Consider the following 144179-nt stretch of genomic DNA (forward strand, 5'->3'; position numbering starts at 1 on the left):
CAGCAACGTAGAGGAGCTTTAACCACTTATTCGAGCTGAATTTTATCAAAATCGGACTAAGCGGTTTTAGAAATATTGGTAATAATAGTTTTAGAAAGGGCCTTATTTGGGTGGGGCAAACTCCCCTCCTTATGAGGCACGGCGTCGAGACTTTTAAAGTGCAAATCTGTACAAAATTTCCTTATACTTAACATTTTAAACTGTAAGTTTTTGTTAAGGAGATAGTGATATATTGATGGGAGAAAGACGATAAAATAAAAATTCAATTTTAGAAATGCTTGGCGGGCCGCGTCTTGCTCATCCTTGATTTACACCATCATTCAGTAAATTTTAGTAAAAAAAAAATAACTAAATTTAATAATTAAAATGAAAAAATTTAGTACATTATTCGTTTTATTAAAGCAGAGATCAGTCGGAAAACTGCCCCCAGGAATTTTGAATATGCTTTTCACTATTTTCTTCGTGTTCAAGTTGTAGTCAGGTTCCTTGATTACCTAGTTTTGTTGTGCATGCAGCAACATGCATGTCAGGCGCTCTTGGTTTTAATTGATATCGGTAAAATTTTAAAAATAGAAAGCACTTTTTTTAAAGAACTTTATTTTTATTCTTATTTTATAAAAAAAAACACACTTTTCTTCTCTTTTTTTTTGTTTTTGTTAAAATAGTACAAAATAATAAAACTATCAAAAAAAAAAAAGGACTGAAAGTCAAAAAAAATATACAATGAACAAAATTCCATTTAAAGAACATTTTTTTCCCCCCCAAAATTTTAAATTTTAAGAAATTATTTTAAAAACAATAAGTAGTTACAACTTTAATTAAAGGAGAATTTTGATGTTTTTAAAAAAAAAAATTTCTTAAAATGATCTTATTTTAAAAAAATATATTTTTTTTTTTTAATTACAAAATTACTTCATTTTTATAATTTTTTGTTTTGGAAGACCTTTTTTCTTAAAATATTTTGCGGAAAATGTAAAACAAACTCAGAAAAAAAAAAAAAATTACAAAAATCTGTTATTTATAAAAATAATTTGGGTAACCTTTTATCATACAATATATAATATATTTTTTTTAAAAAATAAATGACAGGTACTTTTTTTTTTATTTATTTATTTATTTTTTTAATGAGCAATAAATCATTCATTCGATTACTTTTTTACTTAGAGAAAACATTATTTATTTTTTTGCCTTCATTTTGAAATAATTCAAATGGGTTTAATGTTTTATTTTTAATATCGTTTAAATTGAAGTACCATAAAAACATATATTTAGACAAGTCTACTGAACACTAAGGATAGACAACATAACATAGTTTACTTCAAAAATATATCACAATGTACATAGTTAACAATATTTATTTTTATTATTATTATTCTTTCTTTTTATCAATATATTTAAAAAGGAATGTGATTCATTTACTCTCAAATAATAATAATATTAATAATAAAAATAAAACGTGGCTGACAAAAACCTAAAAAAAACTAAAAATAAAATAAATACAATTTTTAAGGCAGAGTTAAATGAAGGGCCCCCCCATTACACTAGGAATTCATCAAAAAAATTATGGGTTCATTTTTTTTTTTTTTATTCCAAATTATTCCAGCCCCAGTTTTAGATTTTTTAATTTTTTCCCAACTTTTTATCGGGAAATAAGCATAAGCAAGTCGTTTCTTCTAAAAGGGGAAATCACATTCACTACTAATGGTTGCCTTTAAAGAATACGAGATAGGGTGATAATAATGCATAAAGTATTGGTGGGAAAAAACCGGCAGAGAACACCAGAAATGTGACCCACCAAAGTTGATGAAAGAAAGAAGCAAAAAATTAAATATTAGAAAGATGCAGAAAAATACATGGAAAGTAGGGCGCTAATAACCAAAAAAAAATATATAATACAATATAATCGATACTGCATTTAATACGATACATGTAATTTCAGTATTTCGATTAAAATTTCTACTCTCATGTGCAGAAATCTGTAATTTTCTTCCCCGCCCCACCTCCAGCGAAAGGTCAAGGAACTTTAAATGGGCAAATCTTCCTAGTAATTTTTTTTTTGAGAAAATAGACGCAGCAGTTCATATTATTTCTTTAAAAAAAAGATCAATTTTGGGTAATTAATCGAAACAGCTGAAACTGAATCTGAATGGTCCATTGCTGGACAATGATGTCGCGATTAATCACACCCACACATCATTTGAGTTTCCCCCCCCCCTCCAAAAAGAAAAATCCTTACCCCATAAAATTTGAGAGCAATGTCAATTTTTTTAAACAAAAAAGAAATAACTTATCAAAACAGTGATACAGTACAAACTGTTTTTCCTTTTATTTAATTTTACCTAAATTTTTCTCGTTCCTTAAAAATTAAATATTGTCAATTACAGTTTTCTTTTTGTGAAATAATAATTATTAACAAATAATAATAATAATAAATGAGCAATTAACATTTTCTTTTTCAAATTCATTTACAATTAAATAAAGATTATATTAATCTCTAAAATAAACAAATCTTATTAAACAAATGAACATTTTTTTTTTAATAATATTTATAAGTAAATATAAAAATTAACGAAAAAAAAAATGGAGATTGTAATTACTTTTTCCCATTTAACTATCTTGATAAATATCTTGAAACTTGGTTATCTTTTCAGCGATTGGTTCCAAAGTTAATTCATTTTCACATGGTTGATTTAGATAATAGATTTTGGTACCATCATGGTTATGACATAATAATACATTCATTTTTTCCAATAGTTTTATAGAATTACGTATAGCTTCAGTCGATAAACTTTCACCTGTTTTAAAACAAAAAATCCATCAAGTTAGGCATGAAATATTAGTAGATTAGCTCTATTTATTTGCTCCTAGCTTATCTCCTAGATTAAGGAAAGTATTGGCGAACGTGTCAAAAATTTCCGGATTTTGGGTTTTTAAAGCCCAGGGATGGCAAACCTTTTTGAGACGTGGGTCAAATTTGGTTCATTTTTTTTTTTTTTATGGTACATAGCTCTTGGGGTCACTAATGCCCATTTGCACAAGAGTTACGAGGGTCGTTTGAAAAGTCCGTGCAAAGTCAGAGAGATAGCACCACTGGCACGTATCGAGGTTATGTTTAGTTAGTAGCATCTCTTGGAAGAACACACACCAAGTTTCAGCCAGATCGGTCTATTTCTTTGTGTTTGGCATTCGTTTGAATCGAGGAAGTCGAGTGATTTTCAAAAAATGGACGAAAAAGAATTTCGCGTGTTGATTAAACACTACTTTATGAAAGGCAAAACGCCTGAGGAGACTAAAGAGAAGCTTGATAAACATTATGGTGACTCTGCACCTTCGATTAGAACAGTTTATAAGTGGTTTCAAAATTTTCGGAGTGGCCATATGGGCACAAGTGACGCTGAACGTTCTGGACGCCCTGTTGAGGTTACTACTCCAGAAATCATTGATAAAATCCATGATATGGTTATGGATGACAGAAAAGTGAAGGTGCGTGAGATTGCTAGTGCTGTGGGCATCTCGAATGAACGGGTACATAATATTTTGCATCAACATTTGGACCATGACAAAGCTATCCGCAAGATGGGTGCCGCGATTGCTCACGCTTGACCAAAAACGAAATCGTGTGAAGTGCTGCAAGGACGGTTTGCAGCTGTTCCAGAAGAATCCGCAGGACTTTAAGCGTCGTTTCGTCACTGTGCATGAAACATGGATACATCACTACACTCCTGAGACCAAAGAACAATCTAAACAATGGGTTACCAAGGGGGAATCTGCGCCAAAAAAGGCGAAGACCGTTCCTTCGGCCGGAAAGATTATGGCGACTGTCTTTTGGGATTCGCAAGGAATAATCCTCATCGACTATCTGGAAAAGGGTAAAACTATTACAGGTGCATATTATTCATCGTTATTGGACCGTTTGAAAACCGAGCTGCAAGAAAAACGCCCACGATTGGCCCACAAAAAAGTCCTTTTCCATCACGACAACGCACCAGCTCACCGGCTCAGCAGCTGTGGTCGCAAAATTAATGGAAATAGGGTTCTAACTCGTTTCACATCCCCCCTATTCACCAGACTTGGCTCCCTCGGACTACTATTTGTTCCCCAATATGAAGAAATGGCTGGCGGGAAAAAGATTTTATTCAAACGAGGAGGTAATTGCAGAAACGAATGGCTATTTTACAGACTTGGACAAATCCTATTATTCGGAAGGGATCAACAAACTAGAGCAGCGTTGGACGAAGTGTATAAGCCTAAAAGGAGACTATGTTGAAAAATAAAAAAGGTTTACCCCAAAAAATTAAGTAGTTTTTATTTTTGCACGCACTTTTCAAACGACCCTCGTAAGTTTGAAAAATTTTAAACTGTATAGTTTCAAAATTAAACATCTTTAAAATTCAGTTGGCTTAACGGGACGAAACAAGTGGCTATGGAAGTCTCTTTTTACAAACATAACTGAACAAAACCTTACAAAAGTGTGTTTTATCTGAATAAAAATCTAAATATGGTTATTTGCTTTGGGTTGTCGACTTTTTTAATAAACAAAATATGAGTAAAATTATACATTTTATTTGATATTTTGTAAACACTTTTGCTTTATTTCAAATACTACAAAAAGCATTTGTCGTCATTTGCGTTTTAGAATTGTAATGATCAAACTAGAGGTTATTAGATAGCATTCTAAATTGCTTTTGTGTCCAATGCGTGATTGAAAAAAAAAAATACAGATAGAATATAAATTATCCACACAATTAGAAAATCTAAATCAACCCGCGTAAACAAACAAATGGTTGCCTAGCAATTGTGTGGGTCAGTGAAAAAGCTTGCGCGGGTCATAGGTTCGCCATCACTGTTTTAAAGGAAGTATTAGTTTTTCAGGTCTTCTGAGTCCCATAAAAATGATTTTTACGTAAATCTGTGTTTGTGATCAAAAATGCTGGAAAATCGCTGGAAGTTCAGAAAATTAATTTTCTGGTTTTTAGGTGCCCATTACCAGTCAAGGGAGCTGGCTTCGGGACAAAGGTTTAGGTTATAGTCTAGGAAGGTTTAGCGTCATTTTAGAGTGTTTACAGTTTTTCATAGTGTTTAACGACGGTGAAATATAACTAGTCATTTAATTATTATTTACAGGTATTTTATTGTTTTAATTATTTATGTATTAATGTTTTGTATTAATTTATTTATAAAATTATATTCTTTACAGAATAATAAAATCTGTTTTTGAAAACCGTCTTACAATTATCAATTTTATTAGGTATAATATTAAAAGTCAACTATCTCTAATCAATTAAATACTAATTGCATAAAGTAAAAAACACTTACCACAACGAATAACACCTAAATTTATAAGACTAGTAACCTTTTGCAATATTTCCTTTACAAGTTCACCCTCAGTTATCTGATGTCCAATCAGAGTAAACAGGTGATTGAATGTAACACTATACGTATCGATTAATGAATCGAATAACACTGCATAGTATTTCAATTTTTCTTTATCGTTAATCTGCAAATGAAAGGAGAAAACAAAAAAATTAATAAACTGCGTGGAGAAAGATTTATTAAGATTCTATACCAACAGGGGGAATCGGTCAATGCTGGGGATGTGACGCTAAGGTTAGAAATTATAACCTTTTAAAGGGAGAGGAACCTCTCTTAGTGTACAAAAAAAATCGAATTAATAATAACAGTACGGACGGGGAGCTGTGCCCTTAAAGTTCACTCGTATCCTAGACGGTGCCCTTATCCAGGTATTGCTCAATCAATTATTGTCTCTCTGAGATTTTCGACTGGAATCCATGTTAAGAGTAAAAGGGTGGGATCCAGTTGATCCAGACGCTAATTTGAGGTAAAATATCCCGGTAAGCCTAGGGCAAACTGGCCACGATCAGTTTCCTATTAGCAACTAGCCTAACTGTAAGAGCTACTATTCCAACAATAGTCTTGAGATCTCCTGGTTCGAAGTGGAAGAAAAATGGGCTCTCTCACAGCGTGTGTACAGTAAAACTCAAAACAAACAAATACACACAGTTCAAGTCTGATATTTCGCTTGAATAAGGGTCACCACTGGAAAATAATAAAGATATTGGACGATATCAGCCAATCAGAATAACGAATTTACAGGTTCTTTTTTTTTATAGTTTTCTCAGGGCAGTATTTCCGTTTATTATTGTATAGACATGAGATTAAAAAAATGGCTGACCGGAAGTCCCATTTCTCTTTATAGATTTATAAAGTGAACATCATGTATAATATCGTTGATTTTATTGTCGAAGTACTGAAGAGTATCGGATTCACATTCATCATCAGAGGTTGATTACTCAATTTGGTGTATCAAGAATTTCACTTTAACTACATTTCCATCTCATATTAGATACAGGAAGTGTAGAGTTAGACGGAAATTTAGTTAAAGTTGAATTTTCTGAGCCAAACTGATCTACCACTGAACTTCATTCTGAACAAGTACTATACGTTAGTCAACCATTTGATTTTCTTATTTGTACTTTGTGGAACAAAATATAAGTTGCATGAAATTTTAATCACGAACTGCAGTTAGAGAACATCTGGTGAAAGTTTAAACCAGGTTTATGGGGGAGAGTGTTTAATCATTAAAACGCTCCTGGTTGCGCCACTAGTCGACCTTTTGGTTAGTTTTAGAGGATCTGCGTTTTCTTAAAAGGAGAGTTTTACTCCTTGTCTGGGTCACTTCAGAACACAACAACCAAACGGAACTTACCGAATAAAGTGGACTAGAAATAATTTCTTCATCATCTTCATCTTCATCGTGTACAAAATCTAGATTCCTTCCTGCGGACCGAGTATCTCTAGGAGGCTGTAAAATAAAAACAAATTCAGCTATAAGTGACCTGGAAAACCTCCACAGGGAAACTTTATAAGACATTCTGTGACTTTATTACTTACATCGTGTTTAACTAAAATCTCATTAATCACAAAAGAATCTAAAACGTCATAAAACGCGTCAATAAGTGATTGGCATGCTTTTGTAAACAAAAATTCATATTGTAGAATGCCACAGAGTTCGAAACATGTATCTATGATTTCATCGCTTCTAATTCTCAGATTATATTTATGGCGCTTTGATAATGCCATAATAACCCTGCCTGAAATAATAATAAATAATAAATAATAAATAAATGGAAGTTAATTAATGAAAATTCAATGAGAAATTCCAGTTTCAACTACGTACCAAGTACACCGTCTAAGGCGAAGTGAGGTAACAATGTATTACTGTAGTAGGCTAGTTCTATGACGTTGGGTACTATGGTGACAGGTTTTAAGAACAGGGAACCGTCGGGTTGCTTCTCTCTTTGGACAAGTCCAGGACCTAGGATGTCAACCTGTTGCAGAAATAAGGAACATAAAAAACAGAAAATCTTAAAAGTAACAGATAGACAGCTCCGGTTGGATTACCTCTGTTGATTCAACATTTTAAAGCAATCATATTCTATATTCTAGGATTACCACGCATTTTCTGGAAGGATCTCTGCCAGTTCAAAATTGTAATTGAAATTATACTACTTACAGCATGCTCTATGACATCCACACTGTCCCCGCTGAACCCAGTATCCTTGTTCGTCGCAGACAATTGATTCCGGAGTTTATCGAAAGACAAAGTGAGATCGGACAGACTGACACCATCTCTGTGTATGTTTAATAATAGAAACGCTAGTGCATTGGTCGACATTACGGCCGTAGATCGGCTGCAATCTGTAATTAAAAGAGAGAGATTCGTTATTAATTTAAACTACTCTGCTTTAGAAACAATTTAGAATCTGGAGTTTTAGACTCACACGACTTTCTCTTACACTTCTCACAGCTGTAAGAGAAAAATAATAGTTCAAGCTTTTCAGGATTCTCAAATTTTTTAGCAACATATTTTTAATTTATAGTAAATACATGTGGATGTAGACATGTAGATAACTGTGAAATTCCCAGACTTGGCCTATTAGAGTGATTCGAGTTTCCACTTCTGAGTTTTTAAGCAACTCTTAACTCGATTAAGCTTTAGAGTAAATCGGAGCGGAGGTAATTTCTCCAACTCAAGGAATTTTAGCAACTTATTTAACTCTTGATAGTAACTGTATAAGTGAATGCACCAAACATTACATTAAAATGGTGGCTTACGGGAAGGGTATTACCCCATTTTCTCTTCTGGAAGTGCTCTCAATTGAAGTTTCCTTGATGTCGTTTCAAATCAAAACTGAGGAGGGAATACATCATACACAATGATACTTTCGAATTTGGGTTTATGATCGCTAACATCCTGTTAGATCCCAATGGAGCACCAAAACGAAATATAAAATTTGATTTATCGGTTTTGAACAAGTGTTCGCTCACAACATTTCATAATGCGACCCTTCTGGCTCTCTTACTGGTGATAAGCGATAAGGCCAAGTTATCTAAGGAATCCCAGGATCTGTGATGGTTCTAGGGGAGAGTACATTCTTCTTCACCACCTGGTAACTGACTAGTTATCAATGGTCTTCCTTGGTCTGTCATTGGAAGTGTGTAGGAGATTCCCTCATAATTCCAGACCCAACTTCTTCAATGTTCTCTATGTGGTCATTGCCCCGTGAGAGAACTGCTTGTAATACCTTTTAACTGTTCATATATTCCAGGTAGCATCGGAGCTTTCCCAAAGCAAAGACAGTTATAGTCCTGGACAGTACTAAGAAGATGGGAGACGAGCGTTAGTCGGTTATAATCTTCCTGAGGGGCCCCATAGCATGTTTACCCGCAAAGCTCTCTCCAGATTCATTCAAAATTGGCTATAAACGAGTTTGAATATGAGGGCATATACGCCTCTAACGCTGATGATTGTCCAGGATCTCTGCGAGAACGGGAGTTGGTAGATTAGTGAGTCCACTTCCTTGCGCCAGATACCTCTGCCGAGTCCCTCAAGAAGGACGTATCCCGTCCCTCACTCATACAGATTTACATAAAATCACAACCATATTCTACAAATCACACACTCATTTCTAGGGAAGTTTAAGCTACTAAAAATTCACAATCAGCAGCAGTTTTTACTAATTAAAAGCCAAAAAGAGGCTTACCATAAATTATATGCCTTGCAATGCTATCTACAAGTTGTCTTTGCTCTTCCACGACTATGTCTGTCCCGTAAAGGGACGCTGAAGATGGAACTATATGCAACGTTTCATTCATATGTCTAGTTTTACTTTGAAATGATTTTACTAGTTCCTAGAAAAGAAAAACCAATGATTACAGAAATTATATAATTTTGAAAAATTCAGCTAGAGAACTACAATACGATAAAATAAGTAACTTACAAGCAATGAGAATGGTTGATTGAAATCCACCCTGACAATGCCATAATGACTAGTTAGTGCTTTCCATATCCCTGCAATGGCTGATCGGAAGGTTTCCGGTTGTTTTGGCGCACCAGTCAGCTCTCTGACAAAACTTCCTTCCACAATTTTCTCATAATTAACACTAACCGGCACCAACAGTGCATCGTCCAAGATTCCCGACAGATATGCATCCACAAAGACTGACAATAGACCACCTGGTGGAATAAAGAGGAAGCAGTTCATTAGGGGTTCATTTCTACTGTTTACACAGGAATATCCTCAACTGAACTCAAGGAACCCTGAAGAGTGAACAGTAGCCCACTTCCTTCCTCATAAATGATGATATTCATACCCACCTTTAGGCATACAAGGTTTTCCAGTTCTAGTTCGTCCTCCTTCGATGAAAAATTCAAAATAATGTCCCGCTTCCAGGCAGAGTGTCATATAATTATGGAGTATAGCTCTGTACAGTTTATCCTTTTTACCAGAAATTGGATCAATTCGTCGTTTAATGAAGAAGGCGCCTAAACCGCGCAAAATCCTCCTGAAGAAAACAAAACAAGAACGTGAAGCTGGCAATTTTATTAGAAATAAGAGTTTATTTTCAAAGATGGTTCCGCTTAGAAAAACCTAAATAAACATAAAAATGGACTGGGAGCTGAAATATTTTGTGCTCTCCTGCAGCAAGAGGTAGTATAGTAATGGCGCTGATTTTTCAAATTTGGATTTTCTTTGGAAATGCCCAATTTGAGGTCCCATGAGATCGAGAATTTTTTTTTTTTGTAAATCGGACTTCGTGCGACAGTCTGATAAGCGGGTGTTGGAGTGACACGAGTCTACCTCCAACGTCCCTCCAGATCTGCCACAAAATTCATTTTTATAGAAAGGCATTCTAAATAAAGCTGTAGATCTATGAGTGAGTGTATCGAGTTAGGATAATAATTTTTTCTATTTTCAAGAAAATCTAAAATAAAAATGGAAAAACCGTTCTGTAACGGCTCCAGATGGGTTTTCGCTATGCTGCGTTTCTCGAGTTTGAGTGCGAGTTTACAGTACTCACTCAGATGGACCTCTTTTTCAGTCTCAGATCTCGAAAAAGTGTATTTTAGGTGGAAACTAACAGTAGAAAATACGACACAAACACAATAATTTGTTTTTTCTTTGGCTTTGGGATAAGTGAAAATAACTGTAAAATTACCCAAAAACTGGAATTCTGAGATTTTCCCCAGCTGCAACGATCGGTGCCCTAATATTGTTATTGCAGAGAGTAAAAGTGACGGCAATGTAGTCAATATGGGATCTGTGAAGCGGCAGAAATATCATCGGAAGTCCTCGCTTTGACGCTTCTTTCAACATGTCCACCTGGGCTTCCGGTATGGAAATACTTTTGAACAATATCGGCAATGTCTTGTAGAAAACCCATGATGAAATTCTGCAAAATGAAAAAAATTAGTGAGTACAAACTTAAAAGCAAGATTTGCCAAAGTAATAAAAATTCCAGAGATAAATTTTGACTGACCTTAATACGAAATTTGACAATTTAGCGTGCATCAATGTGAGAATTTGTGCGGCTCTTTTGCGCTGCTTCTCCAAAATGGCGTTAAAGCCTTGCTCATCAGAGATACCATACTCTTCGGCCACATCTTGCGCTGTCTGATATATTGCCTCTTTTACGTTTTCATCTTGTAAGACCTGTTCAGTACATTGAAAGATTTTTTATTATTTTTATTTTTCCAAAAGTCTGCAAAAAATGATGATGTGGCGGGGCTTTATACTCCCGAGTCTGCACAGCAGGTATACCCCCCTCAGGAACACTTACTGTTAAACGTCTCCAAATCCTCTAAGTTAAAACCGCCCCAGTACATCAACTACCCCCGTATGAATCGGCCACAACTTAAGGCAAGAAGTGCACCACCTGTTCACACCAAGAGGCGTTAAAAGATAACAACTGAGCTACTTTTTCTAAAATGTTGCCCCATTCTATGATCAAAATGTATGTCCAGCATACATGCTGCACTATACAGGGTGAACCAGTAAGTATTGTCCATAGGCCTACTGTGTGTAGTACATTTACGATGTAAAGCGGAGTTCAATGACGTATTGGCCAACTTCATATTTTTCTATGTTCTTGAGCGACGTCACTTTAAAGTTTTTTTCTAAAATCATTACTTTTTTCCAATAAAAATGTTATTACTCAGAAAGTTTTAGTCCGAATTCAATTCTGGATGACACGGTTAGAAAGACAGATAAATTTTCTAAAAATTGATACCATTTCGAAGCATAAGTTATTCTCCAAACAGCCTCAATCTTCCTCCGGATGCTGGAAAAATAATAGTAATCGAAATTTTCAAGAAAACTCATTCGGCCCTTACGTGATCATTTTCAGACTTAGGTGCTGGCACTTTTTATAAAAGTTTTCTTGATTAATGTGGGCTTTCAAACGGTATATCATTTTCCAGGATTCCTTTTATCTTCGTATGAGAAATTACGTTTGTTTTTACAAGAAAACGTGTTCACGAGCCGTCCGTTTAATCAAGACTCTTAATTCTGGAGAGCGACTTCTGGTTTTTCTCTCCCCGGAGGAGTAACATCCTTAACCCAGACAAGCCCCTCACAAAAACACAACACATGCAGAGTGCCGTTTCCTCCTCCTCTTCCTGACAGAACCTACAAAAGGCTATCATCTGCCAGGCCCCCATGCGTTGCATGTGTTTTCTGAGCCTGCGGTGGCCAGTTAATAGGCCTACAATTATCCTTATAGCCCCACGCGGGCCTTGACGGATTAATTCTGCGGTCAGCCTCGGGCGAATAGCCTCTAATGAACTCCTTCGCCTGTCTCTGCCTAGTGGTGGGCTAGCCACCACTCCTGAGACCTACTCTGCACCCACAAGTTAATGGCCGCAGTCATGGTCCAAACTATACTAAGCATACAGGACCAAACAGGCAGCTCTAAAACCCATCAAAGAGATTGCTATTGCAGTCACCTGATTTGTAACCACAACAGAATATAACCTCCACAGAATGAGCCTACACCTCCATATCACAGCCACTGTGATGAAGACATACCAGTTAATTAACCAAAAAATTAAATTAAAAGAAAAACTTACCGATTCATAAATATAAGGATAATGAAACCCTTTGAAGGTTAGACAATGGCGCACCGTTGAAAACCATGATTCGAAATATCCTCTTGCTTTTTTGCTAATACCAGTCTTCAGCACATCTATCACCGGAAACGTATCCTTATCAGGTACATTCTTCTGTAAAAATAATTTGCGTATGCTACTAATTACCAGTAAACTAATCAAGGCATTCCACAATGTAATGATACACATGTTTCCTATTATTTAAGGGCCCTTAAGGCTTAAGGCACGAACCCTTAAAATATAATTTGATAATTTGCCCCTTAAATAAAAATAAATAAATTATTAGCACAGCTGATCGTTTCAACTACATTATTCCTCCACTTAATGCTCCCAACTAAACGTGGAGAAGAATAGAACTAATTTTCCCAATAGAATACAGAAAAGAGAGATGTAAAAAAGAAAATCGAGATAAGATTTCAAATTAATAGATAAAGAAAATTTATAAAAATCAACTAATCAAACTACATCAGTCTCCTAGTAAAAAAGAAAACTATAGTTTAACCTTTTGACACTAAAGATATAGTGCAAGAGCTTATCATTAAAAAATTTGATAAGCAAAATAACTGACAGTACTTTTCGCCACAAGGATATCGCAATGACCTCTTCACAATATTTCAAAAAAATAAAAAATAACATAAAAAACTACGAGTAAAAATAAAAAGTATTTTGCAATTATTTTTTAAGGTTGAATTTTTGTAAATTAGTAATTTTCAAATCGCAAAGTAGGAGAAACAAATCGCAGACGTTTCTAGTACTGTGAGATTCTCAAATAAGACCCCCACAAATATCTTTAAAGTTCTTTAAAAAAACTTAATTTTAAACCTTTTTCTCGGTGGGGAAAAATCAATGAAGTAGGTTCAGTAGACTTCCGTCGAAACTGGCCATTTCGATAGTTCTAAAAGTGGTAAATCTTAGAATGAAATCTCGATTCTTAAGGTCGAAACTAGAAAGCCCCTTTCCCCCCCAAATCAAATGCCTAAAGTTGGTCCAACTATGAGTATAGTGGGAGTACGAGAATGACGCGTCGAGTTTTCGCAATAGTTTTTCCTTAAATTTTTCGTGAGATCGTGCAAAAAACGTTTGCTACAAATTGAGTTTTCACCGCTCTTAGATCGCCGCTTTTAGATCTTCTAGGAAAAGCTGAAAGTGGTTTTCAAAGAATGGCCAGGAGGGTGACGGAGGAAAATCATTCTAACGAAAGATCCAGTTTTTCGTGAAGATTTTTCTTCCTTTTTTTTTTAAGTTCTCCAAAGATTTGCGAGGAATATCTGAAGGTAAAGGGATTTGCTAGACTACATTCTAGGCGTTTTCCTTAGAAAAACCTTTTTGATTGAACTCTTCGAATTAAGTATATACTTACTACTCATACTGTGGGCTCGCGGTTCAGTTTCACTTGGAAACTTTTTACATCCAGAAAATTGAAAATTTATTGGGTTTTCAGGGAAAGCGAGCATTTTGAGGTTCCCATTTGAAGTGTTTTGAGAATGAAACTGTTTTATAGTCTCTTACTGTGAAAAATTGGTTTACACAGGTTTTCCTGTAAAAAAAGGATTTCGACGTTTTTCTGAGAGGTATCCCTCCATGCTATTATCTAATAAAGTAATATTTTTCTCACCACTCATTCACAGTTATAAATTCTGACATTTAATACAAAATGTTAAACGTTAAATACAGCAAAAATGGTCTCACTTAAAAAATCACTAGTATAAACTTACATTTATTCACAAAAAACTTAATTATGTTTTTTTTAACTATTTATTTAGTTGATATAAACAATAAAAATGTGACAAAAATGAATAAACACAACTTCTCAATAAACATTACTATGGAAGCATGAGTTCACTGCATGATGAACTTTTATAACCTTTCCACCACCTAACCTCAAATAAATAACATCTGATCCGTACTAAAACAGATGATTCATTTCTACTTCTTAATCAATGTCGTAAAGAGAGTGAACATAACGATTAGAAATAATTCAATTATCGCGTATCTAATCACAAAGGAAAAGAAAAAAGAAGAAATAATTGCAGATACTGTTTGTTTCGATTTGCCCTTGATCGATTCGCACTAAACTAATTTGCACTACAAAATGTAAATAAAACTATCAGTGGAAAGGTTATCATCACAGAAAAAACTATCCTTTAAAGAATTGACGATAATCTAGGAACTACGATTTCAGTATTGAGTGTTGCTTATAACTCAAAAGTAATCGAAACTCAATTAAGTATTCTGAATTCTATTATAATTTAGTGCAACAAGAACCCTGATAAGTTTGAACTATATCAGTTTATTGGAAGTGATAGTTTAAAATAGTGAGTCTGTTAAATAATTTATTTAAGCAATCAATCAATATAATGCATCCATCTGTTTTGGTCAATAACTTCAGACTTACAGTTTACAATTAGACAAAGTGCCTACCGCCTATCAGCTGTTCTCTAAAATAGTAATATCATACGATTCTAGTGAATCATGCAACAATGCCCCCAATTCATTTGCAAATTGAAACACAACACTTCTTAAAAACATAATATTATTAAAATCATAAAAAGATCCTTTTATTACCTCACATAAACACCATGAATTCATCACATAAACACCCGTCATTGTTAGCGAGAACACAAACAAAATATAATAATTTTGTTTAAAAAAAAAAGAGAAAAACAATACAAAAAGAAAACCTTCTTAAACCAGATGATGATGCTGTATGTCCCCCCCACTTTAGCACTTGATGCTCCTTAGAAAAAATCTAAATTTAGATGGATACACACTTTCTAGTCAAAACCTACGCATTATTATAAGAAATCTCTATTCAGTGCAGTTTCACAGCCACACAGTCCGGGCAATGTGAATTCAAAAACTTGTCGGTAGTTATTGCAGCCATATTCAGATAACCAGTGTGGCGTAGCGTGGTAATTTCTTTTAAGAAACTAGAAAATGGTTTTTCAAAATGATTTGGAAAATTATCAAATGCTTCCACAGAGAGGCCGAATAGGATGTAGATTTTCTTTCTTTACGATCTCTTGCACGGTAAGGAAAGTATAGCGATTATGCCAAATATTTGATAAATTAAGTTTTGTACCAGAAATATATCTGTTTTGAGATTTCCAGAGTTAAAAAAAATTATGTATTATAATATAGTATAATATACTATGTGTATGCATAATATTCCCAAAATTGAAAATCGCAGGAATCTAAAACTTTATATTTTGATTTTTTCGAGACATTTTACAACCGGGAATACCACTGAGTAGATTTAATTTAATTTATTTTTTTGGTATCGATTTTCTGAGAACATTGAATTACTTATTGTTGAGACAAGCTTTCATCTAAAAACAATTTCTGAGGAAAATGAACATTCCTATAGAATGGCCGTGGTTATGTTTCCCCTGCTGTAAGACGAAACGCGGCCTTTCATGTGGTTTTGATGTGTGGCTATTAAATAACGAGACTGATGCTGCTACAGAAGAACTTAAGCATGCGCCAAATCCTAACGACTTAACAGCTGTGCAGCATAAAGCCTTCTCTTTCGATTGTGCAGCGTCTCACCGTGTTTGTAGAAAAATCTGTGTCTGACTGGAACCTGACTGGTTTGTGTAAAAGGTGTTAGTTTTAGTTTTGCCGAAAACATCGATACTACACATGTAGTAGAGCAACGAATTGTCGTGAAATTTCACATCAAAACTTGGTAAAACCGCTACTGAAACTTGATCTTTTATTAAAAGAAGTTTATGGTGATGAATGTTAATCACGTGCGTGAGTTTTTGAGAGGGTTCAAGCGTTTGCAAAGATGGCCGAGAAGACGTCGGAGATGATGACCGCGCGGGTCGCCCTTTCAAGCCCAAAACGGATGAAAAAAATCGATTATAATTAATCAACATTACTACCGCGTGAGGTGCTTGCTCAACTCTGGTGAAAGAGTAAGGAAAAAAACTGCCCGATTTGTGGAAGAACAAGTCACGGGGTTCTCCATCAAGACAACGCGCCGACGGCTCACACTGCATTGTCTGCCGCAAGTCGACGTTTCTAGCCAAAAGTTCAAACATCCCAGTTTTAGGCCTCATCCGACTTATTCGCCTGACCTGGCGGTCCCATGTGACTTTTTAGATCTGTTCCCCCAAAGTCAAATCTGCATTAAAAGGAACACGATTTCAGTCCTCCGTTGAAGCTGTGAAAGAAAAAGCGGCACTCGTCATGGAGGAGCTCAGACAGAAAAAGACTTCCAGCACTGTTTCTGAACAATGGTAAATTCGCATGGAGCGTTGTAGGGATAGGGGAGGTGTGTATATTGAAGGTGATAATAACTAAATATGTATAAATTTAAAATAAAATGTTTTACAGCAATAGTCTCGTTATTTATTAGCCACACCTCGTAGGCCTGTTTAAAGAGCGCGATATTCAAAATTATTTGCCAAAAAAATCACAATGTCAGCCTGAAAAATGGTTATAAAAATCAGAATACGAGGGTCGTTTGAAAAGTCCGTGCAAAGTCAGAGAGATAGCACTACTGGCGCGTATCGAGGTTATGTTTAGTTAGTAGCATCTCTTGGAAGAACACACACCAAGTTTCAGCCAGATCGGTCTATTTCTTTGTGTTTGGCATTCGTTTGCATCAACATTTGGACATGACAAAGCTATCCGCAAGATGGGTGCCGCGATTGCTCACGCTTGACCAAAAACGAAATCGTGTGAAGTGTTGCAAGGACGGTTTGCAGCTGTTCCAGAAGAATCCGCAGGACTTTAAGCGTCGTTTCGTCACTGTGGATGAAACATCGATACATCACTACACTCCTGAGACCAAAGAACAATCTAAACAATGGGTTACCTAGGGGGAATCTGCGCCAAAAAAAAAGGTGAAGACCTTTCCTTCGGCCGGAAAGATTATGGCGACTGTCTTTTGGGATTCGCAAGGAATAATCCTCATCGACTATCTGGAAAAGGGTAAAACTATTACAGGTGCATATTATTCATCGTTATTGGACCGTTTGAAAACCGAGCTGCAAGAAAAACGCCCACGATTGGCCCACAAAAAAGTCCTTTTCCATCACGACAACGCACCAGCTCACCGGCTCAGCAGTTGTGGTCGCAAAATTAATGGAAATAGGGTTCCAACTCGTTTCACATCCCCCCTATTCTCCAGACTTGGCTCCCTCGGACTACTATTTGTTCCCCAATATGAAGAAATGGCTGGCGGGAAAAAGATTTTATTCAAACGAGGAGGTGATTGCAGAAACGAATGGCTATTTTTCAGACTTGGACAAATCCTATTATTCGGAAGGGATCAACAAACTAGAGCAGCGTTGGACGAAGTGTATAAGCCTAAAAGGAGACTATGTTGAAAAATAAAAAAGGTTTACCCCAAAAAATTAAGTAGTTTTTATTTTTGCACGGACTTTTCAAACGACCCTCGTATAGCAACATCTTGCTTTTTAGAAAAATATTTTGAATGGGCCCAGTGTTGGCGCAAAGCTATACCACTGCTGGTTGACCAGTTAGTAAGCGGAACAATGGTTTCAATGGCCGCCCCAGTAATACCAACATCACACAATATAACACCACAAACAAAAAAATTGATAATTAATAATAAAAAAAACCCCTAAATTAATTATTTTTAATAATAATTATAAATAACAACCATATAATTACCCTACTCTCGGACGAACATTTTTCGCATGCTAGCCAACTTATTGGCCTACGTTCACAATTATAAAGACTTAAATATGGTTTCTGTTTTGTCTGATACAATACTTCATCGATTTGTTTTTTAGCCTCGGTACGCGATTTGGTCAACTGTTCGCGTCTCTTCAATTGATACTGCGTTAGATGATGATGCAATGATCTTGATGATTGGATGATGGGCGCCGTTGGGTCGGTCATCGTTGAAAATGCATCGTATACCTTCACCGACATTGTCTCTATTATAGCTCGTACTCTGTAACATAAAAACAAAAAATTAATTATTTAAAAAATTTAATATCAAAAAATCTCGTGTGTGACCACTCACACGACTCCTTCTTACTCCTGTAAGTTTTTACTAGATCAATTTTTTCTACCCAACAACATTAAAATGTAATTCCTACCCATATTGTAAAGTTGGTAAAAAACACACTGAAACGTTACTCGGGTTCAACCACACAGTGCAAACTTGCACTATACATGCAATGTTGGTAACGTCAGTAACCTGGTACAATGCTCGGGTACCATTTTGGTCCAAAAACATTGTGGCTTCCTCTTCTAACGGCACCTGAACGAAAAATCAAAATTTTTAACATTTCTACGATTCTTCGTTTTCTATTTTGGGTACAACTCAAAACTCGAAAACGATTACTTCCGGTAAATACACAAAAAAAAAAAAATTCGAGAATCTGCGCACGATTACATGAAATACCTGCTCCTCTTACTTATTGCTCAGTAAATGATATTACAAAAAAATAAAAAATTATTTTGTTCAGTAGAAATCCCCAGCCTGCCGTACAGTTACCTTTTCTTCCTTTTATGACGACGTTCCAGGTAAGTGACCGCCATGGTTACCAACCTAACCACAAAAAGGAAATTCCATTAATCCCGGAAAATAAAAAGAGTCAGTTCATTGTACACCTTTAGGACTTCTTTCTGGTGGAAAGTTCAATTTCCTCAAGTTTTAAGATCAAGAAAATTCTTTGGTTATTTATTTATTTTTCATTTTCCCTACTCTCGACAAGTAAAAGAAGGTGTACTGTAATCGTGCAGATTCTCGATTTTAGGACTGCACCGGAAGTATCCGTCCCCCTAAGTATATTACAAGTGCTTTTCACAATATAGTCTGTGCGTGCGTAAAAAAAAAAAAAAACAGAATGTTGAAATTTGTCCTTCCGCTGACCACTAGAGGATACGCCACATTGTTCAGCCGGAAGTTGCTACCTCCTTACTGAATCGAATTCTCCAGTTTTTTTGACTTCCTCTCGAAAAAAAAAATCAAAGCCCAGAATCCGAAAATCAACAGGAAGAAAAAAATGTTGTGGACGAAAGAAAAAATATTATGGACAATAGAAATGCTTCAACAGAGCAGTCTATTAGCAACCGTGTTCAAGAAGCACCTTAGCAATATTAATTTTGTTTTTGCTTAAAGGATAATGAAAAAAATAAACCCCATTTTTATTATCCTGAATATCGAACTGCGCGGTATATTTCTTTAGGCCAAAAATATTTTGAAGATCCAGTTCGGAAATACAGTTTCTTTAATTACGATGCACTAATCTCCATCTAGGAGAAGTGATAGATGGTTAGGTTCCCCTCAAATGAGCCATTACTGTTTATTGTCCCGCCAATGCCACCTGTATAACTAACACTGTCCGGTAGGACAGTTGTATAAGGGGTTGATCGTCAAAAAGTGCACGAAAAAGCGTAACGTTGAAAAACATCCAACTTTGACTTTTTATTTTTTTTTTTTATAAAAGCTAAAATTCCCAAATTTTCTTTAAAATAAAGGGCAAATCCTCCTTTATGACTGTTATTTTTTTGCAACAACATCATTTAAATAGATTTGGTGAAATATGTTGCTGAAAATGAGCTAAAACGGCATTTTCAAAAATTGTTCTTCTAAACGCGAGAACCGTGATGTATACACGTCAAACACACTTAACAGGTTAAGTAAACGTAGATCTAAGACTTTTTACTTGAAAGACTTTTAAAGTTAATTAATTTCAGAGCATTTTGAGCACTCCAAGACATATTAAAGTAATAATTTACGGCTCTACAAACAGCGTAATGTTACAACAATTAATTTTACCTAAAATTTACAAAACTTGTACAGACTAGAACTCTAAGAATTGCAGTAAAAGGAGAATTCGTATGAGATTCATCCCAGAGATTTTATGTAGACAGGGCAAAATAAAACCCGCCAATCCCTGTGTCACAATGTCTTAGCTGTTACACAATCCTTTGTCTCTCTCCCACATTATCATCTGAAATGACCACCCATACAATTGAAAAAAAGAAAATTAAAATAATAACGGCCGAAGAATGTATTATCTATAAATTTATGGGAAATATTTTATTAAAAAGTATAATACAATAATTACAATATAACCTTGAAATAGTCCACACTATGTATGCGAATAAGCAGATTATTGCTATTCTAAAATATTGTTTATCCACGAAGAAGGTTATAATATTGATATCGTAAAACTCGTTCTTTTTTTGGATTGGAAGGTGCATAATTCCTATTCTTAGTTTCTACCATTGATAAATTGAGGAAGTGACGTGAATGCACGAAAAGTGATTTTAACACAAATTGGTGTCTGTCAGTCTGGGAGCATCTAAACCAGTGGTTCTCATGAAAACCGGAAGTTGTCGGGTCTACAAATTTAATATTTGTGGAGTAGGTGTCACCCCCAATGAAGACACTAGTGCTATGACGTAATCAGCCAAGCGGAAGTGTTATTTCACGATCTATAAAAATTTTTACTTGTAATATTTTCCAGGTGAAAACCTGCTTTTAAAGCCAATCAAAACTTCTACGTAGCAAGAGAAAACCTTGGCCAATACAGGAAGTGCCCCCCAAAAAAAGAAAAAGGAAAATGTGAGAAAGGAAATTCGAGATAATGAATATCACTAGACTGTTTTTTGTTTTTTTTTTGTTTCGCTTGCATTTAGAGTATAAGATCGCACGCTTTTTTTGTGCATATATAAGATTATATATTTTCCGCCCGTAGCGGCGGTTTGTGCAAAATGTTTGTAGATCGTAGTATGGGCGCTCTCTGCAAATAACCAGCAGCATTCTGCACACACAACTTTCACTTCATGGCACCTGGATTCATTACGTACTTATTCCGCTTGAAGAAAGAAAGTAAACTGTGCCAAATTTTCGATTTGGGTCTTGGCACCGGAAGTATCCGGTTTAATACGAAAACTTGGCAAGTATTTTTTTTTTTTGCTCAACCGGAAACGCGACAGTAAAGTTTTGGCCAAAAATTGGACAACCGGAAAGAACCACTTCGATGTATCGATTTTTAAGTTTTTGAGAACTCAAAACGGTCTCCTATATGAGTTTCTCCATATTTGGCGCCACTAATTGTCAATATTTAGCTCTAGATCTTTATCTGGTTCACGGTACAGCTCCCTCAGTTCTGAGTTGAATTTTCATTTTCCATCCGTGCTGCATAGTAGCTACCTATTTCCTGCCATCAACCTTGCTCCAACAATCTCCTGAGACACTTCATTTTTTTTTTTTGCAGTGATTATTGTACCTAGGGGTATTTAAACTGGTCCTTGCTCTTTTGAAGGTGTATCCATCTACAGTTACGAGCGTTTTGCCTATTTGGAAGATGGAATGAGAAAAGAGAGAATGCCCAAGATGGTCATTCCAGGTGGTAGAAGATTGAAGAGGGGCAGGCCGAGAATGAGATGGTTGCGAGGATGTGGAGGAGGATATCCGAAGATTGGGTATTAGGAGATGGCGATGGTTTGAAAGGAGATTGTCGAGGAAGCCAAGGGTCTCCTGAGTATGTAGAAAGAATGGGAAAAGAGAGAATGCCCAAGAAAGCAACGGATGGTCACCCAGGTGGTAGAAGATTGAGAAGGGGCAGGCCGAGAATGAGATGGTTGCGAGGAAGTGGAGGAGGATGTCCGCAGACTAGGTATTAGGAGATGGTGAGTCAAGGCGCAAGACAGAGAGGTTTGGAAGGAAGTTGTCGAGGAAGCCAAGGGTCTCCAAGGCCCGTAGCACTAAAAATAAATAAACCTTTATCTAGAATTTGCTTAAGAGCACTTCCGGAAGAGAAGGTTGCCTTAATGTTCATGATTCTGTTTTGCCAGCCGTGTAAAATTAATCGAAATCAAATATGTGGAGACTAAATTTCGGCAAATTGGGCATAAAAATTGTGTGCGAGGTTTAGCGTATCCGTTAACGTTACTTCCGGCTCATAAGCACAACAAATACGTTGCGTAAGCTTACCAAGCGAGACCATAGAACTAATGAGATCAAATTCTCGTACGATTCGAAGAAGAAAAAAAAAAAAGAAAAAGCAAACACTAACTGACATGGGGACTGTCTAATCCGACAGTCTTGACGATGTGAACACAGAAGAAAAGTTTTTGACAATTTTTTTCTGCCCATAATTGGGGGAAATCTAAAAGATGCTGCAGCTCCCTCATCTATTGAGATGAGAATTGGCGTGACAAAACGGACCTGACGTCACAATGTACGCCCTAGTTTTTTTTGGGTAACCCAAACGGCCTTATAACCTGAAATAGCCCCATATAGAGGAGGTGTATCCAAAGGATAATATGGGCAAAAAAGAGAGTGTGGGGACACGGTTGGTTAATCTGCTGTAGACGGGAAGTAGACCAGCCTCTCACCGTCGCTGGCCGTCACACCTACATCCTCTCGTATCTCTGGACCAGTTGGCAGCTACACCCTTCACTCCCAACTACCCACCGAGTGAAGCGCTAAAGACATTTCCATATTCCTTGAAGTCCCCCCTTGGTAGGGTACAACCTAAATATAAAACTGCAACTTCCTACGATTTTTGGATCTGGGATAATTACTGAAATTCTAGTACACATGCGCCGTAGATCATTTAAAAAAAAAAAAAACAGCTAGCTGTTTCTCATTCAGTGTTTCCGGTGACGTTTATTAGTGTCACACGACCGCAATACTTCCTCTTACGTCATCAAGAAAGAAAGAAATACGTTTATCAATGCCCTGGGACATTAGTCCCTTAAGGACAACAAAAAGTATATACATAAATTGAATAAAACAAATATTCAACTCCAATGAGTTGCTGTTAAAATATTCAGGGTGAACCAGTAAGTAATGTCCATAGGCCTACTGTGTGTAGTACATCTAAAGTGGAGTTTAATGACGTATTATTGACCAACTTCATATTTTCCACAGTTCTTGAGTGACCTCACTTTAATTTTTTTTCCTAAAATCATTACTTTTTTGCAATAAAAATGTTCATTACTCAGAAAGTTTTAGTCTGAATTCGATTCTGATGACAAAGGTTAGAAAGACAGATAAATTTTCTAAAAAACTGACACCATTTCGAAGCATAAGTTATTCTCCAAACAGCCTTAATCTTCCTCCTGGATACTGGGAAAATAAAAGTAATCGAACATTTTTTGAAGAAAACTCATTAGGCCCTTATGGGGATCATTATCAGACCCTAGGTGCTGGCCACTTTTCAGTAAAAGTTTCCTGGTCTAATGTGGGCTTTCAAACGGTATATCATTTGCCCAGAATTCCTTTTATCTTCGTACAAGAAATTACGTCTTGTTTTTGGCAAAAAAACGTGTTCACGAGCAAGACACAGCAGTGTTAGTTTATCAAGTTGTTTCATTCATTGAAAATTCGTTTTAGATGGCACCAGTAGTCAATTTTTTAAAGTAGATTGTCTTAAAAATAAGGAAGTCAAAGGTTACAAATTGCACTAAAAAACATTTACTCCTGATCTCTCTCTGAAATACTTGAGAAAATGTTAGGATAATATAAATACAAGTTCTAAATTAAAGTGACGTCACTAAAGAACAGTAGCAAATATGAAGTTGGACAATACGTCATTGAACTCCACACAGTAGGCCTAGGACAATACTTACTGGTTCACCCTGTATACAGAGAAAATGAAAGTTAGAAAACTAATATATCATTTTTTAAAAATCTATAAACAAAATAATTGTAACTAACAAGATAAGAATTGCGACAACTATTTACAGTTTTATATGCAAATAACAATACAGCAATTATATCATGAAGATAATAATAATAACATTATTATTATTAATAATAATATCAATATTAATAATAATAAGAAAGAGAGAAAAAAATTAAGTTCCTTAAAATGGAAAGAAAATTAATATATAATCCCACAACAAAAAACTGTTTAAATTAAAAATATACTCACAAAGATGAAAACAAATACGATCAATTGAACTTATTATGTAACGATATTAAAATATGCACATAGATGGATAAAATAATTGTTGGAAAAGAAAAAATTGATGAACCTGCAATAATGTAACCTCTCAGAACCTTGAGCGTAATTGGAAGAAAAAAAAAAGAAGTACTTGTTCAGTTAGAAAACGTCTCAAGGTCAGAGTAACTATTATAATCACATGACTAGTATCTACGAACACGCGAACACTAACTAGACCTCCTAACAGATATAGTACGAGGGTCGTTTGAAAAGTGCGTGCAAAAATAAAAACTACTTAATTTTTTGGGGTAAACCTTTTTTATTTTTCAACATAGTCTCCTTTTAGGCTTATACACTTCGTCCAACGCTGCTCTAGTTTGTTGATCCCTTCCGAATAATAGGATTTGTCCAAGTCTGAAAAATAGCCATTCGTTTCTGCAATCACCTCCTCGTTTGAATAAAATCTTTTTCCCGCCAGCCATTTCTTCATATTGGGGAACAAATAGTAGTCCGAGGGAGCCAAGTCTGGTGAATAGGGGGGATGTGAAACGAGTTAGAACCCTATTTCCATTAATTTTGCGACCACAACTGCTGAGCCGGTGAGCTGGTGCGTTGTCGTGATGGAAAAGGACTTTATTGTGGGCCAATCGTGGGCGTTTTTCTTGCAGCTCGGTTTTCAAACGGTCCAATAACGATGAATAATATGCACCTGTAATAGTTTTACCCTTTTCCAGATAGTCGATGAGGATTATTCCTTGCGAATCCCAAAAGACAGTCGCCATAATCTTTCCGGCCAAAGGAACGGTCTTCGCCTTTTTTTTGGCGCAGATTCCCTCTTGGTAACCCATTGTTTAGATTGTTCTTTGGTCTCAGGAGTGTAGTGATGTATCCATGTTTCATGCACAGTGACGAAACGACGCTTAAAGTCCTGCGGATTCTTCTGGAACAGCTGCAAACCGTCCTTGCAACACTTCACACGATTTCTTTTTTGGTCAAGCGAGAGCAAACGCGGCACCCATCTTGCGGATAGCTTTGTCATGTCCAAATGTTGATGCAAAATATTATGTACCCGTTCATTCGAGATGCCTACAGCACTAGCAATCTCACGCACCTTCACTCTTCTGTCATCCATCACCATATCATGGATTTTATCAATGATTTCTGGAGTAGTAACCTCAACAGGGCGTCCAGAACGTTCAGTGTCACTTGTGCCCATATGGCCAATGCGAAAATTTTGAAACCATTTATAAACTGTTCTAATCGAAGGTGCAGAGTCACCATAATGTTTACCAAGCTTCTCTTTAGTCTCCTGAGGCGTTTTGCCTTTCATAAAGTAGTGTTTAATCAACACACGAAATTCTTTTTCGTCCATTTTTTGAAAATCACTCGACTTCCTCGATTCAAACGAATGCCAAACACAAAGAAATAGACCGATCTGGCTGGAACTTGGTGTGTGTTCTTCCAAGAGATGCTACTAACTACACATAACCTCGATACGCGCCAGTAGTGCTATCTCTCTGACTTTGCACGGACTTTTCAAACGACCCTCGTATAAACAAAACGGCAAGTCCTTCCTACCTTCAACAAAACAGATCGGGTCTTCGGTCGCTTCCAAACAGTATAACTAGAAGAATATCTTAGGTTTGCGTTCCTCCTTCCAAATTAGTGCAAGAAGAATGGCGATCGAAGAAAAAAATTTCTTTTACAGAATATCTGTAGATACTTTGGGCTCCCAAAAAAGTTTTGAACTCATGCAGGGGATGCCCCGTAGCACTCATTAAATAAATATCCATGGTAACTCATAAATGTGAAAGACCCTGGGAGAGACCGTTTTTATAGTGCGCTTAGAAGCAACCAAGAAGCATGATGACAGTGAGATATAGGTCAACATCTGGGTAAACGGAAGTAGTACTGTCAATGAATCGAATTTTTTTTAGTCCGAAAACAACTCCTACGACTTCCTTTGAACTTAATAAAACGTTTATTTGAAACATTTCTCCTAGCAAAATTCGATTAAAAGTACTTCGAGAAGGGTTGATGTGTGGATCGATTCCTTCTAAAGTGCATGTTTAAGAGATTGCGGCCCTATCACTTGCGTACTGTTAGCGAAGGTTCCAAGTGTGGCAAAAACATTATCCTAGGCCTGCGGCTCTTCAGCCTGTCCAAAATATATTTTACATTTTAATTGTATTGAAACAAATGGAAATTTCATTTATTAAAGTAAAGATATTTTTCCAAAAAGAATTTTAAATTGAGATTTGGTTTGAAATTGAATAGAATTATATTAAAATTCAGTACGTAATATACAGGACTGCCGCCATTTTCATTCAAACAAAGGTTTAGTTACTATTTATTTGTTTATTTACTTTGCAATATGTGAAAATAAATATATAAAACATTTAAATGTTATTGAATATCATAAAACAATAATTTGTGAATACAAATGATCTACAGAGTCTGTTTACACTATCATCCTTGCGGCTCTTGGTAAGATTTACTATAATTATTTAAGGAGAAATGGCTCTCTAGGTTGCCCACCCCTATCCTAGGCTTATGTTAACTGTAAACTTCGCGTACGCAACAAATAAACATAGATCAGAAAAAAAGCAAGGTTACGGCCAATATCAAGCATAATATTGTATTTATATTTCGACTTAGGGTCTAAAATAAACTTTAAGAGAATCAGCTGATCTCGGGAGTGCCAAATTATTAAATCAGATTTTTGGATGAACTGTCCTCGGTAAATCTTGTTTTCTGACGACACGAATACGAATTTCTGTAAAAAATTTAAAATTGATATAAAATTGATCTGTTACCACAGTAGACACGTATTTGAGCTCTAATATCTCCCACAAACTGGTTACTAAAAACCAAACTGGTGTTCAAAAACGGATATTACCAGTAAAGACATGTTACGAGGGTCGTTTGAAAAGTCCGTGCAAAGTCAGAGGGATAGCACTACTGGCGTGTAGCGAGGTTATGTTTAGTTAGTAGCATCTCTTGGAAGAACACACACCAAGTTTCAGCCAGATCGGTCTATTTCTTTGTGTTTGGCATTCGTTTGAATCGAGGAAGTAGAGTGATTTTCAAAAAAATGGACGAAAAAGAATTTCGTGTGTTGATTAAACACTACTTTATGAAAGGCAAAACGCCTCAGGAGACTAAAGAGAAGCTTGATAAACATTATGGTGACTCTGCACCTTCGATTAGAACAGTTTATAAGTGGTTTCAAAATTTTCGGAGTGGCCATATGGGCACAAGTGACGCTGAACGTTCTGGACGCCCTGTTGAGGTTACTACTCCAGAAATCATTGATAAAATCCATGATATGGTGATGGATGACAGAAGAGTGAAGGTGCGTGAGATTGCTAGTGCTGTGGGGCATCTCGAATGAACGGGTACATAATATTTTGCATGAACATTTGGACATGACAAAGCTATCCGCAAGATGGGTGCCGCGATTGCTCACGCTTGACCAAAAAACGAAATCGTGTGAAGTGTTGCAAGGACGGTTTGCAGCTGTTCCAGAAGAATCCGCAGGACTTTAAGCGTCGTTTCGTCACTGTGCATGAAACATGGATACATCACTACACTCCTGAGACCAAAGAACAATCTAAACAATGGGTTACCAAGGGGGAATCTGCGCCAAAAAAAGGCGAAGACCGTTCCTTCGGCCGGAAAGATTATAGCGACTGCCTTTTTGGGATTCGCAAGGAATAATCCTCATCGACTATCTGGAAAAGGGTAAAACTATTACAGGTGCATATTATTCATCGTTATTGGACCTTTTGAAAACCGAGCTGCAAGAAAAACGCCCACGATTGGCCCACAAAAAAGTCCTTTTCCATCACGACAACGCACCAGCTCACCGGCTCAGCAGTTGTGGTCGCAAAATTAATGGAAATAGGGTTCCAACTCGTTTCACATCCCCCCTATTTTCCAGACTTGGCTCCCTCGGACTACTATTTGTTCCCCAAATATGAAGAAATGGCTGGCGGGAAAAAGATTTTATTCAAACGAGGAGGTGATTGCAGAAACGAATGGCTATTTTTCAGACTTGGACAAATCCTATTATTCGGAAGGGATCAACAAACTAGAGCAGCGTTGGACGAAGTGTATAAGCCTAAAAGGAGACTATGTTGAAAAATAAAAAAGGTTTACCCCAAAAAATTAAGTAGTTTTTATTTTTGACTTTCAAACGACCCTCGTACAACCTGTCCATTTAGCTTTGGTCACAGCTATGAGACCTCAGTGACTTGCTGCTAAAGCTTTGAGTTCACCTAACTCCACTGCTGAGGACCCCTCATAGCTGAATTGCCAAGCTAGAGACATGCGGGCTATTCTATTATTCGTTAAGTAGTAAATAAGATTAATAAAACTCATCGATAATGAACACTTAACAATAATTGAAATCGTTCCAAGTCAATTTTCTGATATTCCCACATTTACCGCCCGCACAAAAGGAAGTGCGCTTCACTTCTATTTCAAAAAATATGTGTATTTAAATTTTTTTTTTAACAAAAAAAAGGCGATGTTATTGTTCTGGAATTTGCAATATTTCTCAGCCAATTTACTTGGGAAAAAATTCTCTTTGAAGCAATGCAATGTTCAATAAATACATAATCTAAATACTACATAAAATTGAATAAATAATCCACATCTTATTATTCAACACGAACTAAATTTAAAGCAAATACTTTATAATGGAGCCTGAGAAACAAAAACCCATTTCCTCTTAATACATCTGTCAATTACATATTTAGTACGCAATTACAGGATGGTCTTTTATACAGGGAAACCTAAATTCTTGTACTTTCGGTAAACACACAAATTTTAGACGATTTGACCTTTATACTACGGGTTAAGAGAAAATTAAACAAAAATCCATCTGGAAAAACTCTAAAATATTTTCTCGAACCGAAAATTAAGTACTTTAAATTTTATTATAAAAAATAATTTTCGTTCAAAGAAAAATAATATACACAAAATATTCTAAGTTAAGTGAAACCATTTTGGAATAGAAATCGTCTCACATACTGAAAAGATAAAATCTATTCATTAAAATCTCGATCAGGTGACTTTTTCGTTTTTGAATTTCGGTAACAACTTATTGATAGGTGATGAAGTTCTTTATTTACAATGAATTAACACTTTAGAGGTTGTCTAAGATTTCATTATGGAAATGTAAAGCAATAAAATGGTTACAGCTAGTTTCTCATATTTCAAAAAGCTATTCAAAAATTCACATGTAAACTAGTTCTAAGGTGATATTTTCAAAAATAAAATAAAAAACACTTTTTTCAGACTCAAAAATACGGTTGTATCCGGTTTCGTTTCCTTTATAAATATTATAAACAAAATAAACGGCATTTCAAACTGTCGAAACAAGAAAAATTACTTTAACCTTTTTGCTGTGTATAAAAATATTTTACTACACACTTACCTTTAAAAATAAAAGTAGATAACTTTTTTCTTTTTTTTTTAAATATAACTTATGGTGATAAGCTAACAATATTATATTAACCGCAACAATAAATAAAAAATCTAAAAATTAATGTTACCGAAATTTGTTAAGAACACGACACCATCACTGGTAGTAGAAGACTACTTAGATGATTTAACTTCTGAATTAAAGGTTGATCAGAACTAGAATGTAGCACAAAATAATTATAGTAATAAAAACTGTAGAACTATTAACTTCAAGCAGCTGAAAATAGAGAATAAAAATAACTTTTAAGAACGAAGCACAGTTACATGCATGTAGTTGACGTTTATAACCATATAACCTACACCCTTTTACTTTAAAACTGCAATATCGATATCAAATTATATGGATCGATTAAAATTGAATAGGCTTAAAATTAACTAAAAAATCGATTTTATTTTTAGTTTATGCACAATATTACTGTGCAAACCATTAATAACTAGTACGATTAGATTGCAATGTTACAATGTGCATTAAAACTGTACGGTAGGACAGTTGTATAAGGGTTGATGATCAAAAACTGCACCAGAAAAAGCGTAACGTTGAAAAAACACCCAACTTTGACAATTTTTTTCTCTTTTTCTATAAAAGATAAAATTCCCAAATTTTCTTTAAAATAAAGGGCAAATCCTCCTTTATAACTGTAATTTTTTTTGCAACAACCCAGATCTTATAGGTTTCTAGAAAAAAGTTGCCGAAAATGAGCAAAAACGGCTTTTTCAAAAAATGTTCTTGTTCTTGTTCTTCTCGTTGTTGTTGTTGTTGTTACCTTTTTTGTAAACAACGTAGCGCCTAAACGCGTGAACCGATTTTCATGAATGAGGTGTCATTCGATTCGGAATTTTATGTAGATGTGCCTTTTGGGGGTCTCGACGCTGTACATCGAATAGGAGAGGAGTTAGCCCCCTTTATGTAAGGCCCCCTCCAAAATTATTATTACTAATTACTCTGTAAATCTTGGCCCGATTTTGAAAAAAATTGGTAGGATGATAGAGTTAGAGCTCCTCTACGTAGGAGTTAGGGCGATCAGCTCTTACACTTGTTAAGGGAAAATATAGCAATCGTTTCAAATTATCGACACGAGAACCGATTGTCATGAATGAAGTGTCACTCGAATCGAAATTTTGTACAGATTTGCACTTTAAAAGTCTGAACGCTGTGCCTCATAAGGAGGGGAGTTTGCCCCACCCAAGTAAGGCCCTTTCTAAAACTATTATTACCAATATTTCTATATCGCTTAGTCCGATTTTGATAAAATTCAGCTCGAATAAGTTGTTAAAGCTCCTCTACTTGGCTGTGAAGTGCCATCAAGCTCTTGCACCTACTAAGAGGAAATACTGCAATCGTTTAAATTATCAATGAGTGAACCGATTTAAATCAATGAATTGTCGTTCGATTAAAAAATCTTTGCCTCTTTGTCTAGAAGTACTGCAATCGCAGTTTATTTTTCTTACTTCTCTTAAAAGGAAGTTTAATTTTGCTATTTACGTACAAATGCCTTCCTATGTTATTCAAAACGCTTTTTCAAAAAAAATTGTTATTGAGCATGGTTTGGGGGACCGCAACTATAATCATTCTATAAAAAGATCTCTCCAGTGGTAGTTACGGTTCCGACTTAACACCTTATCAGGTTATAATGATAGAATTACTTATTCCAAATTTAAAAAAATCTGTAAAGCAGATATGTAACTTTGCAAAATAGACAAAAAGGAAAATCTATCCAAAAGGTACAAAAATCTCCTTAACAAAAACTTACAGTTTAAAATGTTAAGTATAAGGGTTGATTAAACGCCAAAAGGTACACAAATCAACGAGTACCCAACTTCATTAATTCATTAATATTTACGTAATTTTACTGCATTAATATTTTTTAGAATTTATTAGATGTCACAGCCACTTCATCACTATGCTGGCCACTATGCCACTTCATTTATAATATTTTTTTCTTATAATAATTATAATAAATCATATATACGTACATGCATGTTAAAGTAGAAAAATACAAAGTTAGAGTCGGCTACTGTCTTGAATTCGTCTTACCGAAATATTCGTGAGCACAAATAACACACAGTTATTTTTAATTTTTTATGACGTTTTTCTTTTTAACCTGTAATTAACAGTTTGATTATTATAAATAACTAGATATTACAGTCAATCTACAGTGCTACTTGAACATATATTTTATACATGAAAATGGCCAGCATAAGGGTCTGTGACATCTAATAAATTCTAAAAAATATTAATGCAGTAAAATTACGTAAATATTAATGAATTAATGAAGTTGGGTACTTGCTGATTTGTGTACCTTTTGGCGTTTAATCAACCCTTATACTTAACATTTTAAACTGTAAGTTTTTTTTAAGGAGATCATATACTGATAAATGTTATTAATTTTATGATAAATGTTTAAATTAAACATTAAGAAAACTTTCACACATTCGATTATCATGTATTCTCTCGCATAGTTTTTTAAGAAAAACTAATTTGTGTTTCTATGAATAATTACAACAATAATATCACTTTACGCAATAACAATTATATTGTATCAGAAAAAAAGAATAAAATTGTAAAAATCGATTTAATCAATGGGAGAAACCGTATACAAGCACTGCCTTAAATCATTAAATACAATCAACAAAAATTGCATATTGTATAAATTATATAATATAATATAAATAATTCAGAATGAAAAATAACCCGAAAAATAAATAATTTTTTTGGAATATTCGACAAAAAAGTAAAACAATTGAATTAGTAATTTAACCTAACCTAAACAACCATTATATTATAATTGAATATTTTCTGTAAAACATTTAGCGCAATTAACATTATTTCCTAGATGCTATCTAAATATGGGAAAGCAATTTAGAAAATGCTATACGTTCGAGAACAAATGAAGATGTTTTAATGAACTCCGAGGCCAAAAGATCAAACAAAAAATGTTTCATTACGTTGGTAACCGAAGAACTGGAGTACAGCTGATTCAGCAGAATATCATATTCGGGTGGTATGATGGTGGATGGCTGTGCTCCGGGAGGATTCTGCGTTGTTCTGAAAACTGTTTTTGTGGCATCACAGAATAGGTGCATGAGTAGTGTGGGGGGGCCCTACCAAATGAAAATCGCCAATTTCGGAAATCAATGTACAAAGAACTTCATTTCCGGTAGATAAAGATCGACTGAAGGTTTAATCAGCAATCTTTCTTGTTTTAAGTAAAACATCCGATTTTAATCCTTTTTTTCAATTTGAGGTTTCAAAAGATAAAAACGTAGAAACACAATTTAGAATCGAATTTAACCTTACACCTTTTTATGATTGAAAATTTTAATTGCTTTAACTGAATCAATCCAGACTGTTCTAGATATTCTAAAACAAAACCCTGATTATTATCTTTTCAACAATAAATATTCCAATAACGTATGTATTATTCATTCAGAAGTTATTGTCTTTAAGGTTGGATTTGAATCTATGAATGAATTAGTATAATTTAATATTGGAAGGTTACGGGACAGAGTGTTCCCATTTAGTTAGAGACTAAAGTTTTTCTTTTAACTCTTGATATTATTCGAAGAAAATCTTCTGGGAAAACCAATACATCCTTTGGGTTTTCTCAATGAAACCAATTCTCAACGATATTACTCCGATTTTTTTACTGCTTTTTTTTCCGAAACAATAAGTTTTTGAAACGTTTTCACGAAAACTGGTTAAAACCAAATTATTGCCGGAAGTGAAGTGCCACTTCCGGTCGGCTGATTTTAATCAAATTAGGCAATTCAGTCACTCATTTGATTCTTCATAATATTATATAGCTGTAAAAGACAATATAATACACAATAATTCAGCACTCATCAGAGAATAGGCGAACCACGTGTATCTTCTTCCGGAAGTGCTCTTTTAACCGGATTTCCCAGAAAAAAAATGTTCCTGATTTTTGCAAAACATCGGGAAATCGAGTAGTAGACACATTATTTTTACAATGCTACTTACTGAAAAGTACGACAAGTTATTCTGAAAAAAAGCTCTAACCATGTTCGTAACATTTGAAAAGAGTCGCCATCTTACTGATCTTGTACTTTTTTTTATGGCACAGTAATTTCGCGTCATGCAGCCTCCCTCACCATCAGTTAATGTATCAACAAATATGGTTTGAAAAGAAAGCAGATATTTTAGTGTTTGTCAGGTTTTGTGTGCTTTTGATTGTAATTCAAAAATTATTATCAAGTAAATATTTGCACAGCTGAAGGAACTACGTAATATAATATTAAAATTGTATTGAATTTTGAAGGTCTGACGACCAATTGTGGGAGTGCAATTGTAAATATCTTTTGTTCGAATAATTTTTTGGCAGCCTAAAATATAGAGTTCCACGTCAATTGCGGCATCAAACTGGTCACGAGCAACCTATCCGGATGGTCTCAGGAGTGGTGGCTTGTCATCACAGGGCAGAGACAGGCGAAGGAGTTCATTAAGGGCTATTCGCCAAAGCTGACTGCAGAATTAATCCGCCAAGGCCGCGTGGGGCTTTAAGGATAATTGTAGGCCTATTAACTGGGTCACTGCAGGCACAGAAAACACATGCATCGCATGGGGGCCTGGCAGATGATAGCCTTTGTAGGTTCTGTCAGGAGGAGAAAGGAGGAGGATACGGGCACTGCATGTGTTGTGGCTAAGGATGTTACTTCTCGGGGAGAAAAAAACCAAGGCCTGAGGAGCTTTACCCAAGAGCCGCTCTCCAGCATTAAAAGTCTGATCAAAGGGACAGGTCTGGACGTCGAGCTTTAGAGTTAGGGGAACCACAATAGATCCAAAGGGATCGCGGTGGCGTAGGCCTTAAGGGGCCGCCCTATTAGAATCTTAAATCTTAATCTTAACCTATCCGATCTAGGTTTTGTATAGTTGAAACTCAACTTGTTGATTCTCCTATCTCCTATAAAATCGATTTTTCAGGGAATGAGTAAAACGTTAAGTTTTTTTGGTGGGAAACAGTTGGACTGTAACTCCTTGATAGAATATGCCTTCCTAGATCCAGGGTTAGATCTTGTCATACCCACTTTAATGTCCCTTTGGGTAAAAAAAAAAACTTCGTCAGCAATAAGATCAGAAGAGCTCGCGGCGCCACATCCGTCTCCCATTTTTATAGATGAACGATGTGCCTTACAAAGGAAACTAAGACCTTAATGTAGTAGCATCCTCAGCATTTTAGAAATCATTTAGGAGTTAAGCAGGACATTTCCGGTATCTGCACGATCACCCTTCCGTTACTATGGGGCAGAGTGTGAGGAGGAGAGCCATGCAAGAAAATATGTTTAATCATAAATTTAGATGCACTAGTGAACATAATAACAAGGTTCAATTGGTTGCTTGATCTAAAAATATTTAGATGATTAAATTGGCTGTGGTAAATATACTTATTATAAACCAGCTGTTTGGAGAGGTATAAAATGAAAGAGAGGTTATTGCATTGTTTGTTCAGTTAGGAATTAAAAAAAAAGAAAGAACAATGACCTTCAAGATAAGAATGTTTAATAAAGTATTTAATAGTTAATGACTTTTTTTCTTTTACTTTAAAAAAAATAAATAAAAATAAGGGAACATTTTGTTATTTTCCATTTTGTTTATTTTTTGCTGTGGGGAGCTCCCTTGTCTGTGCAGATTACCCAGGGATACAAATTATTACACTTTATTGCACTTAATAAATTACAACTTTTTCTGAAAAAATTTAATTGCTTTTAGCGGTTTTTGTATAAAGTAGTTTCACCTAAAAATTTTTTATTACGTAAGATTTGTTAATGTTAATAAAAGTGTTGAGCACGCCTCACGTTATCTATTGGCATGTTTCTGCTTTTATAGTAGTAATAAAACCAAATATTACAAATGTTAAATTATCATAAAATAATTTAAAAAAATATAATTTTTAAATTTAACGTAAATTAATTAAGTTGTATTTTGTTTTAATGCTGTATAATAAATAAATTCGTTTTATTATTTTATTAACGTAAAATATGACTAAATAAGTAGAAAAGTTTACAGTATGCAATATGTAAACAGATATTATCACATATCTTCGCTAAAACAGTACAATTATCAAACACAACTGGTGGTAATGATTGTTGGGTTCGTGTTGCCAACAGAGAGGATATGTGATTAAATACCAACATACATACGCACGCCTTGAATAGAATTCTTGTCGCGTCGCAATATGCTTGGAATATATTTATCTGTCCAGCATTATTAATCATATTTATTAGATCAAATAACCTTAAAATGATTACCGGATATAAAATGTTTACGAATGTAAATTATATATACAAATATATTAGGCCAAGGATGTTGTATCTAGGAATGTGTGCCACTTGTCAAGTTTTTGGAGTTCATATTGACGGCGGCCTTCGTCAGGATGATGCTATTGAGGTGGGGTATAATGAATAGTTAAAATAGGGCATAGAGGACACTTTAATATCTACCAGGGTATGTGGCTAGATTACATCGATCACAGAAAAGCAGAAGCTCTACAATTAATTTGCGACAGAAAAGCATAAAGATTGTAGCGGTAACAGGAAAGTAGGAGCTCTACAATTAATTTGTGACAGAAAAACATACTAGATTGCACCGGTAACAGGAAAGTAGGAGCTCTACAATTAATTTGCGACAGAAAAGCATAAAGATTGTAGCGGTAACAGGAAAGTAGGAGCTCTACAATTAATTTGCGACAAAAAAAACACAAAATTTCATATAAACTATTTGCGTTTTTTTTTATTTTTATTTTTTTACTTTCTCTTGCGATCTTGACGAATTTTTGGTACAGAACTTGAAACCGGAAATAATCATTTTGAATTCCCCAAAATTAATTTTTAAAAAAAATGGTTGTGTGTGGGAATGTAAAAAAAAATAAAATAAATATTTCACAGGAAGTTAAGACTTTTTATCACGATTGAGTCTCATCAGTGGACTGGACAGGAAGTAAGAGATCTGAAATCTGAAACCGGAACTACCACTTTACCCAATTCCTTGGAAAAGTGACTTTTAAAAAAGAAATATGGACCAACAATTTTTTTTTTTTGCGACAAGTTTACAAGAAAATCTTTGGAGGCGGTTTCGCGAGAAAAATTACTGGAAAAGCTATAGAGTAAACTGCACATCTGGGATCAATCGAGTTTTTCTCAAATTTTGTAATTTAAATTATTTTATATTTCTATTTTTTGCACAAAGGTTTATACTCTTACCTGTTACAAAAAGAGTTTTGCTATTTGGCAAAAATGCAATAAATAAAAAGAAATAATATAATGAAACTTATAATATCTTACCCAAACAACTAAAATGCAATAAAAATATAATATCTATACTAAAAAAACTGTATAAACAGAAAGTTTAAGAAATTTATGAATTTGAAACGATATTACTTCAGATTTGAAAATTCTAAATTAGGGTCGTTTTGAAAACAGATGTTTAGGAGCTTTCCTAAATATCTCAGGCAGTGGGCATTGTATAAATAAATATATGTGAGATAAAGTTTCCGGTTGATTTAAATTACGTAAGAGGCATTGGTTTTTTGAATTATTTTTTGTAAGTTATTTTATTACTGGGTGACTTTAATATAATATGCACCAAAAAGTCTTAACTGAGCGTTAAGTTTTAATAATTTTAAAAGTAAGTGAAAATTTGTGATTTAAATTTCGTCTTTAATCTTTATTAATATTACACTGAGGGAAGGACAGAGTAGCTGAGTGGTTAGCGAATACTGGATTCTGACGCGGAGGTCGTGGGTTCGAATCCAGCTGCTTGGCCTCTTAGATTTTTTCTTTGTAGGAGCTCACTGCGATGGTGATCAATTGGCAGCCAATTATGTACACAATAAATGAGAATGCCGAGTCGAAATAAATTGCGTTCATTTAAAAGTTAAATATTTCCTGTATTCACCGGCAAATTAGTCATAATGACTACTCTTATCTAGATGTACGTAATATGAAGAGAACAACAGAAATATATAGAGTTGTGTTTACTAACATTACCGACATACAGCACGGACAAAGCGGGAGGCAATGTCATGGTTACAGTACATTACACTCGCTAAACATATGTTCCGCAACCAGCCAACCTGTTGCTGCGGAGTGGGGATGGACGCTACGGACCGCTGAAAGAGATTTGTAACAATTCTTTTATTTTGTAACAAAATAAGAAGTCTTTCAACACAAATTGTTCGCCAACACAACGTGGTGTGAACACTCTCATGACCTTTTTCTTACGATTCCAACTTTACGATGGAACACATTACGTCACTAAGGGAAGCCCCCTCTTCTGACTCCCCTTAAACCAAACACAGAAAAATAATTAATATTAAATACAGGCAAGCATTTTTAAAGAATTATTATTGGAGGACTTATTTCATTCAATGAAAACGCTTAGATAAAATGGTAGCTGCTGAAGTTAGGTGTCTTGGACAGTCCGATGCCAGATACTAGACTCAGCACTACTAGTTCCCTAGGGAGCATTACTGTTGCACCATGCCTCTGTGCAGCACTTCAACCAACACCTCTGCAATCCTTACACGTCCCACCACTCATTCTGCGGCTCTCTTTACAGAACTTACAACTTTGCCCAAGTCTTTTAAGGAACACTTAGCCCCTTCCTTCCAAGCAACAATGGACCTAACAGTTTCTCCCAAACGGGAACAACCCATCCTGTCAAACTTTCAGAAATATACCAATTATTAATTTTAAATTTAATACATACGATCTAAAATGTTTTTGCGTATTTTATAAATGAAATATATATTTAAAAAAAAAATTAAAATGGCACCGAGTAAATTGCACCATTATGGCGGCACTTTAGTGAGAATCTACTCACACTACACTTTCCTAGTAACAGCAATATCTGCGGAAAACTGAAGAAATATTGTTTAGAGCCATTTCCCGCCAATCAGGGGAGGAAAAATGAATACAATAAAGTGTTACTTCCCGCTTAAAACCTGGACGAATTATAAAAGATCGATTATATCGACCAGGCGATTTTCTCGATTTTGTACTAGCGTACACACAGACCATTTTATAAATATACGAGGGTCGTTTGAAAAGTCCGTGCAAAAATAAAAACTACTTAATTTTTTGGGGTAAACCTTATTTATTTTTCAACATAGTCTCCTTTTAGGCTTATACACTTCGTCCAACGGTGCTATGGTTTGTTGATCCCTTCCGAATAATAGGATTTGTCCAAGTCTGAAAAGTAGCCATTCGTTTCTGCAATCACCTCCTCGTTTGAATAAAATCTTTTTCCCGCCAGCCATTTCTTCATATTGGGGAACAAATAGTAGTCCGAGGGAACCAAGTCTGGAGAATAGGGGGGGGGGATGTAAAACGAGTTGGAACCCTATTTCCATTAATTTTGCGACCACAACTGCTGAGGTGTGAGCTGGTGCGTTGTCGTGATGGAAAAGGACTTTTTTTGTGGGCCAATCGTGGGCGTTTTTCTTGCAGCTCGGTTTTCAAACGGTCCAATAACGATGAATAATATGCACCTGTAATAGTTTTACCCTTTTCCACATAGTCGATGAGGATTATTCCTTGCGAATCCCAAAAGACAGTCGCCATAATCTTTCCGGCCGAAGAAACGGTCTTCGCCTTTTTTTTGGGCGCAGATTCCCCCTTGGTAACCCATTGTTTAGATTGTTCTTTGGTCTCAGGAGTGTAGTGATGTATCCATGTTTCATGCACAGTGACGAAACGACGCTTAAAGTACTGCGGATTCTTCTGGAACAGCTGCAAACCGTCCTTGCAACACTTCACGCGATTTCGTTTTTGGTCAAGCGTGAGCAATCGCGGCACCCATCTTGCGGATAGCTTTGTCATGTCCAAATGTTGATGTAAAATATTATGTACCCGTTCATTCGAGATGCCCCACAGCACTAGCAATCTCACGCACCTTCACTCTTCTGTCATCCATCACCATATCATGGATTTTATCAATGATTTCTGGAGTAGTAACCTCAAACAGGGCGTCCAGAACGTTCAGCGTCACTTGTGCCCATATGGCCACTCCGAAAATTTTGAAACCACTTATAAACTGTTCTAATCGAAGGTGCAGGGTCACCATAATGTTTATCAAGCTTCTCTTTAGTCTCCTCAGACGTTTTGCCTTTCATAAAGTAGTGTTTAATCAACACACGAAATTCTTTTTCGTCCATTTTTTTGAAAATCACTCGACTTCCTCGATTCAAACGAATGCCAAACACAAAGAAATAGACCGATCTGGCTGAAACTTGGTGTGTGTTCTTCCAAGAGATGCTACTAACTAAACATAACCTCGATACGCGCCAGTAGTGCTATCTTTCTGACTTTGCACGGACTTTTTTCAAACGACCCTCGTATATATATATATATATATATATATATATATATATATATATATATATATAAACCGGACATAGATCTATTCACAAAACTGGTAATTCCCAAACAGAGAGGTCCACCCAAACTTTTCATTTTTAGTGAAAAAATATTTTTTTTTAAAAAAAAAAAAGTCTCTCCATTGAAAAGACTTTCTCTTGAGCGCGGCAGTAGTAGATGGTCTTGGACAGTTACTCGATTTGATTTGGTAACTATATAATGACGTAACATCTACCCACCTGTAGATATTTCATTGTGAAATTTCTCTAAAAATAGATATTTAAATTCTCGGCGATAAAAAAAAGAAGTTAAAGATGAATCTTGACTAGTGAATGACGTAATAACAATGAATAAAATTCCATTTAATGCGCAGAGATAATTACTACTGTTAAAGCTGGAAAATTGATTTCCTTAGAAACAATATTAGGTTTTAAAACTCTTACTAATTGCGTAAATAAATTTTGTTTGAGAAAACTAGCTCACTTCAATATTAGGCACGATCACTTGTAAAGTAGAAATCGATAAAACTGAAGAAACATCTACTCAAGTAAACGTCACTTCCGGGGCAGTCTACTTCCTCTAAATTTATTAATTTGGTTACATATTTAATTCTTATTAATACTTTTTTCTCGAAACCTATTAGATTTGGGTTGTTGCAAAAAAATTACAGTTATAAAGGAGGGTTTGCCCTATATTTTAAAGAAAATTTGGGAATTTTATCTTTTATAGAAAAAGAGAAAAAAATTGTCAAAGTTGGGTGTTTTTCAACGTTACGCTTTTTCGTGCAGTTTTTGACGATCAACCCTTATACAACTGTCCTACCGGACAGTTTTAATAAAATAGGTGATTAGTCCAAAACCATTACAACTAAAATGGGATATTCAAGGCAAACCCATTCACCTTCCTTGCCTTTAAGCGAACTTTACGAGGGGAAATGCTTCTAGAAAACTAGGTATTAGTAATTAGTATGTGGTAACTTTAAAAGGAAACTGTAGGAGCCATTTTCACGGAAAGGAAAAATGTAGTAATTAGAAACCTTTAGTAAAGGGGTAATACTTAAAACCACTTGTACCTACAGGATCTCACAACTACGGTAGTCAAATAAAGGAAATATAATAACGTTTAAACGTCCGGTAATTTTCCATATTTTACGAGGTCTGTAAATTAAGTAATGAGACTGATTTTTTAAATTTTAATTAAAAAAGAATTACAATTCTATATTGTCTCCTTCAAAATAACTTCCTTCTGAAGCCACACAGCGCTGGAGACGTTTCTTCCACTCCTCATAGCAGTGCTCGAACTCCGATACTGGAATAGCCTTCAGCTGGTCGGTTACAGCCGTTTGAATGTTTTCCGACTGTCCCAAAATGAGTTCCCTTGTGGTTTGATTCTATTTTCTGGAACGTGTCATTACTGGTGACGAGTCATGGGTGTTTGAGTACGACCCAGAAACTAAGCGCCAGAGCCATGGAGTGGTGGCACACTTAAACCTCTCCAAGGCCCAAATAAAGCAAGGATGGCCGAAGTCGAATGCATCAAATGCATGCTCATTTGTTTTTTCGATATCCACACGGAATCGTCCACAAAGAGTTTCTACCTCAAGGTCAAAAACGGTCAATCAACACTTTTACTTGAGAGGTTCTTGCAAAAACTTCGAAAAAGGATCTCATTCGTGTGAGACCAAACATCAAGAACAAGTGGTGGGTGTTGCATCACGATAATGCTCCTTGTCTCAACAGCAATTTCAATAAACCAGAGTTTTTGGACAGTAAAAATATTCCTGTGGCTCATCGCAGCCTCCTTATTCGCCTGACTTGAGTCCTTGTGACTTTTTTGCTCTTCCCGAAGTTGAAAAATCACCTCAAGGGAACTCATTTTGGGACAGTCGGAAAACATTCAAACGGCTGTAACCGACGACCAGCTGAAGGTTATTCCAGTATCGTAGTTCGAGCACTGCTATGAGGAGTGAAAGAAACGTCTCCAGCGCTGTGTGGCTTCAGAAGGAAGTTATTTTGAAGAGGTGACAATATAGAATTGTAATTCTTTTTGAATAAAAATTTTTTTAAAAAAATCAGTCTCATTACTTAATTTACAGACCTCGTATACGTTACAGTTTTAAGTGAAAGACGAGTGCTTGTTCACGGCCATATTAAGAACTGGATACAATTCGGCCCATAAAAAATGTCGAAAACACCACAGGAGTAGGTTGAATAAAAACGTCTTCGAAGAAGAGAATACATACATCTATTTAAATAGTGGTTAGTACTGATGTACGTACAGACAGCACGACATATTGCTGCATTCATACAGCCCCTCTTCTATTGAGTTGTACGTTTGAACAATGAACGAGCGCAAACGGAAATAACCGATTGTACACAGCCTGACCGCACACAACTCGGTACTCTCGCCTATCTCACACTAAACTGGTGTTGACAACACACCCCCTTCTGGCCATACAAAGAAAAGTTATATCTTTAATAACAATCAAATTACAGTAACAACTTACTGAGACCTAGTTTCAATCTATTCAAAAACTATTTATCTACTTATTGTACACAGTACCTCACACCCACTTCCGTTCAAAAACCTGGAATGAACATTTTTTTACATGACTTCCTCTTTTTAAGGGTAATTCTCGGATGTCTACAAGAAATTGTAGGCGGCATTTTTGGAAAAGAAAAAAAAATATCTAAAAAATGAAAACTTCATTTGAAAATATACCATGTGTGTATCGATATTTGTGTACTTGTATACCACAATCAGTACACTAAGTTAAAAAAAAAAATCGAACAAAAAATAAAAAATCGATTTTTACAGAAACTAACTCACTTTGAGGGTAATAAATTTTAATCAATTATATATTGGACTATTCTTACTGATGACTTCTTGTCAACTATCCACCAACTTCATTATACCACATTCGTAGAACGTCTGTGGCTTATCGTCGAAAAACCACTCAAAATGCTTTTTGACAGTCTTTTCTTTATCGAAAGTTTTCCCGTTCATGGAGTTCTGCAACTATCAGAATAAATGATAATTAGAAGGTGCCAGGCTCAGTGAATACGGAGGATGAGGCAAAACACCCTAGCAGTTTATCCCGAGTGGTCAATGACGTATGCAGTCTGGCGTTGTCGTGGTGGGTGACGACATCTTTGCGATTTGCCAATTCTGGACGTTTTGTGCGGATTGCATGGACCGATTTGGTTAACTGCAGTTGAATCAATTGTTTTGCCTGACGGTAACAGCTCGTAATAGATGATACCTTTATAATCCTACCATACGGAGAGCATAATCTTCTTCGGATGCAATTCCGCCTTCGAGCTTATTTGCGGCGGCTCACTGCAGTGCTTCCATGATCTTTCAAGCACTACACTATCGTAGACGATCCATTTTTCATCACCCGTTACCAACCGCTTTAAAAATGGGTATTTTTTTTGACGTTTCCGCAACGAATCGCAAATGGATATGCGAGTGGCTAAGTTGGCGTCGGTTAATTCATGAAATACCCAAAAATTGAGCCGAGAAACGTATCCCAGCCGGCGCAAATAATTTTTCGGAGCTCGTATGGGATATGTCAAGTGCTGTTGCTATATCTCTCACCGATTGGCATGGATCTTTATCGATTACGCCCTTGTCATCATCTGAATTAATCTCGGTCGGGCGACCGGAGAGGGGCGCGTCATTAATGTCAAAATCTCCAGAACGGAATTCGGCAAACCACTTTTGGCCCACGCGTTCTGTTAGGGCATCATCACCATAAACACAGCATATCTTTTTATGAGCCTCTGCAGCTCCTTTGCCTTATTCAAAATGATAGAGCAAAATATGACGAAAATGCACTTTATTTTCTTCCATCTTTACAGCTACGCAGCAAGCACAATAGTAATGTTTGTTAAACCGAAATCCATAGAAAGGTTAAGCTTAACATAATCTTTCAAATGAACACTCGAGTTGTGCGCTTCCGCCGAAAACAAAAAAAGAAAATCAGAATGAATCTGTACCAAAATAAAAACCGAACGAACTTATTGGCCAACCCGATAATTTTAAATTTAATAAGGTTATAGCTTAAACAACGATAGTGTAAAAGTAAGCCTGTTTATCCTCAGTCGGGCCCATTTACGTCGAACTTCACCAAATTAGTGGACGTGGACAGAACACAATACTTCTTAAGGAGGCCTCCTAACCGCTCGGCTATTGTGGGCGGCTAAACAACAAAGTAGTTCCAGAATACTGAATTTTATTTTTTATAAGTTGATGGCTGAACTAAGTAGACTAACAGACTTAAGTTTATTGACTCAAAATTTAGCCTTTCACCGCAATTTATTTACAAAATAATAAACAATACGTTGAAAGTAAACACAACAGATACAAGTGCTCGAGTACTAACTTAATTGGACACTCTTCAAGTAAGTGGTCTGAATAAATCATTAAAATTTGAATGAACCAGACACAAATAGTGGAAAAACTAAGAAATTTAAACTGTGCCCCGGTAGGACAGTTGTACGAAGGGTTGATCGTCAAAAAAGTGCATGAAAAAGCTGTAACGTTGAAAAAAAACCCAAATTTTCCTCATACGAGGGTCGTTTGAAAAGTCCGTGCAAAGTCAGAGAGATAGCACCACTGGCGCGTATCGAGGTTATGTTTAGTTAGTAGCATCTCTTGGAAGAACACACACCAAGTTTCGGCCAGATCGGTCTATTTCTTTGTGTTTGGCATTCGTTTGAATCGAGGAAGTCGAGTGATTTTCAAAAATTGGACGAAAAAGAATTTCGTGTGTTGATTAAACACTACTTTATGAAAGGCAAAACGCTTCAGGAGACTAAAGAGAAGCTTGATAAACATTATGGTGACTCTGGCACCTTCGATTAGAACAGTTTATAAGTGGTTTCAAAATTTTCGGAGTGGCCATATGGGCACAAGTGACGCTGAACGTTCTGGACGCCCTGTTGAGGTTACTACTCCAGAAATCATTGATAAAATCCATGATATGGTGATGGATGACAGAAGAGTGAAGGTGCGTGAGATTGCTAGTGCTGTAGGCATCTCGAATGAACGGGTACATAATATTTTGCATCAACATTTGGACATGACAAAGCTATCCGCAAGATGGGTGCCGCGATTGCTCACGCTTGACCAAAAACGAAATCGTGTGAAGTGTTGCAAGGACGGTTTGCAGCTGATCCAGAAGAATCCGCAGAACTTTAAGCGTCGTTTCGTCACTGCGGATGAAACATGGATACATCACTACACTCCTGAGACCAAAGAACAATCTAAACAATGGGTTACCAAGGGGGAATCTGCGCCAAAAAAGGCGAAGACCGTTCCTACGGCCGGAAAGATTATGGCGACTGTCTTTTGGGATTCGCAAGGAATAATCCTCATCGACTATCTGGAAAAGGGTAAAACTATTACAGGTGCATATTATTCACCGTTATTGGACCGTTTGAAAACCGAGCTGCAAGAAAAACGCCCACGATTGGCCCACAAAAAAGTCCTTTTCCATCACGACAACGCACCAGCTCACACCTCAGCAGTTGTGGTCGCAATATTAATGGAAATAGGGTTCCAACTCGTTTCACATCCCCCCTATTCTCCAGACTTGGCTCCCTCGGACTACTATTTGTTCCCCAATATGAAGAAATGGCTGGCGGGAAAAAGATTTTATTCAAACGAGGAGGTGATAGCAGAAACAATGGCTATTTTTCAGACTTGGACAAATCCTATTATTCGGAAGGGATCAACAAACTAGAGCAGCGTTGGACGAAGTGTATAAACCTAAAAGGAGACTATGTTGAAAAATAAAAAAGGTTTACCCCAAAAAATTAAGTAGTTTTTATTTTTGCACGGACTTTTCAAACGACCCTCGTATGTGCCTTTTGGGGGTCTCGACGCTTTACATTGAATGGAAGAGGAGTCAGCCCCCTGTATGTGAGAGGCCCCCCCTCTAAAATTATTATTACTAATTACTCTATAAATCTTACGTCAGATTCTGATAAAATTGGGCACATTGATGGGGACTAATAAGGCTTCCCTAGATAGCACTAAAGTGCTCTCACACCAACTAAGAGGAAGTAGTGCAATCATTTCAAATTATCGACGCGTGAAAACCGATCTTCATAAATTTTATAAATACTTTTATTATACAATAACATGTGCATATAAAGTAAATTAATATATTTATTATAATTAATACAAGAGAAAAAATTAATAAATAAAACTACCAAATTTCATTTCAAATATGTTCAAATGTGCAAATATTTGAACAATTAAAATTTATCAAAATGTAATTAATTATTTGAAACACTTAAAATATTTTAAATCGTAAGGATTCTTTTATAATCGATCATTTAAAATTTAACATTTGCACAGCGATAAGAAAGTTTTAATTATTTTTTTCCCCCTCTTAAGAGAACAAATACATTAATGTATTTAAATATTTATTTGTGTTATAATTAAAATTATTTTTAAATGCATTCTTTAAGATGAAACTATTCAGCGCTCTGTCAAACCTTCTCTTCTCAATATTCTAACCTATACGGTTTTATCATAACAGTTTATCGATCGATTGTATCGATACCCCTGATCGATGTTGGACTTTATTCCACCATCAGTGGTAGTTTAGTGCAGCGATTTGGACGTCACTCATGTTTATTGGCAAGAGATATTATTTTAACGCTTTAGTTAGCAAATAGTCCATGATTTCAGTTCGATTTGACACAGAGAATCAAATTTAGTTCGAACTTTGGCCACACCATAATGGCATGGAATATTTTGAATGCAAATGAATTATAAATCGAAAAATAAATTTTTACAGAAGTGAAATTAATTATATCCATCCATTGTCATTGTAAAGACCTTAATAATATATTCCTAAACACGCATGACAAAGCAATTTTTTTTTTTCCTATTTTATGATGTTTCCTCAACATTAATCTCTTTGGATGATGTCATATTAGTGCGTGATTTTCTTTAATGAAATCATTATGCACGTGAAGTATGCTAGCTCGTGTCAAGGTCTTGAAGTAGTTGAAACATTAAAAAAAAAAAGAAGTTGTATTAATAGTTAAGTTATAATGGTTGGTTAGTTAGTTAGAGACAGGAGAAGTACCCCAAGATATATTTAGCCACAGGGAATGATCTTTAAAACTCTGGACTGGTGACAATTTTTCTAACTTACATTCTATTTAGGGAGATGGTTTTTATTTAAAGCAATAATCAGTAGTTTGCTTTTATTCTAACCTAGAACTTAGGGATTTTTGTTGTGATAACCAAATTTTCTACATCAAACTTTTTTTCTGGTATCCGGTTGTGTAAACACAACAATTCGTTTCTGTACCAGAAAAAATTGGTACCAGAAATGTTCTTTAGCGAACTCTATAACAAAGACTGCGCTACCACGTTGATGGTGACACGCCAAGTTGCGGTTAACTTAAACCACGCCAGTCATCTGACTTTTGATTGTGAAGGCAGGTCCTAATAAAAAAAAAAACATCTAGTTACGATGGATAATTGAAATATCAACTAAATTCACATTATTCAGTCGATTTTTCAACATTTGAAGATTTATTTTGTTTAAACTTGGCACATACTCTGTGATTTTATGCCCAAGGCTGAAATTCTGACTGGGTCAGAAAGAGGAGGAAACGGCTTACGTCCTGACTGTATAGCTATCGCGATGTTGCAGTATTCAGATATTTGGCACTCTGTAGCCTGAGGAGATCATACTGTAACAAAAAAAACTAGTTGGGAGAGCTCCTGGTCTCAGTAAGAACAAGAGGATTGGCTGCAGGTGGGGGATGGTACAATAAGCCTCTTGGCTGAAGGTTCCCAGTAGGAAGATTATCGGTGCCCCGGGTGTAAAGCGCCGCTGCAAGACCTTATTGAGTTTCCCTTTAATTTTCTTAGGACTTTTGAAAGGGTTAGCAAGGTAGGTCTTATCTAACAGTTTGGTCTTAGGGAATATACTGGGAGATTCTGGGAGGGGAGCTATGACGTCATCGTTCCTTCAACAAAATATTTTCTTGCAGTGAACATGTTGATGAATCGTTGTTGTTAGCTATCTACAATATATTCTTAAATTTTCAGTGAACTGATACCCCGATACGCCATAACTTCTTGTTAGAAGAAGTAAAAAGTTTCTTTTTTTAAATCATTTATTTAGTTGACAATCAACGCATTTTGCGTTATAAGCAACAATGATAACAATAAATAACATTCACACATATCAGAATGGAGAAGTTACCCAGCGGTAACACTCCAATAAAATTCTACATTCTACATACTCTCTTCATCAGAGAGGAGATCGCAAGGCCACTGTTTTTTAAGACTCCTAGAAGTGTTGTCTGGAAATGTTTTGGAAGATAGATGTTGTACCAGTGGATTGTGATGAGATTGAATGTTATGATGGAATTTTCTGTATCGTGTATGTTATTCAGCAACTTGTGTGACGTAAGGAACTGTTTAGGTCTGTGTGAATGGTTTGATTGGTGACGTAGAAAGGAGCTGTTTACTATAGAGCGAAGAATTTTAGATTGCAAGGACTGGATCCTTTGCAGATTTGAGCGTTTGGTTGAACCCCACAGTTCGATGCCATAAGCCCAGACTGGCTTTAATATATTTACATATACGAGGGTCGTTTGAAAAGTCCGTGCAAAAATAAAAACTACTTAATTTTTTGGGGTAAACCTTTTTTATTTTTCAACATAGTCTCCTTTTAGGTTTATACACTTCGTCCAACGCTGCTCTAGTATGTTGATCCCTTCCGAATAATAGGATTTGTCCAAGCCTGAAAAATAGCCATTCGTTTCTGCAATCACCTCCTCGTTTGAATAAAATCTTTTTCCCGCCAGCCATTTCTTCATATTGGGGAACAAATAGTAGTCCGAGGGAGCCAAGTCTGGAGAATAGGGGGGATGTGAAACGAGTTGGAACCCTATTTCCATTAATTTTGCGACCACAACTGCTGAGGTGTGAGCTGGTGCGTTGTCGTGATGGAAAAGGACTTTTTTGTGGGCCAATCGTGGGCGCTTTTCTTGCAGCTCGGGTTTCAAACGGTCCAATAACGATGAATAATATGCACCTGTAATAGTTTTACCCTTTTCCAGATAGTCGATGAGGATTATTCCTTGCGAATCCCAAAAGACAGTAGCCATAATCTTTCCGGCTGAAGGGACGGTCTTCGCCTTTTTTGGCGTAGATTTCCCCTTGGTAACCCATTGTTTAGATTGTTCTTTGGTCTCAGGAGTGTAGTGATGTATCCATGTTTCATCCACAGTGACGAAACGACGCTTAAAGTACTGCGGATTCTTTTGGAACAGCTGCAAACCGTCCTTTCAACACTTCACACGATTTCGTTTTTGGTCAAGCGTGAGCAATCGCGGCACCCATCTTGCGGATAGCTTTGTCATGTCCAAATGTTCATGCAAAATATTATGTACCCGTTCATTCGAGATGCCCACAGCACTAGCAATCTCACGCACCTTCACTCTTCTGTCATCCATCACCATATCATGGATTTTATCAATGATTTCTGGAGTAGTAACCTCAACAGGGCGTCCAGAACGTTCAGCGTCACTTGTGCCCATATGGCCACTCCGAAAATTTTGAAACCACTTATAAACTGTTCTAATCGAAGGTGCAGAGTCACCATAATGTTTATCAAGCTTCTCTTTAGTCTCCTCAGGCGTTTTGCCTTTCATAAAGTAGTGTTTAATCAACACACGAAATTCTTTTTCGTCCATTTTTTGAAAATCACTCGACTTCCTCGATTCAAACGAATGCCATACACAAAGAAATAGGCCGATCTGGCTGAAACTTGGTATGAGTGTTCTTCCAAGAGATGCTACTAATTAAACATAACCTCGATACGCGCCAGTAGTGCTATCTCTCTGACTTTGCACGGACTTTTCAAACGACCCTCGCATAAGTCTTTTGTTGTCCAGAGTGAGTTTTGATCTGTTGTCGAGTAGTCTCTTTTCAGTTGTCGGAAGCGTCTGTTGAGTTCTGTTCTCTTAAGTCGAGTATGAGGATTCCCATGTAAGTCTTCTGTCAAGGGAAAAGCCCAAGGTAGCGGACTACTGGTTGACTACTGGTAAAGGAATTAGATTGTAAAAGACAGGAGGAAGAGTGATGCGTCGATGTGTGAAGGTAATATTTTAAGATTTAGTTTCGTTCAGTTTGATAGCCCATTATTTTGAACCTTTTTTAAATTTAAAACTATATTTTATTTATTTTAAATAAATATTTAAAAAAAACAGACCTTAAATGAAGTAACCAATAGAAGAAGACTGCAACAATGGTCATTTCCAAATAACCTGCACTTGTATACGTCGGCGGCATTACATCGGACACTTCTGGCCAGTACATATTGATGTTGTCAATTTGACTGATGTTGTACATCTACACAGTAATTTGCTAAATTGTATTTAGCTATATATATAACAACATCAAGATCATATCATTAATATTATTTACGTCAAGATTTATCATCAGCGAATCACGCACTAACTAAGAGAAAATATATTTATGATAGGAGTTGCATACAAATTTAAATAGCCTCTTTTTCTGTAAACTCTGTGCAGTGAAAATGCAGATTAATGGAGATTAGGTAATTTTTTGTATTATTATCTATAAGATACTGGCCATTATAAGGTTCAATCGTAAACACGAATCGTGATTACAATTGATCTGATTGGAACAAGGGTAAAAGTGCATAACTGTGGCTAAAAAGTAGGGACATCGATATATTTTTTTTAGTCGATACTTTCTATTACGCTACTATACAGAGAAGTTATTTGAGAGGGGCTGTGGCTTATCAACGGAGTGGGTGATAATCTTTCCGGTAATTTATTTGAGCAGATTAATCGATTACCTGATAGGAACTTCCTTCTATGACTGATTTGCATAACCGGAAATCCTGTAATTATCAGTTTCCGAAAGATTAGAGGTACAGTTCACGTTAAAGTAAAAAAGATAACTCTCAAGATCACAATTTTCTTGAAAATGCAACTTCTTGATTGAATCGATCTCTTCACAAATATCGGACTAGTACAATCTTCAATTCCGATAAATGGGTGGGCGAAGTCGCACAGTCTACTAAAATGCGTAAAGTCCGATTGGAATGGGTGCCGAGCCATGTGGGGATTAAGGGGAATGAAATAGCTGATAAGTCGGCCAGGACTGGAGCTAGTACTCCTTTCATTGGCCCAGAACCAGTCCTGGGGATCACTAGGGGTGCAGTTCGTGCGGCTCTCAGAGATTGGATCTGGAGAGAGGGCATGAAAAGAACTGGGTGATGCTTCCTGGGGTCAAACACAGCAAGAGGGTTATGCCCTTTGCTGTGTAAACAAAGAACCAAAGTGACTCTGGGCTTGGGCAGAAATCAGATTACCCTGGTTACAGGCCTATTCACAGGGCATGGAAGGTTCAGGAAGCACCTGCACAAGCAAGATAGGGCTTATTAGCTCGGAACCGTTGTGCAGATAGTGGTCAGGAAGAGGAGGAAACGGCCTCTCACCTGTTGTTCGATTGCGTTGCAATTGAGAGACTGCGCTACCGATATCTTTGGAACTTTGAGGCCAAAGGAGATTATAGCGCAGAAGGAACTGGTAGGGAAAACTCTCGACCTTCTTAGAAGGGGAGGTTTCATGTACTAGACTTAAAGGGGAAGGCACAATAAGCCTCTTGTGGCTGCAGTGCCGTGGGGCATAGGTCCCGTCCCGCCGTTCAAATCTAATCTAAAATGCAGTTTAGAGAAAAAATCCTGTCACCTCTCTATTAACCAAATTATATAAATTTAATAATATTTAGAATCTATAACTGATTAAACACATTTTCCAGGAAAATTCAAAATAAGAGCACTTCCGGGGAAATACGGGCTGCTTATCTCTAACGTGTCATTTTTGTATACTGAACTGTTTTATCACCTCTATAATAATTTTTTTTTTTTTTTTGTTTCAATTTAAATCGTGTCTACATCTAAGATCATTTGGAGCTCGAAGCTTTCTTTTCCAGTACACTACCGGCTTCCGGATAGGGTTTTCTCGTTCCAGACTCCTGGACAATGAGCTGTAAGGTGCTCGTAGGAAGAGAAAATCTAAGGGCCGACAGCTGGATTCGAACTAGGAGTCTCTATATTGGAATCGAGTGAACGCTTATCACTGTGTGTAATCCCTTTCCTGTGTAATAATAAAAAGAACAGGAAATAAATAGAGGAAACTGCCTGAACGGAAGTGCCACTTAATAAACATATTTTTCAGGACCAAATCGAAGGAAGATTCACTTCTAACGACTTTTCGAATACAAATACACACACACATACACACCATTACCCCCAAAAACGGATATTTCCGGTGCATTCTCAAGACCGGAAATTTGACACGATCGCAATAACTTCCTATCCTCGTGAAAATTACTTAAAAATATAATATCTATATATGAGTAAGCACAATGAAAGCATTGGAACACGCGTGACCTGTTTCATTTCAATATATTGGGTCACAGAGTGATTGTGGCAAGTCATTGTTCAGGACTAATATCATCAATAATGGATTAGAACCGTTTATGGTTGGTAATTATTAGTTATCAAACTATATTAAAATATGTTCTATTAAAAAACTTTACATTGTTTGATAGTGATTCTGATTAATGTGACTCATTTTTTTGTTAATTAGTGAATCATTCAGAGATTAAATAGAACGAATCAAACAAAGATAGTACACAGTGTTGTTTTTGTAGAAAATGAAAAATTTCCCGAAAGGGATATTTTTAGTTTTTTTCCCCCCTTAACAGAAAACCACTATCGCTATGTACTTAATGCAGTATAATAAACCCTTAAACATGCACCTCCCTCGAAATAGGACTACCCTGTTAATCATATGACACAAAGAAAATTCTAACGCCAACATTCTCAAGATTTCCTATTTCCGGGCGTTAGAGAAAAAATAACCAAATAAAATAACCAAGTTTCCAAAAATTCGAAACTAGGATCGAATGAAGCTTAAGCTTGTAGGAAAAGGAGGTCGTGTGAGTGTACAAATAATTTTTTCTTCTGTGACGACAAAGTTTCTTTTAAAAAAAAACATCTGTCTTAGAAGGAACTTTTTTTTTCAAAAAATCGTAGCATCTAAAAATTTGATTTTCAGAATTTTAAAACGTAAGACCGTATTTTCTACTGTTAAAAAAAAGGTAAAACATAATGCATAAATTTTAGAAAAACCAAACGTGTCTTTAATTAAACTGAAAGTATAAATAAAGGACCAAATTATATACTACGTACTTCTTTTTGTACATCCGGTATTGGCGACGTAATCTATCTAGAAATCAGATATGTGAAAGTATCAGTAATTTCATACTGCAGACGTATCATGTTTCTAGAATGTAAGGCATGTATACTTCTGGCTTAGATAATTTATTAATGAAGAATAATCGATGTTAACTGCTATTAATTGTTTCCATAAATCGATATCTCGAGAATAGAACAAAAGATGAGGTCATGCGAGGGTTCACATGGATTTTTTTTTTAAATCGCTTTTGTGAATACAAACAATGAAATTTGATGGGCAAATTTTATGGAATTTGCATAAAATGCACTGTTTTTATATTACAAAAAAATAATAATAAAAAATATTTTTTTGCGCATCTTCGATCATGCATAGAAGGTACAAGAAGTAAAAAAAAACGTTTAGTGGAAGGGATGAAATAATTTAAGCTTTATCCGCCAACCGGCCGAGACTATAAACCCCCCACCACTAACAAATGAATTCAACAAAAGCAACAAAAATAAACCTGTCAAAACATGTCAAAAAATTGGCTATGAAACACACACAACTAAACAATATTTTGATAACCAGAGAGGCTATCAAACTGCAATCACTCTCAGCTAGCTAAAACTCTACCGCATCAAGGTCTACGAGGGTCGTTTGAAAAGTCCATGCAAAAATAAAAACTACTTAATTTTTTGAGGTAAACCTTTTTTATTTTTCAACATAGTCTCCTTTTAGGCTTATACACTTCGTCCAACGCTGCTCTAGTTTGTTGATCCCTTCCGAATAATAGGATTTGTCCAAGCTCTGAAAAATAGCCATTCGTTTCTGCAATCACCTCCTCGTTTGAATAAAATCTTTTTCCCGCCAGCCATTTCTTCATATTGGGGAACAAATAGTAGTCCGAGGGAGCCAAGTCTGGAGAATAGGGGGGGGGATGTGAAACGAGTTGGAACCCTATTTCCATTAATTTTGCGACCACAACTGCTGAGGTGTGAGCTGGTGCGTTGTCGTGATGGAAAAGGACTTTTTTGTGGGCCAATCGTGAGCGTTTTTCTTGCAGCTCGGTTTTCAAACGGTCCAATAACGGTGAATAATATGCACCTGTAATAGTTTTACCCTTTTCCAGATAGTCGATGAGGATTATTCCTTGCGAATCCCAAAAGACAGTAGCCATAATCTTTCCGGCCGAAGGGACGGTCTTCGCCTTTTTTGGCGTAGATTTCCCCTTGGTAACCCATTGTTTAGATTGTTCTTTGGTCTCAAGAGTGTAGTGATGTATCCATGTTTCATCCACAGTGACGAAACGACGCTTAAAGTCCTGCGGATTCTTCTGGAACAGCTGCAAACCGTCCTAGCAGCACTTCACACGATTTCGTTTTTGGTCAAGCGTGAGCAATCGCGGCACCCATCTTGCGGATAGCTTTGTCATGGTCCAAATGTTGATGCAAAATATTATGTACCCGTTCATTCGAGATGCCCACAGCACTAGCAATCTCACGCACCTTCACTCTTCAGTCATCCATCACCATATTATGGATTTTATCAATGATTTCTGGAGTAGTAACCTCAAACAGGGCGTCCAGAACGTTCAGCGTCACTTGTGCCCATATGGCCACTCCGAAAATTTTGAAACCACTAATAAACTCTTCTAATCGAAGGTGCAGAGTCACCATAATGTTTATCAAGCTTCTCTTTAGTCTCCTCAGGCGTTTTGCCTTTCATAAAGTAGTGTTTAATCAACACACGAAATTCTTTTTCGTCCAATTTTTGAAAATCACTCGACTTCCTCGATTCAAACGAATGCCAAACACAAAGAAATAGGCCGATCTGGCTGGAACTTGGTGTGTGTTCTTCCAAGAGATGCTACTAACTAAACATAACCGCGATACGCGCCAGTGGTGCTATCTCTCAGACTTTGCACGGACTTTTCAAACGACCCTCGTACTTGATTACAACTACCCATCATTGCACGGCCACTTCAACTAATTTTAGTTGAAGTCTAATTCTCAAAATTAGGCAGAAATAATTAAAAAATGATATTTTTTTTTACCTTCATTACAATCTCCTAATTATTCAGATTAATGAATCTCCCCCACCAATCTCCAGCTGTACTTTGGAGCCACTTCACTGATAAGGAGCAAAAAATTAAAAAAAAAATCATCTCAAATTTCAACGATAAATTTAGAAATTTACAAAGCATTCAATTAATCGATAACTGAAATAACCCAAACATTCAAGATTTATTACCCTTTATAAATAACATCAATCCAAAAAAATCAAAAATCAAAAAATGTTCAAGGAAACGATACTTTTCTACTAAATTTATGTATGCTGTAGGGTACCAAAAAAAAATTCAACATGCTGTACTATTGAGTCAAGAATTGATCAGAAGTTCAAGATCAACTGTTAAATTTTCACTGAGTTGCAAAAACATCAAAATTTCAACGTTCTGTTACGCCTATACTATTGCAACCAAAAACGCTGGAATTTGGCTCAATTGTAGAGATAGAAGTTCTCTATATTTGTGCAAAATATTGTGTCTCCTATGAATTTTATTCTTTTGAATTACTCTGCTTTTCTTTTGCACAAACATAGTGTTTGTATGCAAGAAACCTCTTGAGTTAGTGTAACAGGGAATCAGTAAATTTTGACAGAATGTTTTTTTTTGACACCGACAAGTGTATCAGTAGTCTAGAACTATGGTAGGAGTAAGCCAACGATCGCCTTAGTCTAGCTAAACGTAACTTTTTGTTATAATTGAACAATTGGCTGGTTCCCCCGACACTGCAGCCATCTGGTGGCGTGATCTTCCCCCTCTATTTATAAACACACTCGAGACATCTATTTCCATAGATCTTTTCTTTTTTTTATTTCTAGTTTACAATTTTTTTTTTTAAGCTATAAATTAATTTAATAATTAATCAATACAAAGAACATCTATGCATTTACATTTAAAAAATTAATATAAAATTTTTAATCCAATTTTGATGATTAGGGGCAATTTTTGGGGGGGTTTTCGAAAAAAAAAATCTTTATAAACAAAAAGGAAACTTCCGTCCTTATGGAACGGTTCTTCGAAACCGGAATTTGTCGGACACTTTTAACCCCATCCTCGTCATAATATGCAACATGCAGATTCCTGGATTACCCCAAAATGGTACCGTAAGGGGCATGAATCACCATCACTTCTCCTAAAAAGTACCTTTAATGGAGGAATAATTCTGGTAAAATTGATCAAAGAATAGTTGAAAACCAATAGTAGAGCAATAAAGATGATAAGGTTAAAAGTAGTATATTGTTGGAACCATCTTTAACTGAATCTCAAAATAATTTAATAATAATAATAAAAATAGTATAATCAACTCAGTAAGATGATCATTTCGGTTGTGGAGAATTCAGCTAACTCAGTACCTTAGCTACACCTCGAACCTTCCTATTTTGATATGTCGGAGACCAAAACCCGTACATCATATTCAAGTGCTCCTTTAGAAAGAGATGAGGAATCATTATCCCGAATTATATGCAATGGAGAAGTTCTGCAGACAGTCACTGACTTTGAATATCTAGGTTCATTGATCAGTCGGGATGGCAGAATTGATCAGGTGGTATTAAAATAGTATAAAGAAAGCAAACGGCGTATTCTACCAAATAAGTACCACACACTGATTGGAAAGCAGGAGTTGAGTCTTGATGCTTTAAATTGGTGCTATATAAAACGGTATTTCTACCTGTGCTCCTCTATGGCTCTGAAAGCTGGACAGTGCTGGATAGGCATGCCAGTAAGCTGTCGGCTGTTGAAATGCGATTCCTGAGGCGCATCCTGGGTAAAACTATGGAGAGATTGTTATGAGAAGATTTGAAAGTACAGCCAGCGAGGCAAATTTTGGAGGCCTAACAGTCGGGATGGTTTGGCCATGTTCTGAGAATGGAGGATGGACGGAAGGCCAAGCAAATGATGGATGCCCGACCTATTGGCAAGAGAGCAAGAAGAGGCAGACCTCGTACTATGTACGAGGAATAGATGGAGAGTCTCAGCCAAACTAGAGGAGAATCTCTTGCGGGAATGAGAAGGATGGCATGGGGTAGAGATCAATGGAAGGGTTGGATTAGGGCTGCTTCTTCTAGGAGCACGCCTCACGACACAAAGGGGATAGCGAAAGAAGATGAAGCTCCTTTAGCAGCATCTATCCCATCCCCATGTCCTTCCCACAGGAATACCTCTAATCGAATTTTCAAATAAAAGTTGGAAGACCACTAAGAATACTGGGCGTATATGAAAGGTGCTATTTAAAAATAAAGTTATCAGCTTTCGGCCATATTTAGTTTATAAAATGTATGTTCATACAATATATTTTTGATACGACTCAATATAGAATTTGAGTTTTTAATCTGGAATTTGATCATTTCCTTATCTACAGAGGGAAAGTGAAAATTGAAGAATTTGAGCCTGAAAAAGTGACTTCCTTAAACCTGAGATTTATTCTTTTAATTTAAATCGCATGAGAAAACATCCTAAAGTCATTGGCGCCCATAGCTTTTGACCACAGGAATAGTGGTTCTCTCGTTACAGACAACACTGTCCATCACCTGGATTTGAACCCAGATGTTCCGCGTGGGGAATCCAGTACGCTATAAATTGAGCTAATCCCCTTCCCTAATAGACATATATTGTTGGATCTGCCAACAAAATATCTTCATGAAATTCAGTCTTACAAACTGTTCCAACTTATCAAATTTAGAATAAAATCAGTCTTCTTGAAAGTTTCTGCTCCTTGGAGTCACAATGTCATTGTTGAATGATGGAACAATGTAAACTAAAAAGGAGTGATCACAGCTCCGAAGGCTGGCATATTGGGGATATAAAACAATAACAATTTATTGTTTACAAAAACGAACCATAATTGACTACGTGACTAATTAGTCCCTTTTATAAATAATATTTCAAAATAAATACCTTTTAACCTTCAAAAAATAAATAAATACAAAGTAAATTTAGTAATAAAAATTATATTTAATAAACGACTATCTCCTTTTCTAAAATTTTTTTAAAAAATTATTTAAGTAAACATATAAGAAAGAATAAATGAACTTGCTAGACAACGAGCACAATGTCTACGCCATAGAATAGCCGTCAAAGAGGAAACAGTAGCGTAGCCAATAGATTTGCAACAATCGATCTATAGATGACGCAATAAATGTGCCAAAAAATAATCAAAAAATTCTGGTTGGAACATTTAACATAACTTTCTCTTTACTCGTTTTTACAATATAATTAAAAACTAATTAAAACTAAAAAGTATATTGACTTCAATACTATAGCATAAGTGTTCACTGTAAAAATGTCATTAAAACTAAAACCGCTAAGAACTGGAAAACAAAAATACTCATTAAAATAGCTCAGCGAATTTTCTTAAAATTTGAAAAAATTTAGCAACACAAATTAATCCGTATTAATATTTAATAGGAGATAATCTCAGACATGATACTAAAATTGGACTTTACAGGGTAGCCGAACAATCACTTCCGTTGTGGAAAACTGACTCGATAAAGTGGTACTTCCGGATTGAATGATTTTTTTGTTCATAAGCTAATTAGTTAGGTCTCCCGAATGGTAGCACCAAAATCATAACCTCAAATTTTAAACTTGTGTTTTTGAGTTTACTGATAACACATTACACAAAAACACATACACAAACCTTTTTTGAATTTAGGGAAAAAGTTTATCATTTAAAATTTAACACAATACCAAATACTTCCTCCTTATTTAAACATAAATATTGTTACGTAAGTTAGAAAAAAAAAATTAAGTTTTTATAAATATGAGTTGAGTGGTAAATAATAATAATAAAAACAAAAAAACATCTGTTAGACCGGTTATCGAACAGCTGATATTTAACTCCAGGTTAAATTGACTCCCCATATATGTTACATTTAAGCTAACGACTTAATCTAACTGCAATTTTAATTGCAGCTTCTGACAACTTATTGCCTGTCCGGTGAAAGACAATACTGACTCTTTACGAAAGAACACTGTCCGAAATATACAAGCATTACACCGAAGAAGAAGGCACCGGTCGTCCAATGATCTCAAAATAAAGTTCAGAGATTCCTACAGTTTTTTGGGTCCCGAATTTTCACTTGAAAGATTATTTTAAAGAAAAGCGTAATGTCTTGAACACTGCTAAATCCGTTGAGGAATCAATTTTCACTAAAGAAATCAGATAAATCAGGGTGTAAACACTCATTAGACTTAAAACTATTCTTAAAGTATTTACACAAGATCCACTTTTGTGAGTAATCAGAAACTCAGGATACTCAAAATGGATATTTTTGACACAACCCTAGTAAATTTGACACGAACCGTAATTTTTCCTTTCAAATAAAACGGAATATTAAGAGCAAGTAGAATAGAGAATCAAACAAACCACAGTTATGCACAATTATAGAAATAAAATCCGTTTTGTTTTAATAACCAAAAGAGGCTGAATAAAATAAACCAAAAATAACGAAACTTTACTTACTTAAAAATACACCAACTAACTATAACTCATCCTTGTTTAAGAACAAAATTTAAATAGAAAGTAATTTTTATTAAGACAACTAGTATATTTAAATAAGAACAGTGTATAGAGTTCGTACATAACTAACGCCAGGTTGACAGTGAAATGATAGGTTTCAGCTTGGTAATATAAAAAACCCCCACTATAAGTCTACGTCAGTAGGGGAATTTATCTTCCCATATGTCCGCCTGCAATGCCATCTAGCGGACCAATGGAGCATTAGCCTAAAAGCAACATACTAACCCAATTTTAATTTAATTTTACTTTTTTTTTAAACTATATTTAATTTGCAAACTGGTTAAAATACAGCCAAATCGTTCTCTTCCTATACATCCTCCAAATGGTATGTCCTCCCCCTTAAAACCTTGGACCACACCTACCCCTTCTTCCGCCAACCGCTCGCTCATCTCTTCTGCAAATTTTCCCCAATTTTTAATCCTGGAGGCTTTCCAAAGGCTGATTAAAACGTAGTTTTCTAGTTTTATCTTCAGGATCCCCAAGTATTGCTTACCAGTTGGAACTGGCTTTACCCTGAATTTCATCGCAAACTCTTCCTTGAACCTTCTTCCACTTCCGCGCTGATAAATCTTAAAGATCTCTCCCCTATACCCTTCACTTTCTCCCAATTCAAATTGTCTGAGCATTGCTTTTGACCTCTACTACTTCCCACAGATGCCTTAATCACTAATCCTTCCTCAACCTGGTCATTGTGGACCTTGAAGCCTGAAGATCACGTCAAATTTCCCATTTCGAGTTTTCGCCGAAAATACCCGTTTTAAGGACACTTATAGCTTCATCTAGAGTTACCTTGAATAGGTACAAGAATGCTTGTAGGGTGAATGGCCCCATTCTACCCCCTACTGGAAAAGCAAAACAGACAAAAGAAAAACGCAGAGCACCACAACCCCTAAACAAAAAAATAAATAAATATAAACAAAGGAAAAATGAGTTCACTGAATCGTGGAAAATGATAAAGAAAAACTATGACGCACTGTTCCTTAGATATACTCCAGACAATTTACGTCATCAATAAACTCAACAAACTGAACTTTGGAATTAAATATTTTAAATAAACCACTTATGGAATTTTTTTTTTTTTTGGTTGGTGTTTTTGAAAAACAAAATCTTAAGAATCTGGAGAATTGATTCAATTAAATGGCACATCCGGTTGGTTGATTTATCCAAAAAAAAGTGACCTCAGAACAAATACTTCCGGCAAAAACTCTAAATCGAAATGTTGAATCGATCATAATACCCAGTATGGTCGGAGAAAGTGAAAATAGTTCAAGAAAACTTAAATTTTTAAATCATATTAGATAAATTTTGATAATGATAAATTGATTATGACGATAAAAGTTATCTTCATGACCTTTTTGAAAAATTAATTTACTTAAACAATCAAATATCTGTTCTGTTAATATTAGCCATTGTTAAGAGATAAGCAAGTTAATATCTACATTGTAAAAAAATAATTTTTAAAAAAAATTGTAAAACATGTGCAAATTAATTTGATTAGGTACTTCAGAAGGTGATAAGGGATGCGAAGATCCGATGTAAGGATTTGAGAGAAACAACTCGTTAATAAATTCCGTCAACTTGCTTTTTTTGACGTCATGATTTTGGTTATTTTGTAATCAAACCATTTATTGCTGAAATAGTCAACAATTATTACTCCAAAGTGATCTTAAGCTGACGTTTAGATGCAAGCATGTTGATACAGGACGCATCTTACACCCATTATCATCTATGTATTGTATCATGCAACGCAGCAATGATACGAATCAAATCTCGCTGATCATGAATGAAACCGAAAAAATTAATAAGGTACACCAATTTGAAAAAAATGTTTAAAAAACATGACTTTAGGTAAAATACATTTATCAGACCAATTTTTATAATTTAAGAATATGGGGAAAATGAAAATACTGTTCATTGCACAGATCTGCACAAATAGAATTTTAATTTTTCCCTTTCTTGTATATAGGGCCAATAATGAGGGCTTAATAATATTAAATAAATCATAAATATAACTTAGCAATCATTTTAAGAGCAACAAAACTTAACATCCGCGGAATAAACAGAAAAACTCAGCGCATGAAAATTAAAGATAATTTTCTAGCACTTGAAAGAGATAAATAAACAGATCGATCAATGATTAAATTAAACTGAACTCACACCACAGCTACATTCAAGGGCAAAACTTCAGAAAATTGGGGAAAAACGAACATAAACAAACACCAAGAAACAGTAGGTCACATTAGAACACACTTTAAAGTTGAGCAGTCATAGAATTATTGGATAGTAAAAGGAAATAAAGAAAATAAAACTTATATATTTGCTTCATAAGATCCAAATTAATTTAAAATAAAAATGACGAACGAAGTAAAAAACAGCTGATTATAACTTCAATACCTTCACCCAAGTACACTGCTACTGTACACCATTACCTGTCGATAGAATTAGAGAGATTATTTATATTTTATTTTGCCTGCAGAATTTTGATCAAGGCTCAGGATCAAAAAATGGATATTGGATTACTTGGCTGACCTCTACAAATTTAAAATGCAATGCGAACTAAAACTGGGATTGAGATTGATTTATTCCTCCAGGAATTCCTCTCCTGAATTGAATACTCACGTCAACTTGCTGCTATTTTCTAGAATGTTGTAGTGCTAGTCAATACAAGCAAGTTTAAGCGTGCAAGAGCCCGAGTACTCCTAAGGAGTTTAGCCGAGCTTATAGCTCTACCAAGTTTGAAAGAACCCCTGTTAGGTGAACACAAAAACTGAAATCATTTGCTTCAGTTGAGATTAACTTTTTTGGAGATTGTGAATGAAGTATCTACCATAATTCCATGTCAAAACCGCTTTCAGCAGTGTGTGTGATTCGTACAACGTTGTTTCAGATTTAGTTTTGTACACGAGTAAAAATAGTCGTGATAGTAAGTTATGTCACTTTTCTTTTCTTTTTCTTATTTTTGTCGTAAAAATATCTGTATGAGAATGCCGCATCAGTCAGTCGTTTGTCATTGTAATCTCCGTGACACCATAAAAAATATTTGAAATACCAACTTCGTAGTAACTTCTAAAGCATAATAAAACATTTAATAAACATTAAATTTATCAACAAAACTCTTAAATGATATATTTTTCTGTTCTCAATAATCAATTCCTATTTCCAAGAATTTTTCCGTTCCAAAAATTTATATATCAATTGTTTTCAAGTGTATGACGATGTTAAACTGAACTGACCTTAAATTATTAATCTTGAAATTATTTCAGGTCAAAGAAAACCTTTTCAATACATTAATTACTATATTATTACAAAATAAAAATGAAGGAAAATAAAATACAACTACGATAATTTCATAAATATAGCAAATAAATCATTTATTCTCGTTCAAAATAACACTTGCGCTTTGCACCTAGATAACTAGAATCAATTATTTGCTTCTTGTATTTTATGTTATCAAAGCTTTCTTAAGTATGTTGACAATAGTTTTTAATTCTGCCCAATTGTCCTTTAATCATATTTACTTGTAAGATAAAAATCAAATCGCAGATTACCATATAAACAATACAGCAAACATGTTTACAAAATTTGATCTTTTTTATGATGTTAACTAATTGATAATCTTAATAAATCCTTGATAATGCTGAGTAACTTATGATAACGGTTTTGTTTTTTTAAAGTAGGATTTGCATTTATAAACGTACAAAGTTTAAGAAGAGTTTATACTGTTAATTAAGATTTTAAAAAGGTTATTATTCGAGCACTCTTTACAACAATGTTAATCAAAATATCAATCAAACATAAGTAAAATTACTCACGTACAAAACACAATTAGAAATGGCCTCTTGTTCCAAAATGCACAATTTCACATGAAACTAAAGAATATTAAAAAGAGACATACCGTATATGTTTTTATTTTTATTAGTATAATAATGAAACTTTTTTTTATTGTTTATTAAAAAAAAGAAATTTTGATATTACAAAAGGACTAATAACAATCTAAAGTTAGCACCTTCGTCCACGAATGTAACGTGCCCACCAACAGCCTGTAAACTGTAACCTATTAAGAAGGTTTCTTAAAAACAAAATATTAGATACGACATTTATTGAGGATAGAAGAGTTTTATTTTACTAAGGAGGAGAATTAATTAAGGAAGAGTAATTATATTTAAGGAAAATTGACAACACACCGTTTTCTTTAAAAGAATAAGAAAGTTACATTTGAAAATAAATTTCTGTCCGCACTTTATGCCTTCTGCTATTAAATGATTAATAATTATTTCATTGAAATTAAACGAATTTATTAATTTCTATAGTAGTTTCAAAAATTTAAGTTTTAATCGATTAGTTTTGTTTAATTTAAAAATTATTCTTATTATATTGAAATTTTACAATTATGCTCTTTAGAAGAGGGAAAATTCGAAATTAGGAAGGTTATTTTATTGCTATTACTTTTGAACACTAGAATTTTAAATTGAACATGGATAAAATAGACGAAAATGATTTTTTATTTCATTATCAGAATGCTTATTTTAAAGAAGATCAGACGGATAATTTCACCAAAGCAAATCTAAAAAGACATCGAACATTTTTGGCGTTAGCTTTTTCTTCAGAAAGGTATATTTTGCTGGGAAGTTTAATTTAATTTTAGATTAGTTCATTTTAACTTGTCTTATTTTTTTGATAATTGTAATCTTTGACCCAATCAATGCAACTTAATTAAATTAGAATTTTGTTTATTTCAGACATTGTAATCAAACAACTTGTGATATTTTGGAAGAAAATGTACTGTCTTATATGGATTTAGTAGATGACAGAAAAGGAATAAACAATTATGCAGAAGCTACACAGGAATTAGCAGCAAATATAAAGAGTGGTATGTTTAAAAATATCATTTTTTTTGGTAATTCTTTGTGAAATACTTGTGAAAACATGACCCATCCTTGGCTCGGAAATGGCAAATCCAAAAAATTAGCTGAACTTCCTTCTAATCTTATTATTGCATTCTGATGCATTGCCCATATACATCTAAATTCAAAAAAAATCGTAAATATTATTTTAGTTTGTCCATAGTGACAGTTTTCATTTTTTTTCTCGTAATTCAGATTGCAAATTGTGGAAAAGTAATCTGTTAAAAGATGGACCTAAAATTGATAGTTTATTAAAATCTCTCAATGGTGATTGTCATAATAAAGGAGCTAATGGAAAATGTACAGCTTTAGTACCTACCCAGGATGAAATTGAAGCTTTTATAAGTGCTTATGAAAAAGTTGATTCAAATCAAGAAGTAGTTGAACAACGCCCTGGTTGGAATTGTAGAGGGAATTCCTTTAATAAAGAAGGTAAATAATTAATTTATGATATAATTTTTCCGACTTTCCATGTTAAATCTTTTCTTCTGTTTTTTTTAGAAAAACCAAAAACTATACTTCCTATTATAAAACAGACAAATATACGAAGAGATACACTTAGTAAAACCAATTATCCATCAAGTAGCAATTTTTTTCCAAAATCCAGAAATAAAAACGAAAATATATCACAGAATTATATGGAAACTGAAAACAGTTCACCTGAAACATCATCATTTGCTGGAGGAAGTGGTATTTATTTTCAAAAACTTGGGAAAAGTACCGTACCAAAAAGAACGTTTGGTATGAATAAGCAAAATAATGTAGAAGAAGAGAGTTTCCCAAGTGAAGTTCGTGAAAATAAGCCTTTAAAAGCTGACTTTAGGACTGCAGGACAGCAACTGGTAAGTATTGGCTTAATGAATAAATCCGGGACAAACCTGTTTCAAAAAGATTTTGTAGGATTTTAGTGCCAGAAGTGTGTAGAGTAAACGTTCGTGTTTGTTAACCTGAGATTTTTTTGTAGCCCTTTAAATAGGGATACTTTTTTATGTAAAAAAAACATTAATTACAGATAGATTTTATACATGTACACTTTTGATGTATTATGGGTAAAAAAAGCTTGCAGCACCCACTTGTAGATCAATAGCGCGAGAAATAAACTTGAAGGAAAATGTGTTGGGTCCCCATTGTTGGATATCTTTAATTTTTCTTTGTCGTAGCATGTATGATTTTCTAATTTCTAGTAGACTACTGACAAGTTTTGGGTTTTCTTTTATCATTGATTCATCTGTTTTGTGTAGAGAATTATGAGTTTCAATTATGTTTCTAACATGCTCAACAGAGCAAGTTAGAGATTTTACAGAGTCAGCCTTGTTTGATGTATGACAAAAACATAAATTGAAATCAAATTCTTTTAAATAAAATGCGAGTGATATAACGGATAAAACCAACGACTGTTAAGAATTTCTAATTAAAATTTACAAAATATTTTGCCCACAAGAAGACGTTTCAGGTTATCTACGTTTTTTTTTTTGTAAAATGGCTACTTATTTGAATAAATGGTATCACTAGTTACATTTTCATACAAAACTGTTCCCTTGCACCGACAATAATATATTCAGAAAATTATTAATTGTAAGGGCACGAATTTTTGAAGAATAATTAATTGGAAACATTCTTTTTTCAAGGCTAGTTTATTCATCATGCATTTATGAGGGTTTTTTCCCTGTTTTCTTTAGCGAATAGAAAATAACAAAAAATTTGGCAATAACACTAGAAATGAAGCTCCAAACTATAACAATGGAACGACTAGTCGATATCAACCAGCAAATGTTTTTAAAAAATCCTTAGGTGGTAAAAGAAGTGTTTCAACAAAATTTGTACCACCAATAAGAACGAATTCGCAGTTAGTAATGGTTTTGCTTTATACTTACTTTATGTGATCACTCACTTCTGTGGAACAAAGTCCTTTGTGTCTACCAAATCATTAAATCCTAGACCAGAATGGCCTTCTCTTTATTTCTATCCTTCCGTTCCTGTCTTTCTCTCTCTCTCCTTTTGCGCTTCCTAGGGACCCAGTCCATTGCTTTAATGGCTCATCGAATCAGTAGCTGTTATTTGTTTCTGGTCTTACCGTCACACCTATTTTACCTGCTACTTTTTTTTACTAAAATCTCTTGCACCATATTTTTTGCCTAAACTTTACAATTCATGTAGTTTCTTCAAAGATCGCAAATAAGAATTCATTTCTACGTATTTTTTTATTTGCTTCAACAACACTCCAGATACTTGTTTGTTAGCTACAACAACACTTCAAGTTTGTGTTTGTCAGTTCAACATCAAATATTTGGTAAATATAGTTAAAATAAAGGTTTCCTGCAGAAAGATGTTGTGTATTTTGTTTAGTGTGGCCGTAGAAATTGCAGACAGAAATTTGGGCCCCCCAAAACAAATAACACTATACATTAATTAAATCGCTCAATTCAGTTTTTTGGGGTACGCTGAACAGAACTTGGATATTGATCTATTAATAAATCGTTACATTTTATTCGAGAGCATTCCTTAAGTTAGAGGAAGTGGTGCTTGAAATAGTCCTGAAGGTTAAACAGTTTAAGACGAAGTACAAGTGAACTTGTTTAGAAACTGTGCAATGTAAACAACAGCAAAGGTATGTGGGCTATTGCTCGCCGAAGTAGGGTATCCCAGATTTAGACGTAGCTGGAGGACTCTTCTTGATACCGACACTTGGACAGCTGTAGCTGTAAATAGGAAAAAGTGGTTGGTTATTTTAGCACCAAAAAGAGAATTTCTAGGTTTTAATGGCAAAAAAAGAGATTTCTTCGAAGGAGTAGATCATTTGTACGGAAAGTGCCACATCTCGAAGGATTGGGTGCAGCATCTTAGTAAACTTTCTTGCATTCCAGGACATTTTTCACTATCTCTTATCCACTCTCTTCCAATACTTCTCTCAGATACTAAAGGTTATTTTCTTTTCCAATATAAGTATTTAGTTTGTATAAATTTAATTATGAAAATAGGGAAGAACGATATGGAAATAATACGAGTGACAATTCACAACCTATTGAAGAAGAAATTGATGAACGTTTAAAAAATATAGAGCCCAAAATGATTGAACTAATTAAAAATGAAATCATGGATTCTGGAGCCAAAGTAGAATGGGATGATATTGCTGGATTGGAGTTTGCTAAAGCTACGATTCAGGTTTATAATTTCGATCAAGTACAATCTGCTCTGGGTAGTTCGTTGAGGGTATGATTTTATTCTAAATTTGTGTTACAGGAGATTGTTGTCTGGCCAATGCTAAGACCAGATATATTTACTGGTTTAAGAAGGCCGCCCAAAGGAATACTACTTTTTGGACCACCAGGAACTGGAAAAACTTTAATCGGTACATGTTTTGTTCTTTGTTTTTAAAATTTCAGATGACCTCTCATGTGTTCGACCTATTTCCTTATATATATCATTCTTGCGACTGTATCTGTTTGCCTATTTTCTTCTGCCTCTTCGTAAATCGTACCTTTCCATGTCCTGATTGTAGTTCTTAGTTTCTGAATTGTCCTTGTTAATAATTCCAGGTAAGTGTATTGCTTCACAATCGAACGCTACCTTCTTCAGTATAAGTGCTTCTTCCTTGACGTCCAAATGGATTGGAGATGGTGAAAAGATGGTACGAGCATTGTTTGCTGTTGCAAGGTAAAGCAGAGCTCAATATATTTATTTATTGTATTTTTTTCTTCTTATTGTTTTCCAATTTAAATCGCTTTTATTAAAGAGTACATGAACCTGCCGTAGTATTCATTGATGAAATAGATTCATTGCTGAGCCAAAGAAGTGATTCTGAACATGAAAGTTCTAGAAGAATTAAAACGGAATTTCTTGTACAATTGGTAGGCAATTTTTTTTTTTTTAAATTATTGAAAGTTATTAATAGAAAACTCTTTATAAGGTATTTTCTTGTAATAATGGTCTTTTCTTCTTTCTAAAGGATGGTGCTACGACTGGAGAAGAAGATAGAATTTTAGTTATAGGTGCTACAAATAGGCCACAAGAACTGGATGAAGCTGCAAGAAGAAGATTAGTAAAGAGATTGTACATTCCATTGCCAGATCATAAGGTTTGTTGTGATAATTCCCGAGTTGGAAGCATAGTATTCTAACAGAAGTACGAGGAAATAGTACAACTTTCGTGTTTTCTTTGTTGTCTTGTGCAATAACAGAAGGAGGTTTCGTGTTGTGATCATTTTCACCTAGGTTGGGTGCCAGAGCTAGGCCAAGGAAAGCATGGTCCCCATTTTTTATTTTGCCCGAAAATTCATCGGGGTGGGAGAATTATTAGAGGTAAACTTACGTAGCAGGATAGAACGGAATGATCCAGCTAAAATGTATAGTATGTACAAAAGACCTGTTTACTTTATCGTTCTTTAAAGGTTCAACCAGTTAGATTATAACTGCTCTAGTCGAACGAGAAGCTCGCACTTTCTAGCGGTAACTCTACGTACTCATCCAATCTCTTGTTCTTAAATCTTTATTTTATTTTAAACTGCCTCTTTTTAAAGCCATAAAATGTGTTAGCCCTTACGGTTTATCATTATAATTTTACTTAGGGAATGTTTATTTTCAAGGGGAGCTGTGACGTCACGCTTCATCACAATGTCGTCATTACTATAGTGTAATTAAAACTGTCCAGTAGGACAGTTGTATAAGGGTTGATCGTCGTCAAAAACTGCACGAAAAAGCTGTAACGTTGATAAACACCCAATTTTTTTTCTCTTTCTCTATTCCTTTAAAATATAGGGAAAATCCTCCCTTATAACTGTATTTTTTTTTTGCAACAACTGTACTAGATTGAATTCAATGATGTATACTTTTTTTAGTTTCAAACAACTTTATTTGTGTAAATTTCATTTCATTCATTTTAACACATTACTCTTTTTTTTTATTATAAATATTTAGGCCCGGAAACAGTTGGTAACCAATCTTATGAAAGCAGAAAGAAATACACTTAACTCCGATGAAATAGAGGAAATTGCTGAACTAACTAATGGCTATTCTGGTGCTGACATAAAAAATCTCTGCCAGGAAGCATCACTTGGTCCGATCAGATCTATAGGGTCTTCGCAAATGTTTCAAATTAAAGCTGATCAGGTGGAGTTGCCTTTTTTTTTTTATCTTCTTTTAGCTACATTTGCTTAAGGTAGGAACTAAAAACTTTAAAAGATTTTGTTTCTTTCTTTTAGGTGAGGCCAGTGAACATTGACGATTTCAAGATAGCCATTAAACGTGTAAGATCTAGTGTTTCACCTGAGGATCTAAATCAGTATGTTATCTGGGATAAACAGTTTGGCTTTTCTGGAGCATCTATCTCCTGAACATCATGGAAGTTAATTTTTGAATTAGTTATATGAAAAATGTATTCTGGATATTGTGGCAACCTTCCTTTCAAACTGAATTTTTTGGTTTCATCATTAATTTTAATTTATGTGTACAGTTTCATAGAATAAGAAAGCGCACTGGGTTCTGTCAGATTTTGAAAGTTGAGTTATGATAAATGTGCTGTGTCGGCGAGTGTATGAACGAAACTTACAAGACGTACCCTATTCTGATCATTTTTTCTCGTCATTTTCTACAATATCGCGTTGGATTTCTATTTTGTGCTTTTTAATTGTAAGTGGTTTATTAATATTGTATCTTGGATTTTAATAATAAACAAAAATAAATAAATAGACGTCTTAGAATAAATTTATTAGATACTTAAATGATTTATGTACAATGTAGAATTTTATGGCAGCTCAAATGATTCTATTATTATTATTTTTTCAAATTTACATGTCGCTTTGTAGTTTTACTAGTGATGATCAGATTGAATTATTTTATGCAGCTTCTGTTAATGTTGGTACGAGTTGTCCGGCACTTTCTAGTTCGGAGACCACATCCAGTCCACCAATTAATTCACCTTTTACATAAACTTGTGGATAGGTTGGCCAATTGGAAAATTTCTTCAATCCTTGACGAACTTCATCATCTTTTAGTATATCGAAAGTTTCGTAAGAAACGCTGGAAAAAAAAGAAAAAGAAAGTTATTTCCATTAAACAAGGATATTAAGATCCTAAGATAAAGGGATCCTATCACAATAACATACTGTGTTTTGTCCAAAATTTCTACGATTTTCCTACTAAATCCACATCTCGGTTCCTCTCTGTTTCCTTTCATGAACACCATGACTGGGTGGCGATTAATGAGTGCACGTAGTCTGTGGATATACAAAAAAAATGACAACAATAGAACTGATAATCAACAATTACTAATTTCCTGGATTACACTAGTCAAAATAATGTACCTATCTTGAACACAACAGACTTCTGGAAGTTTCTTTTTCAGTTCTTCAGTAGCAATCAATTCTTTAACTATATCTAGCCCTCCAATTAGTTCGCCTTTGATATATAACTAAATAACAGAAGTTGTGATTAAAAAAGACGAGATAAATTTTGATACAATGAAAGTTAAACATGTGTAATTAAAATTTATTGTTATCAAAGTCATTTATTGTTAACACATTTAGTCGATTAACTTCAAATATCCGAAAACTACTAAATAGATTTTGTTTATATTTTACCTGCATATGGAGACGACTATTGTCTATAATTGTGTAAATTTTAGTAAAAATCTATCGAGCAGAAAACGAGATATTTAGGGTTAAAATTCGTTTCTGCTTTATAAAGCGAAAATTTTAAAGAGATTCAGGTTAAAAGTTTTTTCCTGTTTTATAAAAAGGAAATTTTAACTTCAAATATCTCGAAAACTACTCCATAGATTTTGTTTATATTTTACCTGTGTATGGTGACTACTATTGTCTACAATTGTGTAAATTTTAGTAAAAATCTATCGAGCAGAAAGTGAGAGATTTAGGTTAAAAATTTGTTTCTCTTCTAAAAAGTGAAAATTTTAATTTCAAATATCTCGAAAACTACTCGATAGATTTTGTTTATATTTTACCTGCATTTGAAGACTACTATTGTCTATAATTGTGTAAATTTTAGTAAATATCTATTGAGCAGAAAACGAGATATTTAGGGTTAAACTTTAACCCTAAATAACCCTTAAAGTTTGTTTCTGTTGTATAAATAGAAAAATTTTAACTTCAAATATCTCGAAAACTACTCCATAGATTTTGTTTATATTTTACCTTCGTATGGTGACTACTATTGTCTACAATTGTGTAAATTTTAGTAAAAATCTATCGAGCAGAAAGTGAGAGTTTTAGGTTAACAATTTGTTTCTCTTCTAAAAAGTGAAAATTTTAATTTCAAATATCTTGATAGATTTTGTTTATATTTTACCTGCATTTGAAGACTACTATTGTCTATAATTGTGTAAATTTTAGTAAAAATCTATCGAGCAGAAAACGAGATATTTAGGGTTAAACTTTAACCCTAAATAACCCTTAAAGTTTCTTTCTGTTGTATAAATAGAAAAACTTAAACTTCAAATATCTCGAAAACTACTCCATAGATTTTGTTTATATTTTACCTTCGTATGGGGACTACTATTGTCTATAATTGTGTAAATTTTAGTGAAAATCTATCGAGCAGAAAGTGAGAGTTTTAGGTTAACAATTTGTTTCTCTTCTAAAAAGTGAAAATTTTAATTTCAAATATCTTGATAGATTTTGTTTATATTTTACCTGCATTTGAAGACTACTATTGTCTATAATTGTGTAAATTTTAGTAAAAATCTATCGAGCAGAAAACGAGATATTTAGGGTTAAACTTTAACCCTAAATAACCCTTAAAGTTTCTTTCTGTTGTATAAATAGAAAAACTTAAACTTCAAATATCTCGAAAACTACTCCATAGATTTTGTTTATATTTTACTTGTGTATGGTGACTACTATTGTCCATAATTGTGTAAATTTTAGTAAAAATCTATCGAGCAGAAAATGAGATATTTAGGTTAAAAGTTTGTTTCTGTTGTACAATATAAAGTGAAAACTTTAACTTCAAAAATCTCAAAAACTACTCGATAGATTTTGTTTATATTTTACCTGCGTATGGAGACTACTATTGTCTATAATTGTGTAAATTTTAGTAAAAATCTATTGAACAGACAACGAGATATTTAGGGTTAAAATTCGTTTCTGCTTTATAAAAAGGAAATTTTAACTTCAAATATCTCGAAAACTACTCCATAGATTTTGTTTATATTTTACCTGTATATGGTGACTACTATTGTCTATAATTGTGTAAATGTTAGTAAAAATCTATCGAGTAGAAAACGAGATATTTAGGTTAAAAGTTTGTTTCTGCTTTATAAGGAGAACATTTTAACTTAAAATATCTCGAAAACTACTCGATAGATTTTGTTTATATTTTACCTGCACATGAATACTACTATTGTCTACAATTGTGTAAATTTTAGTAAAAATCTATCGAGCAGAAAACGAGATATTTAGGGTTAAAGTTTGTTTCTGTTCTAAAAAGTGAAAATTTTAACTTCAAATATCTCGAAAACTACTCAATAGATTTTGTTTATATTTTCCCTGCGTATGGAGACTACTGTTGTCTATAATTGTGTAAATTTTAGTAAAAATCTATCGAACAGAAAACGAGATATTTAGGGTTAAAATTCGTTTCTGCTTTATAAAGAGAAAATTTTAACTTCAAATATCTCGAAAACTACTCGATAGATTTTGTTTATATTTTACCTTCGTATGGAGACTACTATTGTCTACAATTGTGTAAATTTTAGTAAAAATCTATCGAGCAGAAAACGAGATATTTAGGGTTAAACTTTAACCCTAAATAACCCTTAATGTTTGTTTCTGTTGTATAAATAGAAAAATTTTTAACTTCAAATATCTCGAAAACTACTCGATAGATTTTGTTTATATTTTACCTTCGTATGGTGACTACTTTTGTCTACAATTGTGTAAATTTTAGTAAAAATCTATCGAGCAGAAAACGAGATATTAAGGTTAAAAGTTTGTTTCCGTTCTAAAAAATGGAAATTTCAACTTCAAATATCTCGAAAACTACTCAATAGATTTTGTTTATATTTTACCTTCGTATGGAGACTACTATTGTCTACAATCGTGTAAATTTTAGTAAAAATCTATCGAGCAGAAAACGAGATATTTAGATTAAAAGTTTGTTTCTGTTCTAAAAAGTGAAGATTTTAACTTCAAATATCTCGAAAACTACTCGATACATTTTGTTTATATTTTACATTCGTATGGTGACTACTATTGTCTATAATTGTGTAAATTTTAGTAAAAATCTATCGAGCAGAAAACGAGATATTTAGGTTAAAAGTTTGTTTCTGTTTTATAAAAAGGAAATTTTAACTTCAAAGATCTCGAAAACTACTCGATAGGTTTTGTTTATATTTTACCTACATATGGAGATTACTATTGTCTATAATTGTGTAAATTTTAGTAAAAATCTATCGAGCAGAAAACGAGATATTTAGGTTAAAAGTTTGTTTCCGTTCTAAAAAGTGGAAATTTCAACTTCAAATATCTCGAAAACTACTCAATAGATTTTGATTGTATTTTACCTGTGTATGGTGACTACTATTGTCTATAATTGTGTAAATTTTAGTAAAAATCTATCAAGCAGAAAACGAGATATTTAGATTAAAAGTTTGTTTCTGTTCTAAAAAGTGAAGAATTTAACTTCAAATATCTCGAAAACTACTCGATACATTTTGTTTATATTTTACATTCGTATGGTGACTACTATTGTCTATAATTGTGTAAATTTTAGTAAAAATCTATCGAGCAGAAAACGAGATATTTAGGTTAAAAGTTTGTTTCTGTTTTATAAAAAGGAAATTTTAACTTCAAAGATCTCGAAAACTACTCGATAGGTTTTGTTTATATTTTACCTACATATGGAGATTACTATTGTCTATAATTGTGTAAATTTTAGTAAAAATCTATCGAGCAGAAAGTGAGATATTCAGGTTAAAAGTGTTTTTCTTTTTTATAAAAAGGAAATTCTTAACTTCAAATATCTCGAAAACTACTCGATAGATTTTGTTTATATTTTACCTGTACATGGAGACTACTATTGTCTATAATTGTGTACATTTTAGTAAAAATCTATCGAGCAGAAAACGAGATATTTAGTGTTAAAGTTTGTTTCCGTTCTATAAAGTAAAAACTTTAACTTCAAATATCTCGAAAACTACTCAATAGATTTTGTTTATATTTTACCTGTACATGGAGACTACTATTGTCTATAATTGTGTACATTTTAGTAAAAATCTATCGACCAGAAAACGAGATATTTAGGTTAAACGTTTGTTTTCGTTCTAAAAAGTGGAAATTTCAACTTCAATTATCTCGAAAACTACTCAATAGATTTTGATTGTATTTTACCTGTGTATGGTGACTACTATTGTCTATAATTGTGTAATGTTTAGTAAAAATCTATCGACCAGAAAGTGAGATATTCAGGTTAAAAGTGTTTTTCTGTTTTATAAAAAGGAAATTCTTAACTTCAAATATCTCGAAAACTACTCGATAGATTTTGTTTATATTTTACCTGTACATGGAGACTACTATTGTCTATAATTGTGTACATTTTAGTAAAAATCTATCGAGCAGAAAACGAGATATTTAGGTTAAAATTTGTTTCTGTTTTCTAAAAAGGAAATTTTAACTTCAAATATCTCGAAAACTACTCGATAGATTTTGTTTATATTTTACCTGCATTTGAAGACTACTATTGTCTATAATTGTGTAAATTTTAGTAAAAATCTATTGAGCAGAAAACGAGATATTTAGGGTTAAACTTTAACCCTAAATAACCCTTAAAGTTTGTTTCTGTTGTATAAATAGAAAAATTTTAACTTAAAATATCTCGAAAACTAATCCATAGATTTTGTTTATATTTTACCTTCGTATGGTGACTACTATTGTCTACAATTGTGTAAATTTTAGTAAAAATCTATCGAGCAGAAAGTGAGAGTTTTAGGTTAACAATTTGTTTCTCTTCTAAAAAGTGAAAATTTTAATTTCAAATATCTTGATAGATTTTGTTTATATTTTACCTGCATTTGAAGACTACTATTGTCTATAATTGTGTAAATTTTAGTAAAAATCTATCGAGCAGAAAACGAGATATTTAGGTTAAAAGTGTTTTTCTGTTTTATAAAAAGGAAATTCTTAACTTCAAATATCTCGAAAACTACTCGATAGATTTTGTTTATATTTTACCTGTACATGGAGACTACTATTGTCTATAATTGTGTACATTTTAGTAAAAATCTATCGAGCAGAAAACGAGATATTTAGGTTAAAATTTGTTTCTGTTTTCTAAAAAGGAAATTTTAACTTCAATGATCTCGAAAACTACTCGATAGATTTTGTTTATATTTTACCTTCGTATGGAGACTACTATTGTCTAAAATTGTGTAAATTTTAGTAAAAATCTATCGAGCAGAAAGTGAGAGATTTAGGTTAAAAATTTGTTTCTCTTCTAAAAAGTGAAAATTTTAATTTCAAATATCTCGAAAACTACTCGATAGATTTTGTTTATATTTTACCTGCATTTGAAGACTACTATTGTCTATAATTGTGTAAATTTTAGTAAAAATCTATTGAGCAGAAAACGAGATATTTAGGGTTAAACTTTAACCCTAAATAACCCTTAAAGTTTGTTTCTGTTGTATAAATAGAAAAATTTTAACTTCAAATATCTCGAAAACTAATCCATAGATTTTGTTTATATTTTACCTTCGTATGGTGACTACTATTGTCTGTAATTGTTTAAATTTTAGTAAAAATCTATCGAGCAGAAAGTGAGAGTTTTAGGTTAACAATTTGTTCCTCTTCTAAAAAGTGAAAATTTTAATTTCAAATATCTTGATAGATTTTGTTTATATTTTACCTGCATTTGAAGACTACTATTGTGTATAATTGTGTAAATTTTAGTAAAAATCTATCGAGCAGAAAACGAGATATTTAGGGTTAAACTTTAACCCTAAATAACCCTTAAAGTTTGTTTCTGTTGTATAAATAGAAAAATTTTAACTTCAAATATCTCGAAAACTACTCGATAGATTTTGTTTATATTGTACCTGTATATGGTGACTACTATTGTCTACAATTGTGTAAATTTTAGTAAAAATCTATCGAGCAGAAAACGAGATATTTAGGGTTAAACTTTAACCCTAAATAACCCTTAGTTTGTTTCTGTTGTATAAATAGAAAAACTTAAACTTCAAATATCTCGAAAACTACTCGATAGATTTTGTTTATATTTTACCTGCATTTGAAGACTACTATTGTCCATAATTGTGTAAATTTTAGTAAAAATCTATCGAGCAGAAAATGAGATATTTAGGTTAAAAGTTTGTTTCTATTGTACAATATAAAGTGAAAACTTTAACTTCAAAAATCTCAAAAACTACTCGATACATTTTGTTTATATTTTACCTGTGTATGGTGACTACTATTGTCTATAATTGTGTAAATTTTAGTAAAAATCTATCAATCAGAAAACGAGATCTTTAGGTTAAAAAATTGTTTCTGTTTTATAAAGAGAACATTTTAACTTCAAATATCTCGAAAACTACTCGATAGATTTTGTTTATATTTTACCTTCGTATGGAGACTACTATTGTCTACAATGGTGTAAATTTTTGTAAAAATCTATTGAGCAGAAAGTGAGAGATTTAGGTTAAAAATTTGTTTCTCTTCTAAAAAGTGAAAATTTTAATTTCAAATATCTCGAAAACTACTCGATAGATTTTGTTTATATTTTACCTGCATTTGAAGACTACTATTGTCTATATTTGTGTAAATTTTAGTAAAAATCTATCGAGCAGAAAACGAGATCTTTAGGGTTAAACTTTAACCCTAAATAACCCTTAAAGTTTGTTTTTGTTGTATAAATAGAAAAACTTAAACTTCAAATATCTCGAAAACTACTCCATAGATTTTGTTTATATTTTACCTGTGTATGGTGACTACTATTGTCTATAATTGTGTAAATTTTAGTAAAAATCTTTCGCGCAGAGAACGAGATATTAAGGTTTAAAGTTTGTTTCTGTTTTATAAAAAGGAAATTTTAACTTCAAATATCTCGAAAACTATTCGATAGATTTTGTTTATATTTTACCTGTGCATGGTGACTACTATTGTCTATAATTGTGTAAATTTTAGTAAAAATCTATCGAGCAGAAAACGAGATATTTAGGTTAAAAGTTTGTTTCCGTTTTATAAAAAGGAAATTTTAACTTCAAATATCTCGAAAACTACTCGATAGATTTTGTTTATATTTTACCTGCATATGGAGACTGCTATTATCTATAATTGTGTAAGTTTTAGTAAAAATCTATCGAGCAGAAAACGAGATATTAAGGTTTAAAGTTTGTTTCTGTTTTATAAAAAGGAAATTTTAACTTCAAATATCTCGAAAACTACTCGATAGATTTTGTTTATATTTTACCAGCATATGGAGACTACTATTGTCTATAATTGTGTAAATTTTAGTAAAAATCTATCGAGCAGAAAACGAGATATTAAGGTTTAAAGTTTGTTTCTGTTGTATAAATAGAAAAACTTAAACTTCAAATATCTCGAAAACTACTCCATAGATTTTGTTTATATTTTACCTGTGTATGGTGACTACTATTGTCTATAATTGTGTAAATTTTAGTAAAAATCTATCAAACAGAAAACGAGATCTTTATGTTAAAAAATTGTTTCTGTTTTATAAAGAGAACATTTTAACTTCAAATATCTCGTAAACTACTCGATAGATTTTGTTTATATTTTACCTGTATATGGAGACTACTATTGTCTATAATTGTGTAAATTTTAGTAAAAATCTATCGAGCAGAAAGTGAGATATTTAGGATTAAAGTTTGTTTCTGTTGTACAATATAAAGTGAAAACTTTAACTTCAAAAATCTCAAAAACTACTCGATACATTTTGTTTATATTTTACCTGTGTATGGTGACTACTATTGTCTATAATTGTGTAAATTTTAGTAAAAATCTATCGAGCAGAAAACGAGATATGTAGGGTTAAAGTTTGTTTCTGTTTTATAAAGAGAAAATTTTAACTTCAAATATCTCGAAAACTACGCGATAGATTTTGTTTATATTTTACCTTCGTATGAAGACTACTATTGTCTACAATTGTGTAAATTTTTGTAAAAATCTATCGAGCAGAAAGTGAGAGATTTAGGTTAAAAATTTGTTTCTCTTCTAAAAAGTGAAAATTTTAATTTCAAATATCTCGAAAACTACTCAATAGATTTTGTTTATATTTTACCTGCATTTGGAGACTACTATTGTCTACAATTGTGTAAATTTTAGTAAAAATCTATTGAGCAAAAAACGAGATATGTAGGGTTAAAGTTTGTTTCTGTTTTATAAAGAGAAAATTTTAACAAAATATCTCGAAAACTACTCGATAGATTTTGTTTATATTTTACCTGCAAATGAAGACTACTATTGTCTATAATTGTGTAAATTTTAGTAAAAATCTATCGAGCAGAAAACGAGATATTTAGGGTTAAACTTTAACCCTAAATAACCCTTAAAGTTTGTTTCTGTTGTATAAATAGAAAAACTTAAACTTCAAATATCTCGAAAACTACTCCATAGATTTTGTTTATATTTTACCTGTGTATGGTGACTACTATTGTCTATAATTGTGTAAATTTTAGTAAAAATCTATGGAACAGAAAACGAGATATTTAGGTTAAAAGTTTGTTTCCGTTCTAAAAAGTGAAAATTTTAACTTCAAATATCTCGAAAACTACTCGATAGATTTTGATTGTATTTTACCTGTGTATGGTGACTACTATTGTCTATAATTGTGTAAATTTTAGTAAAAATCTATCGAGCAGAAAGTGAGATATTTAGGTTAAACTTTTTTTTTCTGTTTTATAAAAAGGAAATTTTAACTTCAAATATCTCGAAAACTACTCGATAGATTTTGTTTATATTTTACCTGTGTATGGTGACTACTATTGCTTATAATTGCCTTTCGAGCAGAAAACGAGATATTTATAGGGTTAAAGTTTGTTTCTGCTTTTTAAAGAGAACATTTTAACTTACCATATCTCGAAAACTATTTGATAGATTTTGTTTATATTTTGCCTGTATATGGTGACTGCTATTGTCTATAATTGTGTAAATTTTAGTAAAAATCTATCGAGCAGAAAACGAGATATTAAGGTTTAAAGTTTGTTTCTGTTTTATAAAAAGGAAATTTTAACTTCAAATATCTCGAAAACTATTCCATAGATTTTGTTTATATTTTACCTGTGTATGGTGACTACTATTGTCTATAATTGTGTAAATTTTAGTAAAAATCTTTCGCGCAGAGAACGAGATATTTAGGGTTAAAGTTTGTTTCTGTTTTATAAAAAGGAAATATTAACTTCAAATATCTCGAAAACTATTCGATAGATTTTGTTTATATTTTACCTGTGTATGGTGACTACTATTGTCTATAATTGTGTAAATTTTAGTAAAAATCTTTCGCGCAGAGAACGAGATATTTAGGGTTAAAGTTTGTTTCTGTTTTATAAAAAGGAAATATCAACTTCAAATATCTCGAAAACTATTCGATAGATTTTGTTTATATTTTACCTGTGTATGGTGACTACTATTGTCTATAATTGTGTAAATTTTAGTAAAAATCTTTCGCGCAGAGAACGAGATATTAAGGTTTAAAGTTTGTTTCTGTTTTATAAAAAGGAAATTTTAACTTCAAATATCTCGAAAACTATTCCATAGATTTTGTTTATATTTTACCTGTGTATGGTGACTACTATTGTCTATAATTGTGTAAATTTTAGTAAAAATCTTTCGCGCAGAGAACGAGATATTAAGGTTTAAAGTTTGTTTCTGTTTTATAAAAAGGAAATTTTAACTTCAAATATCTCGAAAACTATTCGATAGATTTTGTTTATATTTTACCTGTGTATGGTGACTACTATTGTCTATAATTGTGTAAATTTTAGTAAAAATCTTTCGCGCAGAGAACGAGATATTTAGGGTTAAAGTTTGTTTCTGTTTTATAAAAAGGAAATTTTAACTTCAAATATCTCGAAAACTATTCGATAGATTTTGTTTATATTTTACCTGTGTATGGTGACTACTATTGTCTATAATTGTGTAAATTTTAGTAAAAATCTTTCGCGCAGAGAACGAGATATTAAGGTTTAAAGTTTGTTTCTGTTTTATAAAAAGGAAATTTTAACTTCAAATATCTCGAAAACTATTCGATAGATTTTGTTTATATTTTACCTGTGCATGGTGACTACTATTGTCTATAATTGTGTAAATTTTAGTAAAAATCTATCGAGCAGAAAACGAGATATTTAGGTTAAAAGTTTGTTTCCGTTTTATAAAAAGGAAATTTTAACTTCAAATATCTCGAAAACTACTCGATAGATTTTGTTTATATTTTACCTGCATATGGAGACTGCTATTATCTATAATTGTGTAAGTTTTAGTAAAAATCTATCGAGCAGAAAACGAGATATTAAGGTTTAAAGTTTGTTTCTGTTTTATAAAAAGGAAATTTTAACTTCAAATATCTCGAAAACTACTCGATAGATTTTGTTTATATTTTACCAGCATATGGAGACTACTATTGTCTATAATTGTGTAAATTTTAGTAAAAATCTATCGAGCAGAAAACGAGATATTAAGGTTTAAAGTTTGTTTCTGTTGTATAAATAGAAAAACTTAAACTTCAAATATCTCGAAAACTACTCCATAGATTTTGTTTATATTTTACCTGTGTATGGTGACTACTATTGTCTATAATTGTGTAAATTTTAGTAAAAATCTATCAAACAGAAAACGAGATCTTTATGTTAAAAAATTGTTTCTGTTTTATAAAGAGAACATTTTAACTTCAAATATCTCGTAAACTACTCGATAGATTTTGTTTATATTTTACCTGTATATGGAGACTACTATTGTCTATAATTGTGTAAATTTTAGTAAAAATCTATCGAGCAGAAAGTGAGATGTTTAGGGTTAAAATTATTTTCTGTTCTATAAAGTAAAAATTTTAACTTCAAATATCTCGAAAACTACTCGATAGATTTTGTTTATATTTTGCCTGTATATGGAGACTACTATTGTCTATAATTGTGTAAATTTTAGTAAAAATCTATCGAGCAGAAAGTGAGATGTTTAGGGTTAAAATTATTTTCTGTTCTATAAAGTAAAAATTTTAACTTCAAATATCTCGAAAACTACTCGATAGATTTTGTTTATATTTTGCCTGTATATGGTGACTACTATTGTCTATAATTGTGTAAATTTTAGTAAAAATCTATCGAGCAGAAAGTGAGATATTTAGAATTAAAGTTTGTTTCTGTTTTATAAAAAGGAAATTTTAATTTCAAATATCTCGAAAACTACTTGATAGATTTGGTTTATATTTTACCTGCATATGGAGACTACTATTGTCTATAATTGTGTAAATTTTAATAAAAATCTATCGAACAGAAAACGAGATGTTTAGGGTTAAAATTATTTTCTGTTCTATAAAGTAAAAATTTTAACTTCAAATATCTCGAAAACTACTCGATAGATTTTGTTTATATTTTGCCTGAATATGGTGACTACTATTGTCTATAATTGTGTAAATTTTAGTAAAAATCTATCGAGCAGAAAAAAGAGATATTAAGGTTAAAAGTTTGTTTCTGTTTTATAAAAAGGAAATTTTAACTTAAAATATCTCGAAAACTACTCGATAGATTTTGTTTATATTATACCTGCATATGGAGACTACTATTGTCTACGATTGTATAAATTTTAGTAAAAATCTATTGCGCAGAAAACGAGATATTTAGGGTTAAAGTTTGTTTCTGTTTTATAAAAAGGAAATTTTAACTTTAAATATCTCGAAAACTACTCGATAGATTTTGTTTATATTTTGCCTGCATATGGAGACTACTATTGTCTATAATTGTGTAATTTTTAGTAAGAAGCTACCGATAGATAAATCCTACCGGACAGTTTTAATCATAGTATCAAATAACTTCTTAAAATAAAATCTGAAGGGAACTAACATAAATCCCGGTAATCGAAGTTTCCTGATGTCTTAATTTTGAAAATACACACAAGTATAATGGTTATAAAACTTTTTAATGAAAATTTTTTAGGTGATTTTAGAGAAAATCTGCGAAAAGTGGTAAATTCATTCTATAAAGTTGTACTTCTGTTAGAAAGGACAGAAAAGAAGAGAATTTTTAGCCAATATCTTTTTTCGATAGGGTGCCTGGGTATTCGGATCACAGGAGCATTGTGGCGGTAGATCGCTTGGCCCAGCCTGAGTAGATCTCACGAAACCTGAACTATATTGTGGCATTGCAAAATACCTTGTCAATGCGACCATCAGAGCAGGTGTGATTTCAAGTCCTATGATTTAGGGGGGCGGGAACCCCAGGCCAGAGACTGGAGAAAATTTTTATCTGGGGTGATTATACTCCAGCAAAGCATTAAGTTGACTGAGACTTTTTTTTTACAGGCCATTGCAGATTGAGCATTGTCTGAGTGAGCGCAGCTTGTATAGGTAAGGTCACAATAAACATGAATTATAATTCACGTAATGTGTCAGTGCGAAGAGCTAGCTCCCAGGAGTAAAAGATACCAAAGCCTTCATTCTTTTCCAGGAGCTCCTAACCAGACTAATATGAATCTGTCAAATTAAACAGGAGCTTTATAGGGTCAAACATTGTTTAGAGGCCAAAACTATATTACTGCCCTCCCACAGAAGAGTTCTTATTAAATTTTCAAGGAAAATGTTTTTTAAAAACGAAAATTCATAATGAGTGAACAAAGCTTTTAAGAAAATATTCGAAACCATTTTCAGGACATTGTAACAACCACTAATGATTTCTAAATTGGTACATCATATAATAACTCTACTTTAAAACTACCATATATCTCTCTTAAGCATAAGAGATGAATAAGTAAAAAATACATAATTAGAACTTACTTGAGGATAAGTTGGCCAGTTTGAAAACTTTTTCAAACCTTCTCTAACTTCATTATCACATAGGATGTCATAAGTTTTATAGGTGACAAAGTTTTCATCAAGTAACTTCACCATTTGGCTAGAGAATCCGCATTTTGGATGTGCAGCATCACCTTTCATAAAGAGCATGACCGGTGCAGAGTTTATCAATTCTTTAAGTCTATCTTCAAGTGGTGGAGGATCAACTGGTGGTTTCATAACTCGGGTGCCGACTTTAATGTTTAAACCGTTCACCTGAAACAGTTTAATTTTATATTAATTTTGTTAACATTAGTATTGTAGGTGAATATTTCAACACTAGAAGGCGGTTTAAAATCTTTACTTGAGTTTTCAGCGAACTGATGAGTTTACTTGGATTAGCTCCTTCAATTCTGTCCAACACTTCACAGTTACTTAATAATATGAATGTAGGAACAGCATTGATTTTATATCTTAAAGAAATCTCTGGTACATCTTCTGCGGGAATCCTTAAGAAACGCACGATCTGAAATACGAATGAAATTAACTTATATTATCTTTAAATTGTAACTTTTCCAATAAAATGGAGAAAAATCTATTGAGAACACTCTAAAACGCTTTCCTTTTCCCAATTCACACAATTAAATATCCTTAAAACAAAGAACTTTTACTAAAAAGTTAGTTCACGTCGACTTCAAGCTTGAAAGTGATACTGCAAGAAGTGTGACTCATGCTTCCCAATAAACTTCAAAATCACCATTTTCTCAGTGAAAGTTAAAATTCAAAGATTGGTTAATACAGTCTTTGATGACTGACCAGGAAAAATAGTAAAAACTGTTTTCTACTTCCTGTGGATGTCTAACTCGAATTTGTTTATACATTTCGCAACTTTCAACATAGATGTAAGAATCTTAAAATTAACTGAAAAAGAACTTTAGATGACAGCTTAAACATCACTTCACCCTGAGCAACGTCGCTTCATCGGAAGCTAGAGCACTTTCCAAAAATAAAAAATAAAATTACTCTTTTTATTGTCAACTTTACCAAGAATAACACTGTCATAGAATTGTGAAATTATCACCTTATAATCTGTAAGGTTTGCCATTTCCATCAAAATCTTATCCATATGGGTACATTGGTCTACCCAATCCGCATAAAAATGGACAACACATAACGGTTGTTCCCTGAAAGTTTATAAGATTATTTTTAAATTAAAATTATCACTTTACAGAGGTAAAAAAAAAAAGAAGCTTCTTACTTAATCATAAGATCAAATTCATCTTTGTTAACTAAATTTATGACCGGCATTTTTTATGTTTTTTAAAGCTTCTACTTGAAGCTTTTCCGAGACAAATCACACAAATTACGATGAGAAAGCTACGTAGACCAACTATGTTTATATAGAGGCCATTTTGCACACACTGGAAGAAAAAAAATTAATAATTAGTTGCAACCTTCCACTGCAGATTGCAATAGTAAGGTTATGTTTTGGTCTATACCTCGTGTGTTCACGTTGAATACTCTTAGCTCCAATTGATACTTTATAAATCTTTAATTATGGCCAAACTTAAATCTAAAAGGAAGAATACTTCTGATATAATAATTGAGAAGTCTGCCAAACGGAAACAGTCATCTAATCCTTTTGAGGTTCACGTAAATAGACAGAAATTCAATATTTTGGGCCGTAAATTGAAACAAGATCGTGGATTACCTGGCTTAGCTAGGGCTAAATCAATTAAAAAGGTGAGTGTGTTTAGTTTTTTAATGTATATATGTATTTAAAAAAAAAAACTAAAACTTTTTTCAAAATTATTTTTAGAGAAAGGAAACGCTTTTGCAAGAATACAAGATAAAAGATAAGGCTAATAAATTTTTGGATCGTAGGATTGGGGAAAAAAATTCCGCTATGACCAAAGAAGATCGTATTCTTGCTAGATTTACGGCTGAACGTTTGAGGGCTCATAAAAGGGTAAGATGTTAAAAATACTTAATGATTCTCTTCCTAGTATTTTAAGTAAGAAAGTACTTTGAAATTAGAACAGAGCCTTTGGTTTGTCTCAAGTATATCCATCATTCAGAGAAGAAATATTTCAAATCGACACCGAATTTCTGAGCTTATTATAAGTATGAAGATGACCTAGCTCTAGATCAAGAGCTTGGCACAATAAATAAATATCTTGACTGAAATTGGCATTTATTTTTTCATTCTATTGAAATACATAATATTGATATTTTACGTTAGTACAAAACTTAAAAAGCCAACCACCGCTAGAGGGGTTTGTATTTCTTAGCTCTGCTTTCAATACAACTATGACTCCCTGGATCGCGGTGAAGTAGGCTTTCTGCCGAATCCTCGTAGAATCTGTTGTATTCTTCGTTACTTTTCCAAGCCTCCAGGAAGATCTTGGAATGTATCAGTCCTTATCAATATAAAGATTGTATTTTCTTGTGCGTCAATTTTTAAAGGAGAGATGCTTTGAAAAGATTAAGGTGCAATTATGCTCCTAACCAAACCCAGTTGTGGATCAGTAGCCTTCATTAACATCCCCAGTCTTTAGAACACGCTAATTGTCTAATAATTTGGTAGTAAATCAAGGGGTCTCTTATTACTCTCTCAAGTCCAGTCTTTAGCCATAGTGATGACGCAAAGATTGCTCTTAAAATATCGTTGGTATTTTCTATTTGAGCATCCCTATTTATTAAGTCATGTTTCTTCATCATCTTCTAAAAGTTTCCACATGATTACCTACGCCATTATTCTTATTAAAAAGTATTTAATTCTTGATGTAAAAAATAATTAGGTAATTACTGTCAAATTTTACTAGAAAGCGATGTTTAATCTTGGTGACGATGAAATACTAACCCACAAAGGAAGATCACTGGCGGAAATTGAAAATTTTGAAAATCCATCCAGCGATGATGAAGTTCAGGAACAGGAAAAGGGAAAATTAGATGGTTGGTAAAATTGCTATTATACATAATACATTTTTGTCTTTAAAGAATTAAAAAATTGAAAATAAATATCTTTCAGCCGACTTTGTGGAAGAAGCACATTTTGGCGGAGGCCTGTTGAAGAAAGCAGATGAAAGTAAAGGCCGGGCATCAATTATTGAGCAATTAATCGCTGAAAGTAAAAAAAGAAAAGCAGAAAAACAAGAAGCAAAGGAGAAAACCTTGGAAAAGACTGAGCAGTTGGATTCAGAATGGCAAGAATTAATGCCCATGATTGCTGGAAGTGGCGGAGCTGGAAGTGCGACGGCTGAAGAAATTGAGAAGAAAGATCCTTATGATTTGGTGATGAATCAGCTTAAATTCGAAGCCAGAGGAACGGTAAATATATCATCTAATTTTTAAGAAAAAGGTTAAACATAAATTATTGTAAGATTGAATTTATTGTTATTTTTAAGCCAAGTGATCGTCTAAAAAGTGAAACTGAATTAGCAGCTGAAGAAGCAGAAAAATTACGCGAATTAGAAGAAGCGAGATTACGTCGAATGAGAGGCGAGGACGTAGATTTACCAGAAATTACTGATAAAAAAGAACATCGTAGTGCCGATGATTTAGATGATGGGTACGTTAATAAATTTTAAATCTACGTAATTAGGGTTCATCTTTTAGTAGACTATCAAATTGTACATTGCTATCAAAAGGGGGTCTATCATGCTAACATCTGGTGATACAATCAAAGCTTTTATTCTGCAACAACTCTTCTGAGCCTGTACTCTTAAGAGATTCTAAAACCAGAAGTAGTACTGGGAGCTGATTTAGGTTGATTTAGTCTGGATCCCTTTAATCACATTGTCTTGGAAAAATTTCTTAAAATAAAAGTTTCACCTTAGAATCTGCCTCTGGCTTTATAGTGCTCCAATATAACAAATTGACCTCAATAAAGTAAATAGTCATCAAGAGGATGGGGAGTCAAGTAGAATCAGAAATAAAACTAGAAACTGCCCTTTTTTTTCTTATTATGAAAACGAAAGTTATGAATTTCAGTTTTTATTTGCAAGAAGATGAAGACTTTGAAATAATGTACGATAAAGAAGGAAATCTCATTACAAAAATCAGTGAAAATGAAAAAGGTATGCTATGTGGTAAATATTTATCATAATTAATGAATAAATTATTAGTGAATAATTCATTGTTACCCTATTATTCTAGATAAGCATGATAAACTGGATTCTTCCCAAGTAAATGAAGATAAAGTTACCGAAAGTGATGAAGAGGAAGAAGAAAATGAAGGAAACGACGATGACGGTGATGACAATGACGATAGTGGTGATGATGATGATAAAAATAAAAATGAAGAAGAGAAAACTGGCGAGTCAGAAGATGGTGAAAGTTCTGATTCTGAAGGTGAAGCAGTCTTTGATCTGGCGGATATGGCAATGGAAGTTCATAGAGAAGAGGAAGAGGAAGAAGAATTAGAGCATGGAGAACAGGAAGACAAACAATCAAAAGAAAACCAGGTTGGTGATGTAGATATTTATTTTTACTTCATCTAACTTCTAGTAAGATGAATTTTTTCTTCATTAAAAGAAAAACTTTAAAGACTCCGTATTCCAGAAAAGTAGTGTTTAGAAAATTAAACGCTTTCACGTGGTGATCGCAAAACAAAAGGGAAAATAGCGTATCAAATTTTATATTTAGATTTGGTGCCGTCAGAGAACGAAAACAAATGTTTTGGTCAAAATCAATCTTGAGGAAGTTCCATTTCACTTAAAGTATTTATGATTTCCGTTTTTTATATTTATTTAACGAAAATCTTTAACTTTTATTTATTTATTCAAATTTTCCTAAAGACAAATGGGGTTGTTTTTTCCTCCAGTGTATAATTTTAGTGGAATGTGCGGTCCTATCTATTTTATAATATAACCAAGAATTGTATGAGTTGCGAAAATTCTTAGATTGAAAAAAAAAATGGTATAATCGAAGTGCAAATTACTATAGGGATATATCGATTATTGATTGAAGTCAGCTTAGTGCGTGCAGCTGTTACACATTCTGTTTTTTAAAAAACTTCATAAACTTCGGTGAGAGATAATGGGGACTTTCACACCATATTTCTATTATTGATACTGGAACAAAAAAATATTTTCTTTTGATTAATTATTTTTTTTGTATTTTTTAACAAGGAACTCAAAAAATCTACAGAAAAAGAAAAGATTCGAACAAAAAACCCAAACAAAGAAACATTATTAGGAAGTAAAGATGGTGATATTTCAAGTAAGAAAAAAGTTGCTTTTGATCCTATTGTGAAGACTTTCGAAGGAAGTGCAAAGAAACTGGAAATAAAGAAAACTAAAGAACAGCTGGAGCAGGAAAATGAAGAGAAGAGGAAATTGATGGAAGAAGCAGGACGGGCATTACCTTTTACGTTTAAAAGTATGTTATTGTTTTAATGTTCATACATATTTTTTGTTCTTTACTTTCTCAAACTTGGTTTGCTTATTGTATTAGACATAATCCTTACGCTTACATTTAAAACATTTTCCAAGAAAAGTTTACAATTAACATTTTATTTTGTTCGTTCAGTTCCAGAAATATACGATCAGTTGTTCGAACTATTTGCTGATAAAACTAATGAACAAATATCAGTAATTATTGAAAGAATGATAAAATGTAATCATCCAAGTTTGGATGAAAAAAATAAGGACGAATTAAATAAATTATTCGCATTTCTTTTACAATTTCTTAACGATTGCGATCATTTGGTTTGTATTAATTGTTTAATCGATTTTTAATCGATATTTATTTTAAATACTGTGTGTTTTTAATTTTTCTTTTACTACAGGATTGTTGGACTACATTAGATCATTTAGCGCCATTTTTATTCGAATTGACACAATTTACTCCAGCAAACGCTGCTTATTGTCTGTCTGAAGTGATTAAGGAAAAGCATGAGGAATATTTAAAGAAAAAGCATCGATATCCTACATTTGAAACGGTAAGTGCTTATATAGAATCCCATAATGTCCGTTTTCCTTGTAACTGCTAATGAGTGGGAGTATTATCGATCTTATAGTATTTTCGAAATCGGTTTTTCATTGAATTTTTACTTTGTTTCTATTTAATTGCTCTGGATATACTATAAGATAGATGATTTCCTGTGACGTTTCAGTGTAATATTTAACAAACTTCATTATATTGGAAACAATTAAATATGGATATTGTTTAACAAAATAAAATTTGTGAGTTTAAATCTTAACACAATACATTGATCTTAACTTTTTTCTGTTTGAAGCTGATATTCTTGAAGTTAATACCTCTGTTATTTCCAACTTCTGATAAAAGACATCCAATCACGACACCAGCTTTTGCATTCATGACAGAAATGTTACACCAGTGTCAGGTTACAACTAGAAGAGCTATTGCTAGTGGGCTATTTCTTGTAACACTTTTCTCACAGGTATAACCTTATCTTCTAATATTTACTGTTTGAAACATCTGTTTTTCTTGTAGTATTTTATTTCATCTTATTTTATGTTTAGTATATATCTTTATCAAAAAGAATTTCACCAGAATCTGTCAACTTTCTATGTGGACTCATCCATTTGGCAACACCTGTAAATAGTAATGGTGCCATTGTGCCACCATTCCAGAAAGAGCATAAATTCTTGTATTTACACAATACTTGTCAAGATATGTAAGTAAACTTATTTATTGCCAGTTTTATTTCTTCACTATTGAAATTTCAGGGGTAAAAAAAGGTAGTAAGTTAGTTAAAAAGTGTTTGAAATCACATTTCTTAACTAGTGTTCATAACTTGCATTCTTAGAGTACGCAAGTTATTGTACTCAGAACTCATCATTTGAGTTTTACTCGTGTGTTACCCTGTTCCCGTAGTTTTTCCTAAATAAATATTTTGCCTGAGCTATTAATCAACAATGAAATTGAATCCTTACAGAAGTGTCGAAAATTTAAGAATGAAATCATCAGATTTAGCGCCTAAATCTGTAAAAATAGATGATAAATTTAGAGTACGAAGTATCTATACGGCCCTTGGTTTACTTAGCATTTTCATCGATTTGTGGAAAGATATCCATGGAAGTTGGTTACTGCTTAGTCCAGTAATGGATCACATTACAGCATTAGAGGTAATTTTGATTTTCCTCTTTCAATGGTTTTGTACATTTTGTTTACGACTGCTATTAAAATGAAGCGATTTGCAGGTGAATAAATATCCAGCAGTGATTGGAGAAATGATAGAAAAGCTAAAAAGAACTTTACTTGAAGTAAAAAGTAAAGGTTTTGAGCCAATAATTAAACAGCAAAAGAAGCCTAAAGCGTTAAGATTATACGATCCAAATATTCGGCCAGTGTAAGTATTTATAGTAATGTTTTGTCTTTATTATAGAACGTGAATTCGAGTAGTTTTATCCGTAAATTATTACTTCCGTTTCTCTTGCTGCGATCGTATCAAATTCTATTCTCTATTAAATTCAGGAAACACTAGGTTTTATTGGAAATACAGGCTTTGAGATCTTTTCATTACTAAAAAAAATATCTTGGGAATATAAACATTCGACTATCTCTTATTATAGTCCTCAAGGTTTCCTTCAAACTTTGTATTTTTACTAAACAGCTGGCTGGCCTCAACATAGATTTACCTTTTGGAGAAATGTTAACGTTCCAAAACACATCCTCAAAATAAACTTTTATGGAAGGAATTTAAAAAAACTATATAAAAATTGGAAAATGTGTTTTGCTATTTTTTATTTAAAAATTATTTTAATTATTATTTTAAAGTGTATTATTGATTTTTTTATAAATCGTTATCGAATAAAATATCTCTTAACGTACAATGTTTTTGTCTCCTGAACTTGTGAATTGTTGAAGAAAGTTGTGTGTGTGTTTACACCATATTTATTGTTTTTTTAATTTATTTATTTATTTATTTTCCAGTTACGATAACAGATTTCGAAAACAGAATGATGACAAATCTGAACGTAAAAAGCTGTTAACCAAATACAAACGAGAAATGAAAGGCGCTCTTCGGGAAATCCGTAGAGATAGAAGTTTCTTGGCCAATGTCAAGTTCAAGGAGATCGCCAAGAGGTTAGTCAAGTTTTAAATACCTTGATACAGGAATGCTTAACCATAGATAAAGCCCAAATTAATCGTCTACTCAATTTATTAAGAAATAAAAACGGGCGAAAATTTAGATGTTTAGGCTAGATGTTCGCTAAAAATAGTTTATTTTCCTTCTCTGTCACCCTTCCTTGGAACCGCCACGGCTCCTTCTATTCAGTAAAACAGGTGATGACTCTATTAAAAACGTCGTCATGTTTTTCACAGGCGTCTGTTAGGAGGAAACCGGTTTTCACTTTCTGAATACCACTTTCAATTCGATAGACTACAGTTTCCCGATAAGATTTACTACGCCATAATCATTATTAAGGCACAAGTTTAAAATTCAATGAAAGTGGATCCTGAGAATAGATAATCTCCTCCTCCTACTCCTCGTATGTGCAACAGTTTTTTTCCATGGATGCTGCATGTTGATGGCCCTGAACACTTAATCTGAGAGAGGAATTGGAAGTCTATGGCCAAGCATGTTGTTAGCCTGGGCTGTGTAGGCTAAACATCGATGGATATTGGTTGCTTCAAAGAGCTTAAGCCCATATATTTTATTGCTGTTATCTGTTATTTGCCCCGATTAAACTTTCGAAACGTACTTGAGCATCCTCACTAGCTAATGCAAAAAAAAATAAAAGATTTTATTGACGTTCTGAGGAAGCTTTGTGGTCACAACTCAACCATCTTTTATTTCAAATTATTGATTTCAAGAAAATGTAAATTTAGGTTAATTGGACTGGATTTTTAAGAATAATTTTCGATTCTAACGTATTTGGGTATGACGCAACTCCGTCAGGCGAGATATATGCAAATATACTTGGTTAAATTAGTATACATTTTGGTCATAAATATTTACTGATTTTTTAACCTTCCTCACCACAGTGACACTGAGAGATTGAAGAAAGTAAAGGAGATCTACAGCTGGGGTTCCCAACAGCAAGGAGAATTGAACAAGTTGGCAAGACAGAAAAGAAGAAAGAGATAAAAGAAGACACAGACTACTTCCGGTGTAATTCAATAATTATTCTCGTACATATGTAAATCGAATGTTTTTATTTCTGTAAATATTTTTTTGTAAATAATCTAATTATAAGAAATTTAGAAATATTTTATTAAAAATTTATTTAAAAAAGAAAAACATTTGTTTACTTTAGTTTGATAATTCTCTTTCGCTTGTCAAAATTCCATGTATCGCCCCAAAATTTATTCATAATTTTAAGGTTTTAGTCAAAAAAAAGATACTTTTTATATTTGATCTTTGTTTTGCTGTTTCCCAATTACTAATTTTTCCCAATAAAAGTTTGGAATTAATAGAAATTCGATTGGGAACAAAATTGTCCTCTTGCACAAACCGAGAACACCGTTTATCCTCGAGTCTACCTTTGATTTTGTTAATTATTTCGCTCTTAATCATTAGTCATTGTTATTTATTTAAGCTCATGTCACATGGATTTTTTTTTTTTAAAGAGAAATTTTTAAGTATTCATCTGTGGCGGCCTTTTGTGGTGTGATTTCAGGCAGCATTAAGTACCTAAAATACTTTCGATACAGTATTCTTAAATAATGCCAATCTGCCTCCAAGAGTAGTCATTTTGGTTGCATAATAGTCGTCTTACCCATCTTTCTTTCTATGATTGTGTCATCGCCCTCGAATTCAATGTCGCACTTTATTTAGCCACTAGAAAAGAGGTTTTCTATAGGTTTCACTTAAAGAAAAATTCTAGGGATATGAGATAATTATCTCATGAATTAAGAAGAGTTTATAAAATTAATGAAATTCATGAAACTTATTAACATTAGCTATTGCCAAACCTTTTTTTGGGGGGGGAGGGGGGTTACATCTTTATAATGGCTTTAGTTAAGAAACCAGCTTCAAGATTAATGAAAGATTTTGTTTTGACAAGGATTTTTCGTCAGGAAAATACAAGAAAAACCAAATTCTACTTATACTTTCTTTTTTTGTTTTAATTTTAAAAAGTACGTACAATAACGTTAACTATATAAATAATAACTTATAAATGTGTTACACAAAACATAAACAGACGAACATAACAGAACGGAATAAGACATATATGTATCCTATAGACGACTGACTATATACAAAATTAATAATAAATAAAGATAATTAATAATATAAACATTCGTTAGATGGAAATCAAAATCACATTTTATTATTATAAACGATAAAATTAAAAAATATGAATATTATAATAAATTATAAAATTGCTAATTAATAAAGACGTAAAATTTTACAACTTTTTCTTAATGCTATGTGAGAAAAATATTAATAATTTATTGATTCCGGTTTCAGATCTATTTTTTTTAATTTGAGACCTTCTGCTAATAAATATACCAGAATAGTTTTCCATTTTTCTGTGTAGCCAATTAAACTTAGGAAAAATTGCAATTAAGAATTTTTTTAAAAAAAGAAAAGTCAATTAAGTTTATTATAATAATTTTTCATTCTTGGTATTGGCTTTTAGTGATCGCAACATATTTATATTAAGGATTCAATTTTCAGTTTTCTGTAACTCAACCAACTCGCATAGCTACGCCCTGAAGAAGGTAATAAATTTGCTGAAACGTTGGCTGAAAAGACGGGTGTTACTTTGTTCTGGATCGTTCCTAGCTAAATTGAATCCTTAATATAATTTTAGTTTAGGGTAGAAGCTGTTATTTAAAGAGCACTTATCATTTAGTCCATCCCGTGTTTTTTGGAGGGAAAATATCTCAGATGGGAGTGAAACTAAAGTGGATGATTATAAGTTTCCAGAATTCCTCTACATAAACAAGGGGGCCGTCTCCAACCTGAAAAGACAATAAAGAGCCTACAAGTTTAAACATTTGCCGTCATTTTGTTATTTGATCCAGTACAGTTACGCATTTGTTTATAGCAAATTCTTAATTAATCGTTGCTTTATTTATCTTAAAAATTATTAAATACAACTCCGAAGACCCATCATCGGGACAATTAAAGTAATTCCCCGGGAATTTTATTTGTACACTTCTGGACCATAAAAGCGGTGGCTGCTTGAGAGTCCTGTTTCGGTAGCAGCTGCAAGAAAGGAGGCTGTGGCATGCTTTCGTATGACTACAGGGCATGACTACCTCCAAAAAAATTTGCATAGGATTGGGGTGGTGGATAGCCCTGTGTGTCCCCTGTGCCTGCAAGAGGAGGAAATGGATAGTCAGCACTTACCGGTCTGCCACGCTTTGATAGATGTCGTCGCGAACGACAGCACAAATCTAAATATTCACGACAATAAAGCCATTATGACTAAATTATATTGGGCTGCCAGAAGCCGAATGGACTGAGCACCAACGGCTTGGCGTTAAAAAAAAAAAAGAAAAAAAAAGCGTAATCTGGCTAAGGATGTTACTTCTCGGGGAGGAAAAACCAACGCCTGTAAGCTTTACCCAAGAGTCGCTCTCCAGAATTAAGAGTCTGATTAAACATACGGGTCTGGAGGGTGAGCTTTAGAGTGAGGGGAGCCACAATAGATCCAAAGGGGTCGCAGTGGCGTAGGCCTTAATTAAAGGCCGCCCTATTAGAATCTTGGAATGACAGCGTAAAGTGAGAGAAAATGTTATGAATGCAGTGCATTGTGAAAAAGCCATTGTGGCTAGGTTTTTTGGAGGGCATCAAATTATAGATCGTAAGAGCATCTAAAGAAGTTGGGGTGAGACCTAACTCTTAACAGATTCCCATGACATTCAATACTGACAAGTTTAGATGGTTGGATAATTACCAGGAGCCAAAGGAAGCTGTCTCTTTCCTAAACCTCTTGGTTAGAAGGATTTTTTTTTTTAAGGACTCGTAACAAGAATGCTAATAAATAAAAGGTTCTTTTATTTTAAAACGTTTGAAGTTTAAAAGTTCAATATCAATCGGGGAGTGCACTAAGATTTACACGAACAACTTCCAAATTAAACGCGTCTTTGCTGACAAATTTCAAAATTTAAGGAATATCTAAGTATATAGTAATCTACTAAACCAAGTATATCCTCAATTTTTCCTTAGTTTTATGGCAGACTCTTTTGTTCAGAAAATCAATTTAAATTGCAAACTAAAACATTTGAGAAGAATGCACACAATCTCTAATATCCATTTACATACTAAAGCATTTTTAATTATTGCATTATTATATTGTGAGTATTCATATAATTTATGATTTTTATAATCTGTTATTTTCACATTGAATAATAATAATAATATATACGTGTAATAAAAATTCCCTTATACATATTGTAAGTTTGCTAAGATCTAATAATAAACTTAAAGGAACATATAAAATTTACATAAACAAATTATGGCCAATAATTGTTATAATGTAAAATTGTGGATAGTATTAATTTCATTTGTTTAATAGCGTATAAGGTTAGTTTACTTTATTTTTAACCATATTTTTAACGAACAGCTGTTTTTAATATGTTATCAGGTAATTTGACTGTTATATACCGAAATAGTTCGTTTTATGTAGGTCCTACATCTTTTTAATCGGTTGCAACCTGGGGATTGGAATTACTGGTTTTTGACCTTTTTTTGTTTATGATTTAAGGCGCGTCATCTAAGGTTATTGGCGCCCGGAGCTTTTTTCAGTGCACTGGCGGCCTCCGGACAGGGTTCTCTCGTTACAGACAACACTGCCAATCACCGGACAGTGAGCTGTAAGAAGCTCCTAGGAAGAGAAAATCTAAGGGTCAGCAGCTGGATTCGAACCCGGGGCCTCCGAGTGGTAGTCCAGTACGCTAACCGCATAGCTAATCCCTTCCCTATAATGACATTATTATCCCATATTATAGAGTAACGTACAATTTTAATCAATAACATTTTATTGTCTTTTTTTTCCGGATTTTATTGTATTTCAGAAAGAAACATAGTGAGTGAGCTTCTAATATTCATACAGACAGAAAATAGCTTTTCTATCCAAGCTTAATTTTTTCCCATTATTTCCCATGTGATTGTGGACAAAGATTTCACTTAGAGTTAGTTAGCACAAACTTCAGCTAGCTTTTTGGAGCTTTTAGACTAGAGCAGAGGGTCTCAAACTCGCGGCCCGCGGGTCAACTGCGGCCCTCGGGACAATAGTTTGCAGCCCCCACCTTGCTAAAGCAGGAAAATCATTCAATGAAGGTAAATTGGTAAAAAAGTGCATATTACATGCTGCAAGTATTGTCCGTCCAGAAAAGAAAGGTCAGTTTAGCAACATCTGCCTTTCTGTCAGCAGAGCGCATTTCTCACCTGTCAAGTGACATTTATTATCAACTGTGTGGAAAAGTAAAATGTTTCAGTGTATACTCAGTCGCTCTTGATGAGACCACAGACATCACCGACACTGCCCATATCGCAATCTATGTTCGTGGTGTTGATGACAATTTTAAAGTCATAGAGGAGTTGCTCACAGTGATTGCAATGCATGACATTTATTTATTTTTTTTCTTATGAATTTGTTAAATAAGATGAAAAAATAAAGACATTTGATAACATTGGAATGTTTTTGTATGAGCTTTTCTTGTGGAAAATCTGATGAGGCCCAGCCTGACCCAGACTCTACCTCCAGCGGCCCCCAGGTAAATTAAGTTTGAGACCCCTGGTCTAGAGAGTTAGTTTACTCGTAGAGCGACATACAACACCATCCCACTAGTCTCTGTTGGGCAAGGCAAGCAACATACTTCCGCGAGTAAATTGGCATCATCTGATTTAAGGAAAAAATCGGATCTCTTTCTTCCTGCCTGATTGCCGTGCTAGTTTGCGATATAAAACTAGGATAACACTCGAGCTAAAGAAGTGGTTCCCCTCCAGAATACAGAACTGCATGGGATTCGATAGAAGAAGCCTCTTCATTTTATTATTTTAGTTTTTAACTACTCTCTCAAAAAAATAGTCCTTGAGCCAATCATTAACCAGAATACCTGTTGGCAGAAATCGTTTTATTACCACGGGAGTCTAACAAAGGGCCCAGACTCCTCAAGATCTACAAAACAACTACGAAGATCTTGTAAGTAACTTCTGTTTTAATTATTTCATAAATATCCACGCCATCCCCAGTTTACAACCTTAAATAGAAAAAAATACTAAAACTAATCACAAAAGTTGTGGAAATAAAAATACTATGATACATTGTTTTCTGAGGAATAGGTGGGTCTTTCACAATTAATATATTTTTAAAAAGCTTAGTTAATAACAAAAATAAAGTCAAGATTATTTTATAAATTAATAAATCTAGCTATAACATCTAGAATATTTTTATATAATGAAGCTAATATAAATAATTGGATTTTCCTTTTTTATACTTTTTATAATTACTTTTATCATACAAAAATTTGAGCTGTCGCTTTATTTATTCATTTTATACGTACAGTAACTTAGAGAAAAAAAAAATTAAAATAAATAGTAAAAGAAATGTTATTTGAATTTATTAAAATTTAAATACATCAAAGAAAAATCAAGAATTTGCCCTCGGAAAATCAAATATCTATTTCCTTTATCGCACGCACATACACAAATTTACATTACGATTTATACAAAATAGATAATGCTGTATAATGAGCTAAGAAATTTTAGTTATTATACTGAAGGAAGAAACCAGCTGTATTTTATATTATTCTTGGGAGGGCTTCATAGTGAATAACTTTAATTGGTCTTGTTAGGAATTTTGTAAATACTTGAAGATTCTCTATCTTAAAAATGTTTTCTTAATAAAAATTTACAATTTTCCTTCTTCTTCTTTTTGTATCAAAATAATTTTATTTTTTCTTTTGGACGGTCAGACAGTGAATATTGTCTTGCCCTCTTTGTATTGTGTGTATTTCTCAAAGAAAATTTGGAAAAGCACAACGCATTTTACCAGTCTAATTAATGTTTTTTTACAAGATGGATAAGCCACTTTTTTGGGGGAGGGACAATGATTACGTTTAGTGTGGTAGGATGTTGTTACAATATAGATCAAACTTAAAAGCACTCAGAATTGAATCAAGTTTTGGATCTCCACACGCTTGAGGGAAACATCTATGAGCAAAGTCATCACAAAGTGGATTATTATGTAAAACGAGAGTTCCCAACCATTTTTTTTTTAGGTTCCAAGGTATGGAAATAGCAGACTTCCAGCTTGAATTCCTTGTCACTTTTCGAATTGATTATCTGACCGATGATCCCGTTTATGGAGGAGGGGACACGTCAATAACTGCCGTCATTTCGCATATCCGATGGCTTCCTTGAAGAGATCAACTGGGTTTTTAAAGTAACTCCCTTCCAGTTTCTAATGATTCGTGAATCTCTTCCTCAGAATGTCTTGGAGGCTATTGCAGGGAAATGGTTGGCACGGTGAATAATGCTTTCTGACTGCTAGCTACCGTGGCTGTTTCTAGAACTTTACTAGAGACTTAAGTGCGTGGATTACAGCGTATGGAAATGATTTAAGATGAATGGTTTTATGGAGTGTAGGGCTAAATGGATCAAGTTTGCTCTCAGAGCTGTAAGAAAAAGACCCCTGCTGAAGGAAACTTCGATGCATGGATACAAGCACCTCTACTTTAGTAAAACAGAACGAAATTTATCGACACAAAACAAAAATCTACCATCATAATGCGTGAAAAATATGTCTCTAAATTTTTGGTAAATGCAAATCTTTTTTTTAATAATCTGAACACTCAGTAGAGTTTCTAAGGGGTAAGAAATATCTAATTTTTAGTAGCTGCAGGAAGGAGAGGTTGCAGAACAATGCACAATAAGATCCATGTTTAGTGGAGGATTATTTTCTAAGAAAGCTGGTGCCATTCGAATAAGGCACTAAATCCTCTAGAAACAATTTGCCACAGTCTCTGTGCAAATCCACGCGATAATGAACTACAAATTAGATCAGTAAAATTTTAGTCTGGTAAAAACACAATTTAATTAAGACTGGTAAAAATAAAAGAAAGAAACCCCTTCTTAAATTTAAAAAAATAATTACATTTACTATATTTAGGAATAGTTCATATTGGCACTATTAAAGTTCGTTACTAATTTTTTTTTTTTTTTTTTAAATCAAAATGAGGGGGTACACTATATATTACAATCATCGATATATATATGTATATATGAGACATCGATATATTCGATATTTTTTGTTTCTTAGTTTCATTTTTCAAAATGGGGTTTTTAGACAATCGAAAATTATGCAGAATACGAAGTTTTTTACTTTTATTAATTTAATAATTATTTTAAAAGTGATCATCACAACCTTCCGAGGAGCCTTTCTATTGTAATTATTGTTTCTATTTGTTTACATTTAAATATTACCTATTTTAGTCAATATAATAGGCCAAAAATATGTTTTCTTTTTTTGCATTCTACTATCTTTTCACTACTTCTATCGAATTTAAACTTCAAAGGTTATCTTTTTGTTCTTACTACAAAGACGGAAAGATTTCAAAATATTCTTTTCTTAAAAAATGATAGGATTTATCAGAATGATTTTTTTTTTTTATATATATAATTTCCAATTAGTTCATTTTTTTCCAGTAAAAAAAGGTAAACATAAGAAATTAATAAGCCTACCGCGTGTATGGCAAAAAATCTGTTTTCATTTCTTGCTTTTTTTTTGTTTTACAAATAGTTCCAAGATTTTTTAAGTTTATGGTACGCGGTAGGCCACAATATTTCATGAAGTCCATCTAGATTTCTGTAGATCAATTTGCCCTTCTAAAGTTTTACCCAAATAGATGACAAATAGCTATAAAATAAACAATAAAAAAAAAATTACTTAATATTTTATTAATCTTATTAACTTAATACTTAATTATTTAATAGTGGTACAAGTGTATTCCTGATGAGAAGTATTACGAGTGGGGAATTAATATCAATAAATACATTTTTTGATACAGCCTGAGTAAAAAAAAGATCAGTTATGCAGGAATAAACAAAATATATTTTAAAAAAATAACAGTGTTTAATTATCTACATACCACTTGGGGCTGTCAAACTGCAGGCAGATAATAAATATTTTATTATTTAAATAAAATGATTCTTTTTATTAATTAAAACTGTTAGATAAAGTCGCAACAAAGTTAAATAAGGGTTGATCGACAAAAACTGCACGGAAAAGCGTAACGTTGAAAAACACCCAACTTTGACAATTTTTTTCTCTATAAAAGATAAAATTCCCAAATTTTCTTTAAAATATAGGGCAAACCCTCCTTTATAACTGTAATTTTTTTTGCAACAACATAGATGTAATAGATTTCGAGAAAAAAGTTGCTGAAAATGAGCAAAAACGGCATTTTCAGAAATTGTTCTTGTTCTTCTTCTTGCTGTTGTTACCTTTTTTGTAAACAGCGTAGCGCCTAAACGCGCGAGCCGATTTTCATGAATGAGGTGTCATTCGATTCGGAATTTAATGTAGATGTGCCTTTTGGGGGTCTCGACCCTGTACAACGAATAGGAGAGGAGTTAGCCCCCTCCAAAATTATTACTAATTACTCTGCAAATCTTGGCCCTATTTTGTTAAGATTTGGTAGGTTAAACATATAGCATTCCAATTCATTTCTTTGGAGTCATTTGCGAAAAATATCTTGCTTATAGTATTGGTTCCCGAAGAACCTCTCAAAAAAGCAATTTTTCTAGGTAAACACTTTAAATAATAAAAGTGTCTTATATTTTTTTCGAGATCAGAGGGCTTTAAAACTTGAATTTTCAGTTAAACATACCTGAGAAAGAGCTACACCAAGAGCAACACCAGCTATTGTGTAAAGATTTCTTTCAGCATACGCTCGGACAACTTCTATGCATCCGCTGGTCCAAACTCGTTTACTGGCTTCCGCTACCTGAAAAATGTTTTAATTTTATTTTTATACTGAATTGCAAAACTCGTCATAACTGGATTAAAATTGAAGATCCCAGATAATTATATGCAATAATTAATTGTCACATTTAAGTTGCAAATAATAATTATAAAAACATGCTTCCACGGACTAGTTGGTATTCAATCATCAGACGATGATTCTGCTGAGTAAATTTTTTTTCCGAAGTATTTCCACAGTAAGAAATTTTCTTCAACTTTGAATCCCATTATCATTCCTGGACATGTTTTCTGTTCTTTCCACAATCCAACTCGATGTCCAACCCATCCTTCCAAACTTACTTCTTTTCAGCTTGATGGGTTTTTCTTCATCTATCTCAAAACTCTACAAAAATTATTTGGAGATACGAGCCATCGGGTTGGAGATGTCTCCTTTCAATAAGTGCTCAAAATAGGATCCAACCAGGAGTCAGCTATCCACATAATCACTTTTATCTAAACGGCATTTTAAATTTCCAGTAAACCACCAAGTCAACCAGAAAGATAAGCTGTGAAGTCGTCTATTCCTGGAAGCTAGGACATACATGTAACCAGAGATGTACGCCACAAAAGGTTCGAAACAGGAAAGGGCAGAGAAGAGCAAAATTTGGCTAATCTATCTAACTTTTTCGTTACTAAATATTCTATTCTACTAAAACATCAAAAGGCAAAGGTATCTTTCACGTATCGAAATATTTCTCCACTTCAAAAACTTCGCAATAACAATTATGGTTTCTACACATTTTTCTCAGTAATAGCAAAACTCAAAAGTAAAAAAATGGCAGAATGTTCAGAAGTTTAAAATTCTGTTTAACATCTCTAGAGTATAAAAACGCCAATCAGACGTCATTAAAATTTAAATATTTTGGCCGAGAAAAATTGAATTTAAAATAATTTTTAGAAGCGGAATCACTAATCTTCCAACTATAACCTACGATTGCAAAACTTGGTATTTGTCAACTAGAACTTGAGAAATTCAATTAGAAAGTTATTGATGGATATTTGCAGGTTGAAAATAGCAAGACCTTTTAGATTTCAGCAAAATCCAATATTTTTTACATCTTATTAAAATGTAAACTTACGGACAGTTTTTGTGCACCATATCCACACATAATGTTGATCAATCCTCCCTGTTTAAAACAAAAGAAAGATGTAAATTATTAAGTTTTTATGGGAAAATTAGAGAATTGATTTTTCCCTCTCTTTCTTGAAAGACTTACCGCAATATTTGTAGCATTTATACAACATGAATATGGTACACCACACTGTTCTCGGCTTGGAGAGCTACAATTGAAGTATTCATTCATAGACCAATCCATATAACCTTCTGAACTGAGACCACAACAATGAAACTGTAAAACATTTTACAGCAAATGCCATTAAAAAAACAGATATAACCACGGTCGTTTTCTAGCCAAATTAGGAGGAAGAACATTAAACAAACAGTATTACCTCTTTTTGAGCAAAATCAATGAAATTTCTCAAATCATCATTGTCTCTGTACTTATGTATTATCTTGTCTGTGAAGGATTCCTCAACTATTGACTGCATAGTGTGCGGAAAAACGAAGCCTATTATAGCAATCGCCATTTCCAGTAGAAAGAATATTAGCAAGCATAAAGAATACTGGAAAAATATTTGTAAAAAAAAAAAATAAGTAAAGAATTTCTTATTCGATTTAATCTTTTAATAATTAAGTGAACAACTTACGAATTTTAATAGACAAGTATTTTCTCTAAGGGCACCCACACAACCAGCAAAACTGACTATAAAAACTACACCACCAAATATAATCAGTACTAACGATATATCTAGAAGAACATCATAAATTGTGTTCACCGTAATCAAACCAGTTCCTCTCCATTTATCAACAAAAGCATAAGTCCCAATTCCAATCAAAAGACCTCCAAATAACTTGAAAAAAAAACATAAAAATGTTAATTTTATTCACTGGAAAAAATGGCTAAAGTGTTCTTAAAAGAAAACAAATAACTTACCCAAAACAAGAAGTTCAACATAAATATCATATATTTGACACAAGGACTGATATAGGTGAAATTGTTTGCAACTCTACGTCTATTCATGGTTTCTTGAGATATTATTCTTCAAAAACAAAAATAATAACTACCAAAAATTTTGCTCAACACTTTTTATGAATATTGTACAACATAATATGGAAAAGATTAATACTGAATTTTCCATTAAACGCATTCAATTATTATTTCAAACACAAAAAGAAAAACCCAAAAGAAGGAAAACAAAAAATTACTCGTAAGCAACTAGTTACAACTAAAGAAAAAAAAAAATGCTGAAAGTGCTAAATTAATTTATAAACATACGACACCGAAATAAAACTGGTTTACCACAGCAGTACAGTACTGACAGTAATAACATTGGATGACACTAGTATTACCAACTTCATTACCTAAAAATTCTTGAGTTTTTTGTTAGTGGCCCACCCCTTAGGACAAAATTTAAGTTTTTTCAATTTTCATTTAGACATTCATTACTATACAAAAAGTATCATAAGTGAATCTGCCGGAGCGTAAAATATAATCGCCATGAAATCATATGGAAAGATGTCTCGTAGAGGAGGAATATCATGTCACTGGTTGGAGGTGTTCTTTGAAGGAAGATGATCGCAGGGCCATCAACGTTTTAGTCTCCTAGGATTGTGAATGAAGGAAGTCTGATTAAAATGATTGGAATGCTGAATGTGGAAATTTTTGTAGGTGGTTATTAATAAAATAAGTTATTTGAAAAAGTATTTTTAACAGTATCTGGGGGTTAAGTTTAATACTTTTAATAATGTTTCTTATTACTATTGATTGAAATAATTGTAAATGGTAGGAGCTGAAATGTTTGAATGTACTAAAAAACCTTGCATCAGTGTGTCCAAAAAGAGTTTAAAAACGATGTTACAGAGAAGTTTTTTGTTTTTAAGAAAGAGTTTTGTGCTCTATCAAGAAGTCTAAAATTTTGAAACTTCTGTTAAGTTCCAATTTAGAATTGGACTCAAATCACAGTTTAGAGCAATAACGCAGTCGTCGTCAGCCTAGCGGTGAAGAAATTAATTCACCGAAAATTATCCTATTCGGCTGGATAGAAGTAAAAGTAAACAAAAAAATATTGTTTTTAAGACGTCGCTTAGGTTCTAGGATGGAAATATGTATATTAAAGTTACAGGCATATGATTCCAAGTAATAGTGAGCTTCTTACATCAATGTATTTCCTGACTAATATACAGAATTTTATCAGTATTATTTTACGGTCTAATACACATAAAAAATATTATTGAGGATTAAATATGTATCTACAATTTTGAAAAAAGAATGGTCGGAAGTGCTTTTTTACTGAAGACATTTTTCGTTTTTTATCCATTTTTTACCCTTCCTTACTTGGTAAAGAAAGTATTGTAGTGTAACGAATTTTCTCAGGAAATATTTTTTCTAAGGTAAAAATTTAAACTTCGTAAAATTGGGGTTTATTAAATAAATTTCTAGATTTGAAGAAAAAGCATTGGACCGGAAGTTCAAACTTTTCAATTTTTTCGCAAATGAATTTCTTTAGTCTTACTTAACTCAACACTTATGGCACTTTGACCGGTTTAATAAGAAATTTCGAATTAAGCAAGGTTCTTTAGAAGAGGTGAAGTTGAGCTGTACTCTAAATTCACTGGTCTTACATTTATATCAAAATTTTGAGCAATGAAGTATGTTAAGAATAGGATGAACATCAGTTCTGCGAATCCAAATGAATAATAGGTAGTTTAAATAGTTGTTAATCTTGCGCTTATAACTCTGTCGTGTTTCTGCCCAAACTTTTGTTTAAATACCTAAAGTTACGCCGGCCTTGGTCAAAGTTAATGCAGTAATATTTAACCTCGATTACGGTTATCTATGTATGTAATCTGAAAGCCTAAATGGTATTGATGTATAGCCGTGATAAGTGTATTAAGAATAGTATAAATTGAAAAATGATAAGATTTAAGCACCTCATTATTGGTTTTTAAATTTAATTTCAAGTTTTTTTTCTCTTAATTTTCTCTATTATCAGTACTATTTCTGATAACAAATTTTTAACGCGTCTTCTACGTAGTAGATACTTGTATTAGTCGCTCCCAAGCGGCGCTAGGTTATGCAAGTGTTGTCTGATGTTCAGAACTCTGAAGTCACCTTAGTTGTAACTATTACCATTTCAAGTGCGTATCTTGTTTAGTTTAGTTAGGTACCTTTTTGTTTTGTTTTTTTAATAGAAAAATGCTCAATAAATTATTGGTACTATTAAATTTATTAATTGTGGTAAATGTACTGGCCGAATGGAATTCAAATGATTTCATGAAACGTGAGCATTCATTAATAAAACCATATCAAGGTAAGGAAAACAAATTATTACAGTTTAACCTTCATTTGCATAACCTTTCATTGACTTTTCTAAATATACTGATTGGAAAAAAGGTTCTTTTTTTCCACAATTTAAAATAAATTAGGAAGTTTTTTTTTTTTGTTGAGAGACATAATACAATTTTTGACTTAATAGGGACTGGTATGATGGTTCCTTTTTGGGATTTCCACGGAAGCACTTTTGTAACGCCAAATCAAGTTAGGATTACACCTGACAGGCAAAGCCAACAGGGTGCCCTTTGGAATTCAGTGGTAAATGTTCTTGTTATATCAATCAAAGAAATTTACTATAGGAACTTGTTACTAGGTTCACTCATTTCCCTTTGGTATTCATGCAATAAAATAACTTGCTTCTTTTTTCCAGCCATGCAATGTTATTAGCTGGGAAATGCGAGTACAATTCAAAATTCACGGACATGGAAAAGATCTTTTCGGTGATGGTATGGCTATTTGGTATGCGAAAGAAAGAATGAAAAATGGACCAGTTTTTGGTAATCAAGATTATTTCCATGGTTTGGCAATTTTTATAGATACATACAGCAATCATAATGGAGAGCATAATGTTAGATTTTATTTATTGATTTACTTTGCTGTAACTAACATTTTTATTTGTAAGACTGCTTTTTTTTTTACTTCTTATACTTAGCATCAACATCCTTACATTTCGGCCATGGTGAACAACGGTACCCTGCATTATGATCACGATCGTGACGGCACGCATACAGAATTGGCTGGTTGTGAAGTTAAACTTAGAAATGTATACTACGATACCTCTCTATCCATTAGATATGAAAAAGATACACTTTCAGGTATATATATTTGTAATAGCACTATTTTGAACGAAATCAAGGTTTTCAGGGATGCCAGAAATTTCAAAAGAATGTAGCTTTTAAGAATGAACAATAGATCGTTTTGTTCCTTTCAGAAAGTTGTGGTTTTGAAAGTTCTTATAAAACTGTATAAATTTTGTAGAAAGTGTGTGACTTAGAACCTTGAGAAGAATAGTATGAGAAAGTCATGTTTGTGTTCACGATTTAAGTTTGATTATTAAACTTAACTTAAAAGAAAAATTATTTTCGTTATACAGTCTCCACGGACGTAGACAACAAAGGTGAATTTAAGGAATGTTTCAAGGTGGCGGGTGTGAAACTTCCTACCGGATATTATTTTGGAGTGTCGGCTGCCACAGGTGAACTTACCGATAATCACGATATCCTGTCGATGAGGTTGTTTGAGCTGGATTCATCTGATGTAAGTATTTTAGTGCTATTTGAAAATTTTGAAATAAAAGCAATAGGATTTGGAACTTAAATTTTATAGAAGTTTCTGGACGTTCCATACATTTTCCAAAAAAATTCAGTATGGCTCTACCTCTACAAAAAAAAATGTTCTATCCTAAAATTTAGAACTTACTTTTTAATCGTTTCAAATAGTTTATCTGATTACAATTAAGTATATTCTTAGTCGCCGAGGGCAAATATTGGTTACAGTAGCGTATTCTCCATAGATGCAGGGCTTACAAGCTGCAGTCTTTAGCCTTGTATTTCTATCTGTATTTTATTAATTTTGAACTTAACGTAATTTTCACTTAGCTATGTGAACTAATTTTGCAAAGTTCCTATTTGTAATTCCCCTAAAAGTTAAAAAAAAAAATATGCTAAAATTGATACCTTCTAATACGCAGGTAAAGTATAAAAATAACTTCTTTATTTTGATAGTATTATTTATTAAAAATTATCAATCAAGCATATTTTCACAATCTGTCATTGAATAGAATATTTGATTTGATTTAAAAATTGGACGTCCTATTTGAACTTTAAAACCTGCTAACAAAAATCAAGCGCAAGTTCTATCCGGATTGAATCCTGTTTTACCAATGGACTGTGCAAAAAAGTGTTAGAGAGCTGTACGTTAAGATTGATAAACAAGCGACCCTAATTTTTTTTTTTTATATTTTTATTTTTTTAATTACTGCAGCAAGTGTAGTGAAGTATGGAATCTTGTGAAGGTTCCAATTCTGTGAGAAATAATGTAAACTTTCTTCCTTCTTCACTAGGACACTTCATCCAGTAAGTAAATTGGTTACAATTCTTCTAACACGTTGGTTACTATTCCTCCTAATAGCCCGTAAATCCTCCACTCATTACCAGGTCCAGAATTTTCCCCAAAAATTGTTATTGTAAAATGATCTCCTGTGCTAAATATTTATAAAGCAAACAAGAGTCCGTTTCCTGCTCCTGAAATATGGTTCGTAGTTACTTGAAGGGATCCTCAAATACTAATTTTACATTGATTTGGATGAGTCTCTCTTCTACTGTGTTTGATTTCTGGAACAGTTTTTAAGGGTTTGTCACGGTACCAAATGAAGTCTGCATCAGTTCTGCTACATTATTGTTACGCCAGGAAAGATGCCTCGGAAACTCCTTTATTTTCCAGATTATGAATGAGCAGGTTTTACAAACTGACCAAGCTTCTAGTCAATGCTTGGCTCTGTGAAAATTTTTTATAATTTTTTGTCAGGATACATAGTGGAGTAGTTTCAAGAGTTTTTCCAATGATTAGCACTGGTTTCACTCCATAATTCCTAGTTCTCATGACTTTAACGTACTTGTCTTACAGTCCACAAGTGCTAAATTACTGTTTGGTTTCGAAATTTTAGTTCAGTGTGCTCTTAACTCAAGTTTATTTATTACCCTAAATACATCCTACACAATGTTTTAACTCGACTACATCTAGAAAAGTGACAATGGATCCTTTAGGATTTTACCTTCCTAAGAACATCTATTATCTAAACCCATCTCCCTCCATAATCTAATTTTAGTTGTGCTACATTTTGTTTTTTTTTATTTTACAGGTTATAAGCGGAGAAGATAGATCTAAAATTACTCCTTCAGCGGCAGTTTTTGAACCAGTTAGAGGTAACTTTTTTTGTTTTGTTTTATAAAGTAGAGTTTAGATAATATCGCTGATATCCTCAAAGGACGCGTGATTTTAAATTTTCGTTTTCATGCATCATCACAGATTTGTTATAGATTATTTGAAAGAATAGAAAGCCATTCCAAACAACTTAATGAAGACCAATTGAACTAAACTCAGACACGTTCTTTAAAAGTCATTACATACAAAAAGAAGGATGCAAATATTAACATGTTGAATGTAACTTATTGATTTAAAGTATTCTTTTTTAGAATTTTATTTATTTACTCATTGTTTATTAAGTAATAAGTGTTACATGTTCGTTCGTATGTAAGTTAACAATAATTATTTTCCAGCAAAAATGAACTTAAGTAACTCAGTGTTTCCTGTTTAAATTCGTGAGCCCCCCTCGTATAAAATATAACTCCAACTTCACAGTACTAACACATTATCTCTGCTAACAAAATCATTAGAGGTTTAATTAATTTTATTTCAATATTTAAAAAAAACAAAATTACTATTAACTCATTTTAATTAACAGACATAAAATCAACATTTCTTCCTATGAGAAACGTTCTTGCCAATGTTATGCAACGTGTTGTTATTAAATTGCTCACTAATCAAAGTTGACCAATAAACTGTGAGCAGTTTAGTTATAATAGTAACAGTTACAATAAAAATGATCGCATTACTTTTCTTAATCCAATTTCAGAACGAGTGGACGATGTAAAACCAGCATGGTCTGGAACGAAAACCTTTTTGGTAATGCTATTGGCAGCATTGGTAATTATAGCTTTGGCTATTGCTGGGATCACATACTACAAAGATCAACAGGAAAATGCTAGAAAAAGGTTTTATTGATTCCACAAGATCACGATGGATATTGTCTTCGAAGTCGCGAAAGGTGTTGGACTAATTGCGATGAAAAAAAAATTCTTTTCACTCTTACTTTTTTTATGTTTTGTGAATAATTTTTTATAGAGCTACAGAATTATTTTGACTTTTTTTTTTTAGTATTTATTTTATTTTTTATCTATCAAGACTGTTTGTATGTATATTTTAAATTATTATCTCTTGTAGTCTATAAAATTGAGAAAGAGTAAAGAGAGAATGTAGCTCTAGGATAAAAAAAGAACATCTAATCCATGATTTATTGTGGTTGAAGGGAAATTTTCTTTATTTTTAAAAGGCTTAAAACAATATGTTTTATATAAATATCTTTACAAAAAAAGTAAGCAAAGAAAATTTAGGAAAATTGGAAACTGTATATTTACTGTATGACCGTATACTTTGTATGTGATGTGTGAGTGAATGTGTTTCTATTAGGCTTATGAAATTTCAAGACTACCTCAGTGATTAAAAAGAAAAACATCACAGAGTTTTACGTCTAAAAAGGAAAATTTGGCCTCTTTATAATTTCATAATGAAAGAAGTGTTTATAAACTAATGATAATAAATAATTAATTTAGTCTTAACTCTTTATTTTATCACTAGTAATTTCATACAAGTTATGCCTAAAAAAAAAAAAACTAAAAATATTGACTTGTGTGAGGAGATGGCGAGAAATTGAAAGAAAACCATTTTTGTTTAATACTCTCTTTTTCTTCAAAAATTAATCATGTTCATGCATGAATAGTTATTTGTGGATTCTCTTCGACAAAATAATGTTTTGTAATTGTATTCATTTCAAAAATTGAGAGAGAGATAGAAATTGAGGAATAAATTGTATATTTAAAAGTTGGTGGCGATGTTTATGGCAACCTTGTAGTAGCCTTCCAAAGACCGGTGAGTGTAATCAGTCAGCGATCTAATCAGTGGGTATTCATTTAAGTTAAAAGTTAGTGTGTTCTCATTGTTATCGTTTAAAAAAAAGATAGTGAAGAATTCACTATTTGTTACGTTTTATTAATATTGATGAAATAAAAATGTTCAAATTCATGCAAGTAATTTTAAAGCATTACCTTAGTATCAATTTTACAAACTCATAATGTTTCTGAATATATTAACTGGATTATTATAATTTAAATTACTAGTGGGGAAAAAATCTGAAGTATTAAAACATCGTATTATATTGTATGTATGAATCGCTTGCGTGAAATCAGGCATTTTTAAAGTTTTGGAAAATACGGCCGTGTTCTTAGTTTTTTAAAAATTATTTCCCTATTAGGCTTTAACCAATCATGGAATGCACGGGATCTAGAATATCATTGACTCAAAATTTTGGCAAGTTTATCCTTGAAAGAAATAATTTACTGGCTTACCTTAATATTATCAAAGGTTATTAAGCAGCTTGTTCTGCTTAAAGATCATCACTTTTGTAAGTAATTTTAAAGAAGAATCTATTGCCACTTTAACAAACTTGCATAATGATACTTAATATTGTAATTAGGATTCTCTTTTAATTAACAGTCGCAAAACAATTGGAAGTTTTTTGTTAATATAGCAGTTTCAGTTAGAACTTCAGTATCTCATTTTCGTTTTTCATTTTTAACTTCAAAATAACTTTTTCTTCTAAGTTGGTGTTTTTATTGAGTTGTATGTTGAGACTTAATGTAATTTTTTCTGAGATTGTTTGCCGTATGTTACATTTGAATGTTTTAGAAGACAATCCTTGATTAGTACGTTTAGACAATGTGAACTATTCTACCTGTCTTCTTTTTGAGACTTTCTTTGAGGCTAAATAGTCTGCATTTCATATTTAATCTGGAGGACATCAGAAGCGAAATGGTTTTTGCTCCAGGGAGTGTTTCTTCTAGATACCCAAAAAGTATGATTGGTTACCTGATATAGAAGTGATGTAACGTTAACCTTCCCCAGGCCTTCCGAACTTTTTATTTGGATTTGGACTCATTTTTGGTTCTAGGGGTGGCGTTAAAGGGTACGAGTCAATAAAGCTGGAAAAAGAGTCAAATCTTCTTCATTTCACTATTTTTCTGTATGTTTTAGGCTAGAGGAGCATCTTTAGAAAACCATTAAGCATTTTTGATGTCACATAAAAGGTAAGGACTTTGAAAAAAAGTCATTCTAAATTTCACTTAACAAATAAAATAAAGAAGTAAAGTTTTAACCATAAAATGCTTCTTGACAAGGATGTAGTAAATATGAAAAATAGAAAATGATGGATATACCATTTTAACAGTCCAAGATCAATAGACAATCTTTAGTATTGAAGATGAATTCGATTTGACTTGAGTTTCTGTCTCACACTTAGTGTCTAAGTCAGCAAAAAATCTGATGATGATGGGTGAAAAAGAACTTACAGTAATGCTTAAATTGGAAAAACTTAGTTTTACGGTGAGAAATTGTTTGATCTGCTAGAAACTTAGGGACACTTTCTATTTCAAAGATTTTCATTTTGGCAATAAGCCCCTGATGGTTGGTTAATATTAGTCTAAAGAAATATAACTTATCTCTAAGTTCATTACCCTGGAGGCTTTCTAGTACCTTAGGCCAGCCTTTTCTTCTTCTTCCAATCCAAGATTTTCTTAGCCATTCTTCCGTATCTTGATATTTTTTTTATATGATTTTGAAATAAGAATTTATAATGATCGGCATTGCATTAACTGTATCAAAATTGAAAAATGCAAGAACACAGTAGAAATTCTTACGAGAGTAGATAGGTAATTAAAATATTCCACAGATATTTGAGACTTTTAAACAATTTACATTTTATTAGTTATTTTTATTTATATAAAGAATATATAAAAAAAATAAAGATATAATTTTGTTTCTTTATTAACACACGTTTCATTAATTTACGTTTCTTTTTTTATTTTAAAATATTTTTAAACAGTCTTCAAATATAGCTAAATTTTAATTTAGCAATTTTGTTTATTTATTTTTAATTTCTACAAATTTCATAAAATATTTCTTTAATTAAAGCATTATTATAAAAAATTTCTTTTTTTAAAAAATAATTTTTAAGTATTCAAGACCTAATTCAGATATGTACATAGAGATTTCGCCTAAAAAAATATTCTTCTTTAAATAAGGCGAATTTACTTCTTTTCGTGATGTTTAAAATAATAATACTAATAATAAATGCTACAAACTATTTTCATTCTTAGAAGGACATGAAATGTATTAAAAAATAAATAAAATAAAAAGCACAAATTAATCATAACATTAACAAAGATGTTGAATCCTGTGCAAAATAAATCACAACAAAGATTTTTTTAAGATTAAATTTAAAGCAATTTTAAATAATTTCTTAACTTTGCGCATTTAAAACTTCTACATTTGGGTAGAGATAAAAATCTCGTATTATTTCTATCAGCCAAACTCTAAAATGTGTGTGTAAATATCAGTTTTCGTGCTGTTGATGATAAGACAAACATAGAAATTTTTTTTTTTTTTTTTATCATATACACTAGTGGGCCACCTTCTAAATCAACAATGGCAAAATAATGGTGAGTACATGAACGAAAAGTACGAAAGCTAGTTAAGACAGATGAAATTCTCACACACATGTTGTGCCTAAAGCTTAAGGGTGCGTTCCACTTGGCGACCACAACGACCACGACCGCGATTTTGCCCGTTCCACTTGCTTGTGGGCGTTGCGATCGAAAACCCAAGTGGAACGGACTGTGGGCGCTTTAACCGTTCATGTAAACATTACATATGGCGGCTTCGTAAATAAGTTAGAAGCTTGAAGAGGTTATTTATTAATTAAAACCCCATTTATAAGCAGTTATAATAAACTTTATTAATTATTGGTAAAGTTGACTTATATTAAAAGAATATATATAATTCAATTTTTTATATTACATTTTAGTGGAGTATTTATAAAATTTACGTTTAAATAAAATTAAAATGTCTTTTGTGGCAACAGTTGGATATTTATTAATAATGCTTTAGAAAGTTCTTTATCTAGTTCCGACTAAGAGTAGAATGCAATTTTACAAAATCGCAATGATGAAAAGCGAAAACTTAGGCCACGTATTATTAGCTATCAGAGTAATTGATCTTTATTCAAATGAACAATTTAAAAGTTATTTCAGGTAAATGATTTTGTTATTCAGTGATTTAGTATGTAAAGGGATAAGTAATTATTTATTTATTTATTTTTTGTAGACTTTCGAGAAACACATTCTATTATTTACATGAAATAATACTTTCATTTACATGAGATAAATTTTTTCAGTCGCCATATTTTGTTTTAAAAATTGCGCCAACTCTGAACGCCCACTTCGACCCAGCTTTTAAGGTGGGGCGTTGTGGTCGTTGTGTGAGCGAAAATAGTGACGTCATTAGTGACGTTTTCGCCACGACCACAACGACCGCGGTCGACATGTGGAACGCCTGAAAGTATGTTTTGGTCGTTGTGGTCGCCAAGTGGAACGCACCCTAAATAATCCTTCAAATTAATTAAATATTAATAATAAAAAAAAAAAAAACTAGGTAATTATTTATAACCTTTTTGATTTACAAATCCCAAGACACCAAATGGGGGCCATCCATATACAGTTTTTAATGAAGCTGTACAAAATATTCCAACTATTTTGTAATTTAAAGAAAATTATTCTTAAAGATAGTAGTTCTTTTTTTTTAACTTAATTTAAATTTCAAGAAAGAAAAGAAATCCTTGTTTTATCAAACGTTTACTTAAATCTAACAAGTGGATTAAAAAGGAAATTGAGAAAATGTTTACCGGATAGCAAAAGATCTGACATACCATAAGCGGCAGTTCCAGTCAACACTGGAGTCACACCAGTTTTACAAACCAAACATCCTGCCTGCTCTAGACGTACATAGATTTGTTCTAATTTTGGCAACGTTGGATCAACAATTAATCGACCACTAAACCATATCTTATCATCTTGATGAAGATTACGTGTAAAATTTCTAAAATTATTATCACCTTTTAGCGTAATTTTAATATCATCTGAATCCCATCTGCCAGTCGACAATGATACGATTATTTCGTATTCATATCTGAAAATGAAAAAATAAAAGGCTATTAAAAATTGTTTAAAATGTGATTAAGTCTGCAGTACAGGATAATATCCGTCGAAACACGTAAATTCTATCTACCAAACTGATTAATCAACTTCTGATGGCGAAAGGAAGTCCGAAAAGTCACGGATACTATGCTATGCTACGATGCATAAAATCAATGTATTTAACATTTCTAAAAAGTAATCATAAGTAAACATGTAATAAATAAAAACTAGATAGTTTTAGTACTCTATGTAACTTGAGATTTAATCTTTGAGCCTTAAAAATAAGGGCGTAATTCTACTGAGTGTAATGAAAACAGCATACAGGGTGAGACTAACAGTACTTTCTTCTTTTGTCTGGCGAATCTGGGGAGGAAACAGCAATGATGCTGAGAAGAATATATAGTTAAAAGAGTGCATCTACACAGAATGGTTCTAGCTATGGAACCATTATGTAGATCATATGGCCAAAAAAAAGTTTAAAATTCTGTTTCACGTTCTTGGCACAAGTGTGCATTGATTTCAGAAATCCGTCTTACAAGTTTGCGTCTACAATCTGGAGCCAAACTGGAATCCAAGTTCTCATACCCGTGCTTTAGAGTTTTGAAATTACATAGGGTTAGTATTTTTGTTTTTCAAGGCAGGGACACAATCGCTTCTTTTTTTGGAGTCTCTGTTTTAGAATATTTTTAGAAATAGTTTTTACCTGTTCCAATTGGCGACATGACATCTGTTTGACAAGTGCACTGGCAAGCGGCAATCTTCTTTCCCATCACATTCATCGTATTTTACTCCGTACATGCATAATGCTACCCTCTGTATTTCCTAAAGTAATAAACGCACTTATTGTAATAAGGCTAATAGTATAATTGTAACAAAATACAGTTTATGTATGTATATTTGTTTATAAATAGTATTAATTATAGGTGGAAGTAAATTTTTATGCACTACATATGGGGAGTTGGTTATTTGTCTGCAGGTCTGCCCTTCCTTGGTATTCCCTAGAAAACCTGGGTAGTTTCCAGGTAAATTGAACTCTCCTGGATTCTTTTAATTTGGGTGAGCTGCTCTCAGTACATCTGGGAAGAGATATAATCATCTTCCAGACTGCAACTTATTCGTATTTTCCAGAAAAATTGTTCTAATCAAATTTATATTTTATATGAAATCAGAACAAGTTTAAATTAATGAGTAATGAGTTCGTAAGAGTCATTTTTTGAGAATATTTTTGAAATGTGGTGTACCAAATGCTTAATATGTCCTCACTTGGAATTTAAATTTGAATTTTAGGTGATTTTCAGTTTTCGAGTTATGATGGGACACCCTCACAGACACAAACCAATTTATAAAAACTACTTTTCCGGTTTCAAGGACCTTGGATATTCCAGTGAAAACACAAAAATAGAAAATCTGCACGAGTTTTTCACGAGCAAAAGTAGTAATAAGTAATGACGCAAGTATTTTTAGAAATAAAACTTACCACAGGTAAATAATGTATAATGCTATTTATTGGATTGTGTATTTTGGAGATTCGAGCCGAAGAAATCCTTCCTTCCCAGTGTACATGAATTCCATTTAACGTGGCACATCGTTCATCATCCAGAACACCGACTGGTGGTATATCAGTGCCAAGCATTTTACTCGGTGAACAAAAAGTCTGAACTTGTACATAGCTGACTGACGTTGCACTTTCACCAAATCTTGTCTCAGCACGATTCATGCTCAAATGTGAACTTATCAGCACGGCTGAAGATATTATTAACAATATAACCTGAAATCAAGGAGCTAAACTAAATTAATGAAGAGCATAAAAAAATAAATCACAAAATTTTCTTTAAAAGAAAAAAGTTTTTCTCTGACAAACAACAAACCTGAACAGCGGTCGCTAGGTGACCAGTAAAAGATCTTCTAATCTTCAAATACACTAATACAGCTAGAGAAACAGCAGCACCGATAAAACTGGCTGAAATTGGTACCACGGATTCTGTGTTTAGAAAAAGTCTCAATACTGCAGCAATTGGTAGGATCATCATCGCCATTCCTGACAAAGGTATCAATATCAGGACACCAACTATGGCCAAACAGCCACGAATCAATCCAAAACTGGTTGCACCTGATAACAAATCCAGGATGTATACTCACATGACTTTCTCTTAGCCCTTTTGGGGGAGTGGAAAAGAAAGAGAGGAATATTTAATCCAGAACAAAATTTAATGATAGAATTTAAAATATCCTAAAATAATAATTTTTGCGACATATTTAATACTTTAATATTATACAAGGGATCAAGATGTGCTTGATTAGTTTAAACAGGATTCTACAATTCAAATTTTATCAAATTTTACGTATAGAGTCCAGAGGTGCTATTGATTTTTATCAAAAACCGAACAGCCACTTTCAAAATTGTATGTATGGTAAGCCAAATTAAATGAATTTTAAGGGAAGAAAGATAAAGTATGACTGAAACTGGGAACAATATTTTTTCCTGATGGATTAATGAATCAGTCATCAATAAAGATGAACAATAAATGAACTTACCTGGAGAAAAGCTTCAAATAAAGGTCAGACATAACCTGATGTTTATTCTGGAGATACTCCAGTGTAATTAGTTATATACGATAAATCACAACAGATGTAAAGGAGAAGAGAGAAATAATCTGGCCAAAAATGGGCTAATTCGTAAATGTTTATATTATAAATATATTCCGATTTAAGGGATCGAAGATAATAATCGATTATTACAATCTTTTTGCATGACCTGAAGCTGCTAAAGGAGAACAATGGAGAAAAAATAAAACCATGAAAGCGAAAGGAAATCCCTTACCATTCGAAGTAATAACTGCCATCTGCCACCATGACAATGAAATCAAATGTGGCACAAAATTATAATAAAAGCCACGCCATCGATCTCTTGCCGCCATTTTGATCAACAATACTGGTTTTATTAGACAAAATAGAAGTCTAAAGTTGAGACAAAATTCAATACTATTTCCTGTGTGACATAAAAAAAAAAAATTATAAAATATATAATTCAAACTTTAATTCTAAGTAATTATTTGATAAAATACTTACCTACTAGATGTGAAATAAAGGTGGGTGTATTTACGTCTAGAAATCTCCAACTTTTGGAAACTACTGTATCTATTTCCCAAGGGTAACTGGCTAGAAGACTGATGCCGAATGATATAATGGCTAAAACATCTAATTTCCCATTGTTCCACTGAAAATTGTATTTACAAATTTAATGTATGGGTCCAGTTTACGTGTAACTTAGTACACGGTGATAAGAATCTTCAAAAGCAATTTAAAAAATTCAAATATTAGCTTGACTAAGGTACAATCAATTTCTGGAAGATGAAGGGTCGATTAGGTCCTAACCAGGGGATGCGAGATCAAAAACCCTCGACCCTGAAACTGAATGGAATTTTCACTAATTTGGGAACGATTTATTGGGGAAAAATAGGTGTACACGTTATAACTTATGTCTTTTTTAAGTTTATTTAAAAAATTATTTCTAGGAATTCTATTAAAGGTGCCCTGAGGACGGATTTAGGTTCTGGCCAGGTGTCACTCTGAATGTTTAGTTCTATCATCTGGGTAATGTAATGAGCATTAGATGTGTATCAAAATTTGGAGTTTGCAAAAAAAGAAAAATAAGTTAAAAAGTCGAGAAATAGTGAGTTTACGAATCAGATTTTTCTTATGCAAGAAAAAGATAATTTTCGTTGGAAACATTATTATTTTGAAATCACATAAGGGGCAGAACCACAAAAGAATACTTGGTAACTAACTACAAAACAGTCGGGATAAAATTAGACGGATGAAATCATCAACTCTTTACTGAAAAGTAGTTTTCAGAACTCCTTGAAGCATAGAAAGGGATTCAGTAGCCATGAAGGCAAATTTGTTTAAGAGGATGCATAATATATTTTTTTGGAACTCTCTAAGTGGCACTGATTTTTTTAGACTTACTGATTTAGAATCATGCACACTAAAATCCGGTTTATAATTAATTCGAAAATCTGCTACAATATACTTACCGCAAAGTTGTATAAAGTGATAAATGCCAGAATTGTAGACAGTATGACTATTTCTGAATATGGAATGTTAAAAATCGGAACAAAAGGTGTAATTACGATATTAAATATAAGTGCAAAGAGAAACAAGAAACATGGATGTATATTGTTGTAACAGTTCGTCCATTGAGCATTCTCTGCGTTAACACCTGGACCACCCCATGCTACTAATAGATTCGACCATCTGTAAATTAGAAAAAAAAGGCCAAGTATCAGAAATGAAACAGTTACACAGCAAAAATTTAACTCAAAAAGCACAACATGACCAAAATAAATAAAAACTAATCCAAGTGGGTCCTTTTATGTTCACGTACACCTTATGAGCTTAAATACAACTTTCTGATAGACGGAATCAGACAATTGGAATTCATTTATACTAAGCCTTTATTTAAAGTGAATGTTAACAAGTTACTGTTCAGAATCTGGCGTTAAAATCAAAGTAGGAAGAAGTTACTAATCAGTGAACTTGAAGAGAATTCAAACAGAATCTTAACTGAGATGACAATTATAACTCTACAAGATATTGCTTAGTTAAATTTAAAAGAGGCTTTGCTATAATTATTAATAGTCACTAAAAATTTGATTGCAAAGAAGAAAAATCACAGCATCAGTTTAGGAGAGATCAATTTAAGTAATGCAATCCGAAGTATCGAAAATAAAAGGCGAGTACACCTTGGTATAGAAGGTTATATTCTACTTTTACTCTTATTTCATATTCACTTCACACAAGTGTCACAAAATATGTCCACTTTTTTTTTTAATTAACTACAATATATATTTTTTCTACTTACTCTTTGAAATGATTAAATTCCCATTTTTTGACTAGTATTTTACACGTTGTTAGTATCATTAGCAAGAGGCTGGTATAATAAAGTAATGTTGGCATTGCATCCATAAGACCATCCAATCCGAACAATGAATATAATAGTAATAGAAATAAAGTTTGAAGACATTTAGCGTCCACAGGCATGAACGATCTGGAAAGAAAAGTATAAACATGACAACACTTACATTTTGTACTCAGATACCCAAACAAACATAAGACCATTTTTTTTTGTACTAAACACTTTTTTTTGGACTTAAGGAATCAAAAAATAGATCTTTCCAAAAAAAAAAAAAAAATCAATATAAACAGCCCCCTCCACCCCCAATGGGAACGATTTATTTAATTTAATTGAAATAAAATAACTATGTTTTTTTAAAAAAATTAAATATTAAATCATACCTGATAGATTTTTCACCCAAATTTCTAACAATACAGGAATAATAACCAAGGAACGGTGCCAGAAGGGCACTACTTCGAGAAACGCTACGTCTATTATCCCTAATGGTGGAAGATAACATTAATGATCTATGTACAATTGGCAATTCTCCTCTAGAATAGTAACTAGCAGCTGATACTAGCACATCTTCCGTCAGCTTTTCTCCACTCGAACTGCTGGCCAAATCTGAAAATAGAAATAGAAAATAAATAATTATAATGGGCTTCCTTTTGAAACACCCATTTAAGGATGAATGATCAAAAGATAGTTAGGTAGGATTACTGAAAGGGAAATTAAAAAAAAAAAAAGTACAGTGAAGGGAGTATAGTTATGTTAAGGACAAGTGAAGATAAGTTTTCCTCTAAAGCGCCATTTCAATATAACATGTTCTAAACTCTGAATGATTGTTTGAATATGAAACGTCTAACCAAAATTCCAAGTCGTAAGAATATCAGAATATCAATGCAAAAACAAAAAAGAATATTAAACTCCTTTCAGACACACAGCCCACAGGTTATAACGATGAACCTGCAGAATGTGTTGAAGGGGAGTGGAGACGTCCTTAAATTGTTAACCCAATTTCTGATTTCCCAGTTCTTTTCAATAGTTACGTTTCTTTGTTTTCCCGAATAACACTGAAAAGATCCAGGTTTCAAACTAAACTAAAAAAAGAGATCGCCCAAAGGAACTCACCATCATCAGAACTGGACAAGGATTCTCCACCACCATCTGCAGCACCTTGGACACAATTGTTAATATCTTCACGACGGCCATGTGTGCGCTGAGTTCTAGCAATTTCTTGCAGTAGTTGTTCACTAGTTATAAAGTCTTCTCCTTGAGAGAGGCTATAAAACCAAATTATTAACAATTAGTAAACAGCCACGATTCACAATGTTCTTGTTTACAAAAATCTTGATCATAAGAAACGAAAGTTTACCTGGCAAAAAGTTCTCTAGCTGCATGTCTGGACACTTTCTCCTCAGCAGACATATTCAGACACGTTCTCACATCACTTATATTGTGTTGATTTATACCTAAATTTATAAATTTTTAGTATAAAATTAAAAAATAAATTGCAGCCAAAGATGAAATAATGAAAATTACTAACCTCTACCAGATTCTAGACATTTTCTTAACATATTAGTGGCTTCTTTATGTCCTCTTTCGGAGGCTTTAATTAACCAATAAACTCCAAGCCTTGCATTTTGTTCTTGATCAATATCTTCACCTATAAAATTAACCTGTATGAGTATTTATTTTCTTGAACATAGTACGGTCAATCGGGCTGATAGGCCATTGAACCTCAATCTGAATGACCACATAATATTAGAGACTGACGAATGAAGATTGCAAATTTCTAGGTGTTTTAAAATCCGAGATTCGATTTCGCCAAGTGGGGAGAGAAGATAGTCAGAATGATCTTGGTAGTCTTCTACACATCTTTTGGCCTTAGTCTACTAGAGCAGCCTTGCAGTCTAGTAGACACAATAATAAATGAGTTCAGTACTGATATCTTGTTAGTTAATCCTAGCATCAACAATGCTAGGGACATTGAAACGTTTAATTCAAACACTCAAGTCGTGTCCAGAGCCTTGGGTTTAATCTATCACTTCATATTGTAATAAATTCAAAAGAACCGAGGTAAAGGCAAAACTAATTACTCACAAGGAAAAAACTAACTAAACAAAAAATTAAATGAACGGACAGTTCTTTCTTCTACAGCAACTAGTTACAATTTTCTTAACAGCTAAGAACAAATTGAACAATCCGTGAATACAGGTGGTAAGGATGAAAGCTTAACACAAGAATCCCTACTTACCACAATCTTCCTCTAACAATCGCTTTGCCATTACCACCTGAGTATCTGGTGATCCATCTTCTGCGTGTAAACTTAAACCGCTCAATCTTCCAACCGGAGCTCTCGGTCCAGCTGTAAGAATGATTAGTTTATTAAAAAAATAATTCTGCACTTGAGCTACAAGGTAATATCGTTAAACTGACAATAGAAGTTTCATTTAAGTGATTACACCATAAGGTGAACTTCATTAACAGTGTCAAAACTTAGGCGGTCAAAAATCTCAAGTAAATATTTTAGAAACAAAACATGCTACACACCTATTTTCCATTGTTTACGACCGCTTTTACTAGATTCGCCTTTATAGGCCATTACCGATTATATCCAAAAAATAATTCACAAGAATTCTTACTAAAACATAACGAATTAAAACGAACAACTTTCATTTCCCGTATATGGCATGGACTAACCAGTAACCACTAACCCGTAGGTTATATAGTGTTACATTTCCAACGTTCTTAAACGCGGTATAAAACAGAATAATAAATTTTGACAAATGACCTTAAGTTAAAGACACAATTATTGAACTTTTTTTTTTAAAAAAAGAAAAAGAATATAAATTTCAATTTAAAAATCTTGTGAAAAATGTTAAATCACAGACTATTTCGGTACACCCAATGACTAGGTTACTCATGTTGCTACTAAACACCAACAGGGGTGCACTGTAGTAACACCTTATTACTAATTGAAAGGTTAACCCAAACCCGAAAGGTTACAGAACTAGAATGTCGAATGAAGTGGAGAGGGTTCATTAATTTAATATATATATATATAAGAATATATATATTAAAAATTAACTCCTTTGTACTAGGAGCGCACGCCTCTGTAGGAGCTAATCTTTGTTGCTGATGCATATGAAATGTAACATTTTTAAATAAGAAAAAACTGTATGCCATTTCTGATAAAATCATATACAAAAAAATTGTGGGTGCATCCACACGATTAAATTTAATTTTTTTGAAACTTAAAATTTGTACAAATAAAAGTACATAGTTAACTTCAACAGTATATGTTCACTGTAATAACAAAATTTTCAAACTGAATAGGCCTAACATACGAATATGTATACGCTCTCAAGTTCAACCCTTATAAAAAGTCGCTCATTTTCCGATTTGAAATTTGGGCAATACCATTGATGTTCATTCAAAAAACCATTTTTGGAGAATGTTCAAACCATAAATATTTCAAAAAAATAAAATTAAGAAAAGCACACTTAGAAATAAAAAAAACGAGTGAATCATCTAAAAGATTTTAGTGACAAATTCACTCTAAATGTCCACCAAACTATTTATAAATGAAACAGGAAATACCATTTGAACTTTCTTAATTGTCTTAACCAAATAACTTCTTTTTATTTTCAAAAAAAAACACTCAGTTTCTCTCAGAACTTCGGGACATGATTGTATTTGTATCTTGATTCATCTTTTTTATTAAAATCCAAATAAATTTTCAACGTTTTTTGCATTTAAATATTATCATAGGAACAAAACACATAAAAGGCCGCAGATGTTGATACGCTCAAAAAACATACTTTTGTTGTTTGTAATTATAAAATACGAGTTGTAAATATGAGATTAAAATATTTCTATATGATCAAATATTTGTAAATCATCATACCGTCCTTGAACTACTATTCAAAAATAAAAAAATTAAAAAAAAATACGTGAGACAATCATGTGTTCTTTTTGTTATATCATAACTTAAATGCTTTTAAAGACTTTCGAGATAAAAAGTATAACTTCGTACCTAAATAAGTTGTAAAATAAAGATTAATTTCTTTAAAAAATCACCAAATCTATATAAATTTTGCTAAATTTCAATTAAGAATTATCTATAAAAGGTAAATAAATAATTTTCTTAGATAAATTTTATTACTGATACAGGATCTAAGAAAACTTTCATACATTTTTAAAGTCCTAGGTAACATGTAACAAATAAGGCAACAAAACTGAAAAACATATTTGCCAGTTAACAAATGAAATTCGCAAAAACATATATACTTTTTAATGAAATTTAATGAAAAAAGTTCTTGAGAAATAACTTGTCGGCTTCTCGTATGACTTTACATGGCTCTCACGCTTTCAGGTTAACCATAAGGGAAGGTTAGGTTAAGGTTAGGATTAAATTGTGTTGTAATTTGTGGTTGTTCATTTTTGTCTGTAAAATAAATTTAGGAAACTAAAAGAAAATGGTTTTAAAACAAACTGCACAACGTTTATTAAATTTAGTGAGTAACTTTTTAAAATATTTTCATCAATAATAAGTTATTTATTAATTGACTTTATATATATTTTTTAATTTTAGAGCAAAGTGTTGACAAATACTCGTACATTACGTAATCATTTACCAGTTATGGGTACGGAGCGTACGTTTACAAGTGGTTAGTTATTAAAATGTACAAAATTACCTCATAATATAAATATACTTCAAAAGTTAATTCTGTGTTATGTAACTTCACATTCATCTTAGGGCCTCGTGTACAAGCGTTAGCACCTAACTTTGAAGGATTGGCCGTAGTTAATAATGATTTTAAGACAATTAAATTAAGTGATTTTGCTGGAAGATATCTATATTTATTTTTCTATCCACTTGATTTGTAAGTAATGAGTAATAATTTCTTTTAAAACATTGTTTATTTTACTGAAACTATTACAGTTTTGTAACTTTGTTTCAGTACATTTGTATGTCCTACTGAAATTATAGCGTTTAGTGATCGAATAGATGAATTTCAAAAATTAAATACATCTGTAGTTGGTGTTTCATGTGATTCCCATTTCAGTCATCTAGCATGGGTGAACACACCAAGAAAAGTAAGTTGTTTTTCTCTATTTATTCTTTCTCTCCGATCAATCTCTCACAGCCATACTCCTGTTCTCCGACAAGTGCTCTCTTCACAGAGTGTTATTGTCCATCCTCCACCAGACAACTAGCTCAAAAGATTTCTAAGAAGAGAAAATCTAATGAAACATGATGGGACTCAAGTGACATGCTGGGTTCTTGTAACCAAATGTGATGTATTCGCTGCCTTCATGTTTATTAATTGCATGAATTTTGAAAGTTCTTTGTGCTAATGTTTGTGTTCGCCAAATTAATCTCTCTTTTTTTTTTAATGATTTGTTTATCTCACATCTTTCAAACTATGGTTCATGTTTTAGAATGGAGGTTTGGGAGAGTTAAAATATCCATTGTTGTCGGATTTTAAAAAGCAAATTGCTAAGGATTACGCTGTTCTACTTGAAGATGATGGCGTTCCTTTAAGAGGATCCTTCATTATTGATCCTCAGGTAAGAATTCCTTGATCTTGGATTCTTTTAAGACTTCATTACAAGAAGTAGTGCATGCTAAGAGATTAACATAGAAAGTACCCATTAAACAAGATAAATGCCAATCAATTTCATTTCACCAGGGTGTATTCTCTCTCGTTGTTTCAGTTTCCTCTTAAAGACATGTCCAAGATATTGACATCTTTTATTGATTGTATAGATTGGCACTTTTCTTACACTTGCCTCTCAGAGAACTTCTATTGAGTATTTCTCTGTCCTGGAGAAAAATACCATTTTAGATTGTGTCACAATCTTAAAAGCCTTTTGAAACCTCATTGACAGTAAAATGGCAGTTGCTATTCCCCATAAGTTTTCATCGTGTAGAAATGCCAATTTTCCATCTGGATAATTGCATTCCTCACGAAGTGATAATGGTTTCTTCACATGTTATTAATCAGCCACTTTAATTTTTTATTTAATTTCAGGGCACGATAAGGCAGGTAACAGTTAACGATTTACCAGTAGGCCGATCAGTCGACGAAGTACTTAGACTCATAAAAGCATTCCAGTTTGTCGACCAACATGGTGAAGGTATGCATTTTTAGAATATTTTTCTTATGTTAGGAAAGTTGTTTTCGACTTTAGGATTTACTCCCGGAAGTACATTTGCTCCATAATCCAGACTTGAAAATCCGTCTTCAATGATCCTTTTTACAACCACTTTTTCGTGATATAGTCCATTTTCAGGAATGGATCCCATATGTTTAAAAATCTTTTTAAAAGAGTTATTTTGCGCTCCAGCAAAAACTAGAAATATTATACTGGTCACTGATTCCAGGTTTCAACCTAGAGCATATCCTCCTAGGTTCTTTAAAGAAATTCTACAAAAAGAAGGGGAATTCGGCAGTTAGGAACCATTCCCTAGTGAAACTTATCCTAACGCTTCCCAGGCGTTTTGAAGATGGCTTCCCTAAATTAGGAGAACCTGGATCTTCGGGGTAGTTTTAAGAGAAGCAGGTGAACAAGGATGTGTTCAACTCTGGTTGAACTATGCACTCTCCTCTGATATTTCAAAGATAGTACACAAAAAAAAGATAGGGTGCAATGGTGGGTTAACACCTCTCCATTCTGCTTCCTGGTGGATAATTAGGAATAAGCACTCCCTGATACCATTCAACTATCCCCCCATTGTTCTCAGCAGCAGGAGATTTCCCGATTAAACTATAGTCTTTTTCAAATCAAAATTTGCTAAGTAGATTCGCTAAAATCCAAATAGAGACACAGACTTCTGCCGACTGTGTATATTATTAGGAACGTCAGAATTATTATTTGTTGTTTGCGTTGTTAGGCTAGAGGATGCTCGTCAAGAACATCAGGTATGCAAATACCTTATCCACTTTTTTAGATAAACTCTCTTAAATTTTGATTTAGTCTTCCAGTCTTCATGATACCATCTTTGTTTTCACAGTCTGTCCAGCAAATTGGGACCCAGAGAAGCCGACTATAAAGCCAACCCCAAAAGGTTCTAAGGAATATTTCAATAAGGTTAACTAGAATAGAAGCACAAGATAAATGAATTAAATGGAGAAATGGATTGCCAATGATAATACGAATTAGTTCTGAACCATAAGATATGTTATGGATTTTATTTTTTTAAACATATTATTTCATTGTATGGCATCTTATTATTATAGGGATATATACTTCTTTTTTTTATCTTGCTTCAGTTGAACCGAAAAAACTGTTTTGAATTAATTATAGACTTTCACTATTAGTTTGAAAAAATAAGATATGTTATGATAAAATATATTATTTACTGTTGGCGAAAAATGGTTTTTCTTAATTAAATTAATTTTCTTAACTTATCCATTTCCTAATTGGTTTTGATGGAGGTTTTATTGAATAAAATAGACATTGTTGCAAACAGAAAGCCTGATATATTCTCAAATATACATCAGACGAAATAGATACTTTTGGAACCCATTCTTACATCGATAAAAGCATCATTGTAACAGCATTATTGATTAGTTACAGGATCTTGACAGTCATCAGATAAATGAGAGTCCACATATAAAGGAAAGTAAGTCCAGTGCGCAGATGTGCAATTAGTTCTTTGTGACCCTTAGGTCGAAAAGGTCATTGTTCTGATAAAAAGGATTTTCCGATAAGAGACCAACATTAACTGCTTTCCAAGCTGCGCCGTCAGAATCAGCTGCGCCGTCAGAATCAGCTGCGCCGGGGGTTCAGGTATCCAAATAAATTAAACCTGAAACATATATTTTGCTTTAGTGATTTTAAGAAGTGAAAAATGTATCAATGATTTTACGCAACATAGTTGAAAATATTTATCAAACCTAGCTGGAAATGCAATAAACAATGGAACAGGATTAAAAGTAAATTTAGAAAAAGATAGTTTTTCTAATACAAATATCAAAAACAGGAAATTGAAATTTGTCCACCTTGGCTTGGCTAACTATTTCAGTGTCATCTAGATCGATCTGAGATGGAAAATAAAAATGAATAGCTGTGACATGTGAAAAAAAGGCTCGATCGTTGAAGGAAAATGAAATCTAACAAGAATTTATCAAAAAAAAGGTGAACTCTTAGAAAAATGCGATTATCCTGTAAGGGTTTTAAGATTCACAAACTTATTACCACATACGAGGGTCGTTTGAAAAGTCCGTGCAAAGTCAGAGAGATAGCACTACTGGCGCGTATCGAGGATATGTTTAGTTAGTAGCATCTCTTGGAAGAACACACACCAAGTTTCAGCCAGATCGGTCTATTTCTTTGTGTTTGGCATTCGTTTGAATCGAGGAAGTCGAGTGATTTTCTCACGCTTGACCAAAAACGAAATCGTGTGAAGTGTTGGAAGGACGGTTTGCAGCTGTTCCAGAAGAATCCGCAGGACTTTAAACGTCGTTTCGTCACTGTGGATGAAACATGGATACATCACTACACTCCTGAGACCAAAGAACAATCTAAACAATGGGTTACCAAGGGGGAATCTGCGCCAAAAAAAGGCGAAGACCGTTCCTTCGGCCGGAAAGATTATGGCGACTGTCTTTTGGGATTCGCAAGGAATAATCCTCATCGACTATCTGGAAAAGGGTAAAACTATTACAGGTGCATATTATTCATCGTTATTGGACCGTTTGAAAACCGAGCTGCAAGAAAAACGCCCACGATTGGCCCACAAAAAAGTCCTTTTCCATCACGACAACGCACCAGCTCACACTCTCAGCAGTTGTGGTCGCAAAATTAATGGAAATAGAGTTCCAACTCGTTTCACATCCCCCCTATTCTCAAGACTTGGCTCCCTCGGACCACTATTTGTTCCCCAATATGAAGAAATGGCTGGGCGGGAAAAAGATTTTATTCAAACGAGGAGGTGATTGCAGAAACGAATGGCTATTTTTCAGACTTGGACAAATCCTATTATTCGGAAGGGATCAACAAACTAGAGCAGCGTTGGACGAAGTGTATAAGCCTAAAAGGAGACTATGTTGAAAAATAAAAAAGGTTTACCCAAAAAAATTAAGTAGTTTTTATTTTTACACGGACTTTTCAAACGACCCTCGTACATGTCGATGAAGAGAAGTATCTTAAAGATAAGAAGGAGAGATATGTGGGGAATTAAAGGAATTAGAAACATAACAAAAACGAAATATATAGTTAGTATAATAATGTCCTTTTTTGTATGAAGAGACATGTAAGCAACAGAGAGATCGATATAAGAAGGTGATCTTGTGGAAGAGACTAGTAGTATGGAGCAGATTGTCCACACGTAGACTGCATGGTCAGATCTGGGAGAAGCCTTTGCCCATTATGGGTATTTCACATTGCATATATTAAAGCCCACAATCAATTTAAATGAGTTATTTTTTATTAATTTATACAAAAAGTTAAAAAACTTTTATTTGTGGAATTACTGAAGGCTATTTTATAAATTGTAGCCGGTTTAAATGTTGGGCAGATACAGAACTTAGTGCTTTCCAATTTTGGCGTAGAAGCAATCTAGTAAACAATCAATTCCTTTGATATTGTCAAAAAAAAAGAAAAGAAATTCAGGATGGCAGTTGCATCAATAATAACGCCGAGTGAAAAGATAATTATTGCCATTATTATCAAAAACAATAGTTTGAACATTAAATAAGATTTAAATAAAGGGGATAAATAACCGTTTATTCTATTAAGTGTACAATTATTGGTTTGAAAACTCAAAAAGTATTTTCCTAAATTGTAATATAAGGAAAACATTTCATTTTTCTAACCGTTTTCTTTTTTAGATGAATACTTTTATGTATTTATGCACCTCTACAAGATCCTGAAAGATTTTATTGCAATGTCATTTTATTTGTACTTCCATTTGTGTTTACTATCGTATCAAACGAACCTATGTATTAAAACTGTCCGGTAGGACAGTTGTATAAGGGTTGACCATCAAAAACTGCACGAAAAGTGTAACGTTGAAAAACACCCAATTTTGACAATTTTTTTTTTTTCTCTTTCTCTATAAAAGATAAAATTCCCAAATTTCCTTTAAATTATAGGGCAAACCCTCCTTTATAACTGTATTTTTTTTGCAACCACCCAGATCTAATAGATTTTGAGAAAAAAGTTGCCGAAAATGAGCAAAAACGGCATTTTCAGAAATTGTTCTTGTTACCTTTTTTGTAAACAACGTAGCACCTAAACGCGCGAACCGATTTTCATGAATAAGGTGTCATTCGATTCAGGAATTTTATGTAGATGTGCCTTTTGGGGGTCTCGACGCTGTACATCGAATGGGAGAGGAGTTAGCCCCCTTTATGTAAGGCCCCTTCCAAAATTATTATTACTAATTACTCTGTAAATCTAGGCCCGATTTTGATAAAATTTGGTAGGATGATAGGGTTAGGGCTCCCCTACGTAACATTAAAGCGGCGATCAGCTCTTGTACTAGTTAAGGGGAAGTATAGCAATCGTTTCAAATTATCGACACATGAACCAATTTTCATGAATGAAGTGTCATTCGAATCGAAATTTTGTACATTTATTGATAGTTATAAAATGAGCTTTAATTTGTTTTAATACTTGATCAACAGCGAAAATATTAACTATACAGAGTATGGTTAATTGATAAAAGAAAGAAATAAGAAAAAGAAGAGAAAACTGAAAATATTTTTCTGAATTTACCAACCATTACATCTATGATTGGTACTTACAAAAATGTTTAATATATTCTAACTTGGTACCTAAATCATTGGTTATAAGCTAACATAATGTGCATTAATTATGATTAACAAAAACACAGTTTCAATGGGATTCACATTGATATTACATATTTCAAAAATTGAATAAGAATTTATAAAGTTTAATTTGGATTTTTGAAATTTTGTCATTTTGTAACAATATTAACGAAAAAAGACAATTGTTATTTGTGTGGCTTCCGTTGTACTATAAAAATTTTCAGAATACATGTGATGCTATTTTTTTGACCAATACATGTGATAATTTGTTTTTCTCTGAAGATGGACCGTAGTTTGATTTGAAATGTATAAGAAATAAAGGACTGTAAGGGTGGCTGTTAAATAATTATCGATAATTTTTCAATTCAATTCAATTCTTCAATCGAACTTTAATGGATCAATTTAATCCTCCTACATAATTGTGTAAAAATAATTCTGATTTTTAGAGTAATGTGCTCAGTACTTTATACAGGGTGTCCCAAGCTATATGGATAACGACTTTTTCACGGAAACTAAGATGGCTAGAAAAAAACTAAAAAATACGTGTTCCCTTAGTTTTTTGATAGAAATCCAAATTTACTTTGTAAATTTTTTTCGGTGCTTCCAGAAGCGAGATACAGGCACCAACTTCATTTTTTCAAATGGGGAGGTGCGGTTTTTATTTCAGAAATAGATTCCTCTATTTTATTTAAAGAAAAATTTACTTGAACTGTTTTTTTCTGTGAGCGATATTTTAGAAGTTATGAATGAAAACATGATTCTTATAAGAAATTTCAAAATGATAAAATTATAACGGTTTTTTTTGATTGAATAAGAAGAAGAGTACTATTTCATTATAAATTTTACTCCTCATTAATATTACAGATCATGCTCAAAATGGCCTCCACTAATAGAGATGCATAGTGATGCTCTTTCCTGCCAATAATTGTCCCTTACTGCCAAAGAAATAGATTCGGCTTTAACCGAGTTACAGGCATCTATTATTCTCTGCTTTAGTTCATCTACAGATGCCATCCCGACTTGATTCTGATACACCTAGATTTAGAAATGCTTTTAGGTAAGCAGAAATAAGAAAAGAAAGAGAAAAAGTTATGAATAATCACCTTGTTTTTCGAGTATCCCCAAAGGAAATAGTCCATAGGTGTCAAGTCAAGTGCGGTGAACGAGGTGGCCACTGAATCGCCCCCCGTGTCGATATTACACCATCAGACATGTAAAGAGATATCACGATAGGAAATTTGATTGAGTTTTAATAAATGCTTATTATTATTGTTGAACTTTTTTGAAAGCAATACAAGAGAGGCCTTAAAGGAGTAGACTTCAAAGAAGTACCTCACTGAAATCAAGTATCGAGCTTCAAGCTTTCCCCCCAAAATAAAGTTCTCTAAAAGTTTTACTAGAGATTCCTTTAAATCGATATGAAAAATAATGATCGATCTATTTAAAAAAAAAAATTTATATTAGCAAAACTTATGGTTACGAGGAAAATGGCTTTCTAAAAATAAATTGAAAAAAAAGTTACTACAGAAGAAATTTCCCGCTAAGTAGAGTTGTGGAAGTAAACGGGGAGAGTGGAGGGAGATTGCTTTTTCACCGAGAAAATTGATTGACCAAAGTTACTTGGACAGGAAACAGAAATTGGCTTCAGGGTAGCTTCCGGCTCCCTTCAGGCTCCAGTAAAAGCATAGAGATTGGTTCGTTGTAAGCTCGTCCCTCTCTAACCCGAGTTTATTTTTTGCTGTTGAAAAGTAAAAAAAAGAAGAGGAGGAGGATATCCCTAAAAGATGACAGAGGACAGAGGGGATGCTGGCACAGGTTGTAAATAGAAAGTAGATTGATAACGCTTTGTGCGGTGAATGTATTGGTGTGTGTGGTGGTGGTGGTGGTGGCTATGGAAAGGGGAGAGGAGTAGTACCCTCTAGTCTTGTAAAGACACAGATTGAATGCGCCAGTGTTGGTGGGCAGAACCAACGACACCAATTAGTTGATTGGCCACCTCTACACCGCTCCTGGTTGTTCCGTAGGCACCATCCAATCACTTCAAATGGCTTGAACAGTTTCTCTTTAAACCCCTTTTCAAACATACACATGCACACTCTAGTGTAAAGCTCCAGTTAGTACACTGAAATCCTAGTCTGGTTTAGCCCACCTCAAATGGTTGTTTTTAATCTGCAAATTTATATATATTGCTCCTGGTTGCTAGAATTACGTTCTTTCAAATCATTCTATAAACATCTCCAATTGAATACAAATTAAAAAAAAGAAAGAATATTGAAAAGCAATTTTTATAGAGGTTAAAAAAAAATACTTCATTTAAAAAATTCAGATTCTCAGGTAAATTCATGTTCTGAGATAGAATGAATTGGTTTTAAAATAGCTCTTTATCCAGATTAACTTTAGGTGCTTCATCAAGGGCAAGCATTAAGATTAGGGCTAAATATTCTCGAAAAGTGTGAAATGTGTTAAACGGTCCATGATTACTGTAACCCAAAATAGTACATTTCTATTACCTCAGCGTATATCAAGGTAAAATCCTAAATTAATGTGACAAGAGGAGCTAAAAGGATCGTTTAGAGCAGCGTTTCCCAACCTGTGGTACGCGAAAAATAATTAAAAATGGCGGACATAAACAATTAAAATAAAAAAAAAAATCAAAAGCATAAACATATAGAAACGTTAAAAATTATTTTAATTAATATTATAAAGTAATGTTTTAATATGTACATAATAAGGTTGGCCTGTCTCAAGATATTCGAGAAAATATAATAGCATATTTAACAGGATTAAAATTGTCTTTCATGGGAGTATTTTCCCAAAACCCGAAAACACAATTGATAATTGATAACTATATAAAAATCTGCTTAAAGAGACTGGATTTTTAATGAGTAAGCTCTATATAAGCAATATTAAATTTAATTGGTACTTACAGGTAGTTGAATGCTTAAAAGAAATTAATTTAGAAGATTTGGGCACAAATATAATGATCCTCAAGAAGAATTTTGTAAATTAATTAATAATTTTGAAGGGAAAATAATTTTTAATTGTTTAAAAACAATTGTTAAAACTAAGATCTTACAGTTTATAAAGTGAACATGAACTTGAATTCTTTTGTATACAAATAAAGATAAAATAAGACTCTCGGAATAACAAATTTTACGAAATACAATCATTTTTTACCAAGTGGTACAAATTAGCATGATACCAAGTGGTACGCGAGCCAAAAAAGGTTGGGAAACGCTGATTTAGAGAATCAAAAATGCAGCTGATAGTTGGCTTGTAACAGCCGGTATTGGAAAAGGAGTATCAAGTTGACTCAGAAAAATGCCGTTGAGAGAATTGGCACCGTTTTGAGCCTGAGAAAGTTTATGATTCAAATGGTGAGATGATAGACAAAAAAACCACAGTTACTCTGGGGTCTTAAGGGAAAGCTGAATTAAACGCACGCCCTAATCATCGTAAACAATTCTGCTTCTATCTTTTCTTCTGATGATTACATTCTCCGGTAAGCTTTTATTATAGCAGCTTTTAGCGTTCTTTCTTGCCTCGTCTTTCCTTAAATATCTCAACTGAACCTTTGTCACTTAATGTCCTTCAGAATGTAGAAGGTGGACAGACTGAACAAATGAAATGCCTTTCTTTCCTTTATTAGTTCGAACCAGCTGTTGACAGCTATATTATTTAATTTATAATAGTAGTTACCATCCAAGTCTATTGTCGGGCACATTTATTTGGGAATGCGAAACAAGTACGACCTTTAAACACTCCTTATCACAAGTAAAGAAATTCCCAGAGTTTCTTTGGAAAGGCCGGGTCAGGATTTACAGAGTTTCCCAGATGATCACTGGCGTGGCAATGCTGAATAATAAATTTGAATGTTCTAACATTAATCTAGAGAAATAAGATTGTCCAAAGTCCCTTAATGAAACTATGCTGAATGTGTTCGGTGGGAATAGATAAGAAAATATCAGAAACTGGGTTTTGAACAGAAAGAAGTGTATGGCTTGTTAAATTAGTGGTCGTTTCAGTCACGATATTGGTCAATAAGGCCAGAGAGTAAGGTTTTACTGAGCAAGACCTTAAGAATCTGAGGTATCGGTTCTACTTGATATCATAAGAAAGTGTAAAAAAATAATGCAGACGATCATTATGAGTAATAAAGTAAGGAAAATTGAAACTAAGTAGCCCCACACCCTGAAAAAATGTCCCTAGAATATAACTGATGGATGTTTTAAAATCATCAGCATCAATGACTGGCTTTTTTTCGAATTTAATGTAATACACACACCATCAACACGGTGGAAATTCGTTTTTACCATGTAAACAAGGGAAATTTGCAATCTTCACTAGCTCAAAAGAACAGAAGCCAGAATAAAGAATGGTTGATCTCCTAAAGAAAGTAGATTTAACAAAACATCTTTTTTTGGTTGGGGAGATAAAGGAGTCTGTATAAATTGGAACCTCTAAATAAAGAACCACATACAATTCTAGTTTTATAACCTGCAGGATATGAAAGAAAAAGCAGAACAGTAAGAAAAGTTATGATATTGACCAACCTGCGTACAAATAACAGGAAGATGATAGCCAATTTCCTCTTTGTCGCCTTTCATACACGGGTAACTCCACTGTAGAACAGGAGGTTCTTGGATAGCTCCACCCACCACTATATTTTCCAAGTGTAGCGACCATGGTGCATAGAGAGAGAGTGAAGTGTGCCGTACTGTCTGTCGGGCTGTCAACGTTTCCACTTTTTTTTTTTCTTTTTTTCCAGCTATAATATATACACTCTTGGTTCAACAGACCGAGAAATGAGAAGTTGGCAACGTTGGGAGTGTTAGAAGGTGAAATGGGTATTTGTTGGGAGGGGAGGAGGAGGGAAGAAAGGTTAGCGAAAACCCATACCCAGTGGGTGAGCTGTGGGTAAATGGTGATTCCCCAAGGGAAATACTCTCATCTGCTACTCCTACTCATCCAGGATACATACTCTCTTCACTTTCTATCTGTAGATTCTCCTTCACTCTCTGTATGTAATATGGTCGCCAACATCTTTATATAACCAACAACATGTAACCTTTATGTTGTAACCTTCCCTCTTATCTCGTACACCACCAATACACCACTGCCCATACAATTTCATGTCTTTTTCTTTCTTTTTTTTTTTTATATTATACTCTAACAATCTATATTCACCAACTAGTTTTTTATTTATTTATTTATTTTTATTATATAGATTTCTTGAAGCTTGTAATTTATAAGACAATGATTGTATTGAATTTATCCAACAATATGTTCCTCTTATTTCTAATAAGAGTTCGTTTAAAATCTTATGTAAATCTTATGTTTTGCTTTTCTTTCAACCTAAAAAATTAAAAAAGTAATTTATTAAAAGGAAATGTTTAAATTAAAACTGAAACCTCAAAAAATTTGTCTCGTTGAAGTTTCTTGGTACAATCTAGAGATAAAAAAGGACTTTCTCCGTCGATAACTAATCGATTTTGTTTTTACCGTTATTAAAAAAGAATTACTGCAGTCGACCGACTTTAGATTTGTGTCTTTAGTGTATGGAAAACTTTTAAAATTTCTGTATCTATGCTTGTTTGTAGCCAGTATCTGAGATAAACTCAAAAAACACAGAAATTAGAAGAAAGATTGAATTTAATATTTTACTTAGTGCTACAAAAAGTTAGGTTTGCACATTAATGAATCGATTTTTTTGTTCTTTTTTGGAAGCGGCCCCCTCTTGATTTGTTTTAAACTTAGTGGTATAATGATTGCAAGCTTGGAACAATGCAAAATTTATTTTTGGGCATTATTGGGGCAGGGGCGGCTTTCTTTTTTACTTCTTAAGTACCTAGAAGTGAATATTTCAGTATTGAACTTCCAATCACCTCTTCAACTTCATTTTTGTTCAAAAATGTTCAGAATACCAGCTTTGTTAAAAGGCAATCCGCTACAATAACACGACAACATGGTGGACTTTTTTCTTTCGACCTACATCTAATCAGATTTTGGATTTCCCATCTTTATCCTTAAAATTACACAAATCTACTATTTTTTTTTTTCTCTTAAGCATAAATGAGTAAACTGTGGAGCAGCAGACTCTGATATCCATCTAGCTCGAGCTGGTGTTCCTCAGGGAAGTGTCCTAGGTCCTCTTCTTTACTTCTTATATACAGCAGACATACCTCAACATCCAAATACCATTCTTTCCACCTTTGCTGACGATACTGCAATCTTATCTCCACATTTCGATCCTCTTATCGCAACACGAGCTCTACAAACACACATCAACCACTTACAGGACTGGGTTATCAAATGGCGAATCAAAACTAACGTTACGAAATCAAAGTTTGTAGTATTTACTCTCAGACGGAAAATCCTACCTCCTATCATCTTGAACCAAACTCCTATACCAACTGTGGACAAAGTACGCTACCTTGGACTGCATTTAGGCAAACGGTTGACATAGAATCTCCATACTAGACTGAAAAGACAAGAAACTAACCAACGCTACAAACTTCTCGCCAGACTACTTGACAAACGATCGAAACTTCACCTACATAACAAAAGACTCTTATATCTACTGTTACTGCGACCTATTTCATCATACGGCATCGAAGTATGGGGATCGACTAACCGTTTCAACTCACTACGCCTCCAAACATTACTGTCAAAAAAGACATCGAAAACTTCTTAACGCTCTGTTCTATGTAACTAACCTCACTATCCACAATGACCTCAAAATCCCTTTCATTACAAGTTCTTGCCAGCACTCGTTTTCTCAAATTTCATTCCTCTACAGCAGGTCATCCTAACCCAATCATAGAACACCTATCTTCCTCCACATTACCAGGTAATCCTCTAAGGAGATTGAAGAGAAGATGGCCTCGTGATCTACTCTTATCGTGAGAGCAAAGCACGTTACTGGAGTGGCACCACTGGGTGACTTCTCCACTCATGATTTTTTTTTTCTTTTTTTTTACTTTGCTTGTTGCAACAACCGTTGCAGTGGTAAATTACAATAAAAGATTAAAAATAAAAAAGTATAAATAAGATAATAGAATAAATATATTTAATTTGAAAAGAAGAAAAGGGCTAGGATCTTTGCCTTTTCCGTGCTAAAATCCCCTTAAACTATGAACAAGTTTACAAGAAAGAAAAATAAGAATAAACTAGTTGCCAATAATTTACGAACAAAAAGTTAAAATGAAATATAAACAGTGATAAACCCAGAACCCAATAACTGGGAGAAAAGAAATACACTACGTGATGCCCAGACGGATGGAAGATAAAGCGCTACTGAAAGGGATGATTACCCTATTAAAATTCTCAACACCCAGTCACAAGCGCAGAGGACAACCACAGTAGCTGTAGAGGAACTGGAGACAGTAGAGAGGGCGTTCCCTAGGGATGAAGCAGAAATCTTTTCCATTATTATCTTTTCCTCCTCCATTTGGAACCCATGTCACGAGAGCTAACAGGTCTCCACACAGTTCCAGTTTTATAACCAACCACCTTAATTTACAAACACAAACACAAAAATACTAATTATCAACAAGCACAAACTACTATTGGTATATGCTATTTTAACTGAACCACGATGACATTGTTTATAACCTGAATATTTGCAACCTTTCTTCTACCAGTCTTCTTGTTTCTGTTTTTCACTACAATGGTGCGCTAGTGTTCTCACTCTTGCTAACTCTCGTATCTTTAGCTTTTCACCCCTGATGTTTTATTCATGACAAACTTTAATTAACATCCCCATAGCTTACATTACATTATTGTATTCGTAGAGGAAAATTGGCTTTTGCTATATGAAATGTGTCTGACAGTTTTATAAACTCGTTATTATACCATCTAAAATAACTTGACATTCGCCCGCGCACGTCGTTCTAGATGTTTGAATAATATTCAGTGTAAGATTTTTGATATTCCGGTGGAATATTGATGTGAAAAATGGCAGGGATTCGTTGTCTTTTTTCCGCCATCAAAGAAATATAAATACTGTCTAGGTATCAGGATGTCAAAGGAAATAAAAAAAGTTGTCGATCATGCCACCAGCGTATCTCAGTGGCCGGATATTATTTTCTTTCGTTCTTCTCTAAATTTTAATGATCTAATACTTCCTTTTACTTATTGTGGTACTGGGTTCGATTCCCGGTCTTAGGCCTTGGATTTTATTTAATGGTTAATATGAGAAAATTATAGTAAAGTATGTTTGCTAGTCGCCTCAGTCCATGACACCTAATTTGGTAGTTGGACGTTAAGCCCCGCCTAAAAAAAATAGGCGATTACTACTTCCTTTTACTTAGTTCAGTAAGTTGATACTTGAATATATGTGTACTTGTAGTGTAGATCACCTAAGCTAGTGTGCCTACAGCGTCCTGTTCCCCACAATAAGATACAGTAATCGTGCAGATTTCCAAAATTCTCCGGATATATATACGGTTTTGAGACTACCTGATTCTGAATAAGCGATTTTTAACAAAATGTTCTTCTGTGTCAGCGTATACGAGTTTTTATGTGAAAATCGCGCAGTTTAGATGCCAACAGAGGATGTCCCCTTAAATTTTTCTTCATAATCGATCACCCGGAAGTACCCCTTTAGTAAATCAGTTTTTACTAGAGCAGAACGTACGAGGGTTGGCTGAAAAGTAATGCTTACACGCTTGCCGAGCGCGAACGAAGAGCTTGAAAAAAGCGCGCGAGGTGGCATTTGGAAGACACATTTCCCCTTATTACGTATGCGCAGTTTGAACTCGCTGCGTTCAGCCAGTGTATTTCTAGACGCCGAAGTGTGGACATGTGAACTGGTGCTATGTCACTGCGAGTTAAACGGCGTGCTGTTATCAACTTTCTTTTGAATATTGGGAACAGGAGACGAAGAATCATGGGTCCATCATTACGATACCCAGAAGAGAAAAAGCAGAGCACTGAATATCGACATGCGTCTTCACCTCAGCCGCAAAAAGTTCAAAACACAATCGTCCGCAAAAAATAAAAATCTTCTGTCTGTGTTTTGAGATGCTCACCAAGTTTATGTGACCGATTTTCCTGGAACCAGGGGCAACGGTAAATTCTTCTCGGTACTCTACAGACTCTAAGAAACCTCCGACGTTGAGTTTGCCGTGTTAGAGGCCAGCTTGGCACCAATAATCTTGCAACATGACCACGCTCGTCCTGAAACTGCAGAGGCTCTAAAATAACTGAAGTTTGAACCAATTCCACACCCTCCTTATTCCTCGGATCTTGCCCTCTGCGATTTTTATTTGTTTTCTCTACTCAAGAGAGATCTCAAGGGTAATTAGTACTCCTAAGACGATGAGGAGAATGCAGCTGTCAAGTCCTGGACTCAAGAAAAGTCAAAAGAATTCTTCAGTGACGGAATGGACAAAAACTTGTTTCACGTTGGGAGAAATGTATTAGCGTTAATGGTGACTACATTGAAAAGTAATACATAATTGTGAAGCTTAAGAATTGCACTTTAATATACTTTCTGTCCGAACTTGATAACACTTTTCTTTCCCCCCTCTCCTAGCATGTGTGCATTACTTTTCTGCCAACCCTCCTTGTAGAATGAAGGCTCAAACCGGCATCCATTCTCGTGGTGACCTAAAAAATAAGAAATTGAATAGAGTAAACATTTTTAAAGTAAATAAGCTTAATTAGATTGATTTCGAGGTCCCCTAAATGAATCGCTCCAGAGCTCTATCTTTCACAACGCCCTGGATGGCCTAACTCCCACACACATGTAGTTCATAACACAGTAAAACATCACAGAAAAACGTAAAATAAATGTACTTCAATCAAACTCATGAAAAACTAATAAAGAAATAATTATGAATAAAGAACCCCCCTCCCACAGAAAAAAAAATTCATTGGGGCCCCCCCACATAACCAAGTGTACGCCCCCCCTCCAGAGTTCGTGAAAGGCGATCCCAATTAAAAAAAAAGATTTTCTGACAAGTAATCGAAATACTGTAACAACATGGCCGCCAGACTGCCAGAACTGATATAAAGAAACGATATGTTTTGTTTGTTTTTGTTTTATTTCTCAAACCAGGACTTTATACTACGTACATGTACAAATTAATAGGATATCAGACTCCTCTAGCGATGGACGACGAGTCAATTTGTAATTATGCCGGGAAAAGAATGCTGACTGCCTGATACAATAGAACAGAGCTTACATTACTGTCAATTAGTAGAATGGCTTATGGTAGCCTAATTAAGTGCACGTGTATATTGTAATAAAAAATAATAATAATTTTTTATATTTTTTCTAAGTGAGGAAAACCTTCCTAAAGGTACCGATGCGAGCGGTTATGTGGGATTCCTACCCACTAAAATACATCACTTCCTTGATTTCCTTGATGGACCCAGCCCGGGACCATCATTACTTCAGGCTGGACCAGGAACACTATACACTCCGTCATTTTTCCCTCATTTCAGCTGAAGTTGTCCTCTTCTACTTTCTTCTTTTACAAAAATATCGCCGACGGTCTTGTCCATCTTATAGTGCGGTAGGACCTCTCGGCTAACATTTAACCCACGATATTCTCTGGGGGTAATGCTCCTCCTATCTCCTCCAACTCCAGTTTGCATTCTTTCTTCGTCCCATCTCTTACACTTGAACGTGCATCATCCTGAAGTCCCATACAATAAACACACCAAGGGCTCTCTACTTTTCTCATGGTGTTCAGACACTTCCTGAAGCAGCCATGACCTGTTAGAAATGGGAGTCAAGTAGCAAATTTACTTGACCCCTGTCTCCTATCATACCATCCTTCAATCCTGGGAATCAACACTCTTGTCCATGCTGCCTTCTTGCTACAGGACTCCCATTCTTCTTGCCACTTCTTCAGAGTGTCTCGTCTTACCTCCATTTTAATTAGACATCGGTTTTCTCCTGTTCTTTCATAAATGGCCTTTCGAATAAAAAAAAAAAAAAATAAATAATAATAATAAGAATAAGAATAATAATAATAAACTAAGTGTGAAAAACCTATCGTGATCACCTACACCATTTCCTCATGCTACTATTTCCGCTTCAAAAGGAGTCTACCAACACCTTCTCTTAGAGAAGTACCTTTAATAGAATTTCCAATAAAAATGCTTCCGGTAAAAGTTGTAGATTTAGGTGTCTGTAATCACTATACGAAGATCAAATAACATCGTAGAAGCTAATGTGCATTTTTGGTTGGCTGAACCGCAGTATCAGCTTCAATGACGTATTGTTCAACTGGGTGAAAAACCACAATTCTGAACTGATTTTCCAGTTTTTGCTTCAAAATAAAAGTTTCTCCTACAATTTTCCTGTGTAAGTCTTTGGGGGTACTTATTGCTTATGAAGTGGTTCTTTCAGATTTTTTTTCCCGGAGAAGTTGGATTAAGATCCCTTTTGGGCCAAGAAGAAGTGTTTGGGTACCCCCTTCAAAAGGGCCAGTTTGTAGTAAAAGGACCTGTGAAATTTAAATCAAAATTCTAAAAAAATTTGAAAGAAAATCGAAAGTGATATTTCATTTAAAAGATTTTCATTTAGTTTTAAACAATTTCAGCGGCCCAATTATTGTGAAGATACTAACATTATTGTGCAATGAAATTTCTTATAAGAATAAATTGTTGTTTTAAAGAAAATTTGAATTATGCAAATTGCCCTTAACAAAAAAGAACTTTACAAAATGGCTACCTATTTTTAAAACGTGAACAACACAAATGGTGTTTGAATACACTTTATTATAAATGGACGAATAAGATAAATAAGTAGATTAACTAATAAAGAACTGGATGGGGGTCCATGAGCTCCCGAATGGACTTTGGATTATACCCGGTAGTCTAAGGGGGGGGGGCGGGGAAAAAAAGCAAAAACTAAATACAGAGTATGATAGTTTGTTACAGTTCAGCTGAGATGAATAGCAACCGTCGGCTGAAATCAAGGAGGCTGTAGGTATGAATGCCGGCTTGGCCTTTTCATGGTATCATGCGATATCCACCATGTGAACTTGGGTGGAGAGAGAGACCTCCCTGGGTGTGTATTGTTTAGTTTTGGTACCCTGAGGCTGGGCATCTTATTCACAATACATCCCGGCACCAGAGACTCTGTATCATCACCAATTATATATCCACCCATTATCATAGCAGCCCCCCCGCCCCCAGCACACATGCTGTGTGGGGTGTCTTGTGTTGTGACGTCAGTGAAGTGTGTGCTACCTGGTAGGAGGTACTTCTAGGTAACATCCATCCCCAGGGCGTCACACACACACACACATTATCCTGTAAACTATCCTCACTGGCTTACACTGGGGGCCTTCTTCTTTTATCCATTCACGGGTTTATGAACCCGATTATATCCTGGTAGATTGTATTCGGTCTGCCAGTTCAGCATTCATCCTTTTATGATTTTAATATCCATTTCAAACTGGGAAGAAAATCTGAAAATAAAATATAAAAAAAAACTTGTTGCCCCAAGAAGTTTGCACATGGTTTGCAATTCTGGCCCCCCCCCCAAAAAAGTACTGGTAAACAGTGATGCACCGCATGATGCATTCCAACGTTTAGAAATCTATCTATCTATAGATTTTTCACAAAAACTTTCCCATAAAGCAATCAGCTGCCATAGTTTCCGAGGAAAAGGCGCGGAAAAACCAATGAATAACACGACTTTCTAAATAAAATAGTGGAGACGGGGGCACATTTGTACAGGTGTCACACCTTTGATCAGTTTTAATTTCTCGCCAAATATTTAAAACATTTATGATTGGTAATTTTCTCCATTATGTTGGTGGTAGACCTGTTGTATAATTGGCAGAGTTTCCCTTCGTTTTCGATTGTTTGATAAAGTCCAAAATTGAGGAATTTTTATATTTTGTAAGGTGGAAGTAAAATTTTTCTGTTGCAGCTTTGGAAGTGGTATTGTGAAGATTTGTAGTGGACAAGGTGTAAGTATTGTTAGTCCAATATTATAACATTTGGAATTCGTATTCTTAAATCTAGTATTTACAAAAAGTGTGTTCGGCTCGCAAAAAGTGTTGGATATTATATTTTCTTTTATGGAAGGAGAGGGGGGCACATTTCAACATCACCAGTTAAAATGTGCCGCCCTACCGACCTCTGCAAGTTTTGTGACTTTTTTTCTGGGTGTTTATTCGCAGAGTAGGGGAAAGTGGTCCGAACCTACTACATTAAGAAGCGCAACAAACCGAATATTTTGGTTACCACTTCACCACTTCGGGTACAAAATCCCGGAACTGAGTCATTCTTGATTTTTTGGACTAGATTTCAGTGGTTTAAAAGAGAAAGTAATTGTAGTGAGAGAAATAACTGATAGAAGGTAGATTCAGAGTAAAGTAATATCATTTCTTTCTATTTTATATTGTCTTCAAAGGTTTACCCCATCAGTGGGGCAGATAATTGACACAAAAA

At 33.5% G+C, this 144179-nt stretch overlaps 8 protein-coding genes across 19 annotated transcripts; 4 read left to right on the plus strand and 4 right to left on the minus strand.

Moving 5' to 3' along the window:
* Nucleotides 1-618: 618 nt before the first annotated feature.
* mino (glycerol-3-phosphate acyltransferase mino) lies at nt 619-64128 on the minus strand. Of its 9 annotated transcripts, none has more exons than XM_074113470.1 (15): nt 63887-64128; nt 50486-50625; nt 18116-18401; nt 12431-12583; nt 10843-11015; nt 10522-10755; nt 9680-9867; nt 9303-9538; nt 9066-9213; nt 7535-7719; nt 7199-7349; nt 6913-7112; nt 6728-6823; nt 5317-5497; nt 619-2795 (listed from the first exon to the last, which is right to left on the minus strand). In XM_074113470.1, exons 2-15 carry the CDS (start codon nt 50623-50625, stop codon nt 2608-2610), a joined length of 2559 nt encoding a protein of 852 aa, XP_073969571.1. In that variant the 5' UTR covers nt 63887-64128; the 3' UTR covers nt 619-2607. The 9 variants fall into 9 exon arrangements, with proteins under 9 accessions (XP_073969571.1, XP_073969572.1, XP_073969573.1 ...); XM_074113471.1 differs by having other exon boundaries at nt 63883-64128; XM_074113472.1 differs by lacking the exon at nt 63887-64128 and adding an exon at nt 62228-62355.
* Nucleotides 64129-64476: 348 nt separating this feature from the next.
* LOC141446754 (fidgetin-like protein 1) lies at nt 64477-70659 on the plus strand. Its single transcript, XM_074113482.1, has 12 exons — nt 64477-64681; nt 64810-64940; nt 65170-65406; nt 65476-65816; nt 66654-66820; nt 67953-68136; nt 68215-68323; nt 68511-68628; nt 68708-68822; nt 68921-69049; nt 69888-70079; nt 70172-70659. Exons 1-12 carry the CDS (start codon nt 64545-64547, stop codon nt 70301-70303), a joined length of 1992 nt encoding a protein of 663 aa, XP_073969583.1. The 5' UTR covers nt 64477-64544; the 3' UTR covers nt 70304-70659.
* Nucleotides 70656-85317, minus strand: Grx3 (Glutaredoxin 3). The gene is made up of 7 exons (XM_074113483.1): nt 85177-85317; nt 85000-85102; nt 84283-84444; nt 83922-84194; nt 71273-71379; nt 71075-71185; nt 70656-70988 (listed from the first exon to the last, which is right to left on the minus strand). Exons 1-7 carry the CDS (start codon nt 85224-85226, stop codon nt 70805-70807), a joined length of 990 nt encoding a protein of 329 aa, XP_073969584.1. The 5' UTR covers nt 85227-85317; the 3' UTR covers nt 70656-70804.
* Nucleotides 85318-85357: 40 nt separating this feature from the next.
* l(3)07882 (Nucleolar protein 14 homolog l(3)07882) lies at nt 85358-93101 on the plus strand. The gene is made up of 16 exons (XM_074113468.1): nt 85358-85661; nt 85738-85887; nt 86744-86873; nt 86950-87248; nt 87326-87489; nt 87912-87997; nt 88077-88384; nt 89051-89300; nt 89451-89629; nt 89710-89862; nt 90160-90324; nt 90407-90561; nt 90823-91012; nt 91088-91236; nt 91821-91973; nt 92877-93101. Exons 1-16 carry the CDS (start codon nt 85476-85478, stop codon nt 92977-92979), a joined length of 2820 nt encoding a protein of 939 aa, XP_073969569.1. The 5' UTR covers nt 85358-85475; the 3' UTR covers nt 92980-93101.
* Nucleotides 93102-100402: 7301 nt separating this feature from the next.
* On the minus strand, nt 100403-104366 carry Tsp86D (Tetraspanin 86D). The gene is made up of 7 exons (XM_074113486.1): nt 103810-104366; nt 103523-103726; nt 103265-103438; nt 103033-103164; nt 102895-102942; nt 101682-101798; nt 100403-100708 (listed from the first exon to the last, which is right to left on the minus strand). The coding sequence occupies exons 1-7, from the start codon at nt 103894-103896 to the stop codon at nt 100637-100639; spliced, it is 834 nt and encodes a 277-aa protein (XP_073969587.1). The 5' UTR covers nt 103897-104366; the 3' UTR covers nt 100403-100636.
* Nucleotides 104367-105720: 1354 nt separating this feature from the next.
* On the plus strand, nt 105721-111069 carry LOC141446756 (vesicular integral-membrane protein VIP36). Its single transcript, XM_074113484.1, has 7 exons — nt 105721-106186; nt 106352-106467; nt 106580-106777; nt 106862-107024; nt 107303-107466; nt 109070-109133; nt 109844-111069. The coding sequence occupies exons 1-7, from the start codon at nt 106072-106074 to the stop codon at nt 109990-109992; spliced, it is 969 nt and encodes a 322-aa protein (XP_073969585.1). The 5' UTR covers nt 105721-106071; the 3' UTR covers nt 109993-111069.
* Nucleotides 111070-112574: 1505 nt separating this feature from the next.
* wfs1 (wolframin ER transmembrane glycoprotein wfs1) lies at nt 112575-135868 on the minus strand. Of its 3 annotated transcripts, none has more exons than XM_074113479.1 (14): nt 135311-135868; nt 122228-122338; nt 121517-121636; nt 121346-121442; nt 121102-121253; nt 120372-120594; nt 119938-120123; nt 119111-119330; nt 118143-118290; nt 117895-118062; nt 116942-117183; nt 116551-116841; nt 115777-115895; nt 112575-115065 (listed from the first exon to the last, which is right to left on the minus strand). In XM_074113479.1, the coding sequence occupies exons 1-14, from the start codon at nt 135441-135443 to the stop codon at nt 114732-114734; spliced, it is 2544 nt and encodes an 847-aa protein (XP_073969580.1). In that variant the 5' UTR covers nt 135444-135868; the 3' UTR covers nt 112575-114731. The 3 variants fall into 3 exon arrangements, with proteins under 3 accessions (XP_073969580.1, XP_073969582.1, XP_073969581.1); XM_074113481.1 differs by lacking the exon at nt 135311-135868 and adding an exon at nt 123574-123894; XM_074113480.1 differs by lacking the exon at nt 135311-135868 and adding an exon at nt 122524-122923.
* LOC141446758 (thioredoxin-dependent peroxide reductase, mitochondrial-like) lies at nt 124085-127356 on the plus strand. Of its 2 annotated transcripts, none has more exons than XM_074113488.1 (7): nt 124085-124103; nt 124568-124643; nt 124733-124859; nt 124938-125073; nt 125419-125547; nt 126012-126117; nt 126995-127356. In XM_074113488.1, exons 2-7 carry the CDS (start codon nt 124616-124618, stop codon nt 127078-127080), a joined length of 612 nt encoding a protein of 203 aa, XP_073969589.1. In that variant the 5' UTR covers nt 124085-124103; nt 124568-124615; the 3' UTR covers nt 127081-127356. The 2 variants fall into 2 exon arrangements, with proteins under 2 accessions (XP_073969589.1, XP_073969588.1); XM_074113487.1 differs by lacking the exon at nt 124085-124103 and adding an exon at nt 124314-124490.
* Nucleotides 135869-144179: the final 8311 nt, after the last annotated feature.

This window comes from Rhodnius prolixus, unplaced genomic scaffold (genome assembly GCF_049639745.1).
Source record: "Rhodnius prolixus isolate KJV_2025 unplaced genomic scaffold, Rpr scaffold_7, whole genome shotgun sequence".
Classification (NCBI taxonomy): domain Eukaryota; kingdom Metazoa; phylum Arthropoda; class Insecta; order Hemiptera; family Reduviidae; genus Rhodnius; species Rhodnius prolixus.

Bases quoted from the DNA above. Each gene is read 5' to 3' on its own strand.
- mino (XM_074113470.1), bottom strand. From the start codon at position 50,625: ATGTACAACATCAGTCAAATTGACAACATCAATATGTACTGGCCAGAA. The intron at 6,824-6,912 runs GTAAGTAATAAA...TTTATTTTACAG, and splicing joins AGATTTTAGTTAAACACGAT to CCTCCTAGAGATACTCGGTC. The intron at 2,796-5,316 runs GTAAGTGTTTTT...GTTTTAAAACAG, and splicing joins TTTAGGTGTTATTCGTTGTG to GTGAAAGTTTATCGACTGAA.
- Tsp86D (XM_074113486.1), bottom strand. From the start codon at position 103,896: ATGAATAGACGTAGAGTTGCAAACAATTTCACCTATATCAGTCCTTGT. The intron at 102,943-103,032 runs GTAAGTCTTTCA...TGTTTTAAACAG, and splicing joins TAAATGCTACAAATATTGCG to GGAGGATTGATCAACATTAT. The intron at 101,799-102,894 runs GTAAGTTTACAT...AACATTTTTCAG, and splicing joins ATGGTGCACAAAAACTGTCC to GTAGCGGAAGCCAGTAAACG.
- LOC141446758 (XM_074113487.1), top strand. From the start codon at position 124,452: ATGGTTTTAAAACAAACTGCACAACGTTTATTAAATTTA. The intron at 124,491-124,567 runs GTGAGTAACTTT...TTTTAATTTTAG, and splicing joins CACAACGTTTATTAAATTTA to AGCAAAGTGTTGACAAATAC. The intron at 124,644-124,732 runs GTTAGTTATTAA...CATTCATCTTAG, and splicing joins GGAGCGTACGTTTACAAGTG to GGCCTCGTGTACAAGCGTTA.
- LOC141446756 (XM_074113484.1), top strand. From the start codon at position 106,072: ATGCTCAATAAATTATTGGTACTATTAAATTTATTAATTGTGGTAAAT. The intron at 106,187-106,351 runs GTAAGGAAAACA...TTGACTTAATAG, and splicing joins ATTAATAAAACCATATCAAG to GGACTGGTATGATGGTTCCT. The intron at 106,468-106,579 runs GTAAATGTTCTT...TCTTTTTTCCAG, and splicing joins GTGCCCTTTGGAATTCAGTG to CCATGCAATGTTATTAGCTG.
- wfs1 (XM_074113479.1), bottom strand. From the start codon at position 135,443: ATGGTCGCTACACTTGGAAAATATAGTGGTGGGTGGAGCTATCCAAGA. The intron at 120,124-120,371 runs GTATGATTTAAT...TTTTCTTTCCAG, and splicing joins TTGGGTGAAAAATCTATCAG to ATCGTTCATGCCTGTGGACG. The intron at 115,066-115,776 runs GTAAAAACTATT...TTTCATTTTCAG, and splicing joins CATGTCGCCAATTGGAACAG to ATATGAATACGAAATAATCG.
- LOC141446754 (XM_074113482.1), top strand. From the start codon at position 64,545: ATGGATAAAATAGACGAAAATGATTTTTTATTTCATTATCAGAATGCT. The intron at 64,682-64,809 runs GTATATTTTGCT...TGTTTATTTCAG, and splicing joins TTAGCTTTTTCTTCAGAAAG to ACATTGTAATCAAACAACTT. The intron at 66,821-67,952 runs GTTAGTAATGGT...TTATGAAAATAG, and splicing joins CCAATAAGAACGAATTCGCA to GGAAGAACGATATGGAAATA.
- Grx3 (XM_074113483.1), bottom strand. From the start codon at position 85,226: ATGCCGGTCATAAATTTAGTTAACAAAGATGAATTTGATCTTATGATT. The intron at 84,445-84,999 runs GTGATAATTTCA...TTCGTATTTCAG, and splicing joins CAAACCTTACAGATTATAAG to ATCGTGCGTTTCTTAAGGAT. The intron at 71,380-83,921 runs GTAAGTTCTAAT...TCTGTTATTTAG, and splicing joins ACTGGCCAACTTATCCTCAA to TTATATATCAAAGGCGAACT.